The sequence below is a fragment of the Aulonocara stuartgranti genome, assembly GCF_965226115.1.
Source record: "Aulonocara stuartgranti genome assembly, chromosome: 8".
Taxonomy (NCBI): domain Eukaryota; kingdom Metazoa; phylum Chordata; class Actinopteri; order Cichliformes; family Cichlidae; genus Aulonocara; species Aulonocara stuartgranti.
This window is the reverse complement of record NC_138959.1, coordinates 16,087,807-16,209,702: the sequence shown is the minus strand read 5'-3', so window position 1 is coordinate 16,209,702 and position 121,896 is coordinate 16,087,807. Positions and strand designations below refer to the sequence as shown.

At 40.3% G+C, this 121,896-nt stretch overlaps 9 protein-coding genes across 10 annotated transcripts in view; 7 read left to right on the top strand and 2 right to left on the bottom strand.

Annotated features, from left to right (window-relative positions):
• Window positions 1-689: 689 nt before the first annotated feature.
• Window positions 690-8,832, top strand: pth3r (parathyroid hormone 3 receptor; the record flags this gene model as incomplete). Its single annotated transcript, XM_082543532.1, has 13 exons — window positions 690-755; window positions 3,947-4,052; window positions 5,476-5,586; window positions 5,760-5,884; window positions 6,445-6,539; window positions 6,643-6,796; window positions 7,072-7,225; window positions 7,299-7,359; window positions 7,445-7,511; window positions 7,604-7,698; window positions 7,800-7,941; window positions 8,051-8,092; window positions 8,192-8,832. 13 exons carry the CDS (start codon window positions 690-692, stop codon window positions 8,660-8,662), a joined length of 1,689 nt encoding a protein of 562 aa, XP_082399658.1. The 3' UTR covers window positions 8,663-8,832.
• Window positions 8,833-11,627: 2,795 nt separating this feature from the next.
• Window positions 11,628-24,243, top strand: rundc3ab (RUN domain containing 3Ab). 2 transcript variants are annotated; one of them, XM_082543941.1, is made up of 11 exons: window positions 11,632-12,066; window positions 19,607-19,722; window positions 19,932-20,059; window positions 20,187-20,272; window positions 20,357-20,446; window positions 20,542-20,622; window positions 20,731-20,896; window positions 21,140-21,297; window positions 21,457-21,576; window positions 22,932-23,032; window positions 23,117-24,243. In XM_082543941.1, the coding sequence occupies exons 1-11, from the start codon at window positions 11,972-11,974 to the stop codon at window positions 23,257-23,259; spliced, it is 1,284 nt and encodes a 427-aa protein (XP_082400067.1). In that variant the 5' UTR covers window positions 11,632-11,971; the 3' UTR covers window positions 23,260-24,243. The 2 variants fall into 2 exon arrangements, with proteins under 2 accessions (XP_082400068.1, XP_082400067.1); XM_082543942.1 differs by lacking the exons at window positions 22,932-23,032; window positions 23,117-24,243 and adding an exon at window positions 21,724-22,190 and having other exon boundaries at window positions 11,628-12,066.
• A 5,128-nt stretch (window positions 24,244-29,371) lies between these two features.
• LOC309713120 (protein FAM117A-like) lies at window positions 29,372-39,811 on the top strand. The gene is made up of 8 exons (XM_082544493.1): window positions 29,372-30,115; window positions 30,936-31,081; window positions 32,926-33,021; window positions 33,356-33,472; window positions 34,181-34,309; window positions 34,508-34,694; window positions 36,579-36,738; window positions 37,656-39,811. Exons 1-8 carry the CDS (start codon window positions 29,797-29,799, stop codon window positions 37,942-37,944), a joined length of 1,443 nt encoding a protein of 480 aa, XP_082400619.1. The 5' UTR covers window positions 29,372-29,796; the 3' UTR covers window positions 37,945-39,811.
• A 4,186-nt stretch (window positions 39,812-43,997) lies between these two features.
• Window positions 43,998-46,585, top strand: LOC309712761 (cytochrome c oxidase subunit NDUFA4-like). The gene is made up of 4 exons (XM_082543826.1): window positions 43,998-44,314; window positions 45,896-45,984; window positions 46,091-46,151; window positions 46,307-46,585. The coding sequence occupies exons 1-4, from the start codon at window positions 44,264-44,266 to the stop codon at window positions 46,361-46,363; spliced, it is 258 nt and encodes an 85-aa protein (XP_082399952.1). The 5' UTR covers window positions 43,998-44,263; the 3' UTR covers window positions 46,364-46,585.
• A 3,243-nt stretch (window positions 46,586-49,828) lies between these two features.
• cenpt (centromere protein T) lies at window positions 49,829-56,137 on the top strand. The gene is made up of 13 exons (XM_082543327.1): window positions 49,829-50,169; window positions 50,333-50,453; window positions 50,528-50,672; window positions 50,750-50,843; window positions 50,935-51,071; window positions 51,197-51,254; window positions 51,396-51,532; window positions 52,550-53,629; window positions 53,716-54,039; window positions 54,119-54,224; window positions 54,472-54,645; window positions 54,751-54,855; window positions 55,554-56,137. Exons 1-13 carry the CDS (start codon window positions 50,084-50,086, stop codon window positions 55,681-55,683), a joined length of 2,697 nt encoding a protein of 898 aa, XP_082399453.1. The 5' UTR covers window positions 49,829-50,083; the 3' UTR covers window positions 55,684-56,137.
• A 2,493-nt stretch (window positions 56,138-58,630) lies between these two features.
• LOC309712758 (speckle-type POZ protein) lies at window positions 58,631-78,917 on the top strand. The gene is made up of 10 exons (XM_082543823.1): window positions 58,631-58,748; window positions 68,298-68,498; window positions 68,590-68,711; window positions 70,169-70,320; window positions 70,461-70,588; window positions 70,674-70,851; window positions 70,947-71,002; window positions 73,844-73,966; window positions 75,162-75,304; window positions 77,176-78,917. Exons 2-10 carry the CDS (start codon window positions 68,421-68,423, stop codon window positions 77,318-77,320), a joined length of 1,125 nt encoding a protein of 374 aa, XP_082399949.1. The 5' UTR covers window positions 58,631-58,748; window positions 68,298-68,420; the 3' UTR covers window positions 77,321-78,917.
• Window positions 78,918-81,076: 2,159 nt separating this feature from the next.
• LOC309713190 (neurexophilin-1-like) lies at window positions 81,077-82,812 on the bottom strand. The gene is made up of 2 exons (XM_082544594.1): window positions 82,629-82,812; window positions 81,077-82,302 (listed from the first exon to the last, which is right to left on the bottom strand). The coding sequence occupies exons 1-2, from the start codon at window positions 82,686-82,688 to the stop codon at window positions 81,556-81,558; spliced, it is 807 nt and encodes a 268-aa protein (XP_082400720.1). The 5' UTR covers window positions 82,689-82,812; the 3' UTR covers window positions 81,077-81,555.
• Window positions 82,813-100,452: 17,640 nt separating this feature from the next.
• Window positions 100,453-113,454, top strand: LOC309712757 (alpha-tectorin-like). The gene is made up of 22 exons (XM_082543822.1): window positions 100,453-100,662; window positions 102,022-102,300; window positions 102,401-102,496; window positions 102,640-102,805; window positions 103,056-103,456; window positions 103,546-104,122; window positions 104,214-104,797; window positions 105,612-106,164; window positions 106,257-106,855; window positions 107,285-107,442; window positions 107,670-108,070; window positions 108,237-108,433; window positions 108,612-109,007; window positions 109,095-109,378; window positions 109,636-109,913; window positions 110,032-110,151; window positions 110,288-110,472; window positions 110,593-110,753; window positions 111,038-111,289; window positions 111,458-111,617; window positions 111,720-111,822; window positions 111,920-113,454. The coding sequence occupies exons 1-22, from the start codon at window positions 100,651-100,653 to the stop codon at window positions 112,048-112,050; spliced, it is 6,093 nt and encodes a 2,030-aa protein (XP_082399948.1). The 5' UTR covers window positions 100,453-100,650; the 3' UTR covers window positions 112,051-113,454.
• Window positions 113,455-121,269: 7,815 nt separating this feature from the next.
• Window positions 121,270-121,896, bottom strand: part of LOC309713171 (uncharacterized protein) — a gene marked incomplete at its 3' end in the record, with an annotated part of 2,182 nt that continues 1,555 nt past the window's right edge. Inside the window, exon 3 of the mRNA XM_082544572.1 lies at window positions 121,270-121,896. This exon is cut by the window's right edge and continues 1,230 nt beyond it. Coding sequence (XP_082400698.1) covers window positions 121,270-121,896 — 627 coding nt within the window.

Below are 121,896 nucleotides of genomic sequence, written 5' to 3'. Positions count from 1 at the left end.
TCACCATGCATACAAATATAAGTTCTTCAAAAATGCCTGTCAAAACAATGTTTGTCATATAATTTGTGCATTTGTCATTCATGCATATCAGAATATATATTATGTAATATATATTACTTTAACTGGTGTGGTAAGTAGTTCTATGAGTCTGGTTTGTATCACTGCTTTCTAAAGTCTCCCAGTGCGGGATACTCATGCTGTAAACCAAGTATTAAATTATGTTACTAGTAAAAACTAAGAGTCCTATTAGTGGGAATAGAAAAGACCAGGTTAAGGCCAGACAAACAAGCCAAATGTCAAGCACAGAGAGATAATGACAGCAGAGGAGAGCAAAGAGTTAAGTGAATGGAAGCCACAGCATATCAAGGCCAACCCATCTCATCCCAACAGTCCTAAGAGCAGCGAAGGAGGAGGTTTCCTCCTCAGTGCTCCTCTCTTCCCCAAAGAGAGATCATCCAACCACAGACAGCCCCTCAAAACTCATTAGTAATGTCAACTGAGCTTCATGCAGAAAACTCTGGACCTCAAGAGACTCCAAAACACAGTTCCTGTTGACTAATAAAGGAGCACAGATGGGACACGAGAGAAGAACATTAACTTTAGGACAAAGTTCCTTCAGCACAACCTGAAGAGGATAAAATGATCTGAGAGTGAAAGGTGTGCTGTTCTGTTTCAGCTGGAGAGACATCATGTTGTCTGCACAAGGAATTATTGTTTTTTACTTTTTCCACGGTGTAATAACAGCCTCAGCGCTGGTAAGTTGACTACATTCATAATATTTAAATTGTTTAATTATTGAACAGTTATTCACTGATGGGGTTTGTCAGGGGAAAATATTTTACTCCTGGTTTGCTGCTATTTCTCTGCTGCTTTACTGTTAACATAAATGAGGTCAAATAAGTGCAATTTAAACCCAGATATTGAATTTTCTTGATGATTTCTACTAATGTAAGCTTTTTCAAAGCAAACTTTACTTAAAAGGGCTAATAATGATCTTAAACGGATTGGAGCAGTAGATAAATTCTTAGTCTCACTTGCGTCTTGTGTCCTAAATTTAAACTTTTCACACAGCAGCAGCATATCTTACACTTTATTATGACCCTGAGTCAGACATGACACATCCGCACTGCTGCAGTTTGGGCCAAAGTTAGAAAATTTCATGTATCTGTGATCCGCTTTGATGCTTTGAATTAGATTTATTTAATGCTTCAGGAAACATGCCAGACATTCAGCAGCAAGACTGAGATGACAGTGTCTTCTTAGTTAACTGATGGGGTGATAAGGAATAAGTTTTCCAGCAGTCCTGCTGAGGAAAATAAAAAGTATTCTAACCCACCTCCATTCCTCTATTTTGAGTGAATCTCGCATCAAACCATGAGACAACTGAGACAAATTATAAAAAAGCTCATAAGAAATTTAATTGAGTAGAAAAATACTTCTTTTCATATAAAAAGTGGATATATTAATATAGTTCTTCTCGAGGCAGAGAAAAAAAACTTCACATCACAGCAGCACAAGAACCATCCCTCTCCTTTATCAGAAGTCACCTGTGGTCTGCTTTACCTCACAAACCATAATCAGCTTTGACCCTTTTAACCTTTCGCTGACTGAAGCATGCTAACAGTGACCGTAAGTGCCCTTCTTCATCTCTGGATCTCCCCCGTGTCCATCCTGAGTGTTGATCTCGGACAGGATAACAGGATCATGGAGGTGGGAGGCTAAGGCAGTTTAAACAGTTTGTGTCGGGAGAAAAACAAAAAAGCTCCCCTTCTGTATTAAGAGGCCCAGATAACTTCTCTGTTAGATCCAATCCACTCAACAGTGAAGGGTTTGAACTACACAGGATGCCTGGATATGCTAAACCAGGGGTCTCAAACCTACAGCTCCCAGAGCCACACGCGGCCCTTTTATCAATCTCCAGTGGCTCCCTGTGACATAAAAAGTAAATGAATATTTAAACATATAAGATGTATTTTAAACATTTTAATTATTTATTTATCAAGTTTCTTCCCATTCCCAGTTTTAAAAATGTGTTGCTTATAAGATTAACACATTTTAAAAGCCCCCTATAGTCTGTGTTGCCACCTGGTGCCTTAGCTTCTTAATGTTGCTTTTTCTTAATTTCAGTTATGTGGTTCAGAACCAAGCACTGATGAGGACACATAAGCAGCTAGTCTTGAGTTCTCCAATGCAAAAAATTAAACATAATCTTGAAAATAGAGCGATTCACAGCGTGTCAGTGCTACCGGCTCACCTGTGCGCTCGATCAGGAGCAAAAAGGCAAGAAATGAAAGTGCAGTGAAATTGTGGAAAGATATTTCTAGAAGAAGCCGGATGTTGTTGCATTTACAGGTCTGAGGGTTGATTGACTTGTGTAGCTGAACCTTTGAAATTCATTTGCACAACTACAGCTATTACCAACAATGGTATTCATAACTTTATAGTCTGTGTTTCAAAGTTGGTCCATACATGATATGATAGACCGTTTTTCCTCCACTTTACATTGTTCTGCTTAGTCATTATATTGCAAAAGTAACATCTAATAAAGTTTTATAAATCAATTTTTCTTTTTTTTCAGATCTATCATTTCCTAAAATCACTGAAATAAAATTTGAAAAACAAGTCAAAGTACCAAATCCTCAGAGTTACACGTTGTTAAAGATTTTAATTATTTACCATTAGTATTAGTATTACTTCTGTTTACCAATTATTATCTATTAGCAATGTTGATAACAGGATTTCTCACCTTTATTATAAAGCAGACATATGTTTTGCATCTTTATACACTCAAAAAATATTTATGCCCAAAATGCTAACTTTAAGTAATTAATCTTGTTACATAAGCACAATGTTTAAATGATTATTTATCTGAATAAATATACCTCAGATTTTCTATATTTACTCAAAGGGTTGCTTGACAGTAAACATTAATCAAACCTCTACAGCGAATGATCGCTGCTCAGCGTCCAGCGTTACTAGAAACAAACATTTAGCCAGCTGCAGTTTATTTCACTGTAACGTTGTATTCATTTACCTACATGGTAATTTATAAATCAACTAAATCGTTTTCTTTAGCATGTGAGAGTCAGTACTCACCTCTTTTATTCAAGCCAAAGTCCACTGAATGACAGTAGAAATTACTTATATGGTTTTTTTGTTTTTTAATTTCTATACTAGATTTCTTTTCTTCTTTATTTTGTTTTTCAGTGTTTCATATTATTAGTTTGTACTTCTTGCTGATCCCTGTGCTGCTGTAATTACGGGCTTAATACAGTCTGTCCGTCTATATGACTTCCAGGCCATTTGATTCACTACAAGGCCCTTAAAGCATCAATTAAAAAAACTGAATTTTAAAGGAGAAAAAAAGGACTTTCGATAATTTGAAGAGGTGGCAGTTTGCTTTGTTTGTTTCTCTTCCTTTGCAAATCTTCTGTCTGCTCCGCTGCTCCCCTCTGCCAAACCGTTCTCATGCTCTGCTAGTTTTGATGCTCAGTCGTGAAATGCACCCGGGAACACAAAGCTGCTTGTGCTGACCGGTTCACACAAGCATGGCCCCCGAGGATGAGATCCCCGTGTGGCCAGCGGCAGCCCAGCTGCTGTGAATAAAGGGCCTGGCGGGCCATCATCACATACCGCACTCTCACACAACTATTTCACAACACCTGGAGGCAGCACATCAGATCTTTGGGAGAGGTTGTGGTTGATGAATCACTTCAGAGAGAGTTTCATGAGGATCATCTCAGAACGATGCATAGATGGGTTATATGGCCCTTCAGTATAAATAAATGACATGATTTATGCTGATCATTATGTATTAATCTTGTTTTCTATTGTTTACCATTGAAATGACATATATGCAATAATGTATCTATACGTAGTATTACTGAGAACTTGGTGGGCGTGTCTTCATAATTCATGTGATGCTTTTTTGTTCCTTTTCTTACAGATTGACTCTGATGATGTCATCACACGGGATGAGCAGATCTACCTTCTGATTGGTGCTCATGCCAGATGTGAAAGGAGCATCAAGGCACAAATGCCCCTCATTAAAGGTTTGGGGACTTCTTTTTAAACACTATACAGAGTGCCTCTTTATGGAACTGCTTTCCCCCCGGTTTTGAATACTTTCTATGACTTTGTGAGCCTCCAGTTAGAAATAAAAAGCAGTCAACACTGGAAGTATGTCTGACTTTTAATATTTCAAAGAAGGTCCTGTCAAATAAGAGCCTTTTTTTAACAGGCGGTCAGTGAGTGCACGTCCAAACACACAATTAGATCAACTGTTTATTGCATCACTTGTTTATTTAGGATCAGATGCAACACCCAGTCCAATATCCTGCTTTCCAATATCTCTTTTATTACACAGCGAGGCATTTTTAATTTGGAAATGCGATGGAGAAGGTGATGCTTGATAAGCTGATTCAATGCGGTATTATTAAATATTACAAATCTTCTCAGGAAATGTGACTCAAGCTTTAAGTGTTACATTTTTATTGATTTACCAATCTTGAGGAAGCATTGGAAGCAAGTATGTTTATGCATCAGCTCATTTACAATTTTACCTCCAATATTGAAGGAAATCTATATATGGAGTGCTAAAAGTGCCATAAAAAGACAATAATGGTCTTATATGATGTATTATTACAGGTAAAAGCAGCCAAATGTGATTTAAAGAAGTTTAAATTAGCTAAACTTTGTCTGGTAGCAGCATTAAAATCCTATTTAGTATTTCGGTAACTTAATGATGTAACATTATGGTCATGTAAAAAAGATTAATAGGTATATGGGTATACTTTTGTGTTTATATGTATTTTTTCTGTTTATGTTTATTTCAAATGCACCAGTTATACTCCCCTTAACTGTGTACCACATATATACCCTTACAGTGGTATTAAATAGGGGTGGGGTGAAAAATCGACACAGCATAGTATTGTAATCTGTTGTGTGGCAATACTGCAGAGCTGTATTGAATTGTTTCACATAAAAGGGAGCTTTCCTTCCCACTGTCGCCAAGTGCTTGCTTGTAGAAGTCATGTGATTGTTGGGGTTTTCTCTGGCTTTACCTTACAATATAAAGCACCTTGAGGTGACTAACTTTGAGGAAATAATTAACAGTTTAAAAAAAAGGTGATGAATTGGAATATAATATATTGCAGTATATTGCAAAAAGATACAAATTGCAATACACTGATGTTGTGGGTTGTTCTGTGATTTTCACCTCTGATATTAAACATGGAGAGGTTTTAGATAATGAGGGCAGCTCATGTATAAGTTATCCTTGTGAGTCAAGGAGGGGCCTGTTTCAGATAAAATATGAACTGAAGTTTAAATCACTGAGGATTATTTTAAGTTTTGAATCATGCAAAGCTACTCAAGAGCAGTCTACGAATAAAAGTACAGCGTTAGGTGGCACAATGTGTGAACTATACACAGATCTATCAGCTTGCTAACACTTTTTTCACACCATTGTTGAAGATGGCGACTGCACCCCAGAGTGGGATGGGATCATCTGCTGGCCACAGAGCACAGCAGGTCAGCTGGTCTCAGTTCAGTGCCCGGAGTACATCTATGACTTCAACCACAGAGGTAGCAGAGCTCCAGAGATACTAGCATCTGATCATCTACACAGTATAAAAAGCATCCTTCAACCTCAATAACCAGGAAGCAGTAGTTTTGAGAAAAATGCAACTGAAAAGTATAAAATCAAAGATTTCCTTATTCAAAAAATTTATCATTATGTCCTGCCCTCCCATGGACAGGGCGAGCCTACCGTCAGTGTGATGTGTCAGGCAACTGGGAGCAGGTGGCAAGCATCAACCGCACTTGGGCAAACTACAGCGAATGCACCAGATACCTGACCTTCAATCACAGAAGCCACGAGGAGGTGTGTGCATTTGATCCAGTGCTGGGTTGAATTAATCTGTTTGTGCACGTTTATCTAACAGCAGAAAAGAGACAGAACTTCTTTAGAAGACAGTACAACAACGGCCATATTCTTTTTTTGTTTTGTTTTGTTTTTTTAGCTCTTTCAGTATTGCAACTTTATTACGCCCAGGTTACAAATGATCTTTTACAAGGTTTTATGTTACAATACATCGTTTCTTTTTTACATCAAGTTTTTGCTAGTATTTTTAGATTCGAAATTTTCTCTATAAGGGATAGCCACACTCCCCCTATGCTAGTCTTTGTGTCAAATCTCTATGTTTATAGCTTTGATGGTTCACTAAAGATTCTTGTGGTAATGTGTAAGTGTGCATTTGCATCTTTACATGACAGAATATGTGTAAACCGGCCATATTCTTACAAAATACTCTAGGCCTGTCTTCAAAAGACCTTTTCCCTCCAGTGTGCTAATTGTGCTGAAGATACAAAATTACCAATGTGTTCAAATCTGTTCAGTCACTTCTGTTTCCAGATATGAAAAGATGTTTTGCTGTGTTTCAGAAGGTGTTTGAGCGACTCCATCTCATGTACACCATCGGCTACTCCATTTCTCTCGCATCCCTGCTGGTGGCAGTCTTCATTCTCTGCTACTTCAAGTAAGAAGAAAACAGCTTACGAGCTTTGATCCATAAACCTGTAACCGAACAGCATCTCCGGACTTCAGTCTGTTGCATCCAAAGACGTCTTCCTCTCTTTCAGGCGTCTCCACTGCACACGCAATTACATCCACGTTCACCTCTTCACCTCCTTCATCTGTCGAGCGGTCAGCATCTTTGTGAAGGACGCTGTGCTTTACTCCATATCTGATGGCAGTGAAGCTGAGCCCAACTTTACAGGACAGAAGCCCCATATGGTAAATTGTAACGTCGCATTATTTCTTATCACCAGTTATTCAGTTTTGTTCATTTTTTAAATACTTCATTGTGATCAAGACTATCGGCTTCAATTTACTTCAATTTGAACTTCAGCAGGTCGCCTTGACCATGTCTACATCGTGCACTGAGTTCTCTCGTGAGATTGTCTGATTAGATTTTCGCATTAATAAGCAGGTGAACAGGTATACCTAACAAAGTGATCAGTGAATGTATTATCACAAGTTTTACTCATATTTTCTGTTTTTGCCATTAGGCTGGCTGTAAAGCAGCTGTTACTCTCTTCCTGTACTTCCTGGCAACAAATCATTACTGGATCCTGGTGGAGGGGTTGTACCTCCATAGTCTCATCTTCATGGCCTTCCTGTCTGACAAGAACTACCTGTGGGCCCTCACCATCACTGGCTGGGGTAAGTGACACTGGGGCAGGTGACACTTTGGACTAATGCCAGTTTTTCTAATAGTCCCATGTGCTCGTCATAGGTGTTCCAGCTGTGTTTGTGTCCATTTGGGTCAGCGCACGAGCTTCACTGGCAGACACTCAGTGAGTCATGTGATCCATTTATCTTATGTTTATGTTACACTCCTACAACAAATGCTCCCTGTAATAGATTCATTGCTCTTTCCAGATGCTGGGATCTCAGTGCCGGAAACTTGAAATGGATCTATCAAGTCCCTATTCTGGCTGCGATTGTTGTAAGAAAAGGGGATTTAAATCAGAAGAGCATTAAAGACTGATATTCTGAGTATATTGTTTTAAATCTGGATTTCGGTTTCTTTCCCTGCAGGTGAATTTTCTCTTGTTCATTAACATCATTCGTGTACTGGCCTCTAAACTGTGGGAAACCAACACGGGCAAACTGGACCCCCGACAGCAGTACAGGTAACCCTCCAAGGAAAATAGTGGATGTTTTTAATCTCTGGACTTTAAGCTCCCATCTGTTTGACAAGAAACATCAATGAAATAAACTCTTTGTTCTGCAGGAAGCTACTCAAGTCCACATTAGTCCTCATGCCTTTGTTTGGAGTTCACTACATGGTGTTCATGGCTCTTCCCTACACTGAGGTCACTGGGCTGCTGTGGCAGGTGCAGATGCATTACGAGATGTTCTTCAACTCTTCCCAGGTCAGGACACATTTATAAAAACAAGCACTGCATGCAATTATATGCTGTAAGCTCAACTGCAATGATAATGAAAGCTGATTCTTTTGAATAAAATCTCATATCTTTGCAGGGGTTTTTTGTGGCGTTTATCTACTGTTTCTGCAATGGTGAGGTAATAAAGCTACAATACAGAATCGACTCATATTTATATATATTTTTTTATCTGGTAAACAAAATAAAGGAACTAAAATTAAATAAATCTTGTTCCCAGGTGCAAACCGAGGTAAAGAAGGCTTGGTTAAGACGTAGCCTGGTGCTAGACCTCAAGCAGAAAGCGAGGATCACCAGCAGCGGCGGAGGCAGCTGTTACTACGGCGGCATGATGTCACATACCACCACCCACAGCGTGTGCCTGTCTGCTGCCAATCCCAGAGCTCTGTCCTTTGCTGGAGGGGTGGTTGGCTCAGGTGGAGCCTCTGGTTCTGGGGTCAGACCCCCACTGCCACGTCAAGTTTCCACAACTCCCCCCCACCTTCATACCAACCTACGTATTTACACTTCGACTGACAGCGAGGCCTCAGGCCCCCAGCAGGAGCTGGGTGTGTGGAAACCAGAAGGTGCTGAGTCAGGAGGTTTTACCAGAGAAGCCAAAGCCAACAAAGGAGATGATGACCGCAAAAGCCACAGAGAAGAAGATCTAATCAGCTCCTTATCTCCCAAAGAGCTGGAGACCATCTTGTGATTGCTGCTACTTTGAAATATCACGGCAAGCTACATGTTTTCTCAATTAGGAGCACTGCTTTATGTTTTGTTATGTGTGTTTAGATGAGGATTTTGAGAAATAGGGGAATCCAAAGGCATCTTAATTTGGTGAAAGGGTGCTGAAAGACTTTAGTTACTATAGAAAAGCAAATCTGGGGACTAAGGCTGGGAAGTTTTTAATGGCTCAGAGCCACATACAGTAGAAAGAAATGCATGCATCCAATCCAATTCTTGCTTGTAATATGGCTAATCAGAGTTTGCTTGTTATATTTATAGTGGTAAGTGTCATGGTTGTGTGATAAAAATAATGATAATAATACAATACTGGTCTCGATTTCAGGGTTGCAACATCATAGTATGACATAAGCTGTCACGGTACAGTCGAGCATCCTTTCATAGGCTACCATTAGTGACTGGACCACAATTTAAGAACTCTAAATCTAAATTCTCATGTCATAAAGACAGATGTTTTTGTGTGTGGATGTGTTGTGGATTTTTCAAGCTGATGTGAACGGAGAAATCCTAAACTAAAGAATTCAGAGAAGTCAAAGGACAGACCTGGATGTATAAATAGGGAGAATTTTTTCTCCTTCTTCTCGTCTTTCCTGTGTTGCATTTTTCACACTGACCTCCTTGTTCAAACTGCACTTCCTACAGCCCTTCCCTGCCTAAATGTACACCTCCACATATCAGCCACACATTAATGAGGGTGTGAACGCTTTTTACAATCCAAATGTCACAATGAGATTAGATTTAAAGGCACCTAGACAGCATGTCTGGACTTATTTTCATGTTTGTCGCTGTCCAGGTTTGCAGACCTATTTATCAGTCTGACAGGACCCTGAAGGCTGATGCGTGAACCTCTCGCCCCATGCAGGCAAAACTCCAACTCCTTCTTTCGTGTAACCTCTGCCCTGAACGCCCTCACAACACTGTCCAGAATTTCACACACTTCCCTCAATCTTTGACTCACAGACAGAGGCACCTGAGCCATTTGGAGACCTGGAGCAGGAGTGACAAACCTCTAAGCCACAATCCACCGGCATTCGCAGAGAAACAGACAGAAAACCATACCTGTACATATTTTAGATGCCCATTAAAAGAGAATCATGTTCTGTGTTTATGATGTGTAAATTTAACACTTGTATTTTAAGAAATGTTTTGGGGAGTATTTTAAATAAACTGTACAGCAGTAATGGAAGTGACTTATGGATTTTAATTATCTGGCAGTGGCAGTGAAACATAACTGGAAGCTAAGGAATAGCTGCATAAAGAAAAAAATGACCAAACACAGAGAAAAACAAGAAATATTTAATTGAATTCAAGAAATAAATAATTGAAACATGGTCTAGTTCATTTACATAATGCCAAATCACAAATGTTGCCTCAAGATGCTTTACATTGTAGGGTTAAGACCCCCTACAATGAGATAACTCCGTTTCACCAAGCACTTGGCAACAGAGGGAAGGAAAAGCTCCCTTTTAACAGGAAGAAACTTCCAGCACAAAAATGCTGAGGGAGAGGAAGCTATCTGCCACGAGCAATTGGGGGTGAGGGGAGGGAGAGAAGACAAAAGACAAGCTGTGGTTGAAATATCTGATATGATAATAAAGCGATTATGGAGGATACTAGAATAAAGTCTCTGCTGAAAAGGTGATTTTGGGACACTGAGGGGAGTGGACAGCATGAAAAGAACATCCGACTCATTTAAGACATAAGAAATGTGCTTATTGTTTACAGTGAAACATAGTCTGCCATAGCCTTCAAGTACATTATTTCCAATATTATAAAGCTCTATTGTGTCATAAATATATATAATCCCAGTCAGTGGCATGTCCAAGATTTTTATTCCTCAGCCATACAATTTTATGGATTTAGACTTTTTACTTCAGTAAAAGTTATAAAGTCACATAGATTTATTCTGCACAAGTTGTATAATCAAAAATATATTCAGAGTAAGAGAAAATTTTCTCATGATGTAGAACGGCATTTTTAGAATCATTATATACATGCTGGATCATTCATTTAGGCTATGCTTATGATTTTATTCATAACTAATGAATTTTAAATGAACTTTTCACACATTTTGTGTTGTCAGACATGTGGAGCAGACACAGATCTGTGTCTTAGTCCAGGACCAAAAGCTCCCAACCCCCACCCACCAACCAACCTGTGGTTGCTACCAGCTGTCGTTTCATTCGAGCAGAAAAGGTTTGGGGCCAACGTGTCTGCACCACTGCTGTGCTGACACTAAATCAGCTGAAAACACGAGCACTTTCCTCTAATAGCAAGAGCAGGGAAATGACGGGAGGATGTTGATTGGAAATTACGAGAGGAGGAAGTGAGCCAGCACGGTGACCGCAGTGGTGGTGATGATATCAGGTTTATTGTGCTACAAAGCTTTTACCAGGAACAGTTATTAAACAAGAAAAGAAAGAAATTTCAGTCTCAAATACATCCAACACAATCTTTAAACAATGCATTAAATAAAAGGTCCAAGCACATCTCTTATTCTATATCTATTTATAATAATATAGAAAATTATCATTTATTATTGATGCATAAATTAAACATACAGAAAAAACGAAATAAACTTTCAACGTGTATAAAATGTGTCATATGTTCAAAATAAAAATTGATAAATTTAATGATTGTATTACTTTCCATACACAGTCTTAACAAATAATTATAATAAAAATGTGCATTTCAATCACTATAGCAAATGAAATTTCCAAAATTGAGATAGAGCATTTGCTATCTTAAAGAGATAAAATGATGAGGATTTTGAACAATACATATATTGCAAATATAAATATTAAATATTAAATGTCTATTTTAGGGTTTTTTTGTAAAATATAAATTTGTGAGCACAAAACCAAACAAACAAATAAATAATCCCTGGTCTTTATATATTATATTAAGCTCTCAAAGAAACTGCGTGTCGCTGGAGCCGGTGACGTAATTCGGTCCGCACGACACGAAACGATCCAATGACGGCATGATGAAGTCAGAAAAGTGGGCGGAGACAGAAAGAGGGGGCTCGAGCAGACACAATTCAGTCCCGTGAGCAGGTCACAGAAGTAAACATAAAAACAAAGCCCACGCTCCGCGCGCTCTGGTGTGTCTAATGTGTCGAGCAGTTTCCTCCGTCGTCTCACAAAGTGCCGCCGCTGTCTGTCAGCGGCTTTGACGCGGGCCGCCAGCATCCTCTCCGGCATCCACAAGTGAATGAGGAGGGCCGGTGGCCCACAGGGAGGGGTCGTTTGCTTCCAGGGCTGCCTACTCCTGGATGGAGCAGGCAGCGATGGCCATGGGAGATGTCTCGAAAAAAGCATCGACTAGGAACCTCGCGGTGGAGAGGAAAAACCTCCTCACGGTCTGCAGGTGAGTGCATTATCCAACACGCCTTATGTTGTATATGGTGATGGACATTTTTAATGCCCTCAGTGCTGCATCAGACAGTGGCCTCTCTGTGTGACTTTTATCTTTGTCAGTGCAATTTTTATCCCAGTGCTGATGGTGTGGTCGCTATGACGACACCCTTCCTGGAGCAAGGACTAGCTGGCACCCTAGGGACTTAAGGCAGGATGGCAGTATAAGATCTTTACATAAAGTCCTGCTTGGATTTTGTGATTTTGGATAGAGATTTGTTCTTCAGTAGGCTCAAACACTGACCTGACGGTGCAGGCACATAATGATCTCTAACGATTATGGTTATGTAAAGGGACAGAGCATTTAGCCTGTAAGTCAGCAGGCATGCTTCCACTTCATCCAGCAGTAGTTGTGCTATCATTCAGCTCAGTCATGCATCAGCTTCAACGTAGATAGACATCCACAGCCCACAGCACATTTAAAGCTGCTGTGACTTAAATTTGGATTTTCCCAATGCATAAAATATTTTATATAATCTAAAAGGGGTCAGTTGCCAAGGTGGACATAGGAGTGTTAGCTCACTTCAGCTCCACTGCATATTGTAGCTTCTTATATGTAAATTGAAGTCAGTAAAAAAAGGTTTAAAAAAAAAGTAAGTAAGCAGGACCTCTGTGAGCCAATGACAGGTGAATCTAGGTCAGGTCCCCGCCCTGCTGTTTGTAATACACAGGAAATGCAGGGATTGTGCTCGTTTTGAGGATAGTCAGCCATTTATTATCCAGTTGATGCAGCTGAATGAGGCATTGTTGCCTTTGGAACAATGGGGAGTGAAATCACTTGCCTCAGTGGCTTGTGATAAGATAAGCATTGTTTATAGATGTGAACGTGGCCAGTAAAACATAAAGATGGTGACTCTGCAAAACATGACCAGTATTTAGCCATAATATTTTCTCTCTGTTTGCAGGAGATGGTTAATTTCCTTCTCACGGCTCACTGCATATCTTACCGTCACTGGACAAATAGTATTTGACAGGTGTTCTTGTAGAAAATAGTCCTGCTGAATTATTTAGTGTCCAGGAAAACATTTAGTGGTCACTGCTGAAGAAATAATGGTGCTTAAAATAAACTGAAAATTCTTTGCCTGTGAGCTTTTATATCATTTGTGGGTGTATATTGCTGAAAATATACACCCACAAATGCACAGTGCTGGGAAAAATATTTCACTACTTCCTGATTTCTTTTCTTTTTTTTTAATATTAGACAAAGATAACTTAAAAAATACAAAGTGAAATTCTGAATGATGATTTCCTTTTATTAAGGTAAAAAAATGCTGTCAATTTTCAGGACATAGCTTAGCCCTATGTGAAAGTGTAATTGTGAACCTGGTTAAATCATGCATTTACTGTGATTATCCACATTTTTTGGAAAGCTGAGTTCAGTTTCGCTCACCATTGCAAGGTCTGATTACTGCATGACATGGTGAATCAAGAAATAACCTAAATATAAACATAAACCAGTCTGACAAATGGAAGCAGGCCAAAAGACCTCCACAAGCAATCTTGCCACAATCTAAAGAAACTCATGAACAGATCAGAAACAAAGTCGATGTCAGGTCACAAAAGAACCCAGAACAACAGCTAAAGAACTTCAGGTCTCACTTGCTCCAGTTTAGGTCAGAGTTTATGATTCAACAATAAAAGAGCGACAGGGCAAACATGGCATCCATGGGAGAGTTCAAGGAGAAACCAAAACTAAGGCTCCTCTCACAAAACATCTTGATGATCCCCAAGACTTTTGTGGAAACATTCTGTGAGTAGGGCTGCCACGATTTGTCGACTAGTCACGATTACGTCGACTATCAAAATCGTCGACGACTGATTTAATAGTCGACGCGTCGTTTGAAGCTTTGTAAGATCCCAAAAGACGCAGGAATAAGTAGCAGGATTTAAGAGTGTAATAACGGACTGAAACAGAAGATGGCAGCACTGCATGTACAAGGATGCCAGCTGCCGTTAAACCCCGAAGAAGAAGAAGAAGAAGCAGCTGTGTCCCAGAAATCATAGCGCGGCCCAGCTTAGTTTCCAACAATGGCGGCAGCTAGTTAGTTTTAATATTACTCTTATTATTCTTTCTGGGTCAGAAAATAAACGTTTAACGTATTTTCAGCCGAGAATGTAGCTGTGTAAACCTCAAATATCGGCTCAGTTTATCAGGACACCACATATTTTCAAAAGCGCTCCGACGTTTTCGGAGACGTCTGTTACCCACCAGCTCGATAGCTAGCCGGGGGCTAGGTCACTAGCGCGGTGAGAACACCGGACTCCCGGCAAATTGTTTTCTAACCCACCGCCGTCTTTCGCTACTCAGGTTAAATATATATGAGTCACTTAGATAAATTAAAAATGTTGTTGTTTGGCTTTTTTTTTTTTTGTATTTTATTTGTTCCTGAGTAAATCGGTTTGTCTGAGATTAAAGTTATAGTTTTTACACAGCTGAATAAACGTCAAGCAGACAGCTGATTATCAAAAGTGTGAGATGCTGGAGAATATACTCCAGTGTCCTGTTATATTTTAGATAGCAAGGAGTTCATTAAACTTCACCGAAACAATCTGCAAATTTCATTAAAATTGAATAAACTATCATCTTGTCTTTATTTTTAGTTAGCACCTTAAACACTTAAAGCTGTAAGCTAATGATAGTTATATAAGAGCAGATGCTGCTGGTGCAATAAGCTGTAGTTTTACGTCCAGTGGATGATGATCTGATTAGTCGACTAATCGCATAAATAATCGGTGACTAGTCGACTATCAAAATAATCGTTTGTGGCAGCCCTATCTGTGAGATAAAAGTTTAACTTTTTGGAAGGTTTGGGTCCTGTTACATCTGCTGTGAAACTAACATAGCCTTTCATGAAAAGAGTACATCGTAACAAGAGCCAAGCATGGTGGTGGTAGCGTGATGGTCTGGGGCTGCTTTGCTGCTTCAGGCTTGCTGTAATTGATGGAACCATGAATTCTGCTCTCTACCAGAAAATCCTGAAAGAGAATGTCTGAATGACTCAAAAACAAAACAAAACAAAACAAGAAGAAAAAAAGGAGGTTTTTGGAGTGGTCTAAAATAATCCAGACTTAAATTTCAGATGCTTTGGCATGACCTTAAACAGACCTTTGATGCTGGAAATACGTCCACAGCGATGTGAAATACTCATTTCCTGATATCACAAACTTATGCTGTTTGTGTCATGGTCCGGAGTCTGTGGACTCCTTGTTTATGTTTAAATTTATTAATATTCTGTGGTTTTGTTTATTTTGGGTTGTTTGTGATTATCCCTAGTGTTGTGTGTCCTCTGTGCTCTCCTGTTCCATGTTTCAAGTTCCTATGTTCTGTCTCCTAGTCTGTTAGGTTTGCCTGTTTAGAGATTTATCGGTGTCTTTCCTGTTTTATTGTGAAGGTCCATGTCTCTTGTCAGTGTTTCTAGTTTTGCTTCCCCTTGTCTTGTTATGTCTAATTAATCCCAGCCGTGTCTCCCTCCTGTCTCCCATTCCCTGATTGCCCTGTGTGTATTTAAGCCCTGTGTTTTCTCGTGTGCGTTGCTGGATCGTCTGTGTATTGAAGGCCGATTACGTCACAGCCAGGCGATGAGGGCTGTCCCAATTCAAGGGCCGCTCCAAATGAGGCCCCGAAATCCGTCCTTCATTTTCCTGGATATGAAGGATGGGTCAGGTGTATCCTTCGTGGCCCAACCTATCCCAGAATTCATAGCGCAGCCCAGCCAATTCCAGTTTCCAACAATGGCGGCTTAGTTTTAATATTACTCTTTCTGGGTCACAAAATAAACTTTTAAGATATTTTCAGGCAAGAATGTAGCTGTGTAAACTTCAAATATCTGCTCGGTTTATCAAGACATCACATATTTGCAAAAGGGCTCTGACGTTTTCACAGATGTCTGTTACCCACTAGAGCCGTCGAGAACACCGAACTCCCGCCACATTTTCAGACCCTGCGTGGTCTTTCGCTACTCAGGTTAAACATATAAGTCACTTAGATAATGTAAAAATACTATTGTTTGGCTTTTTTCAGTGTTTTATTTGTTCCTTAGTAAATCGTTTTGGCTGAGATTAAAGTTATACTTTTCATGCAGCTGAATAAACGTCAAACAGAAAACTGATTAAACAGAAACGTGAGATGGTTGCGAATTTACTCCAATGTTCTGTTATATTTGAGGGAGCAAGGAGCAGACAGCTGAGTTTATTCAACTCCACCGAGACAGCTGGTGACGCAAATCTGAAGGCTAGACCGTCCCATTTCACAGCCTCGCACTTCCAGCCTTCTCAGACTTCGAAGGACCCGGCCCACGTAGACCATGATGGCCGGGTTCTTCGAAGGCTGTGGCCTAGGAGTTGGGACACAGCTACTGTTATGCTAATGCTAGTTGATGTTATTAATATTGTTAATGCTAATTAGCATTAGCAACAAAAAGCAGCTTGCTAATATCTGTAATATCTTGTTCCCTTGAGTTTTAATAACCCTCTATTTTCTCCAAAGTCTTTGTTTTTACAGTGTAATGAAATAAGAAACAAGCTCAATGTACAAGAATCAAAATTAAAACAGGATAATAGGGTAAAGTGGATTAAAGTAGTTGCATGCCATGGAGACTAGATGACGCGCATAAGTGACCAGTGACTCAGCTAAAAGTTTTCCCCATACATCACCACAGTTATCAATATTTACAGCCAAAATTTAAAAGTAGGATATTTATGAAATTATGGATAAAATCTTGCCAAATGATTTATGATTATTATCATTATTGAGTTATGTCTCTCTGAACTAATTTTATTTGTTCAAATCTTCGACACATACAAAAGTTAAAGGGTTTTCACAGGAAGATCCTGGAAGTCAGGAATGTATTACGGGAGACTTATGTCATCAGCTGAAATTATCTAGTACAAAGGAAGTTGTTGGAGTTTCCTGAAAGTGCTCGATGAACATATTCCTCACAGTAAAAGGATGACATCAGACTGAAGTGTAGAAATGAGACTCTGCAGGAAATGGAAGGTACATTGTCAGAGATCACATAATTACATCCACACTCAAATGGGATGGAGATACGCTTGTACAATTTCAAATAGTTGAACTCTGTGCTCTAACCCTGATTATAATTATGGGAAATCAGATTAGTAATGGTTGATTGATTGATGACGCAGTCCTGATACTATAACCTAAGGAATATTGCGGGAATTCGATCAATATTGAGTTTTAGTGACACTCTGACTATTTTGCTTTTTATGCTTTTATTTCCTCTTTGTTAGACTACTGTACTGGTCTTTTAACAGATATCAATCAGAAAGCATGAAATAGACTTCAGACTATGCAAAATCAGCTGCCAGATTGTTACCAGAACCTTGAAAACTGAACACATCTTACCCCAGTGTTGATGACTCTACACTGGCTGTGCATTTCTCTAGGAATTGATTTTAAGATTTTACTTATTACATTTAAAGTCCTTCATTGCCCAGCATCAAAATATACAGTCAAACTGCAGTTCTTCTACCAACCAGTGCTCAGCTGAGATCCTTGGTCTGAAACCCATTAACAGTTCCCACCTCACATGTAAAGACACAAGTCGATTGAGCGTTTGAATGTTTGCTGTTGGGGCTCCTCGATTGTGGAATGACCTGCCTGAGAAAATTCAGCTCACCTCATTAGTGTCTTCTTTTAAGATTCACCTTATTTTATTTTGATGTTAAGTCTTGTGTTTTAATTGATATGTAAATTCCATCCATCGATCTATCCATTTTCTTCCACTTATCCGGGGCCGGGTTGCAGGGCCAGCAAACTAAGCAGAGAAGCCTGGACCTCCCTCTTCCCGGCCACCTCCTCTAGCTTGTCTAGTAGAACACCAAGGCGTTCCCAGGCCAGCCAAGAGATGTAATCTCTCTAGCATATCTACCCCAGGGTCTCCTCCTGGTGGGACATGCCCAGAACACCTCACCTTGGAGGCACCCAGGAAGCATCCTTGTCAGATGCCTACACCTACACTGGCTCCTTTTGATGTGGAGGAGTAGCAGCTTTACCCGTCCCAGATGGCTAAACTTCTCACCCTATCTCTAAGGAAGAGGGCAACCACCCTTCAGTGAAAGCTCATTTCCACAACTTTTATCTGTGATCTCATTCTTTCGGTCACTACCCAGAGGTCATGACCAGGTGAGGGTGGGGACATAGGTCGACCAGTAAATCGAGAGCTGCTTTTTTACGCTCAGCTCTCTTTTCACCACTACGGACCAGTACAGTGTCCGCTGATATGTTCATTGTTTTGTATAATCTCCTCCTTGTTTGTTCTGTTATTCTGTGTTTCTGGGAAGTACTCTGTAACTCTAGTTTTGATAAGTGCTGTAAAAATAAACTATTATTAAGCTGTATCATACATAATTACTTTATGCCCTGCCCTAACAAGCTAACACCACCCAGATATTTTGCTTTTATGAGTTTCATTGACCTTTGTTAATTGTACAGTACAGATTACAGCATGAGTTTTGAACAAGGAAACCTAGGATATTTATGGAGACAAGTTATCTCTCTTATCTGCCATGGTCACAGAATACATTTAGACCCTTGTGTACAAAACCTAACTTGTACATTAGCTTGTGGTATATCTGAAAGATTACGTGTTGACAGAATAGGACAACGTGGAGTATTTTGTTCAGTAAGGTCAGTCTGACACCGAGATCAGAGTCTTAAAATGTTCCCATTGATGCCATTTTACCATTCACTGATCACACAAGTACATCACATTTATGACACCGGATCCAAAAATTCACATAACAACATATATATTTAACCATTTTTCTTCAAATATAGAAAGTAACTTTCTTACACATTAAATTGTTATCATACAGAGACAAGAGTTCAGCTTCCTATAAAAACAGCACAGAGCTCTGTAGTCTGGGGAGAATTGTGTGATTTTTCAGTGCTTACTATTTACTCTATATTCTGCCAAATTAAGCAAGCAATTTGGCAGAAGATAGAGCGATTCCACAGTCTTATCATCTCCTGTTTTCTCTACACTGATCCAAGGATCCATCCCGTGTCATCTGGAACAGCCATCACAAATTTTTGAACACAGAAAAATAAACGTAGAGCGCAATACTGTACATAATCTGCTCATGTACATTCTTTAAATCTGTGCATATTCCTGTAATTTGTGTTTTTATGATATTAGAAATCATGTAAGAAAATGAATAGTCATTCTAATTGTACTCATTAAAAATGTTCAGTCTGTTTTTTAGGGTTAAACCTAAGAGCTAACTAAATGTATCACAGTGGCAGAACACTGTGTTCTTTCGCGACTGCATCCTTAAACAGACTTGTGTGGTTTATCAAGTGTGATTCACAAATGTTTAGCAATAGTTTGATGTACGACATGTTCTGCCTACTGTAAACTGAAACGAAGACAGCGGTAACCCATCAGCGTTTTTCCTGACTAATCTTTTCCCTCTATGCTTGAATAAGTGCTCGAATAAGTGCTCTCCTCGCTCCTCTCCACCACACACAGGTTTTCAGTTAAGACCCTGCTGGAGAAATACACGGCCGAGCCCATCGATGATTCATCAGAAGAGTTTGTCAATTTCGCCGCCATCCTTGAACACATCCTCAGCCACCGTTTCAAAGGTACTAAACTGAGGAGATAACATACTGGGACTTAACGTCCTGTTGAATCAAGGCTCTTACAGTGTTTACTGAAACTTTTCTGTCCTGTTTAGCAGCTTCGGCAAGCAGAACCATGTTGTTTTATTATTCGCAGTAATATATGTGTAGTGTAACAACGTGTTTTTCAGTGCTTACTAAAACTAACGCACTTCACATGCTTGTTGTGTCAGGCTCTAGTAGCTGGTTCGATGGTCAGAGGAGTTACTGGGACTACATCCGCCTGGCTTGTGCTAAAGTCCCCAACAGCTGCATTAGCAGCATTGAGAGCATGGAAAACATCAGCACCTCACGAGCCAAGGCAAGACCATCATACGATGACAAAAAAATTACAAATAAATAAGAATATGTAGATTTATTGGGACTAATTTAGAAGTCATTTTTGTGACTCTCCAGACTAATTTCTTTAGCTTTGGTGTTCCTTTCAGGTCCGAGCCTGGATGAGAGTAGCTCTGATGGAGAAGAGGCTATCTGAATACATCGCCACTGCTCTGAGGGACAGCAGGACAACCAAGTTAGCACCTCTCTATATAATAAAAATCACTTGATCCTCGTACAAACATGTTCCCACCTAACTGCACTTGTCTTTGTGCTTTAGGAGGTTCTATGCAGAGGGAGCCATCATGTTAAGAGAAGAAGCTACAGTGCTAACAGGGATGCTAATAGGTCTTGGAGCTATAGACTTTAGGTGGGGCGTCCTGACTTTTAGATATCAGACTGATACTTTTAAAATCCTTATGCATGTATAAAGTTTCTAATTTCTGATTGGTTTGTCTCCCTCAGCTTCTGTTTAAAAGGGGAGGCCCTGGATGGGAAATCTCCTGCAGTGATTGACTATACTCCATACTTGAAATTTACACAAAGGTACACCAACCTTCATGTATTTCAGAAACACTTTGAAAGTTACAGAAACACCATTGCACAGCCCATTCAAAGTCAATAAGATACTGATACTGGCTGCTCGTGTCACAGCTATGATTACCTGAGCGATGACGATGATCGGCAGAGTGTTGACAGCAGCGCGAGTGACGACAGCGTCCCTGAACATCCTTACATCCCCCTGGTCACAGACGAGGAGAGCTGGAGCACAAAGTGTCGCAAGATGGAGCAGAGGTTCAAGATTGTCAATGCACAAAAGGTGGGCGGACAAACATGATGTGTTTCTGTCGCTGTTGCTTGATCTAAATCTAAGGTTAATAAATGCAGATAAATACGTTCATCGTTTCATGACTCTATTAATCTGTCAGTTAATAACAAAGATTATACTGCGGAATCGTTTCTACATTACTATGACCGTTCACAGATGGTTGATGTCTAATATGAGTATCCGAGGGTGAATGTGTTTTTTAAATTTTGGCTCAGTCTGAATGTGTGTTGTCAGGGTTACCTGGAGGAGCTTGTGCGTCTGCGTGAGTCACAGCTGAAGAACACAGAGATGGAGAACAAGAGGCTAAAGGCCCGGCTGGAGGAGCTGCAGACCCAGAGCCAACAGGAGAAAAGGGAACTAGAGGCCATTGTCTTGGAGCTTCAGGAGCAACTGTGAGTGAAACACACAGATGGCTAGCATGTTTAAGCAAATAGCTTTAACACAATGCCAGCTTAACTGATGAACACTCTTCACTGCAGAGTACCGTGGACTGTGTTTGCTTTTCAGTGGTTCTATTGTTGGGACTTATGTTTTACCCTCACATGTCTCAGGACAAGCTTGATTCCGTGTGACTCCAACCACTTGGCGAAAAACCTCTCAATCCCACTCGTCAACCAGTGGCCAACGCTCGAGCCGTTCGACAGCCAAGAGGACTTGAAGCTGTTTCGCAGGTTTGCTACAGGCAGCATGGTTACTTTGTCTCGTTGTTGCAATTTGACAATATGCACAAACTCTGTAATAACAATAATATACACCAGCCAGTCGCATTTTTAAGTTACACCTTGCTAATACTGGCTGGGACTCCCTTTTGTCTTCAGAACTGCTTCAGTTCTTCACAGCATGGAATCAAAAAGTCCATCTGCTTCAAGGTTAGACACGTTGTTCACTTTTTCAGACCATTCTCCTAAACTCTACAGATGAGGAAATACATCAGAGGACGATATTCAAACGTCTATCGTTCCATGTTATAGGCTATCGTTTATTTGTTTTAATTGACGGTTTGCAATAGTCACCATGGCAACACAGAAGGACTAACCAAAACAAATCGAGGAGCTCATTCCTAAACAGGCAGCTACTTCTGTAGCTGCAACAACAGATACGTGGACGAGCCGAACAACATTCCTGTATGCGCTTAACGGTGCGCTTCCTCCGAGACTGGACACTCTGCAGTAGATGTTTGCAGACATGCTGGTTTCCATACAGGAACAGCAGTGATACCCGGTGGCCTCAGGGAAGCTCTTGCGTGACTCTGAGGTCATCTAGTTAGTATCGCTATTGGATAATACTGCGTACAGCCCATATTTATTTCATTTTTAATTATTTGATTTAAATGTGAAAAATAAATAGTACTCTTGGTGGACAGATTATATAAACTATTCACTAAATTTACAGAAAATGCACTATATTGTGGTATATATCATCAGTTGTGTGGGAAAATCCCAGCAGATCAGCAGTTTATGAAATACTCTGGCATCAGGTGTGCCACGTTCAAAGTTTGACCTCCCAGCCCATTGTTCCCTTAGTGGGCTGGTTTCAGTCATTATGAAAATGTACTCTTTATAAGATTGGGGAAACCTGCAGTCAGCTGAGACTGAAGAAGTCACTTTATGAGTGACGAAACGTTTCTCCCACTGAAAACGCTACGTCCAGATGAACAGAATCGACCTTTGGAGACGTTCAAAGTAATTTAAATCACCTTTCTTTCTCATTCTTATTCTCAGTTTGAACTTCAGCACATTGTTTTCATCATGTGTACATGCTTAATTGCACTCACTTGCTGCCATTTGACTGGTTTATAAAATAATTGTGTTGATTAGCAGTGCACCTAATGAAGTGGCTGGTGGGTGTATAATATTGTTCAATCAAAGATCAGACAGCACTTAGCAGTTTGTGTAAATCACAAGCAAAAATCAAATGGCGTAGTTATGTCCATGTAAACCTGTATAGAAAACATTTTAATTTTTTAATTCAAAATTTGAACCTGGTTTGAGCCATATATAAATATTTGCCTTGTTTTCTCTTTCAGGAGGAGTTTTCCAAGCACAGAGCTGCTGTCAGTGGAGGTCAGCCTGGATTCTGACTCTCAGAGGACTCATGGGAAACAGAATGGGAGGGCCTGGTGCACAGGTGACAACTCAGACACACAAGCGATGAAACATGTGTGTACAGTTAAACTGACCCTCCCGTTATATGTTTGTCCCACCCTCCCAGAAAAGGACTACACCCCCTCCATGATGGGCCTGTGTGGGTCCTTGGCGTCCTTCCCAAGCTGCAAATCTCTGACTAGCCTGAAGTCCAGCGAGTGCCTGGTCAACATCAGCACAGAGAACAGTCCTGCCCTCTCTCCCAGCTAGGGGGCACCAAAGAAACACTGCCAAGAAACATTAAGACGCTCCGGCGTGAAAATAAAACGACTGTTCTCGGTGGGCGGACAGATGCTTGACAGACTTGAGTCCCTTTACTTTTAAAACCCAGCACTCTCTCAGCTTACACCTGTTGTGGAAGAGCAGCCTGCACGCTCTCTGGGCCTGTGCAGCCAAGATACAGGAGCAAGCTGCCGCACTGCCTCATGGCCTCCTACAGCGTCATTGCCTTTCATTGTCGTGACATCATTAAGCCTCCTGCACTGTAAAGCAGCTGGTTTAAGTCTGACCCTCCTTCACTTACAGTCACCCATCTGAACCGGTCACCTTCATCGAAGCTCGCTGTAGGGTCGTTCTGTGTGTCGCTGTCCTTTTGTCTGTGTCTTATCGATCTGTCAGCCTATCTTACTCTGCCTGTTGAATAACACTGACAAGATGGGTGAGCTGCTATATCCTTATGGAGAAACAGCCCTATTATATACTGTTACAGGAGCATGAAAAGATTTTAGAACAGAAGCTTTTAATGTGGCGAGTCAGATGGTTTATGATGAAGATTATTTAAAAAAATAAATAACAGAAGCTACTTTATGATATTAAAATCAATGACAGTTTAGACCTTATTCAATCATACGCTAGGTTAGACACACAGGCTACAGAGGATTGTGGAGATGCCACAGTGTGAACATTTAAAAAAAAACAGAAATCTGTTGCATACAAACGCAGAGTTTATTGTGACTATGCAGAATGAGTGTTGTCCTTGTCTTTTTCTACAAACCTAGCTTGATAGAATAGTTTGAGCAGGAGAGAAATAGTGAATGTGCAACATGCGTATGCCATTTTTTTTTCTTTCTGTGAGCTTTCCTTTTCTGTTACAGTTACGTCCACGACATACTCACCTGTGTCAGTCACACATGTGTAAATTGCTTTTTAATGCGGCGTTTTTGAGAGTTGGGAAACGTTTAAAACTGCAATAAAACTGCCTTTTTTTGAAACATTAAATGTGCTTATGTATTTAATGGATATACCATCAGCATATCTACCGCTTCGATCCAGGCTGAAATCGCTCAGTTCCTATCCTATGAGAATAGTTCCTCTAAGCACTACAGCTAATCCTCAGGGATGCTTTCTGTTGCACCACCAGCAGGTCAGAGTTTTAAATGGCGAGTGAAGAATCTATAATCTATTAGATGGACTGTCATAGCATTTTGTACAGACATTAATCAAGGTGCTGGGATTATCTACCACACTGTTGTACATTATCCCCTGATTTATATAATTACTAAGTACTTTTGCATGAATTGTTCTTTTAGCTTCTGAGTTCTCCCAAATATTTTGTAGCACCATAAGGTTGACAAATCTGATCTCTGATAAAATTTGGACATCATGATATCGTGTTACCTAGACTTTCCTGCACATATTGTCCATGATCTGACTGCACTTAGACTACACCTATCCAGTGACATGTTGATTTTGGCATAATGGGTTGTTTTAATACTCAGACACAAATGGGGAAAAAGAACGTACATATCATAAAAAAGAATCTGGTCCTTAGCAGGTCTTAAAATTGGGTATATACAACCTCATGTTAAACCCACAGCACGTTACTAGCAATAACAAAAAACTTTTTTCAATGAAAATTAAGGAAAACAAATCTTTTTTTCACAGTCAGTCGCTCCCCAATCTCAACAACAGACCAATGACCATTTCACTGCAACCAATCAAAAGCACACTAAGTGATCAGACACCATTAATGAGTTCCACACCTAATTAGTTTTACTGTAGCCCATGAAAAACAGAGACCAGGCTGAATAAAATCAATAGGATTTGTAACAAGGAAGCAAGCATATATTCAAGAAATGGACAGACAAACAAAAAAGACAAAAAGAACAAAAAAAAAAATGCCCGGTCCATCCCAAAGGAAGCAACCATTGTCCATACAGGCTCACTTGCCAGGATGGACCACTCAAAAAAAACCCAACAAATCAAAACAATACCCCATGCCTGGAACAGCTAGTGGATCACTGCTGCTCTGGTAAATCAATCTACGCCCTTGGCACCTTCACTTCCAAAGGTGCACAGGTTAGTGTTCCTCCACCTGCACACCTGATCCCGACTCACAAAACACATCTGTAACCCCCTGTAGTTGCTTGAATATATGCACAAAACTTCTAATTAAGGCACCTCCTCTGTTTTCCTTCAATACCAGCTGTCACACACAGGTAAACAACTGAAATGCAAAATCAATGTGAAAAACTGAATACACCCTCATGAGTTACCTGCTTTCCACAGGAATTAAGAGGGTAGGTGGCTGCTAATTAATTGCACTTCACTAACTCATCAGCAGTGTGAGCACCTCTACTGCAGTTTGCTGGTCATGAGCATTCAGGCTGTGGACGTGCCGACAAATTCACCTCTTGGTCAGAGAAACTTGAAAAAACCACAGAGCTACATACACTCTACTGTCCTCAGTTTGCATGATAAATGTTAAAGTTCTTTACAGTTAAATTAGAAAAAGATTGAACAAATATGGCTTGTTTGGAAGGATTTCCGGGAGAAAGCTTCTTTTTTCTATAAAGGACAGAGAATAGTCATTTTTTCCTGGTTTGCAGAGTTGAACAAACCACAAGTCTTCTAGAACAATTTCCTTTTAACAGATGAGACCAAAGTGGAGATGTTTGACCATAATGCACACTGGCACGTTTAGTGAAAACCAAACACAGCATATCAGTACAAACACCTTATGCCAACTGTTAAACACAGTGGCGGAGGGGTGATGATCTGGGCTTGTTTTGATTTAAAATTGGAAAAATTGGTGTACTTTCATTTTCACACTCCCTCCACATAAGCTGATATCACAGCTGATTATTTTACTAAAGGTCCAAGAAGCCTCCCTGTCATCACCCTCGTCCCCCTTTGGCCTGGGTCACGCTTTGTTCTCATGTCTTACCCTTGAGACCTGACTTTGTGAAGCATGGCATCGCCTCTCTTTAAATTAGTTTGAGATAGCTCACATGAGGTCAGAGGTTAGGCTCATTTATTCATTAACACAGACAAATACACAGAGCTGAGCAAACAGGAGCTGGAAATCCTTTGGTAAATGTTGGAAAAGCATTACGTGGAAGACGCATTCCAGGTCGACATACTGTCCAATTAACTCCCAGGCTGTAAATGAATGGATGCCTGTGGGGTGGTGCTACGCTGTGTTTAGTTATTTGTCTTTGTCTTTGGTGGTTTTGTGAGAGTGACATTAATTGCTGGAATTTATACTAGACAGATGAGCATGCTGTAAACACATGGTTTAACGCTTCATCTTTCTGTGATAAAGCCCTCTTAGTCCCATTCTGGTGTCCCGGCAAGCAAATGTGTTATCTAAGCACGGGGACAGGGTCCCGTGTAAGACACGCATGTTTCAGGACAGTTAGCTTTTGCAGAGGGCGCTGGATGGTGAGTCTTACACTGCTCTGGCTTCTAAAAGTGGCATTTTGTTATCTCAGTCCTCTTCTTCTGTCCCACCATCGGCACTCCCTTTTTACACAGTCAGGATATTTATCTTCCACAATGCACACTGTCTCATATACGCACACACATACGCACCCACACCACCCATAACCACTTCACAGTCCACCCAGATGGTGCACACACACCCAGCTGGGCCTCAGGATTGCATGAAGGGGAAATTAGTCTACAAATAAACAAATGTATGAAGTTGATGATGAAATATTTAGATGACCGCTCCGGGGGGAGTTTGCATGTTCTAGCTCATTTAGTGCAGATAACATGGACTTTATACCAGAGAGAGCTCTGCGAACCATGTCACACTGTTGGAATTTGTTTATATTTCTCCTACGTTTATTCATCCATTGGTGTTGGTGCATTTCTTTTTTTTTACATTGTGTGTATTTAAAAACAATCTCTTGAAAGTTTTCTTTAATTAGCCAAGTCTTGCTTTTTTGGTCAAATAACATTATTGGTAAAGGCTAATGCAGCGTAGACCCCAGAGAAGTGCTGCTGTAAGAAAGAAACTAGCAAATTCGCATGAGGTTTATGATTTTTACATATGATAAATTAAGGAAATCAAGGATGTTACAGCAATATTATTTTATTGTTGTACTGCAATGAAGCAAACCAGTGGAGGAGAACACAAATATGTCAAAATAACATGAAAATCAGAGCTTCAGGGAACAGAAACAATGACTCTAATGTATGTGCATAATGACCGATCAAATAACAGCATGATCTTAGACAGGCCCTACAGTTTCTCTCAGCTAAATACCGGCCATTTTTTCTTCCAGTAGAGCGAACGGTGGTGATTGTCGCTGCTGTCTGCATTCCACCTGATCCCAGGGTTTAGCAGGAATTCCTGCGAAACAGACTGCAGCTTCACCCTGATGGCATCAGACAACCCTCAGCTCAGTACTTCTTGGATTCATTTACATGTGTACTGCCTGATTAGGGCAGAAAATACATTTGATCATGTTTATTCAAATATCACTAGCTGCCCGATGCGCCGCCCAGCGTAGGAGGAACTAAGTGTGTAATTCAAATATCAAGCATTCATATAAAGCCATACCCCTCCCCCAGTAAGACCAGTCAGACCACGTCTTTCTTCACTCCTGCTTGCACCCCTCTCAGGAGACAACCCCCCCCCCAAAAAAAAAACAAAAAACAAAAAAAACAAAAAGCAAAAACAAAGCCACAACTGAAGACTATTGAAGACTATCAAGCCTGACTTCAGAAAGCCCTCTCATAAATACCGGACTGTTTTGAACACACTGTTTGGGACATATTTGAACATCAGCTGAACACACGGAGTCGGTTCTGTATCAAGTACTGTGCTAATAATACCGCTGCCAGAAAACCTGGATGACAGGGAAGCTCAGGACTGTCTTCAGAGACCACGGCTCTGACTGTTAGATCAGGTTGCAGAGCTCTGTACAATCCTGCTAGAGCTGAGCTGGAGAGCGGGATAAAAGAGGAAGGTGGAAGATCACCTCATCCACTTGCTACAGGGGCTTTGAGGACTCACACAGCACTCAGTGTCAGCCTCTCAGTCTCCCCAGACTCCAGAGCCCAGGCAGTCACCTTACAGCAACATCAAGTGAGGCTGGGGCACAGGTCAGTGAACACAAGGAAGGCCTCTGATCCTGACTGGATTCCTGGGAAGGTGCAAACAAGCATGTGCAGATCAGCCATCACAAGCGCTCATCCCAACCTGTGTGAAGTCTGCAACAGTCGTTCCTGTACCCAAACTAATCAGCCACTGACTGTCTCAGTGCTTACCACCCAATAGCACTTACAGCTTTGTCTTTAGTAGTTTTAATATATATTACTTTTTTATATTTACAGTGTAAATGACTACATGTTTGCGCTTGATTTCTCTTTGCATCTGAAGGTGGAGCTGCTCTGCAGTGACATTATTCACGGTATAATGAAAACTACAATAAAATTTACATAATTTGGAGGAGTGAGAAGCAACTATGTACATTTCAGTGGCCCTCCCATAGGCGTACTTTACATTATTATTTCCATTTTGTGTTATTTTATACTTCTACTTCACTTGGAGCCAATTATTTTCTTTCATTAATGAGCTACTTTTATTTTTTGGGAGCTGTAGATATAGTAGTGCTGCAATGACTCTAAGTACTTCAACACATTTTCTTTTCAGCTTTTATGCCATTTGAATCAATGGCCTTATTTTTACAACAGCAGGTGTAATAACAAACGAATGTTGCTCTTAATTAAGAGAGTGCTCTGTAGATCTTTCTACACAAGTAATGTTTACTTGCTAGGCCAGAAAAGCCACTAGCATGGCCCTTTAATACATGTAAACTACTGCAGCAGCTTTAAAGTATGCTGATTCATGTGTCAAGGTATAGCTACAATAGTCGGTTTTCTCCTTTAAAAAGGTTTAAATTTGTTTTTAAAACACGAATTTAACATTAAAAAATAAGCTAACCTCAGATATGAATTTGGGGGCGGGGACACCAAACTTTATGGGCCTAAATATGAGGGATTGATGGCGCACTGACAAATAGGATTGAAATCTGAGGCTTCCCGACCAATCAAAAAGTGAGATCTGGGAGCAGGGTCCGCCCACACACGTAATTAAATCCACACCAGCGTGGTGCTGGAACTGTTTGGAGTTTGCGTTGAAACAAGAACGCAGAGGGCTAGGGAGCTGTGCTCAGCCTCGCATCCTTCACGGCCACCTTTAAAAAGGAGAGAGAAAACAAACACGCTCCAGCCCGACAAGTTGTAATGAAACACACTTTAAAGTTTGCTCGGAAGCCGTGGGAGTTGACGTAAAAGTGACTTTTTGAAACTGGAGCTGCTTCCTCCTTCGACAACGGGGTGAAATATCTCAACATCCTCACAAAGAAACTTTGCTTGCTAGGCTGCTAACTCGCCACACAGCCAGCAGCAAGGAGACCAAAAAAAGTATGCTCAGCGGCGAAGACGAGAACACAAGCTCGTATTGACGTTTTACTGGTCGAGTTATAGTGGTATGTGCTCGGACATGGCCTCTGAATGACTCGCCTTGAGTTTTCTAACGGTTTTTCTTCGAGTAGTCATCACCAGCACCAGAGGAGAAAGAGCCGCTGCTGGTTAACTTTAGCCAGCCACCACCATCACCAGAGCGCCCCCACATCTCTACCAGGCAGGACAGCCACAGCTAATAACAGTCATTTAGAGTTAAGTGGACCCAGATTTGACACTGTAAAGATGTCCGGTCGAAGTGGAGCTGGACACACGAGGGGTGCTGCTTTGGGTCCACAGCCGCTGAAGGCAACTGTCCCATATCAGCTGGCCAGCAAACCGAGACCCAACAGGATAGATGGGAAGCCAGGTATGAGCTCAACACCTTTTTCCACCTTATCCTTTCAAGTTTAAGACCTCACGTAGTGTCACGATAGGTGTAGAAAGCTGGGTGCGAGTTTCTGCAGTCCTGCGCAGTTGCAGAGCAGCTTTATCTGCTAGTTGCCCAGTAGGGCATTTGCAGACTTTAGATAAGATGTTCAAACTTGTGATAGCAAATTCTCAGTAAAAGAGGGCAAGTTGGTAGCCGGATCCAAGCATAATATAAACTGTCTTAATTAGTAACACGAGCTATAAAATATGTTTTTAGTGTGTGTGTGTGTGTGTGTGTGTGTGTGTGTGTGTTTTTTAAGGGAAACTTTGCTACTTCTATATTAAAGTATTCAAAATCTGTAGTTATATTTTCGAAATTTAAAAAATGATAAAATATATTTTATAATTTCTTCTTGTCAATCAAACTGACTATTTGGTGTTTATAGGGTAATATCCAGATATTGGTAGCCCCAAATATAAAACTATTTAAGTATTTTTAGCGTCTTAAAGAGCATTTTTGTCCATTTTTAAGAGACCCTACTGTCTTTTTTGTATCATGTGTAGATGGCTGTGACATGAAGTCTCTTGATGCTTACTGTCAGTACGTTAAAACCTTTAAAATAGATTTAAAGGCCAGTGTGTGTGAAAAGTAGCATTACATGTGTGGCTTTCTGATGTGAAGGTGAAAATGATGCAATGCGTTTAAAATAAGTGTCTGCCACTACAATGCTGCAAGTTTCCTGAGGAAAAACCGATTAGTGTGGATTATTTTTAAGCTTTTTATAAATAATAAGAAAATATCTCTGCGAAACTGACAGCTAGAAAGGCCAGATCCCACCAGCTGAGCCCAGGCATGAGGCGGACGATGTCTCTGGACGCCATCATCGGGCCGTACCTGCAAGGACACTGGCCCAAAGAACCAGAAGGCCCGAGCTGTGTACCCCGCCAGGACAAATCCACCCAGGTCAGCGCCACAGGGAATGCTTTCAAGTGTGGGAATTATGAGTGTCAGAAAAATGAATGGAATGGCATTTATCAATGATGCTTCCTCAATTTAGAGCTTTTTTTTTTTTCTTTTTTATGTTTCTCAGTTTTGTTTTTTTTGTTTTTTGGGGGGGGGTGGGGGGATAGAGGTTAGGTCACATCACAAGATTAGCTTGCACTTTTTGCAGCGAAATAAGTTGCTCTGAGGTTGAGGGAGGGTGGGGGTAGGGGGGTGTCCGGTGCTTGCACAGCGATTACAGAGTGAGAACTACAGCCGCGACAACAGTCCCCGAAGTCAGCTGACGAGGCCTTTTTGGCTGCACCCATCCTCTCTGCTCCGTGCAGGCACTCGCCACTGCACTTTGGTTGCCCACATCCTCCCTCCCTCCCTCCCTCCGTCTTTGTTTTTCAGTTTCTCCTGCTCTTTAGCTCGTCTGCAAGTTTGACAAGTCTGTGGGTGTGGATGGTGCGATGTGGCTGCATGTTGGCCTTTTAAGCATGAGACGTTGATCTGTACTAAGTGTGAAACCAATGATTAAAATATGTGAAGTGTTGCTGTAATATTTCATGTTAAACGTGACCTGTTTAACGTGAAATATTACAGCATGATTTATGCAATTGCTGTTGGCTTGTGTGGTGCTTTGGCTCTACTGAGGAGATGTGAGAAGTAAAATCATGAAAGAGAGCTCCACGTTGCTAGCCACATGTTTTTGATGGTGCCTTCAGGTGACAGCAGACCATATGTGGACTTGGGATGGCAAAGCTGCGCACCTCCATTGTGCAACCATGGCTGCTGCTTAAAGCAGAATCTGCTGCGTTTTAGGTCATTTGCTACACAGAGAGAAGGATTATGGGTATGCACTTGATGCAGATGCGCTCTTGCAGTCCTACAAAAAAGCAATCTCCTGTAGACTGTCAGGAAAGGTGCTGTAAATTGCCTAAGAAGTGAGCTTAGACAGAAAGGGACAGACGGTGAAGTTTATCAGATGGGAAGGAGTAAAAAAAAAAACAACAACAACTAACCAGTGACCAAAAAAGCCAACTGTGGCTGCAGTGGACAGTTTTCACTTCAATACAAAACATTTCTTCCTGTGTTACGAGTTCGATCTACTCCGCGGCAGGGGCTAAGCTAAGTAACAGCAGAACCCAGAAGAGTAGCCCCCCCCAAACAAGTTATTCCGTATAATTCTGACATTGCCCCCTGGTGTCAGTACACAGTTAAAACATGAAAGCAGGTCTGCAGCTTGAGGTGCAACTTATCATCCAGCTAAGTACACAGTATCACAGATCGTAGTTGGTCCGCCCTCTTGCACTATGCCATTTAAATGCAGCTAATGATTTGTGCAATGATGGAAAAATAACAGCGAATTACCACTGAAGAAGCAGAAGCTGTGTGATGTCTGCGCTGCCTGCTTTTACAGTTCTGGGTTGCTGGAATTTATTATCTTGTGCTGTGAATACTGTGTGAAATATTTTCTCATGAGATGTTTTATCACACTTGTGACGTGCATCTGGAAACAAATGGCATATGTAATGGTCTCTAATTGTGTCTGGCTTGCACTGAAGGCAAAGAAACCACGAAGTATTATAAGAAATGCAAATTTTGAAAATGGCCTCAATCTGTAATTAATGATTGAGTCATTATTGCTTTAAGTACATAAAGAAACTGTACACAAGGCTCTATAGCTTTCCCTTCATTTTGCATATATGATCATATGACAGCTTTAGACCAAACCCTAAAAATACTTAATAAAATGCATATTAAAGACATGTGATTGCATATGAAGAACATCAGTTCTCATGGCTGCTTTCTTCCCACCGCAGACCCCAGACTCATGGTCCGATAGATCCCACAGCCGGCGAGGAAGCAGCAGCCACAAGCGATCAGCATCATGGGGCAGTGCTGAGCATCTGCGAGAGGTCAGTTCAACTTTTGATTGCGCAACATGCATTTGTAATGCCTGGATTTGCTAAACTTGACCCTTTTTTTTTTTAATTAAAAAGGGCAAGTTCTTGAAAAAGTCTTGACTTTTATTGACATTGTTGAGCAACAGGAGACTGAGGTCATCTGCAACGTTCCCCTTTTTATACTTTTTAACGAAGCCTCACTTCTCATGATCTCACTGAACATTGAGCCAACATAAAAAACATAATAAAATCCTTGTTTGTTGATACTAAGCGTTCGACATGTGGGATTAAAGGACTTCCTTTGTGTGTTTGCACGTAGAGGTTGATTAACATGTGTTTGTTTCAGATCACTAAACTAAAACAACAACTGCAGCAGTGCAGCAAACCTGCAGTCTCGGGGGCACATGACAAAGACCGTCAGCGGGGCTATCCTCAGGGGGGCCGTAGCCTTGGAGCTGCTCAGGTACCTTAGCATCAGCAGACACAAGCACACTGAATGAGTTACTTGAGGTTTTAGTGCAGATGTCTCTAGAAGTAAATTTAGGTGTATTTGTTTTTTCTTCTGTACCGTATATGGACACCTGTCACTGATTTACATTCACAAGAGCGCATTACTAAGCTATGCAGGTCTCTGCAGGAAGTGAATGAAATAAAACACTGAGGAAACAGGAAGATCACTACATCATGCTAGCTTCTGCTTTTCAGATTGTAATGCACGGTTCTGCTTTTTCAGCACAGCTGGTGTGTGGTCCCACACTCCACTGGGCTGTGGTGATTTTTTTTTTTTTTTTTTTTTTCCCAAATAAACCAAAGTGGTGATGAGACAGCCCCATGCAGTTTATGAAAACACTTGTTAGTTTGATTATCAGCATTGAGCTTGCTGGATTTTTGAGATGTCTGAAGCAAATGACTTTTTGAATGCCTGTGTGCTCTCAAAAAATAAGAAAGTTTCCGTTTTCTTTGTTGCTTTTTTGTTGTTGTATTTTTAATGGTAACAATTTAAAAAAAAAAAAAAAAGTACATTTAGCCTGATGTTTTTGGAAAATATGGAAATAAAAGAAGCTGAAGGGAACTCTTAAAAAAAACAAAAAACAAAAAAAAAAACAACGTCCTGGTGTTTGGCTCTTAGGAGTAGTGCAATAAAATTGTGTTCACTTGTTTATGTGCTCAGACTCAGCCTATTCCCATCCCCCCTGCTCCCCTGTCTACACTGGTCCCTCCCCTGCGCTGCAGCGTGGAGGGCCTCAACCAGGAGCTGGAAGGCATGTTCATCAGCCAGTCACTACATCCATTACAGAGGGTAATTATCACCTACAGAGCCCACACATGCTTGTTTACACAACATGGACATGTGAAGATGTTTAGGCATTGTTTTATTTGCAAAGAAAGGCGGGTTTCAGAGGTGGCACATGTAGTTTTCTGCTGAAGTAAAACTTCTGTGTTGGCCGATTTTCGTTTAATTAAACGTTCTAAAACGTGCAGTTTCCTGTCTCGACAGCTGCTCGAGGTTCCAGATGGTCATCGGGCTCCGGTGCCTCTGCAGAGCTGCAGCAGTGGATCTCAGAGCGACCCCCCCACCACGCCCCCGCCATCGTCATCCTCCACCTCCTCCTCACCCTCCTCCTCTCCCAACGACATCTGCACCTCTCAGCCCAACTCAGATGCTCCTCCAGACCTGCACCAAGGTTAGTTTGTCAGACATTTTAGATAAGAATTTAAATTTTTATAATGGTGAGAACAAACGTGAAAGTATTGATTTGCTGACCACTTTATTAGGTATTAGGTAGGTATTAGGTATTAATTACCTTAATTGTTCATGGCATAAATTCAGTGAGGTGCTGGAAACATTCCTCACATTTCGGTCCACATTGACGTGACGTGTTAAACACATCAGGGGATGGTACACTGGTATTTAAGAGCTGAAAATGGTCATGAGCAGTACTTGGGTAGTCTGTTGTATTTAAACAATGCTCAGTTGATACCAAGGGGTCCAAAGTGTGGCACAGAAATATTCCCCCTACACCAACCGGCATGTTGTTACATCATACATGCAATGGATCCACACCCTGCCATCTGAATCGAGACTCTTCAGACCTGGCAAGGTTTTGTTGGGTTTTAAAAAAAAAAAAACAAAAAACCATTTATTGTCCATTTCTGGTGAGGCTGTGTGAGGTGTAGCCTCAGTTTTACTGTTCTTAGCTGCCAGGAGTGGCACCCGGTGTGGCCTTCTGCTGTTGTAGCTCCACTCTAACATGTTGTGCATTCAGAAATGTTCTTCTGCATACTTTGGTTGCTTGAGTTACTTTTGCCTTGCTATGTCCTCAAACCAGTCTTGACCATTCTCCTGATATTGAGGTGTTTTACCCCAGAGAAGCTCTAATCACTGGTTGTTTTCTCATTTTCAGACCATTCTTTGTAAACTCTACAGATGGTTCTGTAGGAAATTTCAATAAATCAACAGTTTTCAAATTACTCAGACCAACCCATCCAGCTAGAACAACCCTGCCACATTAAAGTCACTTAAACTCAACTTTGTTTCTCATTCTGCTGTTTGAACGTCAGCAGGTCATCTTGCCTAAATGCACTGAGCTGCTGCCTTGAGATTTGCTGATTAGATAACTGCATTGATGAGCAGTTAAACTGTGTGTTTTTAAAAAGTGTCTGGTAAGTGTATTTCTAGCAGACGCATGTAGACATAAAATTGCAGCACTGATGTATAACTTTGTGGCGGTTTCAGTAACGCAATTCAGCTCTGCCAAAAATATGTCTGCAAAATGCAAATATGGCATGACATGTGTTCTTTATATTCACCATGGAAGTTATTGGTTTTTTTGGTGTTTGCTTGATGGACTAAAGAGTTGTAGTTGTCTTAGTTTATAGTAAGTTTCCCTCTCACTTATAATTTCTTTATAGGTTCTTTCTGACATTGATCATGGACTTGGCAAGGAACATATGAATTAGGTGGCATCTCTAGCTGAGACCTTGAAATTTGACTTCCTTTAGTTGTGCATCAGGAAATTTATAAATAGATTTCTAAATGTCAAAAGAATGCAAACTGCTATTAAGGTTTTAATTTCTTTTCAGTCCTTTGTTTATTCTTCAAATTGAATCTCAATTTGGGGAACATGGGTGAAGTGAAACCTTATCAATAAATGCCTAAGTGATTGTTAGGGAGTCTGTCCCATCCCCCCCAAAATCCTGTGTTTGTAATGTACTGCGTGCCAGAAAATTATTACTTGATGATCAGCACCACATTGTCTGCACGAGCCTTTGAGTCCAGAAAGGACTTCAGACATAACACAGTGTATCTAGGCTTGGAAAGGATGGGCTCTAGCTGAAAACTTCATAATGTTGATCAGTCATAGCCAGAAACCAAGCTGAAGACAGTTTGAGAGAAAATGACAAGACATTGTTAAGGGGGTGAGGTTGATAAGAAGTGAGTAAACTGTTTCTGCCCCTCAGAACATTCAAATCATATATATATAGATATAGATATAGAGATATAGAGATAGAGATATAGATATATATAGGTATATCATTCTCACAAATGTTTTCTCTCCTATTTTCAGGCTCAACAGACAGTGGGCTTCTGTCTCCATTCCCCTCCCAGAATGAGGCTGACCTTTCTCCTCTCCTGAACGCCTCATCTCCCGGGCCCAACAAAAGCTGCTGCTTCCAGAGAAAACCTCCAGAGGGCTGTGAAAGGGTGAGAGTGTGGGAGGAGATCAGGTAGGTTTTTATTCATTTTGCTTTGTTTGCATGCTAGAGGGAGACAGATGAATCACCTCTGGATAATGAAATATAATTAGACAAATACTGTATACTCCCTGTCATTTAACACGGTCAGCATGTAGATGCCCCCTGGTGGTCACATTTAAAAAATAAACACTAGAAAAACAAACTAATTCAGTGTCTTTACCCAAAGTTGAATGTGATTTCCTGCATGACGTCATAGTTTTTAGTTGAGTCAGAGTTTACCTTGTACTCTGTTAGAGTGAGTTAGTGGCATTAACTGTAGATGTAAGAACAGTCCCCCCTCAAAGCAGTTTGTTTGTTCAGCTTGGGAGTTTTGTTCTGCCAAACAGACAAGTTGATGATGTTGCAACACTTCATGTTGTCAGCACTAAAGCATTCGAAGTCCTCCTTGTTTTTAACTTGGTCTGAATCTTACAGTGTGAAATTACTAGTCATTACTCATTAAAAGGAATCAACAATTACAAAACTCTGTTGCCTGGTATTTTAGTTTTTCTTTTCTAGTGGGTCCGTGACTTCTAGGGGAAAATTTTGGCTTGAGTAAAGCCTCGTGCATGTTGACATGTAAGCACAAGCAGCGACTACAAAGATCAGGGATGTCAAACTCATTTTACATTGTGAGCTGCATACAAGTCACTCTGATCTTAAGTTTGCTGGACCAGTGAAACTTCCCTTTCTGTCAGTGAAAAGAAGTTTAACCACATTTAATCCCAGAGATATCTTAACATTTAAAAAAAAGAAGTGCAGAGTCAACATTATGTCTCAATTTTTCCACATGATAAAGAAATGCTGTTGAACTAAATGTAAGAAATCTGACTGTGTGCACTGAATGTAACCAAACTTTTTGCATCACTTTTATGGACATAAGTTTTTCTTCTCCTTTTCTTCTTTAGCTCTCCACAGAAACCCACGATGGCCCTCATCTCCTCCTGCCCCGACCCCAACAAGGTAAACTTCACCCCCTATGGGGGTTCAGCCTTTTGCCCAGTCAGCCTCCCTAAGCCCCTGCTCCCCTCCATGGACATGTTTTTCAGAAGCTTTGGCTCTCCAGCAAGCAACTGCTTGAACCAGGGAACAAGCTCCTGTCAGATGGTCTCCTCTAACACCTGGGCTGTTCGTCCAGATCCTCCTGCAGCCACCACTGTGATGGGAGAAAGTTCTGGAGAGGGGCTAGCTTTATAAAAACGGCTCCAGGTCGTTTATTTGGAAATGAACAGAGTGGTCTGGGACAGATGTCTAGATTTCTTTTTCTTTTCTTTATTTCTTTTCTTTTTTAAATCGTAGCTCATTCTTTTGCCACACAGGTACAAACAAATAACATTGTTGCCCTTTTCAGCCATGCGATGGCATCACTAATGTTCATTAGAGCTTCATTGAGACTTGTGCACCCCTGCAAAAGACTTGAATTTATATTTCCAGCATCAACTCTAGTTGAGAGCAATCATAGTTTTAAAGGCTTAAATCTTGCACAACCACAAATGGGCCATCTGTTTGTGCTGCTGGAGCTTCCCCTACAACACAACACTGCTGCAGAGAGCTGCTTTTGAATTAGGCATAGCAAAAAATGCTTATGGGAGGAATAATTGAGTGTTTATACAAACTAGTAACGGATAAAGTGCTGTTTATGTGCTGCTTGTTGTTATCTAGGATGCTCTGTAGTGAGCTGATCAGCAAAAAATAAATAAATGCATGCGAGCCATTGTAATCAGGTATTCACTCGTCATGTTGAAAGTGATGGATAAATGTTAGCAAATCTGAGACTTTCAGATGCAGCGAGATTAAAGGAAACCACTGGATGTCTGAAAAGGGCTTGATGTTGAAGGTTATTGAGAAAATGAGTCACAATGCAAAGGAGAGTGCTCTGAGTTTCCTTAATTGCAACACTTCTAAACTAAACAAATTTAGTTCTGTTATTACCCAAAGATATTTACATTTGTCTTAGCCAAAAATAATTGAGACACTGTGCTGTCTTACAGCAGCACTGCTCACTTATTTTTCTGTAAACTTTCACTTGATTTGTTTGACTGACTGCTCACTTCCTGCACAGTTATTTCCTCAAAGACGCCACAACAGTAACTTTGTTGATACTGTTCCTTATTTTTAAACTGCATCTGTTTAATTATTTTTTTCATCTTATCAAAGATATTTATCTGCTGTTCACTTATTTCCTTGCACCAGTCACTAGTGTACGAAGCGTGACAAATCAGTGGGTACTTTGTTTTTACCTGATTTAAAGGACAACATGAAATGACATTTTGGTTGTTGTAAAGGGAATTTTGTAGATGTAGAAGTTCAGGTAGCGTCAGCACCTAATGGCTTCATCACATGCATTCTTGCTTTACGAGTAGTACTTTTTTAAAATGTCTTGTTTACTTGCAAAAAAGGGTTGCATGTTGTTTATTGACGTTCTAGATCTGTGCCTGATGGTACGTTTTAGTTTTGAGGTTTCACTGCCTAGCTGACTACCTAACCAGTTTTAGTGGTATAGACTTGTCGTCCTCAGTTTCCCTGATCATTTTGTTCTGCCAAGCTGACAAGTTAACGATCATATAGTTTTATTTTCTCGCAGACATGTTTGCACAAGTTGAACTACTACTTTTGAGTCGCAATTCTTATTTTTATACTCACTTTTGTACTTGGTTGTATATGTATGTGTAGTGATGTCTGTTTTTTACCCTTTTCCCCCAAATACCTGCTACATAAGCTAAAAAGGAAAAAAAAAAAAAAGACCCTTGTCATTTTTAGTTTTGTTCTGTCAGGCAAATGTCACATGTATCGGGTGGATTTTTATGCACTTCCAGCAGAGGGTGTTACAGAGGAGAGGTTTCCTCCATAATTTAGCCTCTGATAGTTCTGTTTGCATGTGAACTGAAAGTTGACTATTTTGATCTTTTGACTAACATCTCCTAGTTTTAGCATCTTGATGAAATGCTGATGGACTGAAATATTCTTATTCCAAATAATCAAAGATTTTTTTTCTTTCCCCGGTTGTGGATACTGGGAATGTTATCTCAGGTTCTGTGTTTTTCTACATAAATACATGATGCTAGCATGTCTTCTGTGTTTATTACATTCATTTTAGCATTTTAGCTCTTAGTGCTTTGTTTTGAATTCACCACACAATCTATGCAGCCATGGTGTTAAAGAGCAGACCTATTGGTGTGAAGTCCCGTGCGTATACTGCCAAGTTTTCATTTCTCCTACAATTAAGAAGCTACTTTCAAACCTTGTGCATTCATCTAGTCATACTGGAATATTTGTTTCTAAATTGGGTAAAAGAAAACACTAGAAAATCTTATAATGGTACCGTGTGTCATTATGTCACCATATACTGTAATCTTCACTATTTTCTGGGGCAGGGGAATTGACAACTGCCTGACTAAGACGTGTAATTTCCTCTTGTCTTGAGTCACATTGATTTCTTCAGTCCTTACCTTTGACTCACCACAATGCTTCTCAGTTTTGTTTTGTTTTGTTTTTTGTTTTTTTTCCCAGAAAGCTGATTATTGGTGGCACAAACATTAAAGTTTCAGCAGTTTGGTTCATTGTCTCAAGATACAGTGCTCAGCATAAATGAGTGCACCCCTTTACATTTGTCAGAAAACCTTTAGTTTCCTTTCAGAATCAACATTTTCTATGAGCTACTATAATACAAAAATACTCCCACAAATGTGGGCCATTGATTGCAAACAAGATTTGTTAATTTGTTAGGAAATTTTTTTTTTTTTTTTGTGTGTGTGTGTGTGTGTGTGTGTGTGTGTGTGTGTGTGTGTGCGTGCGCAGACTCATTCAAGCCCATGTTGCAAAAATGAGTACACCCCAATTATAGTCTAAGGAGAAAAGCCACACTTAAGACTACAAAATTCGAATTACCAGGCATTCAACCAAAGGTGAGTCTAATGATTCATTTACGAGGTGTCCAGCAGACAGGTGACCATAAAAGGGCATTACTTAACAAGGAAAAGCCCTTCCCATTTCATACTGCCAGCAATGGCTCCACATGGAAGAGAAATGTCACAAAATCTGAGAAAGGAAATAATTTCTTTACACAAAAAAGGTGAGGGCTACAAGATCAGCAAAGGTTTACATATCAGTCAAAATACTGTAGCAAAAGTGATCACAAAATGTAACAAAGATTGAAGCGCAACCATCTTAGACATCCAGGCCGTCCACAAAAGTTAACATCTCAATGGGAGCGTCTCCTGATGAGAAGGAAGGGTTGAAGAAATCACCATGCAAGTTCACTGCAGTTCGCTAAAGCAGTAGAAAGCCAAACTGGAGTGACCGTTTCCCGTGACACCATACGGCATACACTGCAGAGGAATGGCATGCATAGGTATCGTCCATGAAGGAAGTCTCTCCTAAAGCCCATGCACAAAAAAGCACGCCTAGAATTTGCTAGGGCCCATGCTGAAAAAGATGAAGACTACTGGGACTCTATACTCTGGAGTGATGAGACAAAGATCACTGTTTTTGGAACTAATGGTTTCAAAACTGTATGGTGTCATAAACGTGAGGATTTCAAAGACAAATGCATGGTGCCTACAGTGAAACATGGTGGTGGCAGTGTCCTTATGTGGGCCTGCATGAGTGCTGCTGGTGTTGGGGAGCAGCATTTCATTGATGGTATCATGAACTCAACAATGTACTGCTCTATTCTGAAGAAGAAGATGCTGCCATCACTCCGTGCACTTGGTCGTCATCCACTTTTCCAACACGACAATGATCCAAAACACACATCTAAAGCTACTGCTGCATTTCTGAGGAAGGACAGGGTGAAGATGATTGAATGGCCAAGTATTTCTCCTGATCTGAACCCAATTGAACACCTGTGGGGAATTCTGAAGCGGCAAATTGAGCATCACTCTCCATCCAGCATCCAGGCTCTAAAAGAGGTTATTCTTGAAGAATGGAAAAAGATAATGTTGCAATATGTCGCAACTTGTTCATTCTGTGACTTGATGCTGTCCTTGAAAATCACGGTGGTCATACAAAATACTAGATGTAGTAGTTTGTGTTGCGGGGTGTATTCATTTTTGTTTCATCCAATTTTAGTAAAACTGAAGATTTTGTGATCTAAGTTATATTATTAACCTTAATTTCATGTTATGGAGTTAAACAAGTGTTCAATAAAACTCAGTCGTGTGAAAATTTTGGAAATTGTTCTTTTGTTCATTGAGCTACTGATTTAATTTGTGCTTTTTGAAGGGAGTGTACTCATTTATGCTGAGCACTGTATCTGAATGTCTACATGCACCGAGTTGCTGTCATGTAATTTCCTCATTACATATTTGGTTAGTAAACAATTGAACAGGTGTGCCTGAAGAAGTCACTGATAATATACACTTTGTAAACCGATCTTTTCATGAGCTTTGCTCGGCATCTGTCACAGAACTGAAAGTGAAACCATTCTGAGCAGTTTGTGACCTTTTTATTTAAACTTTTTAAGGATGTTTAATGTAACTGTAAATCTAACCTGAACCAGATAACCTCAGACAAACTGTAAACACTTCCAAATCCCATCGCAGCTAGATAAAACAGCATCACGTGCTGATACTGTCATGGTCCTGGGTCGGTGACCCAGCGCTTTAAGTTTATTATTATCATTTTCCAATTTATTATCATGATTATTATTATTGTTGTTTGAGTTCTACGTGTTATATTCGGTCTGCCTCTGAGTCTGCGTCTGTATCTGTCTATCTATGGTGTCACCCCGTCTGTTTGTGAATCTGTCTGTTTAGTTCAATGTCTTGTCTGGTTCCATGTGTCTGAGTTTCCTGTTTTATTGTGAAGGTCTGTGTCGTATGTGAGTGTGCTCAGTTTACGTTTCCCCTGTCTCGTCAGCTGTGATTTCTCCCAGGTGTGTTCCCCTCCTGTCTCTCATCCCTTGATTACTGCCATCTGTGTATTTAAGCCCTGTGTTTCTCTGTGTCAGTGTCGCGTCATACCCTCAACTTGCTGTGTGTTTGTAATGTCCTGTCCTCCAGCACCTCGGTTTAGAGTTTTGTCTTTGTAAGTTTTATTTCGTGAATCATTCCTCCAGCAATAAAGCTGCGTTTTCAGTTTATTCCCATCTCCAAGAGTCCTGCTATTTTGGGTCCACCACTTCTGCTTGCCTGCCACACAGCCAACCATGACAGATACTTCTCTTAGTTAGTCATTTCCGCTCTCTCTCTCTCTCTCTCTCTCTCTCTATATATATATATATATATATATATATATATATATATAAAATATAAATAAATAAGGGGTGCAACGATATTCGTATAGATATTGAACCGCTCGATACAGTGCTTTCGGTTCGGTACGCATATGTATGAACAATACAACATTTGTAATTTATTTTATCAACTTTCCTTCTGACGATGCTGTCTGTGTGGAGCGCTCAGTGAATCTGCGTTCGACTACTCCGCCTAGGCTGCACTGTCGAGCGCAGATCCACTGAGCGCTCAACACAGACAGCATAGTCAGAAGGAAGAGCGCAGGGCAAGCTAGCAAGACAGAAGTTAAGCTCTCCTTGCAACATGGACCTCCCCCACTCTCATTCAGATCTGGCGTTTGGAATTATTTTGGTTTTCATGTGACGTATGACCCTGAAGGTAAGCGAGTCATGGACTAAAGTAAAACAGTATGTTGGATGTGCCATGCAATGCTCAATTACTAGTGGGAACTAGTGTGTTAGCGCAGTTAGCTCGTTAACGTGTTGGCCGTCTAGCCCCATGCACGGGGCGATCGGCGGTAGCTCGTTAACGGAGATTTGCCGTGTTGTGGCGTTAAGGTTATTTCAACGAGATTAACCTGAAAGCACTAGTGGGAACACAACGAATATGACTGCACATTTACGCCGACATCATCCTAGTGCAAAGACAAAAACAACAAGCATGCTACTAACTTTAGCCGAGTCATTTAGACAGCTGTTAGCACATGATTCTCCTTATGCTGCTGAGAATATAGCCCAGAAGAAGCGGATAGTATAGCTTTTATTTTGGAAAGAGACATTTCTCTGTAATAAACTCTCTTTTCCAAAGATGAGTGATTCCTCAATCAGATACAGGGCTTGCAATATCGCTAGCCCGACGTCCTGGAGCTAGCGATTTTTTCAGTCGGGCTACCAAAATCTATCTCTTCCCTGCCCGTCGGGCTATTGTAGTATGTGTATATATATATATATATATATATTCGCGCGTGCTGGTTTGAGCCTATAGATTTGTCTGAACGGTCCAACTTTAGCTGCTCAAAATAAATAAAAATGGAAGTGGAGGGTTTAAAATCCACTTGAGCAAACCCCCCGTAGCGCTCAGAGATATGAGCCCAGGTAGGGGGTTCGCACAGCTGCTGTCGTTGCATTGTGGGATTGGCTGACAGTAGCGCGTGGAGGTGGTGTGCAGTTCAATTGTACGTTCAGGCCTGCAGGAAACTGCAGGAGATCCTCCGGAGAGGCGCGCCTTCAGCCCGCAGATATTCACGTTAACGGAGCCGGTCAGCGGGAGGACTGTCCACCATGTCTTCATTCTTTGGGGTCGTCGCCAAGCAGATTAAGAGCCACCCAGCTGTAAGTCTCAGCCACTCGTTTTATTTTTACGGTCGTTATTACCAGCCTGTGACCAAGGAGACGGTGACACTGAAACGTGCCTATCAGAAGCTTGAAGCTGCGCGCGCTCCCGTTTCCCCCTCAAGATCTCTCCTTAATTACCTGATGTGGGATCAGCTGTAAAGGCTCAGGAAAACAGTTTTTGTGACTTATCCACACACTGACACCCTAAAGTACGCATTCGTAGAGTATTTTACTATTTATAAAAGCAAAAATAATTTCATATACAGCTCTGAGTGCGGAAATCTCAAATTCCTCGACAGACTCACAGGTTTCGGTTAGAAACATTGGTAGAACATTTTCACGTCACTACATTCTTATTGTTTTAATCACTGTATTCGTGTAATCCCGTGAAAGCTTTTCTTGGGTTTTTCACCCGCAACCTCCTGACAGAGTTCGTTTTTGCGCTCTGGCATCCGCAGAATCAGACAACCGCATCACCTGCTCCTACTGAGCGTGATACACTGATACTGTTGTTACTGAAATGTTATAATGATGATAATCTAAAGGTTCAAATCTGTGTGTGTGTGCGCGCGCGGGGGGGGGTCGCTTGTTTCACGCCACCGTGCGTCTGTAGCCATGCGAAAGGGTTTGTGGTGGCAGCACGTATAGCGGTGGAGTAGTTTCCATATTAGCTTGAGTGAAGGCCAGATAAATGCATGTGAGGGTTTATTTCTCCAAGGACGACGGTGTGAAAGGGTTTGGTTTGTGGCAGCCTCCATATTAATAGACCTCTGGATGGAAATGCTTTGTCCCCCTCCTGCTCTGTGACTGAGCAGCCTGTTGCTCCCTGCTGGTGAAAACTCTTCGTTGTTTAAACAATCCTCTTATGTCATGAGATAACAATACCAACATGGAAATTCTGTGCATTTTATACATCATAGACTGTTACTATAAAAGTAGCACTGCCTTAGCAAGGCTTTTTGAGGACAACTGCACATTTTTACCCACAGCAGCAAGGTGAGAAAGTGGCCCTGGTTGTATTAATAGCTGTTAGACACATGCAACTGGCCACGGGGTCAAAGTGTGGTGATATAAGCAGGGACAACAACTATTTGCCCTTATCTTAAAACTTAATAAGACACATTATGTCTTGGCAATGCACAGTAGGAAAAACTGGACTCCTACACATGGTTTGTAACAGATGAAATGCTGAATAAGATCCAAAAGGACGCAGATAACAAAGATCTATCAACGTTTTATAGATCAAACATAGAAACATACTCTTTAAGGCTCCACACTGGAAATCCTGCAAGATCTGCAGCTGCAGAGGAAAGCAGAGTCCGTCTTGTCTGTTCCCATCTTTTATGTCTGCAGTTTTAGTTTCTGACATCTGGTAACCTAATCTAGGACTACCACTTCCAGTCAGAGAGCAACAGATTTACACAGATTTATAGCAACTTCTCCTCCTCCATCCTAAACTCAAGAAGGAAAATGTGCCCAACATTTTTAAAACTCTGTATATTGTTCTCTTCTGGTTTTGCTCCACTGGCATTGATAAAGCAATAGCTTTATTGACTAATTGATGCCCTTTCTCCAAAGCTGGTCCCCCTGTTCATCTTCATAAGTGGAGGGGCAACCATGAGTGTGTTGGCCCTGACCAGGGCGGCTCTGAAAAACCCAGACGTGTCGTAAGTATCTGAGACGATTTAAACTTATAGAAAAGCGGGCGTTTTCACTTTCCTCGGTTACTCGGGGATGTGTTGTTTCGATCACGGCTTTTCCTCTTGTCTTCAGATGGGATCACAAGAACAACCCTGAACCCTGGAACCAAATGAAGCCCAATCAGCAGTACAAAGTACGAGCCGTTTTTCTTAATCCTTTACGTCAAGTTATAGAGCAGGCATGTTTCTACAAAGGACAGGCCATAATTTTCTGTTATCTTGCGTCAAAGTCCATATCTCAGCAGTCATATGATAATGCATATTTGTTTTTATGTGTGTGTGTGTCCAGCTTCTTGCAGTAAACATGGATTACTCCAAACTGAAGGAGGACAGGCCAGACTTCTAAGCCATCCGTACGAGGAGCCTTTGCACTATTTTTAAAAAAAAATCAAACAACCTATGACAGCAAATGAAAGTTTATTTCCAGTGTGCTGGGCAAAGGGATCATTCACCTATAAATGACTATGAATAAAACAGACAACCACCTGTTTTACTGATTGTTGAATATAATTATCAGTTTGCTGCCATAAATTATTAAAGACTATTTAAATCTTTAACGCCTCCCTTGCATGCTTATTACAGGCAAGAGCTGAGGGGAAAGATTACAACACATCAGAAAATGTGAGAAACAAGAATGTGCTCTTTTAGTGGTTTACAAAGAAACTATATTAGAATTTGAGACAATGAGAACAAGTGCCACCTGATGTTTGTTTATATTATTTAAATAGCCTTATATTTAATGCATATATCTCAAATTCTAAATGGTTTAACCATCATCTGCACCTGGTCTTAGATTTGAACCTAAAAGAAGAAATTCTTATTCTATTGACACAGATTTTACATTTTAATGTCTAAAGTAAGTTTGAATTTTTAAAATCCAGTGTTGAGCCATCCCTTGTTTGTGTGTGTTGTTTTTGTTTTGTTTGTTGCTTTTTTTATATTTTGCTTCCAACTAGTCAGACTTCCTTGTAATTTTTAATGTGTTCTAGAGCAATTCTTGAAAAGCTCAAAGCTTTTGCCCCAATTTCCTTAACTAAATCTATGAAAAATGCCAAGGATAACAGAGTCTGAGAGACATAAAATTGTATTTTTGCACCAACATAGTGATTCCCAAAGAGCTATTAGTTGAAATCTTGGCATGGTGTGCAGGTAGGATGTTCTTCAGGAATGGAAATGGGGAGAAAAGCCTGAGGTATGCCAAATGAATCCAAATTTGAAATTGGTGGTGGTAGTGGTGTCCAATCTTATGATAAAGGGTAGGATAAGTTTCTCAAAATGAAACATTTTTATAATTTTCACCCCTTGTGGTAACTAACATGTTGTTTTGCAGGGAATTATGATATTATAAATTCTCTTGAGAACTGTGTTGCTCTCACGTTTATTTTCCAGTTTATCGCACTGCACTCCACTGGTCAAAATTTAGTGCACACCTGACAGAAATTCAAAACACCTCACTTGCCTTAGATTATTATCTCAAAATGTCGAGTCATTAGCTCAAATTTTCGACTTCATTTTCAGAAATTTCAAGTTATTTTCTATGTTTTGTTTTGAGATATTTTCACAAAAGTTTGCATTAAGATGATGATAATAATAATAATAATAATAATTAAAGCTGCAAGCAGCGTTATGAGGGCCCTCGCACCCTGGCGTGTCGAGCCACGCCCAACACCTAAAACCAGCACGTCCAATGTGATGTCACATTGATGGAAATCATGCATTTAACCACCAGCTAACATTTCATCTCATTGAACCATGATTATAGTCGTCCCACTAGGTGGCGCTCTAACTATTACTGACAAATGGCATAACAAACATTTCCGAGCTCGAGTCTCATCACACCTGCGACGTTTGGGAGAGATTGGATATTGTGTTTTTGAGTGACAGCAGATTACTGCTTTTTGGCGAGTGATTGAAACTCTAAGTGCCGCCATGACCACCCCGTTTCCCTGAACGTAAAAAGCTTCGCAATTTAACATCACAAAGGTCTTTAGATTCCACAAACTTCAGATCGGTCCAATCTGATGAAATCCCTTGGAGGAGTTCGTCAAAGTATGAAGCCTGAAAAGAGGGGAAAATGTCGCCAAAATTACACATTAATTTTAAAATGGCTGACTTCCTGTTGGATTTGGGATATTGCTCCAAGAGACTTTTTTGTACATCTTAATATCTTCCATGAGCTTACCAAGTTTCAGACTCATAGATAAAACACAGAGCAGGGGCTGATATTTTGAAACTTTGTAGGGGGCGCTGTGGAGCAATTTCGCGCTATTCAATGAAAATGATCACATGACAACAAAGCCTTCATCCATTTGGGGGTGTGTGCCAAATTTAAAGCCTCTATAAACTTTCCAAGCCCCTCAAAAGCCACTTCATCTTTCATGTTGAACCGCGTTGCCACCAGGGTGCGCCGTTCAGTGTAAAGTCACAATTTTTGCACTGAAGCATCACGAGGGACTGATGGTGATATTCACCGCTTTTGAGGTGGCCACGATGAACCTGGGAAAATCAGTACAACAAAATTAAAGCCATGACATTTCCTGTGGCCACTAGGTGGCGCTGTCCGTATTTCCGACAATGGGCACGTCAATCTGTTCAGGGCGGGTCTGACATCATGCCTGTAAAGTCTGGTACTGATCAGACTGGATTTCATTGAGTTATACTAATTTGTTTCTTCATGGCGTGACATCAAAGTTCGCCATGCTGCTGGGGTCACACCCTTTTGCGAAAAGTCACAGTTTTCACTGTAACCCAAGACCAACTCCTTAAGGCTTTCCTGGAGAAATTTGAGGCTGCAGGTGTCACCCATCACTATACTGTACCCCAAAGTGTAAAACATGACATTTCCTGTTCCCACTAGGTGGCGCTGTCCCTGGTGTCAAATATGGCAGTTGAAATATGTTCAGGGGTGGAGCCTTATCATATGTGTTCACTTTGGTCAAGGTCAGAAAATGTATGACAAAATGAGAGGCAATAAGATTTTCATGGCGAGTCATCGAAATTCGCCATGGCGCCACGGCCTCATAGTATTGTGAAAACTCAAAAGCTCCGCAATTTAACATGGCACAAGGGTGTAGTTGACACTGTCCAAATTTGAAGGTTATGAAATGAAACCCCAAGGAGGAGTTCGCAAAAGTTCGAGGCATGGAAATGGCAAAATTAGAGCCAAAATGTCACCTTCTCTTCCAAATGGCGGACTTCCTGTTGGGTTTGCGTCAATGGGCCCACAGACTTTTTTGTTCGTCTTGGCATGATACACATGTGTGCCAAATTTCATACATGTAGCTCAAACGATGTGGTCGTAGGGCTGCATTTAACAAGGCATAGGTGGCGCTGTAGAGCCATTTCCCAGTGCTCATATGTAAAACCATTAAAATACAAAATTTTTCACCAGACCTGGCATGTGTGCAAAATTTCATGAGTTTTTGAGCATGTTTAGGCCCTCAAAAAGGCCCTTGTTTGGGGTGAATAATAATAATAATAATAATAATAATAATAATAATAATAATAATAATAATAATAATAATAATAAGAAACGGAGCAGATACAATAGGGCCTTCGCACTCTCGGTGCTCGGGCCCTAATAATGATGGATAATCACCCACAATTTTGAAGTATGGATGACAACTAAACTAAACTAAAATACAATAAAATAAAATTTCAGTATTGAAAAAAATTCCATAGCTCTGATTTTGTAAATTATTCATTTATATTATTGCTTTTTCTGAAAACAATATTAAAATTTCATTTTTAATTTTATTTATTTATTTCATTGCGATCTCGAGGTTCAAAGCCAAATCTCTCTTCTCGCGAGATTTCACTTAAAAATAACGCGGGACCGTATGAGAATTGAGTCCGTTGAAACAGAAAACACAAGGCAAGGATCAGAGCACAAATGACGTTCGGGTGAAAGCTGAGATAAACGACACTAATTTCAGCTCAGTACCGCTTGTTTGGACAGCGTCGTTGTGGAAAAAGTCATTTGTTTGACATTTTTGACGTTTAACTGCCCGCAATTGTCTGCTAGCTGAGTTCAGCTAACCAGCTGACTTTGCTCCTCGGTGGCTAAATGGATCCCACAGAGGATTTGTCCGCTCGGGTCCTGCTGAAACATATTCTCACCACCGAGCCACCCAGGACCCCTGTCACACGCAGGTACGGTTCATTTTCTGGGAGAGAACCACGAAAGTCTTATTCACTGGCGTTTTCAGCATTAATGCTAGCTAAGCTATCGCTAACGACAAACTTGTGGTTGTCGCACGTTAGTCTCAGCGGCTTTGTATTCAGTATTATTAATCGTAAGATGACTTGTCTCCAGTAATTCACAGGAGCCGAGTAGCAGCGGGACCCGGCGGAGTAGCAGGCTCAGCAAGAAAGATGCTGGTCCCCAAACCCCGCAGGAGATCCTTAGGCGGAGCATGAGACATAAGCTCCATGAGGTAAAATAGAGGTGAGCAGCGTAGTTGTTATTCGTGGGCATGTTAAACTTATTAACTTTGTCCCTTTTTTCTAGAGCATAACCAGAAAATCCCTCCCCGCCACTAAAAGGAGGACTGCCTCAGTTGTGTTAAAAAAGGCAAACATGCCTGCCACATCTTCAGTACTGATTAATGACGGAGACACTCCCAGACACATACTCATAAACATCCTGCGGACAGGTGCGTGAACTAGCCTTCTTTTAATTCCTGGTTGGTTTCGGTTGCTTTTGCTTTTGCTTATATGTTTTGGTTTTCAGAGCCGGTGAAATCCCCCGTGGTTCATGAGACAGAAACATCTGAAGAGCCGGAGCCACCTTCAGCCAATTCGACCATCTCCAAAACGCATCACAGGTGAGCTGTGGGTTACAGGGTGATTGATGGTATTACTGAATTAGTCCTGGTTGTGATGGAAAATAAACTTTTGAGCTGAATTGACTTTCAGTATGGAGCTGTCAGGGCTGGACCTGCCTGATGTAACAGTTGGCCCAGCAGCCAGCACTGCAAAGGGACTGAGCCGAAAGAGACCGCGCAGGAGTTTTAACACAACGGCTTTTGAAAAACGACTTAAAGATGGAGATGGTAAGATTGAAACGAGCATTGAGGAGGTACACAGATTAAAAATGAGGTTGTGGGGTTTGTTTTTTTTTTGTGCTTCTGCAGCAATGTGAACACTTACTGTGTATGCTGGATGTTTGTGCTTCCAGAAGCTGAAGAGGAAACTGAACTATCAATAGATGACAATTCATCACTGTCTGTGTTGAGGTAAAGTGTACAAAGAATGCAAAATATTAATTCTAATCAGGGATCAAACCCATGACTAGGTTTAGAATTAATGATCAGCGTGTGAATGCACACCATGTTTGTTTTTTATGTTTTTTAGTTTATGTCCAATCTGTTTTTCAGCTCTGCTTCCTTGAATTTAAAAACTCCGTTTGTTGACGCTAAGACTGAGAAAAGAGGTCTGCAGAGAAAAGTTTCAAATCGTCGGAAAATCTCAGAGGAAGAATTTGGTGCTGCTGTAGATAAACGACGGATGGGAGGTGAACACTGCGCTCAAAATACTTTATTACATTCTTCTAATGGGACACAGGTTTTTCAAAGATTTCTTTCTGAGGCACAGCAGCCATACAACCATATGGTGTAAAACACAGAAACTTAACCAGAAATGTAATATAATCTCACACACTGTTGTTACCAACTGGTTAATTTGATAATTGATTCATTCATTGCTAAATAATCTCACTATCAGGATTTTTCACCTTGAGAACTGTCACTGTATTTTGACCTGCTATTGAGTCACTTTAAATATCACCTTCTTTCGGTTGCTCACTTTACGGGTCACCACAGTGAATTTGTCAGTGATTTGCATCCATCTTTATCCTCAATCCCTTTATCCCTCCTCTGCACATGTCCAAACCCCCTCAGCTTTGCCTCTGTAACTTTGAGTCCAGACTTTGACTAAACCTGAGTTATACTCATTTCTAATCTTGTCCTTCAGACTTCTTAACATCTTCGGCCCCAGCTTGGCCTCTGGTCCTTTATTCAGACATTTTGGTCTTCTGCCACAAACCACCCCTGACGCGTATCTCCACCGTCTTCTTCACCTCTCATACATTTTGTAGATGAGTGCATGTGAAAATGTTTCAGTAAGTAAAGCTGTTACCAGACTGCAAAGAAACAGCTGCTTGGGACCATGTCTCAAAAAGAATCTTGCTGAAGGGAGGTTTAAAAAAAAAAAAGTGGAACTAGATTGGATTGTAATTTTGTTTAATGCCAGTTTTTATCACAAGATTGTGTAACAAGGCCATGTAACCTTTGGTTAAGTTGCCGGCACACATACAACAACTATTCAACCTACCTACAAGTAAGGTGCTGCCCCCTGCTGGTGAAAGTTTTAGTTAAATTCTGCAGAGGTTCAGTGCAAACCTACGACTGAGTATAAATTTAACACTTCAGCCCAGTGATGTGAGAACAGAAGTACAGCATGAAAAGAATTGTAGGTTATTTGCACCTGCTCTTTACCTCCACCTTACATTTTCCTCCTTCCTGTCATCCAGGTATGAGCAGCTTTGGACCTGTGGAGCAGGGGCTTGGTGAATCTACTCACTCTGAGGGCTTCACCTTAGGTCTAAGCAAACTCAGCGAACCAGATATCACAGCCGATATCGTGAACTGTAACACGGCTCTCTACGCCCAGGCTGATGCCATGACCTCCAACTTTTCTATCATTGCTACTCAGGACAAACCTACAGTCGTGGCGTCTCAGCTGCAGAAGGACATGAGGGAGATGGAGCCAGAGGAGCAAATGGAAGTGGAGCAGAGCAAGCTGGAAACTGACCAACTGTGTGTGTTTCCAACTGAAGATGAATCTGAAAAGAAGGAAGCAAGGAGAACAGTTTACAGTAAACCTGAAGATGTCTTGGCAAAATCTGACGGAGATGAAGATGTAGTTCAATCTCGGACCGGTGTAAGCGAGGATGCAGCTCAGTTTGAAGACGTTGAGGAAAGAGCAGAAGTTGCTCTCAATTCCGAGCTTGAACAGGGTGTTGAAGCAGGGTCACAGGCTGAAGAGGAAGCTGAAGCAGATTCTAAAACTGAAGAGGAGGAGGTGGAGGAAGATGAGGAAGATGTAGTTGACTCTAACACTGATGGAGGTACAGCCGACTCGCAGATCGAAAAGGGTGATGACGCAGGTTCTCAGTCTGAAGACGAGAATGTGGCTGAGGATCAGACTGAAGAAGAGGAAGAAGACAAGAGAGGCGTAGAAGAATCTCAAACTGGTTCCCAGTCCGAAGAGGGAGCTGAAGCATCTACTCAGTCTGAGGAAGAGGACGTTGTACTAGACTCTCAAACCGAAAAGGATGAAGAGGATGGTGGCACTGAATATCACACTGATGAAGTTGTAGCAGCCCTGCCTGAAGAGGATGTTAGTGGTCAATCTGAGAGAAATGACCACGTGACCAAGTCTGAGAACGAAAATGACTTTGAGATCTTCAGCGGTGAAAATGAAGAGGAGGCATCAGCTCAGCTGAAACATGACTCAGAACACATCAGCTGGAGGGCTTATCGCTCTGAGGGCGGTCTCATTGTGCCGGTTACAGAGGCAGCAGAGGATTTCCCTAATGCTACGTTTGCAGGTTAAAAAAAAATCAATTAATCAATCATTTAGCATTTAAAAATCTGTATGATTGAGATTAAATATTGTTTGTGGTTTTGTTTGTAGGATGGCCTGATGCCAAATTCAAAGGACATGGCACTCTGGATTTGCGCACCATGGGAAAGATGGGAAGCCATGAGAGTGGTCAGACTCACACCGGAGACCCTGATGTGGCCGAATCCTCAACCCAAGGACAGGCAGAGGCCACTGGGACAACGAATGAGCCTGAGGCTGACAAAGAGAACTCATTTCCTCTGTCAGAGGGAACGTATGACATTGAAGATGGTAGGAGTGAAACTGTGCCTGATGAAGCTCCAGCTGAGGATGCTGCTGAACCAGAAGAAGAAATGGAAGAAGAAGAAGAAGATTATGATGATGAAGAGGATGAAGGTTATTTTCTCTTTTAACATGCACTGGTAAAATATCTATTTAAGCATTCAGAATGACTAAGAAATCTGTTTTCTGATAGCTTCAGACTTCCCCTGCAAGACTCCAGCGTTTGTCAGACAGAAAATTAATTTTAATCGTCCTGATCCTTTAGCATCACCTTCTGTTCTAAAGAACAATCAGGCCAGGTAAGCTGCATGTCCTATTACACTTAAGTGTGTGTGTTTGTGTGTCCTGTGGGTTTCAGTCAGGACTGTTTTTAGGGAGAAAGAAGTACCTACTCAGCTGGGGATATGGACCTTTCAGCTGACACAGTGCTCTTTTAACTCCCTAAAAGCTTCTCTACTTTAAATAGAAAAACTGCTATTGTAGCACAGGTACAGAATCAAGTTTTTATTCGGCAATTCACTGACACTCTCTTCTGATCTCCACCAGTACCAGCGGTACAAGAGAACCTTTACCTGCAGCTAAACCTAAGCAGAGGAGAGTGAGGAAGACGAGGATCTCTAAAAAGGAAACTATCCTTCCTAAGAGCTACCTTATGGGCGTCTTTAAGCAATTTGCCAAAACAAAAGTCTCTGCAGACGTCCACCCTGTCCTAAATGAAATGTAAGTAACACACTGTGTTTCACCATTAATCACATGCAGTGTCTCTTTGTCTTTGTTAGAACTGTGTGTTGCTTTAATATAACAGATTTGTTGTAATTTTAACAGAATGGATAAATTCTTTGACCGGCTAGCTGAGGACCTGGAGACGTATGCTGCCCATGCAAAGAGAAAAACCATAGAGGTCGAGGACGTTGAACTTCTGCTGAAAAGGTATGAGGGCAGAATTCAAGACTTTTTGCAATCAGATGTTTTTAATGTCATAAAGCCCCTTTGTTTAATTAAGGAGGAAAAAGCAAAACTTAAATACCACTTAAAAATGTAGCGAACTACATTATACACAAAACTGCATTATGTATTCCTAGGAGGGTTTGAGGAGGCTCAGTACAACACTGCTATATAACTTTATGGAGCAAACATGTACAGATTTATTTAAATATCTTGTTCTGCATATCTCAGTGTACATGTCAACTAGCTAGCTGTTTAGTTTGTCTGGTGTGTGTTATCAATAAATGAATAAAATGAACCAAAAAACAAAGCAAATCAAGAAACCTATACTGAGTGTAGGCCTGTCTTTCCTGTCCACTCTCCACTATCTAATAAAGGCAAAAGGCCCCAAAATAATATGTATTTTAAGCCAGAAGTGCCCGCCTGTACAGGTAAGGCACTGACTCTACAGTAAGGGGGAGGAAAAAACCCACTCTGCAACGCTTGGATTATTCTGACCTCTAGATGGCAATGTTGAGCTCTTTGTAGTTTGAAGGCTATATCTGACTGTAATAAGGGCATAAGCCTGTAGAATATCTTAAATGCTGCCTATAGGTAGCACACCTCATTCATGATCTATTTTCTGACATTTCACATAAATTTTCTAACATGGAACTTAACCAGTATGTGTTTGTAACTTGCAGGCAGGGTTATGTGAATGACAAGGTGCCAGTGGAAGTGCTTATTGAAAAATATCTTCGCATGGACCAGCGAAGGCTTCTAATCCCCATCGCAACCAGTGGAAATGTTGTTATCCCTGCAAAGCGGAGGTGAATCTTTCATCTCCTGGACTGCTACTTGTTTTTCTGTACACTGCGTTCAAACAATGCCTTTATTCATTGGAGCATAAAAGCTTCTGTAAATGTGTAAATTATATGCATGTATCTTTATTTTACTGCGAGTCTCTGGACAACTGTACTTTGTTGCTGTTAGGTATGTTTTCATGGGTGCAAATATGCGTGCCAACTGTATTCTCTACAATATGAAACAAAGCAGTGTCTAAACTTATAATAATAATAAAGGAAGCTGAAATAAAGTTTCACATATCTGCTTCACACATGTATTATTAAGGAAATACTCAGACAGAAATATCTTATGTTTGTGGATCGTGAGGGGCATTTGAATTATTTGTTTTTCCTTGATAAATTAGGATTTCAGCCCATCATGCTGTGCTTTGTGCTGCTTATTAAGAAAGTTATGCAGATATACACTGCTTTTATAAGGCTCAGAAAGACTAGATGGCCTAAAAATTGTGTTTTTATGAGAGTACTTGAAAAATGGAGAGAATGTGAGGACAGCACCGCCTGGTCCAGAGTGATTCAGCCTTGCTCACTAAATGAGGCAATCGATATATTTCATCACAAATGACTGGTTTAAAAAGGAGGACATAATAAGCAAGAAACATGCTGGTGTGGTAGACTTCCTCTGCTGCTAATAATGTTTTCCATAAAAGCTTAAGCTTTTGTTATATATACACACTCAAACAGGCGCTAATAACATGTGATGCTTCTTAATTCATTTTTACATTGAACAGCTGATGTCTATTTATCTCTGCTTGAGATTACAGGGCTATTTACTATTCTTTTTAAAATGGGCTCAATTAGTTTGGATACATTATGTACATGTGAATGTCATGGTGATTTGGGGCTTTTAATGGTTTTTTTAAACTTGTTTTTCCAGGGTGGAATGATTGTACAGCATACATGTTTAAAGACTAAGTGGATACAAGTGGGCAGCATGGTCGTATGGGGTTTAGCACTGTTGCTTCACAGCAAGAAGGTCCTGGGTTTGAATCCATCATCTGGTCGGGGGGGTTTTTCTGTGTGGAGTCTGCATGTTCTCGCTTGCTCCCACAGTCCAAAGACATGCAGTTACTGGAGTTATTTTAACTGGTGATTCAAAATTTCCCATGGTTATTGGTCTTTCTTGCAACACGTTGGTGACCATTGGAAATATATATACTCTCCCACTAATATTTGGTTAAATGCCCCTTAGCAGGTTGTGTCTCAACCATAACCAAAGGGTTATGGTTGAGACACAACTTGCTTGTGTCACAGATGCCTGTGTCACAATTCTAGCTGGATATTTAATCACTCTTTTTGGAGGAATTGATGGAATTCTCAATAGGGTTGACATTGGAGTTTTGAGACAGCCATTCTAGAAGCTTAGTGTTAGCCTGCTTTATTGATTCCAAAATCAACGTAACATGTGTTTGGGATCATTTCCCTATTGAAACACTCAGTTGTGTCTATGTTTCAAACATCTAACTGTTGATTTAAGGTGTGCAATGTACCAGCACCACTGGGAGCAGTCCCAGAGCATGATGCTACCACCAGCATGCTTGACAGCTGATGTTTACTTCTTGAAACATCCCTCTGTTGTTGTGGCCAAATAGCTCATCTTTTTCTCATTTGACCATAATACTCTTCCCTAGAATGTATTTGGCTTGTCCATATAGCAAATCTAATTCTAAATTGAGCTTGAAGGTGTCAGATTTGGAATAGATGTGCATTCTTGGCCAGAGCTGTTGTTCTTGAACATCCTAACCAATTTTCTCTCTTATCCGAGGGTCTTCTTCCAGACCTTGGCAAAATGAGACATCAAAATAAGTTGTACTTTAATAAAGTTTGAACTGATTATCTTGGATAGTGCCGTTGTTTAGAAATGGCTCCAAAATACCTTGCTAGCTTGTGTAAATCTACAGTTCATATTAAATCTTCAGTGAGCTACTTGTACTTTCCTATTGCTCTGAGTGTTGGACACTGTAAAACCTTAAGCAACACATAAAAGATTTAAGTGAGTGTATGTTTATATTTGAGCCTGTAATGTACAATGTTGACCCTGTGTCGATTAGAGAAAACTCAAAAGACTTAGAGACTTCCATCTGCCACTGAGGGTGCTTAAGAACTTCTACTCCTGCACCATTGAGAGCTTCCTGATGGGAAACATCTGCACCTGGTTTGGGAACAGCACCAAGCAGGACAGACAAGATCTGCAAAGAGTGGTGCACTCGGCTGAACGCATCATTCGATCAGAACTTCCTGACCTGCTGTCCATTTACACCAAGCGGTGAAAGACTAAAGCCAGGAAGATTATGATGGACCTCTACCATCCCAACAATGGACTCTTCTCACTGTTGAGGCCTGGGAAGCGCTTCTGCTCCCTTAAGGCCAAAATAGAAAGAATGAGGACGAGCTTCTTCCCCCAGGCTATTCGGACCCTGAACCAGGTGTAGGACTGGACTCTGCCACACGCATCACATCACCACACGCACTCTGGTTTTTTGCACACTTCTTATAATTAATAAGTTCTTCTTTCTTTTTTCTTTTTTATTCATAATTTATTTCATGAACTGTTATTTGCACATTTTTACTGTAAATTTCCAAGTTAAAACCTGTAAATTTTGTAGTAATCTGTAAATCTTACTATCATTTAATGGTCGGGTATTGCACAGCAATAAGCATTTCACCACATGTTGTACTGTGTATGGCTGTGTGTGTTAATTCAGATAAAATTTGAATTTGAAAATGGAATTAAACTTGTGCACCCAGAATACTTTTGTTGTTGTACAGTCATTACACCCCAGAAAAGAATAGTTCAAACAAATAATTAGGCTGAAAATAAATAAGCTGAAAATCACCGTGACATGATGATAAGTGTTTATGAACTTCAGACCACATTTATAGATGGATATATAGCAGTGGTTTGTGAAATTACTCCCAGACAGCAGGGTGTGCTATTTGTGAGACACTGCTATAGTGGTCCAGCTCAACAGCCAGCTAGCTAACAACAACACAAGACTCCGGCCAACTAGCGTTGTAATTAAATCCAACATTAAGGTGAGTCTAGCGGAAAATAAAAAGAAAGCCGTGAGATAGGGATTAAGGACTTAAAGAAACACGACAAAGGTAGTCGTGTAGCATTTTTAGCTGTAGTTTGCGCAGTTATTTCCCCGACCTTTTTGTTTGGCTTAGGTTAGCTGCTAAAGGCAAAGGGCTAACTAGCCAACTAGCTCTCCCCGCTTAAGCTGTGGTGCTATTGGTGCATTGTCTGGATTACCGGCAGGATTTATGTATTAATAGCTATGCCAGAGACTGTCACGTTTCTTTTTTATGACCACAATGGTCTGCATTCGTAATTAAAATGCGGTGCCATTTCAAAACGAAATACCGGTGTCGATTAGTGCACATTGTTAGCAGGTTAACTACCTGCTACTGTCACCGCCTACATTAAGTGAGTTTTACTTCCCTGCATGAACTAAATTAAAGTACAGGCTCTTCAACTTCAAAGAAATACTCAGAAAAATACCATGTTTAAACTTTGTGGTGTTGCATTCAATTAGATTTGGAATTCACAACTGGGCCTCCGTCATACTGTTTATTGGAGTCATTCACTCACTGCTCAGTCAGTGCAGGCTGTTTTAACTCGAAAGGTTTATCCGTGGAAGTGCTCATGTGGTTATGACTTGTATTCCTGTAAAGTGTATAAACCATGCTGCTCACAAAGTGGTGAGGTGACCAGCTGTCAGGGATTATTGTTTGGGTGGAAATTGTGAGTCAAAGTTCACTGTGAACACTGATTGCCTTCTCGGTTTAGGCACAAAGTAATGAGTGAGTCAGGTCAGTGTAAACAAACAAAGTCTTAAACCAGTCGTGTTATTTATGTGTTTATCTCAAATCTAAAGGAGGACGTCTACATCTCTGATGCAGCTGTGCTGTATTTCTGGCAGGTAAACTGAGTTGTAAACTGTGGCTTTGAGAAACTTTGTTTTTAAGAAGCCTTTCCCCCCGCCAATCAAATAATTTATCAGAACATAGACTTGCAGCTCTATATTTAGGTGATGCTGAGTATTACTTGCAGTGCAGGGCTGTCTTGCAGCAGTTGCACTGATTCCAGCAATGCATTTCTTTTGCCAAATCAAAAACCTGCCGTGCAGCAGACTTGAAGTGGCCTTTAATCTGTTTTTTCCCTGAGCTCATCTTTTTTTTTTTCACCCCCCCTATACTTAACTCAGTTGAGCTGAGTTCACCTTCAGTGGGATGACCCACTAAGAAAAATCCACTGCCTGTGAGCTTTCATTGCTATTTTGTTAAAAACGCATAGGTTGCAGAGTGACTGCTGCAGCTGAAATCTCAAATAGGTTTTCAACTTAATGCATATGATTGTGATTTCTGAGTCACAAGCATTGGCTTCATCCCTAGGAAGGGCTCAGTGATGGGTTTAAATTACTGCAATCAAAAGAACATTTTAATTAATATTTGGGTGATTTTTATTTAAAAAATTCAGACCACTCAGTCAGACCACTGACTGTTGTGTTAATGAATGGCATCTGTGCTACTTAATTTTCCCTTCTTACATAATAGACATGGTTGACATGTCAGGATTTGCGCTAAAGGGATGCACTCTGGGTTTATTAGCTCATTAAGATGTAGGGGATTATGTATTATTATGAGCACACTGACCCTAAATGCAGGTCTATGTTAACTTATTTCATTTCAGTTGAGTACTGTGTGGTTAGATAAATGTCTCCAAAGGATCATTTAGTTTTTGAGCTTCAAACCCCCCCCAAAACTAAACCAATGTTTGATACAAAATTAAGCAAATTGAAAACAGTAATACTACTCTGATACTCCCATGTGTCTTTGGAGGTTAAGACAATAAGTGTATCTGTTGGTAACAATATGAACCAGGTGACCAGTGATCTTAGCAATGCATTGAGGCCTGTCCTCCCTTTAACCCTCATGTACGTGGTGAAGCGAGCGGGGTTTTGCTCGGGAAGTACAGACAGGAGCCGAAACCTGGCTGCTAATGCTTTTTCGCCCTGTCAAATCCCCTTCAGTGTAATTGCGGGTCTGCGCAAAGTTGAGGATGAGAACGAGGCAAGCTGATCGCTGTAGCAAAATCAATAGTTCATACCTCTCCGAGATTGAGTTTTTAGGAAAGGAGGAGCACCGTGACCGAGGGCAGAATATGAAATCGCTCCCACAGAGGCCGAACACGCGCCCTGCAATCGATCCCCGGTCCCTGTACCAATTATAGTTTTAAGGTTTTCTGTGGCTTACTGCAGTCCTCAAAGACCAAAGCTTTGGAAACAGACATTGTGTTCACTGACACTTCGACAAGGCCTGCAATTTTTTTTTTCATCCCCCCCGTTGAAAATTGCTGTCTGAAATGCCTCCAAACCTCCAGTCTTTAATTTAGAGTAGAGATTGATTTGTCCTTTTTTTCGTCTTCTTTTTTTTTTTAAGTCAGGTGAGTAAAATGTCAGGAAACACATAACTGCCACAGTGTGTATTCCACATCTCCACAGGTTTTTATTTATTATTTTTATCACCTACAAATAAAACATGTCCAGTATACAGCAGGATCATTTGCATTAACTGCATTTGGTCTTATTTGAATAGGAAAAATATTACTAATAGTTTTTACTTGCCATTGAAAATGCAGCAACAGTTACACTTTTCTTACCATGATTTTAATCATTTATTTATTTTTATCGCATATCCACCTTCATTTGTTGGTGATGGACTCAGTCCTCCTTTGCATAGCGCTGCACAGATATACGGAGAGCTTGTTTCTGCTTGACTCGTTGCATTTCTCTTCCTTTGTCTCTAAAATATCCTGAAGGTGCTCTTTTGGATTCAAGTTAGACAACATACTTTTTGTCTTAGTTTTTGCCCCCCACCCCACTTGTGATTTTTGGCACTACGCTTTGGGTAGTTCCTCTTCTGACAGGCTTCTGCAGACTAGGAGTCATTCATTGTGCCGTCTATAAACACCTTAGCTCTCATGCAGTCACACATCCTCACAATCCCACATCCAGAGCTCCCAGTGTTGGGGGTTTGCTTTGATTGTGATAATTCTGGTCAGGCGCAAACCAAACATACTGGACCCCATCTGAGCTGAGCAAATTTACCGCAGTCTCAGCTGTCCTCTCAATATATACCAGGATCGTTTTTTGTGTTCGCAAAGTAATCGTGGAGTTTTGTGTTGAACTCAGATCCACTTTATAGTCTATGTCACCCTTTGCCAAGATTTGTTTTCCTATTATTTTCTTTTTATGTTGTGTAGTTACTCGGTGGGTTTTTGTAGCCAAAGCTGTCACGTTGGATGATGTCAGCAGCTCTGTGAAGTTTGGCCTTTTTTGTGTTTGAAAATTGAAAAGGCTTGACAAATTGGCAGGTTAATGGAGTTTTATTTCCTGTAACATCTCCCAGGCTTTGAATGTACTTTTGCAATCTGCTGTGTTTTGATTCCAGGTGTTATTATTGTAAGAGCCTTGCCCTACCTTTTGCTAAAATGATTGGACTGTATATTGCCAATATGATTATAGTTGTCTTACACAATACTGCTCTTTTTCTGCTTACATTTTTTTAAAGAAAAGACCTAAGCAAATGAATAATACTTTTTAATTTGCTTATGCCCCTTATGTTACCATTATAAATGGACAATATGGTGGTGGAGTGCTTAGCACGGTCTCCTCACAGCAAGAGAGCTCCTGGTTTGAACCCGCTTGCTAGCTGTAGCTTGTCTGTATGGATTTTGCCTGTTCCCACTTTACCTGCATGGGTTTTCTCCAGGTGCAATGGCCTCCTTCTACAGTACAAAGACACACATGTTAGGTCTTTCAATTTATTCTAAAACTAGGTGTAAACGTGAGTGTGACTGGTTGTCTATCTCTATGTGTGGGCCCTGTGATAGCCTTGAAAGCTGTTCAGGGTGCACCTTGCCTCTTGCCCAGTAACAGCTGATGAGACGCTACCTGAGTTGGATAAGCGGTTAAGATAGATGGGTGTAACGTCATAAAATAAAACCTTTCTGACAGTTTACTTGAAATGTATGAACACTTTGAATGTATGAGCCCATAACTAAACAACCATAACTAAACAATGGTTAAGATAACTGGACTCTAAGCTGCAGTCAAGCACAACAGCATGCTTGAGCCAAAGCGATGTGAACGATAAGCTACAGCAAACTAAAGGAAACTGCATTCCTCCAGTAGGCGTTAACACATTGTTTTTGTCCCTGCCCTTACATCTAAAAGCTCTGCTGTACTTTTTTAAATATGTCAAAAATGTTAACATGGTTATTAGGGAACAACATACATTAGCCAGGTTAGCAGTTGTAGCATTTGTCTTTTAACATTAATTGCACAGGCTCAGTGGACTGCCAGAATGAGTTTTAGTACTTCCCCCTAACTGGTGATAAGTGTTTAGATTATCAGGTGTAAATTAAGCTGCATGAATTTATCACAAACCCTTTGACCTCTGTGAATGACATTTTAAAGTTACTGAATCATTTCCATTTATATAGTGTATTTTCACACATCACAAATTTGTCACAAAGGACTTTATAATCTGCACAGCACGTGTCATCCTCTGTTCATAGGCCCTCCATTCAGAGATGGGAACACGCCACAAAAAATATTTGACAGGATACTGACAAAGACCAAAGAGACTGATGCAAGTTAGTATCAAGAGCTTTTTAACACCAAGTCCTAATGAAACAGCTTTATCTGAAATACAGCAAACCAGCTGCTGCATGCAACTTGCAGTGTACACTAAAACAACACGAAAACTTGCCAATTTCAAATAAGATAAAGCAACAAACCTTTTTGAAATAGGGTTGCAGCGTACTCCTTCTATTACTTGTCAGTGACAAATCTATAAAAATGTCTTAACTGTTAGGTGTGTTGGATGAACAATTCCTGCAGTAAATGCTGTCATATAGTGTGCTTCTATAACCTTCCTGACAGCAAAAGGCACTCTCTGTTTCAACTGCTGTGTGGCTTTAGTGCAAAGCTACAGCAGCAGATAACGTCCTGTTTAAATTAGCAGTAACTCTGTTGCCACGTTGACCAAAAAAGAAAATAATAATAATTAATTACATGCACATATAGCTTTATAGACTCGCTGTAGACTGAAGAAATGAGGATTGTCAGTTTTTGGGTTGAGCAATAATTGTTTTTAAAGAAAATAAACTCTAAGACCTGATAGGCTGATGAGTTCAGCTGTTTCGTTATGAGTGCACTACCCTAAATCTGTGTGTCTTGATTAAGAGGTCCTGCAGCTCTTGAAATGTGCAGAACGTAAAGTTTCCATACAGTGTGCATCTTCACCTCAGTCCACAAATCTATATTTGATTGCTCTCTCACACCTCAGTTTGATTTTCTTTTGTCTCCATCCAACCTGTTTTCATGGCAATTTATCTTGGTGAATAGTTCCTTGGACGGTGTTCCATCTTTCATTCGCTGCCTGTTTTTTCTATTTGGCCTCTCTATCACTTTAAGTTTAATTTTCTTTCTCTGTACTTTCTTCTGTGTCTCCATCTTGCCAGTTGCCACCGTCAAAAACATATGAAGTATCATACCCCAGGAGAAGACTGAATTTCAGCCAGCTGTCTTGACTGTCTGCATGCCTCAGTACATTGAGTTGCTGTCATGTGATTGACTGATTGGATATTTATGTTAATGAAAAGTTACATATTACAAAGCCTTAAGTATGCTGCTGTAGTAGAGCTGGGCGATAGAACGATAACGATATGTATCGCGATATAACTTTTACTCGATAGAGAAATTAAGCTATCGCGATAGACCTCGCCGCTCTTGTCCTCTTAAAAAAAAAAAAAAAAAAGGTCAGCCAATCCAAATTAAGTAGCGCAGAGCCGAACCAATCACAGCCGCAGCGTCACGTCGCGTGACTTGTTACGTACAGCACAAGTGCCAAGCCGCACATGTGTTTGTTTGGGAAGCAGGCAGCGGGTAATGGAGCCAGCGCGTAATGGAGGAAATGAGTGTGCTGACTAGAAAAATCAACCGAGCGTGACCGAAGAGAAAACAGATGATGGTTCCAATGCCGGAGAGATTGTCGAACGGAAGAGCCATAGAAGTTCCGTAGTGTGAAGGTATTTCGGCTATTTCAAGTCTGACAAAAAACAGAGTAGCGTGCACTGTAAATTGTGCCGAAAGCAAGTCTGGAAATACAATAAACTGGTGCATGCGTCACACTGTGCGCCACGTTATTGTTTCGGTGAAATGAATTTCTACAATACTGTTACTGTTAATTCTACTCTGCAGTGTTTAAATGCTTACATATACACACAGTTACTGTCCGTCCACACATACGACTCGGTTCTGCTTCTATGCCCCAGCTTTGTTTACTTTTTCCCACCGAGGCTTCTAGACTTCTGATTGGCCAACATTTCTGCACGGTTAGGAATCTAGCGCCACCTGCTGCTTTGGCATGTTCATAGCAGCGTTTTCTTTCATTTCTGCCTTTATGTGTGGACGGGATTATTTTTTAAAACGAAAACGGAAAATCTCCGTTTTCAAAAATACCCGTGTACGTGTGGACGTAGCCTCAGTGTCTGACTGGAAGCGCTAATTCGTCATTCGGCTTTTGTCAGACTAAAGTAACTGTTAAAACTGTTTGAAAAGCTCAGCTATACAACAAGGAGAGATTGAGAATTTCCTTTTAGTTCTCAGTTTATTTGATATTGACAAAGGTTAGTCAATTTTGTCTGTTCTTCTGTAAAACAAACTAAGATTTATTTTTAGAATTAATATTTTGTTTCTAAGTGGAATTGACAATTTAGTCTGTTTCGTTTGTTCTATTTTGAAACTTAAACGCTTTAGTGGCTGCCTTTTGTGTAGTTTGCAATATTTGCCTTTATTTATCTGAAAAAGTCTCATGTTCCTTAAGTACATCTACCCTGTTGAACTTATTATGGGAAATAAATATTTAAATAAAAACAAGCTGCTGATTATTTCACATTTTACTTGTGAGCAACGGCACATTTAAATCTTACAAATATACTTATTTGGCTTATATCGTGATAGATATCGTTATCGCCTGAAATGAAAAAAACATATCGTGATATGAAAAAATCTCATATCGCCCAGCTCTATGCTGTAGTAATGAGCTCAGCTGATTTTAACCAAGGTTGCTAAGGAAACATGGATAGTCATGAATATCCATTGCAAATCAAATACTAAAGTTAGTCCTGAATCCAGTATTTAATTCCTTGAGCCTTGAAGAACTTTCACTGTTGGCATCTCACCTGCATTCGGTGTAATTATCAGAATCAGAAAGCTTGGCGGTCCCAACCTTCCCACTTGTTACACCAAGTTTTGGTCCCAAATTGAATTTATGGATGAAGACGTAAAAACATTAAAGGCTCCGCGTGTGAGACACCGGTAGAGACGGATGAACGGTTCAAGGACTGTTGAAATGGAAATAAGAAATGGGGGGGGGATGGAAACAGATTAACAGAGATTCGTGTTGTGTTAACACAACACCAATAAACCAGAGGCACTCGGAGGTAAACACTGCAAACACTGTCTGAAACCACAGAAAAGCTCCTCAAATGCGTTATAGATGCAAAGGCATACAGGGAAGGACTTGGTCCGCAGCAAAGGGCACGATATTTGGAAAAGTTGAGGTTTATTGGTGGTGCAGATCCAAACGAATTGACTCCTTCATTTGGATCAATGACGACCTGGAGAGTCTTCCGTCTATTGCATATCCTGATATCGTCAACTATCTGGTTTTCTCGCCAAGCCCATACACAGCAGAAGACCTTAAATCTTATAAAATTTGGAGGCCTATAACCAGATGGTGTGTGGATGGGTGAGGGAGATGCAGTATCAAGTCATCAGCGACAGATGTGTTGTGAATGCCAAAGTAAGTAATGCAGTAACATCTTTAATCAACCAAACCTTAACTGTATGATATCATCCCTTACCAAAAAGTAGCATAGTTCGAGTATATTTTATTAAGTATGCTTAACTATAGAAAAAGAAATGAGCAGAACAAATTCGAATGTTGTCTAGATTTTTGCCTTGTAGATCCTGGTTTAGCTTCGCTAACCGCAACCGCCTCCTTTCCTCTAATAACTTTCGGCATTGTTCTCCCTGATTTGTAATAACTTTTGGCAGTCTATAAAACTGCAAATGTTTTTCACAGTCTGACCGATTGGTACAGCCATAAACACGGCAATAATTCACCATTTCCTTTCGTTCGACGTTTAGACTCTGTTTGATTGCGCGCGCTTTGTTTAACTCCAGTATCTCCAATATGGCGACTTCCAGTTTGATGACGCACCGTGAAAACCCACTATACAATTCTGTGTTTAGATGTGGGGAACTATTTTTTTGTGTTATATACCATATAACATCAACAAAACTAGATTGTTAGATCAAATTTCAAAGCTTTTTAAAGCCCCGTTTGTCTTAATTTCCCACAAAATAAAAAAAAATAAACGGATATTTATTTAAATCTTTTAAAGGGCACCTACAAAAGAGGCGAACGGTTGTATTAAACTTTCCTTAAAGAGGGAAAATATTGCACTTGTTCTTTGTCTTTTCAGTTGTGGATTGATATTTGACTTGTAGGTTTTTATTGATGTTTAGATTACAATAGAGACATGAAGCAGTCAGGCCCCTGTGCCTTATGGTTGACACCACCTTTTTACTAGGAGAAATGGGGAGTTTGGAGTTAAGCTTTGGACTCTTTGTTGTCTTCCAAACTTCCTCAAGCTGTTCCCGGGCAGCTTTGGGAGTGTGTGAATGTCAGGGCAGAAAGGCTTCTCATGAGAATCTTGGATTAAAACAAGATAATCAATATAAACACTTTAATGTTGTGGCTTATTTGTGTGTAAGGAATGAAGTCTGTTCTGTGTGTGTGTGTGTGTGTGTGTGTGTGCGTGTGCGCGCGCGCGTGTGTGTGTACTGATCTGCATGGCGCTTCTGTGTGACTTTAAGTTAATTAGGGAGCGTAGCCAGTGGGTCCAAATTCCTAGCACAGTCCTAGGAGACGGCTTGTTTATTTACAGTTCATTTTTGAGACTTAATTGCAGCTGCAGCAGTTATTGATCTTAGAACAGGCATGGTGCCATCGATCTCCTGCTGTCCTCCAGTGGGTCAGGGACAATTCATCTAACTCCAAGCCAACAAACCTCAGTATTGTGCAGCAGGGGCCACACGAATGAAATGATATTCGGTCTCACCTAGATTAATGAAAGATCCAGCGCCAGTGTCCTGTCTCTGTGAACACTGTATGGCTTAAACTGTTCCAGGGAATAACTTCAAATTTGGCTCAAATGTTCAGGCTAAGGTCGAGGTCACTTGCAAACTTTTACTTAAACTCAAGGATAGCTTGATCAGAAATTCAAGGTCCCTGCAACCTCCCTTTTTATTTTTTATTTTTTTTATCCACAACTCATGAATTCATGCACTAGTCTCTACAGTCTGGATATAAACTGCAGCTCAAGTGGTTGATGGAGGCATCACAGTAAAATGTTTTTTTTGGTTTTTTTTTTTTGTACAGTGTGTGAGTGAAACTTAAACATTTGTATGGTTCAGACTAATTCATCACATTCTCTGCCTGCAGGGGGCAAACAGCTTCCATGTGACACGCACCGATGCAGATGGACGTCTGGGCTGAACACTGACGAGTGGAAGTGACAGATTCCTCTTCCTCACCCTCTTGCCCCAAACATCTGTCACACTGGCAATGTCAAGAGTCCCGAGTCCCCCTCCCCCTGCGGAAATGTCCAGCGGGCCTGTGGCCGAGAGCTGGTGCTACACTCAGGTGAAATGACTCTTGTTTCAGGCTCGCTGTCTGATTGAACCTCGGATTAATGAATCTAAGCCTTTTCTGAATGTATTCTTCCTTTTAACAGATCAAAGTGGTGAAGTTCTCTTACATGTGGACCATCAATAACTTCAGCTTCTGTCGTGAGGAGATGGGGGAAGTCATCAAGAGCTCCACCTTCTCTTCTGGGGCCAATGACAAGCTGAAATGGTGCGTCAGAATGAGGGCTGCTTTGTTGCAAACATTTGGATAATCCCGCTCAGACTGACACACACAGATGTAATAATCTGTCTGATGGAAGGCCTTTCAAGCTGTTTACAAACAGTCAAGCAAACTGCTCAAATATCATTTCAGTTAGAGCCATCCAAGCTCTAAGCTCTCAGAAATCTCTCACTGTGGATTCTCATGGAAATCCAAAAAAGCGTGGCTAACATTTCCTTATGTAGCATCCTAGCTTTAATCAGATTTCTTTTTAAAATCTCTTAATCTGTACAAACGTAACATAAATGTAGATTTATAACACAGGTTTAGCCTGATTTAGCCTTAATGAATGACCTCTAGTACAACTTCAATAAAAGAGCCTTATACACCAAAACAAAGAAATCATTAAACTTTCCTGGTGTGCAACTTCTGCACTTTCCTTGCACAGCATAATAGTCTGGTTAGTAGAGCAGGGCGATATGACCAAAAATATTTATCACGATATACATTTGAAAATTTGCGATAACGATATAACTGACGATATAATTGACACTAGACAAAATGCTTTACAACTCCACAACTTTGATGGGGGTTTTTGCACTAATAATGTATTTTCACTTAAACAAGCAGCTGTTTTTTATGTGCATTAAAGTTATATAAAAATTTAACAGTGCAACTGCAAATTCATTGCTGACAGTTTAACCAAAAGGCGTTTCCAGTGGAAATTGGCCGACATATCCTGAGCACAACCATGTATAAAATCCACAAAACTTAAAAAGAGTTTATACACACACACACAATACGGTAATATTATGTTGAAGCGCAGTACGTATCACTCCGCGAGGCTCCTGCCTGCCGAGGGAGCAGCCGTAATGCTCCGACAATCCATCAAGCGGTGTAGCAAAGTCGTTCTAAAACATTTGACAGATTTTTGAGCGTGTATCACATAAAATTGTTTCGAGGTCAGTAAACACAACCAGAGTTCATACATAAGGCACACGGGATTATGAGGGGCACTGTCGATTTTCAGAAAAATCAAAGGATTAATTTTAAGTGTGCCGTATTTTCCAAACAACACTGTAATAACGACGGCCTGCTAGCATGCTCTACCAAAAATAGTGTTTTGTTGTGTATCTGACGAACGAAAGCTAAACCAGTTCCACACCACTGTCGTTGCAGCATTTTTACAAACCAATTCTGGTTCATCTGTTTCATTCAACGATCCGCTTTTGCTCTTCTCATTCTGCGTCGCCGCCATGTGCGTATGTAAACAAAGGCACTGCGCATGCGCGTTTTACCCATATTCTATCGCGATATTTCATTTTCCTATCGTTGCCCAAAATTACACCGCTATTACCGTGAACGGTATAATATAGCCCAGTCCTACTGGTTAGGAATGACACATACTAATAAGGGTTAATACATTTTTACATTGACCTTCTTGTTGAATCTTCTGTCCCCATCAGGTGTTTGCGGGTGAATCCCAAGGGCCTGGATGAGGAGAGCAAAGATTACCTGTCCCTCTACCTGCTGCTGGTCAGCTGTCCAAAAGCCGAGGTGCGTGCCAAGTTCAAGTTCTCTATCCTCAACGCCAAGGGAGAGGAGACCAAAGCCATGGGTGAGTACAGAATATTCAGTGAAACAGACACATTTTCAGATTTTGTAGGCGTTAATAATTTTTCTGCATTGAGCTTTTGTAAAATAGTTTCTTCTTAGACTTTCCTTATCGTGGCTTCTCTGTGTCTGCTCTGTCTGCAGAAAGCCAGAGGGCGTATCGTTTTGTCCAGGGGAAGGATTGGGGTTTTAAAAAGTTCATCCGGAGAGATTTCCTCCTAGATGAGGCCAACGGCCTTCTACCTGATGACAAGCTCACGCTCTTCTGTGAGGTACGTGGCTACATTTTGCTGTTGCCTTTTCTTTCTGACCTTGCATTTTTGACGCATTGCATTTCATTACATTTGTCCCCTTGAGGTGAGTGTGGTGCAGGACTCTGTCAACATTTCTGGTCAGAACACCATGAACATGGTAAAGGTACCCGACTGCCGGCTAGCAGACGAGCTGGGCGGCCTGTGGGAGAACTCACGTTTCACAGACTGCTCCCTGTGTGTGGCTGGCCAGGAGTTTCAAGCACATAAAGCCATCCTAGCAGGTACAAGCGTCTTCTTCATGTTTATATATTGAAATTTATTCAAGTTTTTGCTAATTAGCGCCATGACTGCAAGTTGTTCTCTTCCTGTTTCCTAGCACGTTCCCCAGTATTCAGCGCCATGTTTGAGCACGAGATGGAAGAGAGCAAAAAGGTAAACCCAAGGTCCCAAAGCTTTTTTTTTTTTTTTTTAAATCCTCAGATTTTCACTGCCGTGATGTGAGGTTAAAACGAGTGAAGGATTGCGTGCTGTCAAATGGCTGCAGCACAGAGCCGTTTGGTGAAACTGAATGATAGCACAGCTGAAATGCAATTGTCCTGCCGATCTTGGGGGTCAGGATTCATCCTTCACTGACAAAGCTGCAGATGCACAGAATAGCTTTTTTTTTTTTTTCCTTTTTCATTTTTGCACAGGTGAGTGTAAGAAGTGAGATTGCAGGAGTGGTTGGGATAAAATGGCCTTTATGAATTTATTAAATTACAGATAATACTGAATTCAGCCAAACTGAACCCTTTCAGTAATTTAACCACAAATGCCTATGGGTATTATTAAGTGACTGCTAATGTAGGTATAAATAATGGATCACACTAGGCTGATATGCAAGACAGTCTCACACTTACTTGATGAATATGCAAGTGCACTCCAAATATTTCAATAAAAAATGTTCTCTTGCTCATGTAAAGCTGCTTAATTACTGATTTCTGCATCTCAGCAGTATAAATAATTTTTATTAAGAATGAGGTCATTGTTTTTGACCCAGTGTGCTGATCTTCTCCTGGACCTGTGCCCCTCTGAGCAGCTACATGTTAGACGCATAGTGGACTGTGACTGTGTTTAAACTAGAGCTGGGCGATATGAGATTTTTTCATATCACGATATGTTTTTTTCATTTCAGGCGATAACGATATCTATCACGATATAAGCCAAATAAGTATATTTGTAAGATTTAAATGTGCCGTTGCTCACAAGTAAAATGTGAAATAATCAGCAGCTTGTTTTTATTTAAATATTTATTTCCCATAATAAGTTCAACAGGGTAGATGTACTTAAGGAACATGAGACTTTTTCAGATAAATAAAGGCAAATATTGCAAACTACACAAAAGGCAGCCGCTAAAGCGTTTAAGTTTCAAAATAGGACAAACGAAACAGACTAAATTGTCAATTCCACTTAGAAACAAAATATTAATTCTAAAAATAAATCTTAGTTTGTTTTACAGAATAACAGACAAAATTGACTAACTTTTGTCAATATCAAATAAACTGAAAACTAAAAGGAAATTCTCAATCTCTCCTTGTTGTATAGCTGAGCTTTTCAAACAGTTTTAACAGTTACTTTAGTCTGACAAAAGCCGAATGACGAATTAGCGCTTCCAGTCAGAGACTGAGGCTACGTCCACGCGTACACGGGTATTTTTGAAAACGGAGATTTTCCGTTTTCGTTTTAAAAAATAATCCCGTCCACACAAAGGCAGAAATGAAGGAAAACGCTGCTATGAACACGCCAAAGCAGCAGGTGGCGCTAGATTCCTAACCGTGCAGAAATGTTGGCCAATCAGAAGTCTAGAAGCCTCGGTGGGAAAAAGTAAACAAAGCTGGGGCATAGAAGCAGAACCGAGTCGTATGTGTGGAGGGACAGTAACTGTGTGTATATGTAAGCATTTAAACACTGCAGAGAGTAGAATTAACAGTAACAGTATTGTAGAAATTCATTTCACCGAAACAATAACGCGGCGCACAGTGTGACGCATGCACCAGTTTATTGTATTTCCAGACTTGCTTTCGGCACAATTTACAGTGCACGCTACTCTGTTTTTTGTCAGACTTGAAATAGCCGAAATACCTTCACACTACGGAACTTCTTTGGCTCTTCCGTTCGACAATCTCTCCGGCATTGGAACCATCATCTGTTTTCTCTTCGGTCACGCTCGGTTGATTTTTCTAGTCGGCACACTCATTTCCTCCATTACCCGCTGGCTGCTTCCCAAACAAACACACGTGCGGCTTGGCACTTGTGCTGTACGTAACAAGTCACGCGACGTGACGCTGCGGCTGTGATTGGTTCGGCTCTGCGCTACTTAGTTTGGATTGGCTGTTCTTTTTTTTTTTTTTTTCTTTTTTTTTTTTTTTAAATTTTATTTTAAGAGGACAAGAGCGGCGAGGTCTATCGCGATAGCTTAATTTCTCTATCGAGTAAAAGTTATATCGCGATACATATCGTTATCGTTCTATCGCCCAGCTCTAGTTTAAACTAGATAAGCAGATAAATGATGCCATTAAATGTTTTTTGTTTTGTTTTTTTACCACTTGAGGCTTTTATACGAGATCAAATCTGCTTTATTTCTAAATGTTTTTGAGCATCCTTTAACACAGTGTGTCTGGAGAACTGTAATGGGCTTTATGTTGGCCTTAGTAACGCTTCCTGTGATCACAGTTAGTTCAAAATACCACAGGTTCATTTCCTCTGTCTTGGTTTCCCTCCACTGGCTCTACGTTCATTTTTAAGATTCATTTTAAGATTTTATTATTTCTTTTTAAAACCTCTTAATGGATCAGCACCACTATATATATTTTTGCACGTGACCTGCTGAACTACATGTTCCTTGAGGTCGCTGAGGACCGGCTGAAAGTCCCAGAAACCTGTCTGAAAACCAGGGGTCAAGCTTCATCAGCTATCATCCCCAAATTATGGAATTATTTCCCTGTACATCTTTGCCTGTTTTCAAAAACGCATCTTAAAACTCATTTTTATTCCTTGGCTTTTAACTCGAGGAATAAAAAAAATGAGAAAGTGTGTTCTTACCCTCGTTTATTATTGTTTTATTGTTCTGTGGTGCTTTCGTGCTTTGTAACTCTTGGTTTTTAAAAAGTGCTTTATAAATAAAATCAGGTTGGATTTAAATTTTTCTGGTGTGATACAAATGTGCTGTTGAAGTGCAGTTAAAGCTCATGTCATCGATGCTTCATTCAGTCTCCATCCCTTGTGTCTTGTCAGAATCGTGTGGAGATCAACGATGTGGAGCCCGAGGTTTTCAAAGAGATGATGTGCTTCATTTACACAGACAAGGCTCCAAACCTGGACAAAATGGCAGATGACTTGCTTGCAGCAGCTGATAAGGTAATATAAGAGTGGGAAGCTGCTACCCGACACTCTGTGGATGTGGGAAAGCCTGTTGCCTGTTTGTAACATGGCCACATACTCAGGATTTCTACAGTTTGAGGCACCTGCACGTTGAGGCCACAGAGCTCGTGCGTGACTAGTGTTGCTGTTGGCTTTCTGTGAACATGAATGGGATAAAATAAAATTACAAATGACTGAATTGGTAAAACTCAAATACAACGAGCCATTTTCTGTGGTTTTTAAGGCTCGGAAAAAATTTGATTTACCTGCCATTAGGGAGTAACCTGGTGTTCAGTGTCTTTCCCAAGGGCACCTTAACATGTGGGGATTGAACTGTCAACCGGTGCAATTAGTGGACAATGGAGGAATTTGAGCCCACTGAGCATGTGTATGAGAGACCTTTTGAATCAAGCCCACAGAGAGCTTGGATCGAATTCTGTTAAGAAAAAAAAAATCATTCGGGGGGGTTGTGACCCTCAGAAAAACTGCATTCATCAATTCACCCCACTTGCTTCTGCAGTGACTGTGGCTATAAAACAAAAGGGCTTTTTTACAGAGTGTGCGTCACATGACCAGTGCAGAAGTTACTGTAATGAGGTTTGGATGCTACCACACAGCTCAGCACTGTTTCTGAGGGCTCTCTGTCAGTTTTTGGAGAATAATGAACAACTACACATGAAATGTTTCATCTAACATGTTTTTTCCCTCCTTTCTTCTCTTGATAATCTAGTGCAGACAAAACCTTATACAACTACAGAGCTTATAGACTGTAATTAGTCCTAAGTATATTTTGCAGAGCGAGCTTTCAGAAATCCCTTGAGGTAAAGATAATTAGTTGCATTAATGCATGGCATGATACAAGTGTACCCAGTAAACCTTTTCCCAGTAAGACTTTATGATTTCAGTGAACAGTTGGATGATTTAACGCTGATCTCACTCCTCCATGACACCAAATGTGGAGCTGGCTTTGAGACAGTTTCCCTCAGAGGTCGAGCATTGAAATGTTTATATCCTACTCTCCTATTTATCTCTTTAAAACATAATATATTTTATAGATCAGACCCCACTGACAACAAGACGAAACGAAGCTTTGTGTTTGAACACTGGAATGGTCAACTGTGACAGCAGAGACCACATAGATACTGATGGAGAAGAGGAAACTGCCAATCTTCTTGTATCCACTCTTTTACAGTATGCTCTGGAGAGACTGAAGGTCATGTGTGAGGACGCGCTGTGCACTAGCCTGTCTGTGGAAAACGCTGCTGAGATCCTGATCCTCGCTGACCTGCACAGCGCCGACCAGCTCAAAACGCAGGCCGTCGACTTCATTAACTAGTAAGTTGAAGAAAAAAGAGCTCATCGTCACATGCAATAGGGTTTCCAACACCTTTTTCACGCACTCGCAGGTCCTCCACATCCACTGTACATCCTGTCTCTGTCATGTCAGTATGGTTCTTGTCGTTCTTCTTTATCTTGGAATCATTACAGGTAGTACCTGAGCTCGCCTCATCTCTTGATGGCTCTGTGCCAGTTAGTGATTTTAATTTCACATATGCCCCCGTGGAGTGGTCTGCCTGATATTATTAAACCCTGCCATGGCTTTCATAGGGATCGGGGCAACCTGACTCCTCACTAGTCTGTTGTCACCTCCTCTGTTGACTGAAAGTGTGATATTAACACACGTCTGTGCTGATGGTGGGCTCAGATATTACTATTATCTTTCTTTCTTTTTTGTTAATGTAGGGCCGGGCGATGTGGCTCGACAAAACATGATTTAACAACATTTCTGCTAACATAATATAATATAATTATATCTTTTCAATATGGACTTCTTTGTCCCCAAAACATTTTTCCATCAGAAGGATTCAAACTCGCTGTGTATCCATAGAAGCATAAATGAAGGGAGGATGTTGTATGATTGAGGAACTGCATTAGCATGTGATTCCGCTTAACTGCTACTATGTGTCCATTTAATTGTTATTTATCGGGCAAAATGGGAGAATGAAAGAGTTTCAGTTTGTGGTACAAAAGAAAAACTGAGTCTGCTTTTGAATAGGAGACAACAGAATGAAGTGTATGGAAGCAAACGGCTAGTTCTGTGACCGTCAGGGCTATAGTCTGTATGTACAGGTGTGGTCAGATGTTTCCACAAGCCTATGTAATGGTGTTCCCAAAGCTCCGACCTCAACCCTGTTGAAAATTTGTGAGCTAAGCTTAAGAGCTGGGTTTATGCCATGAAACTACTCTGCCAAGACGATTCAGGCTGAATCATGCCAGAAGTTTGTTGATGGTTACCAAAAGGTGCAACTTGCTAAGGGACATTTAACCAAATATTAGTAGAAGGTATGTATATATTTGAGGCTGTATGTGTTATTTTCACCCTGTGTGGATTAGGAAAATCCAAAATTAAAATTTGTGCACCCATCTCTCTTTTTTTTTTCTTTTTTTTTTTAAGGCATAAAAGATGAGAACGAAATCATTAAAAATCATAAAATTACCATTACGTTTACACTATGTTTACCTTTAACTGAAAGTGTAACAGTCTGTTGGGAAAATGCCCATCGCTTCCCTTGATCTGTGACCTCTGTGAACACTTCACTGATGACTTTGTGCTCTCGCTACTTTCAGGTAATAATGAATAAAAAGTATATTAGAAAAAAAATTGTCACTATAATCTCAGTCATGATGTGGGATTACACCGGTTTAGGCTTCCAACTCTCCCTTAAGCTTTAGTTGAACTCCTGATTCTGGCTCCTACTTTAAGGATAAACTTTTAACTGGAAATGGAGATTTTGTATCTTTTGAGCACGATTGTAAACCAGCAGCTGGAGTCACCACAGCCCAGCAGTCATTCCTGTTATCATTCTTTGAAGTCTGAAGGCACAGTAATTGGAGTAATTGGAGCATTGTTGTGTAAATTTTCCACAAAGTCTGCATGATAACTAAAAATTGGCAAAGCCACACGCTCACCATCTGACAGGGAAATTTCAGTCAATCAGCCTCAAGCGGACCTTGGCAGAAGTATAACACCTGTAAAATGGTTTCACGCAGTCTGTACTATTCACAGGAAAATTGGATCCAAACAATCTGCCATTATTTAGGATTTCCAGATTGCCTGTCTGTACATTTGTTATGCATGTGTTTACTTAAGGAAAACTTGATTTGTAATCTTTTTTATTTTCTTCCTTTCTCATCTCATCCACCAGCCATGCTGCAGAGGTGATGGAGACAGCAGGCTGGAAGTCCATGGTGGCGTCTCATCCGCACCTGGTGGCTGAAGCGTATCGCTCCCTGGCTTCTGCTCAGTGCCCTTTCCTCGGACCCCCACGCAAACGCCTCAAACAGTCCTAACAGTCCCACAGGAAGGCATCCACACACACTCATACAAACTCACACCTTTGCACATACATGCACTCACAAAAACACACAGATCCCCCCCCAACCCTCAAACACACAGGGACAACCTTTCCCCCTTGCTGTTACCTACTACACTACCTACAGCCTCTCCCCAAATCTCCCCCTTCTGCCCCATCCAGAACCTGCTGTATTTAGTCTCTTCTAAAGATGGAGGGAAGGAGGAGGAAGAGAGGGAGAAGTGGGATTGTTAAGTGGATGTTTTGTTGTTTACAAAGGAAAAAGAAAAACCCACAGCACCCTCTCCTTTCTCCTCGGCTCTGGTTTAGTGAGGTCTCTTTTCCGTGAATAAATCCAAAATCCTTGGTAGTTCCTACTTTGGAATCTGTTCAGGAGGAAGAACTGGACACATGAACCCAACAAGAGCCAACCGTTTTTGAAACTTGGAGGCTTGAAGGACTATTGCAGATAAGGTCTTTTAAGTGTCTATTTTATCACATGGCTTCTTTTTTTGCTCTGTTCTTAGTGTTTGGAGTAGAGCCGTGAGAGAAGCCCAAAAACTAAAGGACACGTGGGCCTGTGAGGGACTAAAGAAGATGAAATGGGCCTTTCAAACTAGAAGACCCCAAGAAAGACAACCAAGGGCTAGTCAAAAAAACAAAAAAGAAGCAGCAAGAGCAGATATGGGCCTAAAATCATCAAATTTTCCCAAAGAAAGTGGGGAAAACATTGCACTAAATTCACAGGTCACCCCCGTGTCAACCCTTACCAGCAGTAAAGTAGAAATACTGTAGGCAAGCACACATTGACGCAAGCTTCTTGGACTAGAGACCCAGCTGGACCACCAAGAACAAGTACCCTTTAAGAAGATTTATCAGCAAGTGACAAAAAAAACCAACACATGATCTCCCATGTAGAACTCTTCAAACTTCATCTGCATCTCTTTTCATTTGTTTTGTTTTGTTTTTTTTGTTTGTTTTTTAATTAGTGGAGAAAACCAGTTTAAAAAGGATACGGAAAATAGCAACGCACAACTGGATGTCATTCTTGGGGAAATTTGTTTTGTGTCTGGATCTCTTTGTAGCCCTTGAGAGAAAATGATGTCCAAGGTGTAGACAGACAAACCTACTAGAAGACAACAAAGGGAGGTTAAGAAATGGTTACATTAGAGTCCGATAAGGCGTGTCGATGTTATTTTATGAGAGGTATTTTTTTTTTCCCTCAAAAATGTTATTTCTATTTTTTTTTTCTTCATGGGAATTTGTACAGACACCAGTGCTTTTGAAGCTGTGTTTAAACAAAAGCATTTTCAACAGAGAAATTCTTTGCAGGCATGAAGACTGAAGGGAAATGAAATTGAAATGAACACGTTTTAATGTTCAGAATAGACATAATGTGAAACACATGCACACCAAGGTAAAACCATATGAAATACATTTTTGAAGTTATCATTTTAACCTGGTGAAAAATGGTAATTGATAGAAGGAACCATTGTTGTTTCTTTCCTGTAGATATCGCTGAATATGAGAAGTGACACTTAGTTGTTGCCATTTTTTGTTCCCAAAAGAATAAACCACAACTATTTTGTATTGAATGCAGTGCAAGCTTTGTCTGGGTATTTCTCTCTGAGTTATGTATGTTGTAGTCAAATGTTTGCTTAAAAGCACATAAATCTCCAAAGGAAAGAGAATTTGTGGAGTTTTGCCACAGAAAAATATTTTGAAGTGAGCACAGACTGTATCCTAAATGTCTTAGATCGTTAGCTATTAATTATTATATATAGACTATATTCTGTCTCCAATACCCAAATTCTGGCAGATGTTGTTGCAGTCTATTATTACTCACTGTATAGCAGCTTAGGAGAACAATAAATCATAGATATTGTTCATAACAATGGACGGTATAAAAGATATGTACAGTCAAGGTAAAAAGAAGTATTAAGGTTTTACATAACAATGTTGTGTAACAATAATAATCTGATCCATAGGTCTTGTGATTGGATGAACCACAACACGTGATGTATTACACGGTGTCATTTTTTTAAAATTTAAAACTAAGTATACCTCTTGCTTCCATAAGAATTTACAGGGTAAGAGGCAACCAGGTGCTGGCAATTTAGCAAATGTATTGAATGTGAACATTCAATGCAGTGCAACACTGAGAAACTGTGGAAAGGAAAAATAGAAATTAAAAAACAAACCCAAGAGTTAGGTGTCACCCAAATTTCATGACATTACTATTAGAAAGTGTGGCTTGTTTTAAAGAATTAGCAGGAGCACACCTTTTCTCTCTAAAAAGAACATGGCAGCACAGCCAAGTCTCATCTAACCAAACCACGAGACTTTGGCAAAAAATCTTTTGAACAGTGGTATAGATTGGCCATAATGCACAGCGCCACGTTTGGTGAAAATAACAGCATATAAGCACAAACACCTCAAAAAAACTGTCAAGTACAGTGGTTGAGGGGCGATGCTTTGGGCTTTTTTTTTTTTTTTTTTGCAGCCACGGAATTTAAGGACCTTGCAGTCTGAGTAAACCATCTACTTGAAACCAAACGCAATAATATTGAGCCCAGCAACAAAGCGGCAGAATGACAGAATTTTTTTTTTCTAAAGTGCTGGATTACCCTTGCAGGAACTTAAGAGAACTGTATAAGCAATCTCAAAAAGCAATCTGAAAATCTCAAAAAACTGAAGGGGGGGTACTGTCTTTGTTGCTATGACGATATTCTCTAGGCCTGACAAGAGAAACCAACAGGGGACAGTAGATTGCACAAAGAACATTTAGTCCATTTTTTAAAAAGTGTTGTTCACTGTAATTGTCAGCAAGGAGAATTATCTAGGTTAGTTTGCGATTTCAAATCACTCTTATCCATATATTATTTTCACTTTACTGAAAACTTCCTGGTGCCGCCCCTGCAGAGAAGCTGAAATCAAATGTCTGCATAGAACTTTAATATGTCTTTGGTAGTGGATGGTCCTCCCACCACTCTGTCCTTGCTAATTTAGAAAAAGCAGTATGCTGCATAGGATGCTGAGACTCCGTAATATGGCTGACTGCACTTGCAGCTGTTGACAGAAGCGTTCTCCCTGCTGTTTCCAGCCACTCCGGGAGCAGCTGGAAACAGTGGTGGATGGTGAGGGGTGTCTTTAACCTCTGTCACCTACTTAATCGAGTTAGCGGCCTGTGTCTGGGTCATTAAACATCCATCTGCCCGGCAGAAAAGGTTAGTTGCCAGTGCCTTGAGTGCAGTGATCGAGCAGATGTGTTTAATTGCACCTCCTGAACCGTTTCCTGAACCATACCCCTGCACTCTCGCGTGCACCTTAGTTTCACTCTGAGCCACTCTGGGTTTAAACTGCAGACACAGTTTAACAAGGTTATAAGACTGAGGTTTATTCAAAGACAGTCTGACATGCCTGTTTAACCTGCCAGCTGTTCAAAGATAATGCGAACCTGCACGTGTGGGCAACGACAAGCATACTTTGTTAGCAATGGAAAGCAAGATGTATTGGAATAACACAAAGCTTAAACCTGTGCGCTTCATCTTTTATAGCCTGCAGCTCTTCTGAGTGGGTGAGTTCATATCAAGAATCATATAAAAATATAAATAAATTCAAATTATTACACGAAAAGAAATTAAATTCTTTATTTAAAAAAAAAATTACAGTGGCATGAAAACAATTTTGAAGGACTGATTTGCAGGACCACAAGTATTTATGGTCCTGCAGCTACAACAACATTAGAGGATGACTATATCTTGGCTTTTATTAAACCAAAAACTTACCATTGTCTGCTTTAACCAAAGAAACATTAAAAAAACAAAGAAACATGAAGGGAATAGCTGATTAATCTGCTGAGTACTACCACTGCCTTTTTGTTGGTAACTACAGTTCAGAAAAAGAGCAAATATCAAGATTTTTGTGAGTATTTTCACAATACTGTGGTTTCATAAAACCATATATTCAAAGGAATAATTAAGAAAGCAATTGCCAGGTAAATCACTCACTTTTAGTTGCACCCTAACCTTTTTTTGTTACATGATCTAAAACACTTTAATCTTAACGCAGGCACATTTTTTGCACTAAAAACATAGAAACTAAAGTGAACTTAAAAACACTTTTCAACCGAATTTCTTGAAGAACCTCAAAATGATCCATCAAACTGGCTCATAGCTGCACTAACTGGATTTCTCTATAGAGGCTTGCTGAGACATCACTCTCCAGTGTCCTTTAACCTGCAGGCAGGTAGGCTGGACTTTGCAGGCTATAGTCCGGGCAGACTTTCTGAACCAGTCTGTAGTCTGTGCTGTAGAAAGACACGTAGATGCAGATGACCTGGAAAGGCCTGGAGCACATCCAGGTGACGTGGCTCTGGGTGTGCTCCTGATCACATGTCTTTGATGGGTCGTAGTTGCACAGCATCACCTTCTTGTTGCGTTCAGTTTTCTCGGAGTCCACTCTGCAGTTGAACGTCTTTGAATCCTTGGGGTGGATCACGCTTTGGCGCTCCAAGTCGAACTCCACCTCTTTCGTCGGTGGCATGAGGCTGACGGACACGTTGCCTACCCCCGTGGAGTTGTGGCGGAAGTAGACGCCAAGAGACCCGTTCCCATGATCCACAATCTTCCCCAATATCAGCAAATTCAGTTTGACCGTCTTTATATTTGAATAAAAGTCCCCCCAGATGAAGGTCTCGGACCATTTAGATGTTCCATGAACTTTCATGATGGGCTGAAGCTTCATCTTTAATGATGGCTTGGAGTGCGGCTGTGAGTTTCCTTCAAGTATTTCCCCAAATCCCTGCTTTGAAAGAGGGATGAAGGGATTACGGGGCAGCTTGTTGTGCTGAGTTAGACTCCTCGACTGAAGCACAGAGTTCTTCTGCTGTGAAGAAGCCTCGTGAGCCCTGCTGGGATGAGGCGGTGCTCTCTTGGTGAAGGTAAAGTTGCTGTGTGTCTGGTGTGGTCCAAGAACCAACTAGAAAAATAAGCACAGGAGAAAGTTATAGACTGACCCCATCGGGAAGTAAACTAAGTGCTAGCATGAACGATTAAAAACAAATCAACAAAAAAGGTTTTTGAGAAGTATTCTTAATATTGTCAGACTCACACACCACACAAATATTGTTAAACCTCACTCAGCATGTTTTAAGAAACTTAAGTCTGCAAAGAAAGTCGTCATTAGGATAATGCATCAAATCTAAAATATGTAGAACTTGAAATATTTTCAAAACCCTCTTAAAATGCAGCATAACTCAACTTTGAATGTATAATGTGTTTAATGCTACCATTCATTTCACTCACCAGACATATGGTTCCTTTCAAAAGTATCCAAGCAAAGCACTGAAAGCCAATCTTCTCCATTGTGCATAACCTTCACGAGCCATCCACTGCTGCGTTTCATTCAGGCAAAGCGAACTTTCCGATATCCTAAACAGACACTTTCTTTAAACTCTCTCCCAACTGGAAACCTTCACTGTGCTGCTGCTTCCCCTCACAACACACAGACTGGGAGGCTTTCTCAGAGCTCAAGATTTTGACACCCAGTTTTGCTCTCTCTCTTTCTCCCTCCCCTTCAATCCTCCCTCCCTCCCCCTTTCACACACACATAAACACACACCCTTCTGTTTAAGAATATGCGCTGTCTGCAGCATCTGCCAGCCCCTGGTCCCCTCCACTTCTTTCTCTGACTGAAAATCTTCTTGCATCTTATTGCGAGGGAAAAAAAATAACTAATCAACACTTTCATAAAATGTTTTTTTGTTTTGTTTTGTTGTTGTTTTTTTTTTAAATCAACCTAATCCAAGACAATGTGATACTGGCATCTTGTGGTTGTGTGATAAAGTGCAAGGATGATGCTTTGCAGTAGAGCGACATTAATAACCACAAATTACATTTATTTCTTTGTGTAGGAACATGCACTATAACTAAATCTAAACACAGAAATCTCTCATGTAGAATAACCAAAATCAGCTCATGTGTTCACAGTTCCTGTCAGTCACGTCAACAATTTCATAGCCTTTAAGTTATATTAAAGATAAAGGAAGATGCTGCAGGTGAAGAACTATGGAGTAAAAGTAAGCTGAATTTGTGTCATTTTTGTTAGGAAAGTAAACATTGTGTTAGCTGATTGTCTCTTGTATAGGTTAATTTAACTTAAATTCAAACCAGAAAATAACTTTAACTTTTTACAGCCTGTAATTAAAATTCTGATAAGAAAGAACAGTGCAGATGAGTTTCTGGGCAGTCCATGAGATAAATTTAATCAGAGTAGGCCTAAGTCTACTGTTCGAGAGTTCAGGTGCCACTAGAAGCATTTAAAGACTTTTCGATTTGCCTGGAACTCACCCACTTCGACATATTTCCTGATTATTTTGTTTTTTATTATAGAATCAGTGTATTTAAGCTATACTGAAAGTCATCTGCCACTTGTCCGAAAAGCCTTGAATTCATAGCCCCAAGCTTTTAACAGCAGGCAAACAGCCATCTGCTCCATTTCTAACATACCTGTCTTCATTAGTGGGCACTTCCTGCTGTGGCCTCCAGATGCCACCATTAGGCAACATTCAGTTGTCACCAGTTGTTTTGTTTTTTTCCATCCATCCATCCATCTTCATCCGCTTTGTCCGGGGCCGGGTCGCGGGGGCAGCAGCCTAAGCAAAGAGGTCCAGACCTCCCTCTCCCCAGCCACCTCCTCCAGCTTATCCGGGGGAATACCAAGGCGTTCCCAGGCCAGCCGAGAGATATAATCTCTCCAGCGTGTCCTGGGTCTGCCCCGGGGCCTCCTCCCGGTGGGACATGCCTGGAACACCTCACCCAGGAGGCGCCCAGGGGGCATCCTTGTCAGATGCCCAAACCACCTCAGCTGGCTCCTTTCAATGTGGAGCAGCAGCTGCTCTACTCTGAGCCCCTCCCGGATGGCCGAACTTCTCACCCTATCTCTAAGGGAGAGGCCAGCCACCCTTCGGAGGAAGCTCATTTCTGCCGCTTGTATCCGCGATCTCGTTCTTTCGGTCACTACCCACAGCTCGTGGCCATAGGTGAGGGTAGGGACGTAGATCGACCGGTAAATTGAGAGCTTCGCTTTTACACTCAGCTCCCTCTTCACCACGACGGACCGGTGCAGCGTCCGCATTACTGCAGCTGCAGCCCCAATCCGTCTGTCGATCTCCGGCTCCCTTCTCCCATCACTCGCGAACAAGACCCCGAGATACTTGAACTCCTCCACTTGGGGCAGGAACTCATCCCCGACCCGGAGTGGGCACTCCACCCTTTTCCGGCTGAGAACCATGGCCTCAGATTTGGAGGTGCTGATCCTCATTCCCGCTGCTTCACACTCGGCTGCGAACCGCTCCAGTGCGAGCTGGAGGCCCTCACCCGATGAAGCCAACAGAACCACATCATCTGCAAAAATCAGAGATGAGATTCTGAGGCCACCCAAGCGAAAGCCCTCCGCCACTTGGCTGCGCCTAGAAATCCTGTCCATAAAAATTATGAACAGAACCGGAGACAAAGGGCAGCCCTGGCGGAGCCCATCACCCACCGGGAACGAGTCCGACTTATTGCCGGCAATGCGAACCAAGCTCTTGCAACGGTTGTATAGGGATCGAATGGCCCGTAGCAATGGGCCAGACACCCCATATTCCCGCAACACCTCCCACAGGACACCCCTAGGGACACGGTCGAATGCCTTCTCCAAGTCCACAAAACACATGTAGACTGGTTGGGCAAACTCCCATGCACCCTCAAGTATCCTGGAGAGGATAAAGAGCTGGTCCAGTGTTCCGCGACCAGGACGAAAACCGCATTGTTCCTCCTGTATCCGAGGTTCGACTAACGGACGAACTCTCCTTTCCAGCACCCTGGCATAGACTTTCCCAGGGAGGCTGAGGAGTGTGATCCCCCTGTAGTTGGAACACACCCTCCGGTCCCCCTTCTTAAAGATGGGGACCACCACCCTGGTCTGCCAGTCCACAGGTACTGCCCCTGATCTCCACGCAACATTGCAGAGGCGTGTCAACCAGGACAGCCCTACAACGTCCAGAGCCTTCAGGAACTCGGGGGGGACCTCATCAACACCAGGGGCTCTGCCACCAAGGAGTTGTTTAACTGCCTCAGTGACCTCGCCCCCGGAAATTGGCGGGTCATTCCCCTCATCCCCAGACTCTGCTTCCTCCTCGGAAGACGTGTCAGTGTTTTTTTTCTTTCTACATTTATATTTGAAACCATCAGGAAAAGTAACAAGTTAAAAAAAAAAAAACTTACTTAAACATAATAAGCATTTAAAAAAAAATTCAGTGGTCATAAATGCATAAATGCATGGATTTTAGTCAAACAAGGGCCAAAAACTGCAGTTCCTGGGCTGTTCCCTTGCAGTGGCGCCAAATGCACATCAGTTCTTCCTGAAACCCACGTCACAATGCCCAACTTTACACCATAAAAAAGAACATTTACATTTACAAGAACTTTTTTTTCCTCAATTATTTATACTTCTAAGGCTTGACAGTTAGGGACCGACTGCTTTGATTGACATTGAAGAATTGAATTGAAGACTGGCAACTCTGACAGTTCACGTTGACTTGAATTCATTGGGCCATGGCCGCTCCTCTTTAATTATAATGTTTGTGCCTTCTGAAGAATTTTGATGGACATCTAATTTTGACTGCAGCACACACTGAGTGTTCTGCTGGATGTATCTGTGGGCTTCATATGTACAGTTTATGAATGAGATTTGCTAAGATCCCTTATGTTAGCACTCCACCCTCTTGTCCGAATTTAGTTACTTGTGGCTCCAAAAATCCAACATGGTGACAAAGAACCCTAACCACAGTCAAACTGGCTGAAATTCGGGCAGGTGTGCAGCAGTGTGTGCACCTCTGACATAATTCAATTCAATTTTATTTATATAGCGCCAAATCACAACAAAAGTCGCCTCAAGGCGCTTCATAGATACAGAGAAAAACCCAACAATCATATGACCCCCTATGAGCAAGCACTTTGGCGACAGTGGGAAGGAAAAACTCCCTTTTAACAGGAAGAAACCTCCGGCAGAACCAGGCTCAGGGAGGGGCGGCCATCTGCTGCGACCGGTTGGGGTGAGAGAAGGAAGACAGGATAAAGACATGCTGTGGAAGAGAGACAGAGGTTAATAACAGATATGATTCAATGCAGAGAGGTCTATTAATACATAGTGAGTGAGAAAGGTGACTGGAAAGGAAAAACTCAATGCATCATGGGAATCCCCCGGCAGCCTACATCTATTGCAGCATAACAAAGGGAGGATTCAGGGTCACCTGGTCCAGCCCTAACTATATGCTTTAGAAAAAAGGAAAGTTTTAAGCCTAATCTTAAAAGTAGAGATAGTGTCTGTCTCCCGAATCCAAACTGGAAGCTGGTTCCACAGAAGAGGGGCCTGAAAACTGAAGGCTCTCCCTCCCATTCTACTTTTAAATACTCTAGGAACAACAAGTAGGCCTGCAGAGCGAGAGCGGAGCGCTCTAATAGGGTGATATGGTACTACAAGGTCATTAAGATAAGATGGGGCCTGATTATTTAAGACCTTGTATGTGAGGAGCAGGATTTTGAATTCAATTCTGGATTTAACAGGAAGCCAATGAAGGGAAGCCAAAACAGGAGAAATATGCTCTCTCTTTCTAGTCCCTGTCAGGACTCTTGCTGCAGCATTTTGGATTAGCTGAAGGCTTTTCAGTGAGTTTTTTGGACATCCTGATAATAATGAATTACAGTAGTCCAGCCTGGAAGTAATAAATGCATGAACTAGTTTTTCAGCGTCACTCTGAGACAGGATATTTCTAATTTTAGAGATGTTGCGCAAATGGAAGAAAGCAGTCTTACATATTTGTTTAATATGTGCGTTGAAGGACATGTCCTGGTCAAAAATGACTCCAAGGTTCCTCACCGCGTTACTGGAGGCCAAGGTAATGCCATCCAGAGTAAGAATCTGATTAGATACCATATTTCTAAGATTTTCAGGGCCGAGTACAATAACCTCAGTTTTATCTGAATTAAGAAGCAGAAAGTTAGCGGCCATCCAGGTCTTTATGTCTTTAAGACATTCCTGCAGTTTAACTAATTGGTGTGTGTTATCTGGCTTCATGGACAGATAGAGCTGGGTGTCATCTGCATAGCAGTGAAAATGTATGCTATGTCTTCTAATGATACTGCCTAAGGGAAGCATGTATAATGTAAACAGAATTGGTCCTAGCACTGAACCCTGTGGAACTCCATAATTAACCTCAGTGTGTGAAGAGGACTCTCCATTTACATGCACGAATTGGAGTCTATTAGATAGATATGATACAAACCACTGCAGTGCAGTACCTGTAATACCTACAGCATGTTCTAATCGCTCTAATAGGATATTATGATCAACAGTATCGAACGCTGCACTGAGGTCTAGCAGGACAAGCACAGAGATGAGTCCACTGTCAGAGGCCATAAGAAGATCATTTGTAACCTTCACTAAAGCTGTTTCTGTGCTGTGCTGAGCTCTGAAACCTGACTGAAACTCTTCAAATAAACCATTCCTCTGCAGATGATCTGTTAGCTGTTTGACAACTACTCTTTCAAGGATTTTTGATATGAAAGGAAGGTTGGAGATTGGCCTATAATTAGCTAAGACTGCTGGGTCTAGAGATGGCTTTTTGAGTAAAGGTTTAACTACAGCCAGCTTGAAGGCCTGTGGTACATAGCCGATTATTAGAGATAGGTTGATCATATTTAAGATCGAAGAATTAATTAATGGCAGGACTTCTTTGAGCAGTTTTGTAGGAATGGGGTCTAAAAGACACGTTGATGGTTTGGAGGAAGTAATTATTGAAGTTAACTCAGAAAGATCAACTGGAGAAAAAGAGTCTAACTTAACATCGATGGTACTAAGAATAGCTGTAGATAATATTACATCTGTGGGATGATTACTGGTAATTTTTTCTCTAATGATAAAAATTTTATTTGTGAAGAAGTTCATGAAGTCATTACTAGTTAACGTTAAAGGGATGGTTGGCTCAAAAGAGCTCTGACTTTTTGTCAGCCTGGCTACAGTGCTGAAGAGAAACCTAGGGTTGTTCTTATTTTCTTCAATCAGTGATGAATAGTAAGATGTTCTGGCTTTGCGGAGGGCTTTCTTATAAAGCAGCAAACTATTTCTCCAGGCTAAATGATGATCCTCTAAATTTGTGACACGCCATTTCCTCTCCAGATTACGAGTCATCTGCTTTAGGGTACGTGTTTCAGAATTATACCACGGAGTCAGGTACTTCTGATTTGAGGCCTTAGTTTTCACAGGAGCTACAGTATCCAGAGTCGTACGTAGTGAGGAGGTGAAATTATTAACAAGATAATCGACCTCTGTTGGGGTAGCGTTCAGATAGCTGCTTTGCTCTGTGTTGGTACAGGGCATTGGAGATGATAACAGTGGGTGGATTATATTCTTAAACTTAGTTACAGTGCTTTCAGAAAGACATCTACTTTGATAAAGTCTACTCTTCACCGCTGTGTAATCAATTATTGTAAAAGTAAATGTTATCAGGAAATGATCAGACAGGAGAGGGTTTTCAGGAAACACTGTTAAATGTTCAGGTTCGATGCCATATGTTAAAACAAGATCTAGAGTGTGATTAAAGTGGTGGGTGGGTTCTTTTACATAGTTTGCAGTAAATAGGAGCGACTGGAGAGTGTAAAAGAAAAGTAGAGAGATCACTGAAACAAGTGGACATAATTTAATTAAGCAAAGAGTTTGAGCAATAAACTATTAGCAACTAGACTCTGATGAAGCAGAGCGGAGTAAGACAGGTCTGCTGGAGTCTAACACTCACTGTGGTGGAGTGAAAGAAGGTGGAAACGTGTATGGGAGATGAGGATGATGTAAGAATGAGAGGTGGGCTGCACCAGCGAAAGTTTTTAATTGACAGAAAGACAGCACACTGCTGAGATTTAAATCAACAGAGGCTGACTGGAGAAGAAGGGATGTAAACTAAAGTAAGATTCAATTTATATAACACCTTTCAAGATGAATTTCATGACGGATTAGTAAAAACATAAAGATGAAAACAAGTTAACAGTGACAAAATGCTTAAAACAAAAGGACATTATAATGGTAAGGATCTACGATATGAAGGCACCTGTTTCCAATCAGTAGCTACATCAGATGTTAGAAGCTTAGATAAGTCATAATAAAAACTGACATCAAGAGGCAGAGTGTGATGTTGGGATGTCCCTGATACTTACAAAAAGATTTCTTTCTTAAATCCCATTATTTCTATTACAGTTTTTTCTGATTGCTTAAGCACATTTTTTGTAACTATTGGCTAATTTTGCAAAACTCTTCACACAAATAAGAAAACCTGTCACCCAATCATCAAAACATTGTAGTTCTCTTGCAAAAGCAAACACAGCTAGATTAACTCTTCACACCTTCGTAAAAATGGTGTTTCCGTATCAAACAGTACACACAAGCCATCATCTACTAAGCACACAATGCGCCAACTGCACACTGATGGTATGAATACAAAACACATCTGGCTTTTGCTTTCTCTGTGCACAAGGTAGGCTATGTCAGTTTGAGCTCATACTTCTGTCATAGGTCTGTAAACATGGAGGGATCCAAACTTCAAGTACTGGTGTTTATTCAAACACATCAAAACAAACACAAGTGTTTATTTCCAAGTATAGGATTATTTGCAATCGCCATAATGACTATATGGGTTACTTGGTCTGCAGTGAACATGCTTCTTCTGCCCCCAGCATCTGGTCATCTAGCAATTCTGTAAAGTAACAATTTCAGTATTTTTACATCAATGGTATTGGTGTGTTTCTCATTGGCATACGGCAGTGCTACAAATCTTTGTGCGAAGTGACTGTACTAACCGATTCTCATTTCAAGTCCTTATGATACTTGCTACAGTGTAGCGGCTTGAGTTAGGCTGGACCCGTTGGCCAGCTACCCTCAGGGTCATTCCACGGTTGATTACATAGTCCACTATTGTAGCTCTGATGTCATCAGCAATTCTATTTCTTACTCTTCCTACCCTTCCTCTCCCCCCTCCTCATCTTCCTCTCCCCCCTCCTCGTCTTCCTCTTGCTCCTCCTTGTCCTTGTCGTCCTCTTCATCCTACTTCTTCACCTCCACGTCCTCTTCCTCGGCCTCCTCTACTTCTCACTCTTTCTGCTCCCACCATTGTACTCCGCACACACAGCTTACCTGTATTATAGTGCTTAGGCTGATTGCAAAGTGAACTAATTATCTAAAAAAGTTTTCACATGTGAAAGTGTGCCAGACAGTTGGCAAATTAGTGTTAATGATAGCCATACATGTGTATACTTTTGCTAGGAGTGTGTTGGAAATTTGGTAATTGAGTGTTGTGCAGTGAATTGTGCCTACAGTTTTGCAAAGTGTGTGTTACAAAATTGCAAACTGAGTGCAAAGCAGTTTTTGTGCTTTTAGTTTTGCAAACTCAGTGAGTGGTTTTGCTATAAGTCTGAATAGTTTTAGAGATTGTGCTACAGGAATCACAGTTAGGGTTTAAGCATTCAGAAAAAACTGTAAAAAAAAAAAAAAATCACATTTGGATTATCCCCTTGTAGGGCCCCACTGAAGTAGGAGTTTGGGAGTGCTTACAAGATTTTTGCCCAAATGTTGAGGCCAGTAATAAATGGGTGACATCAAAGATCAGCTGACCAGTCAGTTGCTGCTGTCTCCATGTTGAAGGGCTGGTGGGGATTCATCTAAAGGTCACAGTGACAATAATGCTATACAAAGCTAATAAAAACCGTTTCTTACTGCAGCTGTACTGACAACATATAGTGAATGATATATGGGAGTTTTAAAGATGTTACCTCGGACCGCTGACCTCTTCAGATAAGGTCAAACATTCGTAAAAACCTTTTGTCTTTAAAACTATGCTTAAAAGTCTAGTGCCTTTGTTTGTACTGGTAGCATTCAGGTAAAGATACTGGTACATGTGGATTCTAAATATCACATGTTTGCATTCAAATACTATGTCAGATTTGACAGCTCCGACCCCCCTTTAAATTTCACCTCTGTCTTTCTTTTACGTTGACCCCAATATAAGTTATATCTTTAAAGAAAAGATTGTCAAGAGAAAGCGAATGAGCTGCAGTTAGTTAGAAATATACTGCAGTGTAATATTATATAATGAGCTTAAGTTATTCATGTCCAGTTTGTTACACATCAATAGTATTTATCCACTCCCAATCCTCCGTGTGTGTGTAATCAAGGTAAATAACTTTCATGTTACTCTTATCTGATTTTTACTGCACTAAAACACTAAGAACAACAAATAAGAAAATGAATATATATAAAAATACAATGTTACTCCCTTAAAAGTAAATACTGCCCACAGAGTGAGTTGCTTTGGAGGTTTCTCTTTCAAGTGATTTTGTATCTATTAGATACATGAATACACTAACCCTCATTGCACATTGCTACATGGGTTCTTACAAAATGAAAATGAAAATATGAAAGTGGGAATGGGGCCAAAACAAGTTGGGTAAGTATGCATGTTTGTTTTACATTTCTGCCAGTCACCTGCTGAGCAGCCTTTGTAATGTTTGCGTGGGTATGTGGATAAAAATCTTTACATTGTTGTGTTGCAGTGAGCCAACAGACAGGTGTGATGTATGTCAGCACAATCATCAGAATGCAACACAGATTCCATCTGTTGCTTTTGAAATTTGCATTTCGACTGTGAGAAAAATCTGTGTTTCCAAACCTAGTTGCCTTAGCGTGGATGCCAGGTAATTGAAATAAACTGAATGTCAAACTGCTCATCAGAACGGTACCAGTGCTGCTTTCGAGTCCAGTCTCTTCCAGTTAATGAAAATGTCTTAGGGAACATTTGTCCCAACAGCATTACTGTTAACATAAGGACATGTTCGACATCAGGAGAAACAGACTGCTCCCTCTACCAGATATTTTTTCTAAAAGACAAGCTGTGAAAAGGACTCTGAGTTCTCTGCTCAGTGTCAGGAAATGAAGGAGGTGGTGGAGAGTCATTGAGTCTTTATAGCTATGTAGAGGGCCAGAAGAAGGCTGCAGAAGATATTCAGGCACAACGTGAAGCTGACAAAAGGTGATATTACAGCAGAGCCCTGCCTCTACAAGGCAGACACAGCACTGCCCTCAGTAAACTATAATTAATATTCATCTTATAATGCAGGGTTTCCCCTTTCTGTACTTCAAGGAGATAAAAGGAGAGCTTCAGAGTTACACCCTGCTACTACCAGGTTGGACCCCCTTTTGCCTTCAGAACTACCTTAATTCTTCAAGATGCTGGAAACATTACCCAGAGATTATGTGACAGCATCGCACAGTTGCTGCAGATTTGTTGGCATACCTCAAAATATGAAGTAAGAGAAAGATAGCTGAAGCCATACCAGCCATACCAGCTTGGATGTCGACCAGATTAACAAGGTCTGCGTCAAGTGTTGAGGATTGGGACACACGGATGAGAAGTGGGCTCCTGGAACAATTCAATTCAGTTTTATTTATATAGCAACAAATCACAACAACAGTTGCCTCAAGGCGCTTTATATTGTAAGGTAAAGAGGTGATGGGGTAAAAGGTAATGGGGTGATATGGTGCTATAAGGTCATTAAGATAAGATGGGGCCTGATTATTTACAGTTTTTTCTGAATGCTTAAACCCTAACTGTGATTCCTGTAGCACAATCTCTAAAACTATTCAGACTTATAGCAAAACCACTCACTGAGTTTGCAAAACTAAAAGCACAAAAACTGCTTTGCACTCAGTTTGCAATTTTGTAACACACACTTTGCAAAACTGTAGGCACAATTCACTGCACAACACTCAATTACCAAATTTCCAACACACTCCTAGCAAAAGTATACACATGTATGGCTATCATTAACACTAATTTGCCAACTGTCTGGCACACTTTCACATGTGAAAACTTTTTTAGATAATTAGTTCACTTTGCAATCTGCCTAAGCACTATAATACAGGTAAGCTGTGTGTGCGGAGTACAATGGAGGGAGCAGAAAGAGTGAGAAGTAGAGGAGGCCGAGGAAGAGGACGTGGAGGTGAAGAAGTAGGATGAAGAGGACGACAAGGACAAGGAGGAGCAAGAGGAAGACGAGGAGGGGGGAGAGGAAGATGAGGAGGGGGGAGAGGAAGGGTAAGAAGAGTAAGAAATAGAATTGCTGATGACATCAGAGCTACAATAGTGGACCATGTAATCAACCGTGGAATGACCCTGAGGGAAGCTGGCCAACGGGTCCAGCCTAACTCGAGCCGCTACACTGTAGCAAGCATCATAAGGACATCTTGAAATGAGAATCGGTTAGTACAGTCACTTCGCACAAAGATTTGTAGCACTGCCATATGCCAATGAGAAACACACCAATACCATTGATGTAAAAATACTGAAATTGTTACTTTACAGAATTGCTAGATGACCAGATGCTGGGGCAGAGGAAGCATGTTCACTGCAGACCAAGTAACCCATATAGTCATTATGGCGATTGCAAATAATCCTATACTTGGAAATAAACACTTGTGTTTGTTTTGATGTGTTTGAATAAACACCAGTACTTGAAGTTTGGATCCCTCTATGCTTATGGATCTATGACAGAAGTATGAGCTCAAACTGACATAGCCTACCTTGTGCACAGAGAAAGCAAAAGCCAGATGTGTTTTGTATTCATACCATCAGTGTGCAGTTGGCGCATTGTGTGCTTAGTAGATGATGGCTTGTGTGTACTGTTTGATACGGAAACACCATTTTTACGAAGGTGTGAGGAGTTAATCTAGCTGTGTTTGCTTTTGCAAGAGAACTACAATGTTTTGATGATTGGGTGACAGGTTTTCTTATTTGTGTGAAGAGTTTTGCAAAATTAGCCAATAGTTACAAAAAATGTGCTTAAGCAATCAGAAAAAACTGTAAGTGCATCAGGTAATTAAAATTTTGTGCATTAAGAGTTATGACCCACTCTAGGATTCTAAATAAACTCAGTAACTTAAACAAAATAAAAAAAGACAAACAAAAAACCGTAAAGGGATTAGTCATAAAAGTGGTCGGTTATACACTTTCATAAAGAGGAAAAAGGAAATACTGAACTACATGTACATAGGTCAGAGGTATTCTAATTTTGTATATTCTAATTAGTTTTTATTTTAATTCTGTTTTGAAATTTTTTTTCAAGTCAGGTCACGTACTCGTTTATTGTATGAAAATGTTTAATTTTAGGTGTTATTACTGTCGGCATCAGTTTTAGTCTTTTTAATGATTACTGTATGTATGGTATATGTCATAGGCAACATTTAGGAAAATGTTACAATGCAAATACAGAACCTTTTGATAGTAGTGACATTCAGAGTCTCGATAAACATGTCAATGAAAGCCTTTTGATAGAATTTTTACAAAAGTAACAAATAATACAACTTCCTCTATATTTTTTTTTTGTTTTAGTTAGTTTTCAGCTCCATGTATTATTTCAGTTATTTTGCAAACGTTTTGGAGTCTAGTGTTTGTTTTTATTTTAGTTAACTAAATGTTTGCTCATATCTAGTTTTAGTTTAGTTTTAGTTAACAACTTTGACATAGACGTATGTGCTATGGTTAGGCACACCTTTCTGGTTTTTTATCTGTTCTGCATGACTGATGTTGTTTTGTTTTGTTGTTTTTTTTTTGTTCTCGGACATTGTGTTGAAATCAGGTTTCCCATAGAAGATGTGGTATTTTAAAACCAAGAAAACAAAAACAAAACTATGTAGACCAGTCTCTGCAATAGTTTTAAGATAAGAGATAAGATAAGATAAGATAGAACTTTATTAATCCCTCGGGTGGGTTCCTCTGGGAAATTCGATTTCCAAAAAAGCACAGCACCGACAGAAGTTACAGAGTTATACACACACACATATATATAAATACAGAGACAATATAAATAAAATATACGAAGGGGATAAATAGAATAAATAGGAATAAAAATAAAAATACAAGTGAATTGCACATTTCAAGTATTGAGGTCTATTGCACTGTTGACTATTTACAAAAGTATTGCACAAAAGGTATTGCACAGTGAGGTGAAGAGGCACTACAGCTTAGTTGTTCCCTCCTTTGTCCTCCTGTTTCCCCTCCCTCTCCCCTCCAGAGAGGAGTTAAACAGTCTGATGGCGTGTGGGACAAAGGAGTTTTTAAGTCTGTTAGTTCTTGTCTTTGGGAGAAGCAACCTGTCACTGAACAGACTCTTCTGATTGTTTATGGCCGTGTGCAGAGGATGCCTGGCATTGTCCATAATGTCCATCAGTTTCTTTAATGTCCTTTTCTCTGCCACTGTCACCAGAGTGTCCAGCTTCATGCCGACCACAGAGCTAGCCCTCCTGATCAGTTTCTCCAGCCTGGATGAGTCCTTCTTTGCTGTGCTGCTCCCCCAGCACACCACAGCATAGAAAAGTACTCCAGCAACCACCGACTGGTAAAACATCCTCAGGAGCTTCCTGCAGATGTTAAAAGACCTCAGCCTCCTGAGGAAGTACAGTCGGCTTTGGGCTTTTTTATACAGGTGCTCTGTGTTGCATGACCTCCAGATGGGATTTGAAGCGCAACTTGTTACTGACACCAATAAAAAAAAAAGTAACAAAAAGAAAAAACAGAACTTTTTTTTGTTTTGTTTGCATTTATTTTTTTTTTACTTGACAGATTAAACGATATAGATTTGAATTGTCTAAGAATAGCCTATCTGAAACAAATACTGTCCCACAATTCCTTACTCAGGCCTTTGTTACATTATTACATCTCCTTTTCTTCTTTTTTAATGTGCACAATAACTCGAGATTATTATAATGAATGTTTAAAAGTATGATTCATTGCTATGAGGAAACAATGTTCTTTGTGAGTGTCTCGTGCACATTAGAGGTAAGACAAAGAACATTTACTGGAACTCTGCCAGTGCTGGCAGTACAAAAGCAGTGCTGCAGGGAGTCCTGTTGCTTCACATGAGATGTATATGAGCCAAAGAAGACGTGGCAAGGTAATTAAGTTATTTCGGTTAACCTTCTAGGACCTGGCGTCCACATATGTGGACATCACATTTTGGGTTATTTAGACCAAAATACTCAATTTTGCTCTACATGGGCCTGATATCCACTTATGAGGACATTATACTGCTACTGTTCTATCAAAATTTTAAACGAATATCCTCATATGTGGCTCTTATTTTTCTTGAAAACAAAAATAAGGTAAAAAAAAATAAATCTGGTAATTCTTTGTTTTTACATTCATCTGGCCCCAATATGCCCAAATATCAAAGAGAAATTAAAAATGCACACCATGGAAGAGTTCGGGTGTTAGGAGGTTAAACTAAAATTATTTTCAGACTTCTCTGGGATTGTTTTATATTATTATTATGTGCTATTATATTATGTGTATGCTGAAATTTATAAAGATATGTTTAGATTTCACTAATATCGCACAGTAATGCCTATATTATTAGCTGAGAGTATTTCAGTGCACATCAACATTTAAACTTCAAAACATCTTCTGCCCTATAGGCTACTTAACAAATTATGTACATATACATGTTGCATACCCACTTTTTTATTTATGTATATTCATTCTGCAGGTTTGAGTTTGAGTTATGGCGGGTCAAACCCTATTGTTTTTGCTGCTTTTGGTGATTATAGGTGAGTATTAAATAAAATCAGCCTAATGATTTATTGTTGTTGTATTGATTAACGATGTGAGGATTCTCAGATTTGTATTCAAACACGTGCTTATTGTGATAGGCCATGTGAGTCCTCTGACAACAAGTAAGTGAAAGCTTTGATCACCTCTCTATAATTTATTAACATTCTCTTGGAGATCTATCTACTATCAAATAATATAAATAGTTAATCGATAATAGTTTGAGATTATACCAGTCGATAACAACAAAGACTACTTTGACAACTACTATAATCACTGTTTCCTAATTAAGTAGCTTTAAACTCATGATTTATGTATGTGAACTTGTATGTTTGTATTCATTTATATTTTTATCACAGGTGTGACACCAGGTGAGTCAACATACTTCTTTAATTAAAACTTAAGTTACTGAGTGCATACTTACAATATTGAGTAGCCTTAAATGTAATTCTTTCAAATGTATATATGTATTTATGTATCTATGTATTTATTTATCTGTCTGTTGTAGCAGGTCCTGTGACAGGTGAGTTAATATACTTCTTTAAATTATAACTTAAGTGAGCTTATTGCATTGTTGATTCCAACAATAAGCACCTTTAGAGGGAATCTTGTGTATTAGACACATATAGTGTCTTTACTTATTATTAGTATCAACTATATTACATTATATTTATATTATATAGCTGCCACTAGACAAGCATGTAAAAAGAAGTGAACAGAAAACACTAACAGTAATCCAAACTTTTTCCTCTGGCATCAAAATTTTAGCTGCACATGATTTTAATATAAGAGTTATCTCATCAGGTGGCTTTTTAGAATAATCTGATCTGAATTCAGTCTGAGGCCACCACCTCCTTGTTGGCTGTTGTTTTTTAGTTCTATAGTGTATTGTTTTTGTGTTCTGATTTACTCTTCCTGCTATGACAGGCCAAAATGCTTTCAAAAGGATTTATTCTGGTTCTTCATGCTGTACAACCCCAATTCCAAAATAAAGTAATGGAATTGGAATCTAAACAACGATTTGCAAAGTGTTCCTTCATGTTTTCCTTTTTAGAATCACAGCTTTTATAAGATTTGTTGCTGCTATCAAATTTGAAATGAACCAATATATTTTTTTAATGGTACAGTTCTAAGTTCAAACTGTTTGTGTGTTTAATTTCAAATACATTGAAGTTTCTGAGTTTTGCAAATAACTTCAATGTGTTTTTAGTTACCTTTTTGACAGTAACTTTTTTGAAATTGGGGTTGTATTTATTAAGACACTGTATCTGTAGGATACAGTGTTTAAACTGCAGCATAATGGGGCAAATCCCCTTTTTACTCTTTTAAGGTACCCTCTATCCGATATCTGGAACAACAAGTGCTCGTTCAGACGATGGAAGTTCTCCTCTTATTGTCCTACAGCGTGCTTTCCTGTTTTTTGGACAGTCATATAATCAGATTTATGTAAGTAAAATATGTTTTGGAAAACTCAAACATCTTTGTTTTATACATCTGCATTTTAAATGCAGATGTATAAAATGTTCATTCTCCGGTTTACAAATCAGTTACAACCACAGAGCTGAATTGTACATGCTTAAAAAAGAAAATGAAAAGAAAAAGAAAAAGAAAAGAAAATTCGCTGTTATGAAAGTAATAATGTATGTTCAATTTCAAAATTACTTGCCGACTTGTCATTTTCATCCAGTACCAAAATACATAAAAATAGTTGAATGCTTCTGTGTGGTGGAATGTAGGACCAATAATTACTTACAAGGAAAATGTAGCTGTACAGCAGTGATGATTTATCGTAGACTGCAAAAAAAGATGGCTGGATGTAGCTTTTGGGTCTGAAAGTGAAGTCAATGCTCGCAATATGTTCCTTAAATATATGTTTTTTCTAGTGACCACCAGGGGACAACTCACATAGTTTGACAAAGGCAGCTATTTAGTAAGAGTCCCACATGTTAATGTGTGCATATATACATATGTGTGCATCAGGTCACTCTTTGAACATCTTTCAGCTTTTGCCACGTGTGGAGACCAAACACTGTTTGGTATTTCTGCCACCTCTGCATATCCCCACATCAGGTAGCAAGTTAATGCAGGGTGTCATTCCTTTCCACCAAAAGCTTACTTTATGAATCACAATAGGTTACCAAATTGTTAGTGATTCTTAGTCACTATTAAAGACACTATTAAAGTGCTGTCAGAGTTTGTTGTTGCATACAGTTAATTATACATGACTGCAGTGCAAGATGGTGCGGCTTCCCCCTGTGGGGCGAGGGCACCTGGACCTGGGATATAGAGTATGGTTGGGGGTTGTGATTGTGTGTACAGTGTCCTTTAGTGTTTGTCTTCACGTTAGGTGAGTGCTGAGTATTGGTACGTGTGCATGAGGGAGGGAATGCATGTTTGTGTCTGTGTGTGCCTGTACGTCTGTGTCTCTATGTCAGGTCGGGACTTAGACTCCACCTCTCTGGGAAGGAGGCCTAGCTTTTTTCTTTTCCTTCCTCCCTTTCCTATCCCCCAGCCATGTCTGTCCCATCTTTAACAACTAAAAATATAATAAAATAAATAAATAACAACAACAAAGATGGATCAAATGGACCACTATGGTAAGGCCGTGATGATCCACTTGGTAAAGTAAATCTGTAGGGTATCTTTGTTGGCCTTCAGACAAAAATTTTGATGTCTAAAGAACCAAACGGGACAGGCAAAAAAAATAAAACTTCCGCCCCAAAAAGTTGTAATAAAGGTTAAACAAAAGAAAGAAAGAAAACTCCTAGTATTCTCTAGATAAAAATTAGACATTATTTCTGGTACACGTCTTTGAATTCTGTCTGTAGGAGACAAAGTTGGTTAAGTGAACCATTGTGTTTACGTTGATGAGTTCATGCGGTCACAAAAAAATTGACAGGGTATTGGTCTTCTGCATAGAACTTTGCGATCACCAGCTAATGATGAAATTTACTTCACCTGGGCACAAGCAGATCCTAATGCAGATCTGTAATGTTTATTTTAGGGTGGATCTACTTTCTCAGATAGACCCCTTTATCATCAGCTGGTTTATAACACATAGATAGTAGTAGTCAGAACTATCCGCTAAAGCTTTGCAGTGTGGCCATTTATCTTTTACATGCAATCTATGGGCAAAATCAGCTCAAACAATTTGCACTGTGTCACTAATAAGTAAAATTCCAGTTTTTGCCAAATTAGCTCATGTTTGTTCTGGGCATTGAACTAAAGCATTTTAACAGTAAGCAATCTCTTATACTGGAATATGGATGAGTCAGAAAACGAGCAATGGTATTTTATCTCCAGCTAACTAAACTAGTATAAATATGATAGGGGTGCAACAATACTCGTATCGATATTGAACCGTTCGATACAGTGCTTTCGGTTCGGTAGGCATATGTATCGAACAATACAAAATTTTAAATTTATTTTATCAACTTTCCTTCTGACGATGCTGTCTGTGTTGAGCGCTCAGTGGATCTGCGCTCGATAGTGCAGCCTAGGCGGAGTAGTCGAACGCAGATTCACTGAGCGCAGTGCAAGCTAGTGAGACAGAAGTTAAGCTCTCCTTGCAACATGGCAAATTGAACCTCCCCCACCCTCATTCAGATCTGGCGTTTGGAACTATTTTGGTTTTCATGTGACGTATGACCCTGAAGGTAAGCGCGTCATGGACTAAAGTAAAACAGTATGTTGGATGTGCCACGCAATGCTCAGTTACATTGGTGGGAACTAGTGCGTTAGCGCAGTTAGCTCGTTAACGTGTTGGCCGTCCAGCCCCACGCACGGGGCGATCCGCGGTAGCTCGTTAACAGAGATTTGCTGTGTTGTGGCGTTAACGTCATTTCAACGAGATTAACGCTGACAGCACTAGTGGGAACACAACGAATATGACTGCACATTTACGCCGACATCATCCTAGTGCAAAGACAAGTGGAAGCAGACAAAAACAACAAGCACGCATGCTACAAACTTTACCCGAGTCATTTAGACAGCTGTTAGCACATGATTCTCCTTATGGGGACCTGATATGTTTAATATGCTGCTGAGAATATAGCCCAGAAGAAGCGTATAGTATAGCTTTTATTTTGGAAAGAGCCATTTCTCTGTAATAAACTCTTTTCCAAAGATGAGTGATTCCTCGATCAGATAGATTTATTAATTTTTATTACTTTGTTGTTTCAGCAACATTAAATTTAAAAACTGTACTTTTAAGTTAAAATATATATTTATAATTTTAATAAATGACAAATTAAAAAGGCATGAACATTTTTTTTTGGATCGAAAAAATATCGAACCGTACCGTGAATTTTGTGTATCGTTGCACCCCTAAAATATGAGGAATGGCAAGCACAAAGCTAACATTATCTTCATAGTTGCAAACTAGGTATAGAGTACTTAAATATCAACTTATATTTTGAGATTTAATGTTTTTAATGAGTCAAAAGTATTTTGTTCATCTTTGTGAATCTGGCTCATTACCCCGTCAGTGAGTGATCATTGTTTCCTCTATTTATTTATACTACGCTACAGGTATAGTATAGGTTTGAATGGTACAATTTGATATCCCTGTGTTGGTGCTGTTCCTATATCATCATAATAATGCTCGTCCAGGGCCAACATCGCAACTGATCATGAGCATGTCTGCAAATTGAGTTCGCATTAGTCAAGAATCTGGCTAATGCTATTAAAAACTATCACTAGCAAATCAGCAAGTAACATAAATTTGGCCAACAGCAAACTTAACCCTGACAATGTATTTATTAAAATGTTTTTCCTTACATTACATACACATCCTTACATTTCCTTACAAAGACATAATATTACAACAACGTGACTGGTCAGTTGTAATATTGATCCTGGACCATAATTACTATGATGATGCAGGAACAAGACCAACACAGTGATATCAGATCCACCATTTTAATAACAAGTGATCAACACCTGTGTCTGAAGTGCCTACAGTTGATACCTAATTTATACTGGTTTTGACTTACAAGAATGTTTTTATTTTCTAGGTAAACCACAATGGGCATCTGACCTTTGACGCACCATGGTCTAGCTACACCCCGCAACTGTTTCCAATGTATGGATCCAGAGACATCATCGCTCCATTCTGGACAGATTTAGACAACAGAGGAAATGGTCAGATCTACTACAACCAATACACCAGCGGCAGTGTTCTCCAGCAAGCTACACAGGACATTAATCAATACTTTCCAGGACTCAATTTTAATGCAAACTGGGTCTTTGTTGCAACTTGGTATCAGGTTGCCTATTTTCCAACGAGTGGAACAGTAAGTCACCTCTTACTAAATTATGCAATCAATATGAAGCATAGGGTTATAATACCTATGAATATATATACTTTAAAAACAAGAAGTTGCTTTTTTTCAGCAAACAACAGTCCAAGCTGTCCTGATATCGGGTGGCCAGTACTCATTTGTGTTGATGAACTATGGGCAAATAGCCTACACAGCATATTCTATACAGGTTGGTACCATTTAAAATATAATATAGTAAAAACATATATTTTTAGTTTTTGTGGCCATCTCTTACTTTAAGTTAAATGCAGGGATATGTAAATACAAAATAACCATGCAATTATTTTTAACAGTGTGACATGTCATTTTCAGGCTGGATATGACACAGTCAATTCTGTTCACCATTTTTCCATCCCTGGATCATTCTCAGGAAACGCAACAGGACAGTTCTCAAATTTCCGTCTCAGCAGCAATGTCCATGTGCCCGGTCGCTGGGCCTTCAGGACAGACCATGGATCAAGAGGCTGTACTTTCAACAGTAAGATCTGAGCTAGAGAACGATCATCATAGCCAGCTGATCAAAATTCTACGAGAATTCTATGAGAAGAATGTTATTATATTAAATGACAATCCCCCTCTCTAGCCCTTCATTTTTTGATCTTCACTCTGTGAAAACAATAAACAAAAATGAATCCTAAAATTTAAAAATGAACACTGTTTGAGTAGTAAGAATCTCTTCAAGTTGAAGTAAAAAAATGTAAAGTATTCATTTTTCTATTGTTTCAAAGGTTTACCAGTGCAGCTTGGTGATTCCTTCTGGAGTGACAGGACCTGTGCACAGAAGTGCACATGCACCTCAGCAGGCCTGCAGTGCCGCAACCAGCCGTGCTCCTTTTCACAGATCTGCCAGCAAACTTCCTTCCAGTTTTCTTGCCAGACAGTGCAGAGACGCACTTGCACCATAAGTGGTGATCCCCATTACTACACCTTTGATAACCGAGTGTTCCACTTTCAGGGCACTTGCACCTATGTTCTCTCTGAGCAGTGTAATAGTGGACTGCCCTACTACAGAGTAGAAGGCAAAAATGAGCACAGAGGCAGTACTCAAGTCTCTTGGACACGACTGGTGAAAGTGCATGTCTACAATGACACAATTGAGCTTGTCAAAGGACGTCGTGGTCAGGCAAAGGTATGGAATAAGAATCAAGTTTAAACTTACGGTGATATGTGTTTGTGACATGTGTGTTTTACTCTTTCTGTATGCTGGTGTTTTTACAGGTTAATGGGAACTTTGCATCCACTCCATTCTCCCTTAGCAATGGCACCGTGCAGGTTTATGAGTCAGGTTTTTCTGTGGTCGTCAGCACTGACTTTGGTTTAGTGGTGTCTTATGACACAAATCATTATGTCCAGATCAGCTTGACCTACACTTATCAGAATACAACATGCGGTCTTTGTGGAAACTTCAACAATCAACCTCAAGATGACTTTCGCACACGCCAGGGCCAGCTTGTGAGCTCTGATGTGGTTTTTGCTAACAGCTGGAGAGCATCAGGGGATGATGAGCCTGGTTGTGAGGCACAGTGTGGAGGTCTGGCCTGTGCTGGCTGCACTGCACAACAGACAGCATTGTACAGCAACACTGACCACTGTGGTATCCTCAGCAGTAGTTCTGGACCTTTTGCTGCTTGCCATCAGCAACTTCCTCCACAGTCCTTTGCGGACAGTTGTCTGTATGATCTGTGTGTAGGAGGAGGGTACCAACCTATTCTCTGTCAAGCCTTAAGTGTGTATGCAAGTCAGTGTCAACAAAATAATATTCGGCTGCAAAGCTGGAGGAGAACCGGCTTTTGTGGTATATTAACACATTTTTAATAATTATTTCAAAATATAATTTTATTAAAATGCCACAGATGCTAAAATCTAATTTTTCCTCTTCTTTCTAGAAATCCCATGCCCAGCCAACAGCCACTTTGAGTCTGAAGGCACAGGATGTCCAGCTACTTGTCTCAATCCCAACTCCACCCACAACTGTCCTCTCCCTGTGCAAGAAAGCTGCATCTGTGATTCAGGCTACATCCTCAGTGGTGGGGTCTGCGTCCCTCATGCCGAGTGTGGCTGCAGCTTTGAGGGCCGTTACTACCGCTCTGGACAAACTGTAATACTAGATGAAAACTGTGGGAGACGTTGTAGCTGCAGTTATGGCTCCATGACTTGCCACTCTCATGGTTGTGGGCCATTTGAATCATGCAGGGTGGAGGATGGAGAAAGAGGATGCAGACCAAATAGCTATGAAACATGCTGGATCAGAGGCCCAGGGTCATATCAGACATTTGATGGACTGACATACCAATATCCTGGGGCGTGTCAATTGACACTTGCCAAAGTTATGGGACTGTCCAGTCACCCAAACTTCACGGTGACAGCAGAAAAAGTGCCAAGAAACCAGCAAGGCTTTTCCAATGTGCTAAAGTTTGAGGCAGAGGGGACACAGGTCTCAATTGAGATGGAAATAAACGGCAAAGTTCAGGTAAATGACAGAAATACAATTGAAAGTCATTGTAGATTAATGTGTCATAATGAAAGACACAAAAAAAAGTTGACACAAGCAGATAAGCTACTAATAATAGAGAATCATTAAGTAGAGATCACTCTGTACTTATGCGGACATTATTCTACATTGTTGTTTTCATTGTAACCAGAATATTACACCAGAAAATCTGAAATAGGAAAGGTTACCTTTAAATACTGTCACTTAGCTTTGAGTTGCTTTTTTCCCCTATAAGAATGAATTCCTTTATAGTGTACCAAAATTATTCATTTTATATTCACTTTTACTTTTTAATTTAGTATGATGTTATTTAACTATGAATTTGTCCTACTGATATACTCCTTCATTTAAACAGACCATCACATCACAGGCTGCCATATGATCATTATAGTATGACATTTTTATAGTACGACAGTATAGTAAATACAACAGATGTTGATTATAGTGGTGTATATTGAAGCAGTTGAAACAATTAGCACTTTAAAGCATAAAAAATTAAAACAGTCAGGATGTAAAATAGACAGAAAAGGCTGTTGCAGAGTTTTGGAGCTGCATTAAGGAAGACCAGTTAGCTCTAAGAGTCAATCTGGAAATTGTTACAAATAAAAATGATCTAATATAATAGCTCCAAACTGGTTGTTTGGTAAAAAAAAATATTATCTACTACATTCTACAATAAGTACCAAGCTTAGGACTTATTGGGAAATGACAGATGGAAACATCATTAACAAAATGGTCTTTACTTAAAAGTGTTATTATAATTATTATGACTGACTATTTTAATGCCTTTTAGGTGGCTGGTCAGGTGATCAGGCTGCCTTTCAGTGCTGGGTCCAATGGAATCCAAATTTTCTACAGCAACCTGCGCAGTGTCATCATTCGCACCTCCTTTGGTGTAACTGTGCAGACAGTCTGGCCTCACTTTGTCCGTGTCACTGCTCCTGGTGTCTACAGCGGTTCACTGGGTGGACTCTGTGGTAACTACAATGGTCGTCCGCATGATGACTTCCGCACACCCAACGGTGTCCTGGTCAACAGTTCTCAGGACTTTGGAGACAGCTGGCGAGTTGGCTCTCTGGCTGCTCACTGTGTGGAAAGCAGAGGTCATGATCCTAGGACCGATTTTAATTCTAGTCAGTACTGTGGCATTCTCAGATCACCAGATGGGCCATTTGTACCCTGTTGGTCTGTGGTTGACCCAAGGCAGCAGGTGGATGTATGTGTGGAGATCATGAGGGGCTCTAACAATCCAGCATCAACTCTGTGTGACGTCCTACGAGATTATGCACTAATGTGTCAACAGAAGGGTGTTGCCTTAGGACAATGGAGAAATGCAACTGGCTGTGGTAAGCATTCAACTGTTTTTGAATTAATTCTAGCCACGATCTCCAAATGTTTAAAAATGCTTTCATATGTTAACCTGTTTGTTCTTCTCCAGCACTAACCTGCCCATCAAACAGCCATTATGAACTCTGTGGAACCTCTTGTCCTTCTGCTTGTCCCAGCCTCTCTTTCCCCTTCACCTGTGATAGTGTGTGCCAGGAGGGCTGTCAGTGTAACAGTGGTTTTATCCTCAATGGTGACCAGTGTGTTCCACCAACATCTTGTGGATGCTATCATCAAGGACGCTATCGCGAAAGTGGTGAGCAGTTCTGGGATGGTGAACAATGTCAGAGCTTGTGTACCTGTAACGGAAATACAGGGAACGTCCACTGTACTCCCAACTCCTGTGGGCCCCAGGAGTCCTGCCGTGTGGTGGAGGGCGAGTTTGGCTGCCATCCCAACCCTTCTGGCACGTGCTCTGCCTCTGGAGACCCTCACTATTTCACCTTTGATCGTAAGGCTTATGACTTCCAAGGAACATGTCGCTATGTTCTGGTGACCCTTTGTAATGCCACTGATGAGCTGAATCAGTTTTCTGTGGAAGCTAAGAATGAGGCATTGAATGGGTTGCCAGTTTCAGTCACAGCAGAAGTTTTCGTGAATGTGTGGGGCTATCATGTGCACATGTCAAGATACAACAGGGGTATGGTAGAGGTGAGCGGAACTGTTTCTGAACAATTACTCATATTTTACATTATAAAAAGCAAAATTTAAAGCCACAGACAGTTACAGATGAACCTACCATGAGAGAGACCTCCACTTAACTGCAAAGTATTGTTAGAAAATGGACAACAAAAAATTGCTGTAAAGGAATGTTAAAGAGAAAGTAGTCTGGAAACTTCAATTTCTTCACTAGAGAGCCTCACTGAATTTATTTTTAACAATGAGCTATCACTTACACTTGTAGGGACAGTAATAAAAAATAACCAAATGTGAGAGACCCTTGGTAAATAATTGCCATGTGCTGTTGGTCATTGTGCTGCTATTACATTTGTTTAGTGCTGACATATGACTACGGATAAAGGGCATATGAATAAAATTAAATATTTTTGGCTTTCCTAAATTGTCCTTCCAATGTCCCAGGTAAATGGAATAACACAGAATGTACCAATTCTCTTGAATGGAAGTCGAGTATCTATCTTTGCCAGTGGATCTCGAACAATTGTCCGCACTGATTTTGGCTTAAGCGTCATATACGATGGATGGAGTACAGTTTCTATCACTGTGCCTCCAAATTACAGGTATCTGCCATTCATCTTCGCTCAAAATCAGCTGGTGTTGCAATTACTCACACACTCACACCTTTAAAAGTGTTCATAGTTGTGCACTACCACACTTTTATAACATAATTCGAATGTACAGGATTTTATTTGGCTCAGAATGGTCTTTTGGGGTGTCCCATAAGATTGATAATCCTCCCCACAGTAAAACCAATGAATCTGTTTTATCTTACTGTTCTCATCAAAAGGGGAAAAACATGTGGACTTTGTGGAAACTTCAATGGAAATTCAAATGATGACTTCTACACCCCATCTGGAATAACAGTCGCATCTCCAGATGAGTTTGGGAGAGCCTGGAAGGTCCCAGGAAACTACACCTGCAGTGATGGATGCGGCTCATCATGTCCGAGATGTCCCAATGAACAGCCCGCTAGAGATCAATGTGAGGTGATCCAGGCAGCTGATGGGCCCTTCAGTTTCTGCCACGAGGAGGTGGACCGTGCACCATATTTCAACGACTGTGTGTTTGACGTGTGTGTGGCAGGAAATCGAGGTCATGACCTCCTTTGCAGGGCTCTTGAAACATATGTTAGAGCCTGTCAGTCTGCTAATGTTCGAATCTACCCTTGGAGACAAAATACCACCTGCGGTGAGTGAACCTGCCATTGTGTTGCTGATATAGTATCAAGCACAAGAAAATAAAATGCTTCTTTTTTGTTGTTGTTTTTGTAAGTGTGTTGAAATATGGTGTCTAAGTTTCATGACTGTTTTTTTTAACCACCTGACATCCATCTTTTGCTTTCTTGATTTTTTAGCACTGGACTGTCCAGCCAACAGCCATTATGAGCTGTGTGGTACTGACTGTGGCCACACCTGTGCCAGCAGTAATGATACCACCTGTGAACGGGCTTGCTCTGAGGGATGTTTCTGTGACGAAGGCTACCGCAGGAGTGGAACCAGTTGTGTCCCAGTGGAACGCTGTGGCTGCCAGTATAATGGATTCTACTATAATGTAAGTTCTACAAAGAACCATAGAGCTATATAAAAGAGGGATATAGTTTAAAGGTTTTAATTGCATAAATGATTTGAGCAGATAATTAACAATGACAGCTTGGCAACAGTAAATACATGGTAGGCTTTACTATAAACTGCGGTTATTCTTCCTCTTTTTGTTACATTCTCTCACACAGGCTGGCGAGTCCTTCTGGACAGACGGTTGCTCACAGAGATGTGAATGTCACGCTCCAAATGACCTGCGATGTTCTGCCTCGTCTTGCACTCCTGCACAACAGTGCTCCATCAGAGACGGCCAGCTGGGCTGTTACGATGCCATGTCCACCTGCACAGTGTGGGGGGATCCACACTACATCACCTTTGATGGAGCAGTGGCTCATTTCCAGGGAACTTGCTCCTACATCATCGCTGAGAGCACAAACCATGGCACCAATGAAACCCAGTTTCAGGTGATAGCCACCAACAATCACCGTGGAAACAACCGTGTGTCATTTGTGTCTGCAGTGGACATATACCTCTCAAATCATCCAGAAAGTGTGCACATCAGGATCGGACCCAATAAAAGAGTAACGGTAAATACTAAGCTTTCTACGTTTCGCTCATATGAACACCTTCACAGCAGGTACTTTGCATGTCTCTCATAACTCTTGTTCTTCTAGGTAAATGGTGGAGAAGTGTCTCTTCCCACCTCTGCAAGAACTTTAGCTCAGGTGGTAAGGGAAGGAAGCTACATAGTTGTCGATGCACTTGACCTGGCGGTCCAGTTTGATGGCCAGAGTACTTTGTTGGTAAGAATCGCCCAAAACCGTCAAAACAGAGTCACAGGTATGTGTGGAAACTTCAATGGCGACTCTGGGGATGACAAAGTCTCACCCAATGGCACACTGGCACAAAATGACAATGACTTTGGACAGAGCTGGAAGTCAACAAGAAGCCAACCAGGGTGAGCTGTTTGGAACTTCTTTAGGACATTCCAAAAATAGAGTCTTGTTGACCTTCATCAACTCATATAACATAATGTCTTGCTTTGAATGAGAAGATTTTATGGACATTTAAGGACAACAGCATATATATTACATCCCAGTAAAAATAATAAATGTACCGTTGTGTTGAGTGTGAATTGGGAGTGTAGATGTACAGGACATTTTACCAAAGTACACAAAATTTCCCAAAGTGTTAAACATATAATGTCTTTTCCAGATGTGGGTCTACTGATCAAAGAAGTGGTGATGGACTGAATGACTGCACCTTTAGAGAAGAATACTCCCAACTCTGCAGTGTCATCACCAACACCACCGGTCCATTCAGAGCCTGTCACCTGCACTCTGACCCCGAGCCATTTTTCACTTCCTGTGTCTATGACCTCTGCCTCTACACTCCAGCCAATGGCATGCTGTGTTCTGCTGTCTCAGCCTATGAGAAAACCTGCTCTGTTCTAGGGCTAGACATCCCTGACTGGCGCTCTGGTTTACTGTGTGGTAAGTTTGTGCTGGATAATTAAGTGATGTCTTTTTGATGTCTTTTGATAGAGCTTAACAGGTTTTTCTTGAAAGATTGGCTTTGTTTTATTGTACTCCTGTCACTCTTCTTCTGCAGAGGAGTCAGACCCATGTGAACAGCTGGACTGCACAGAGTACGAGTGGTGTGGTAAGAAGGACGGTGTCTATGGCTGCTTCTGTGATGAACACCATGACCGAGGCAACAGTGAAAGCTATGGTGAAGGAAGCTCCTATTTAAACCTTGTTTTATTTTTGGGTCATTGGCAATGGTACTGCAGTGCAGTTTGTACAAGAAAAATGGGATTTGTTAGTTATTTGTTTTCTTATTCTTCTTTTTAAACTTGTATTAACAGACTCAACCATCACTTGTGCCAGTAGTTCAGGCACCATGTCCGTGTCCCGTTGTCAGCTATTTGAGGCTGGCTTTCACTCTGATGCCCTCCATCTCCGAGATGAATCCTGCAATGGGACTCTTGAGTATGGTCGACTGGTTTTCCACTTTGACAATGACAACCATCTGTGTGGGACAGCACTCAGGGTACAGTTATAAAACCAAAATATTATGGATAGTCACTGTTATTATACATGTCATGTTTTGTCATTTATATTATAAATGACATCATATTCAATTTGTAATGTTTTGTTTTTTTAATTTTAGAGCAACGGAACACATTTCATGTATGAGAACATCGTCCAGGGTTTTGTGGATCCTCATGGAAGTCTTATCAGCCGCCAGAGGAGCATCAATCTGCGTTTCTGCTGCGAATACCCCCTGAATCAGGCCCTGTCTATGGTTGTGGGCATCAATCCTGTAGAAAGGTAACAATACATCTCCTATGCATTATATACAATACTTAGATTCGATTTTTATATATTCCAGTGTTTTATGTAATTAAATGTGCACTTCAGGCATCTTTTGGGAACTTATTTTGAAAGATAGTGCTTTAAGATCACAATACTGACAATGAGACAAAATAAAAACATGAAAATGAGAACGTCATTTTTGCCGCACATTAACATTACACTTTTTGATATTCATGCATGTTAATAATGTTCATCATTTAATAATGAACTCATTTGTAGTATTATTATGTTTTTTGTAGCATCATTAGGAAGAAGATTGCAACCGGTCAAGGACAGTACAGCATGAGAATGATCCCCTTCCAGGACCCTGGCTTCCGCTTCCCCTTCAGCAGTGACACAAACATACAAATGGAAATAGATCAGAGGTTATATGTGGCGGTGAGAACAGAAGGAGTGGATCAAAGCCAGATCTCCACTATTTTGGACTCCTGCTGGGCCACACCAGTCAACATGCCAAACTACCCCGTCCGCTGGGATCTTATTACTGCAGAGTAAGAGCACGTTTGCAGTGTCACCTTGTCTTAGTATACTTTATTAAAAACTTGAAAGAATCAGACCCAGACAGACCTCTCCTCGGTTTTTCTCCAATTCTTCCTCATAATGAATTCTGCTGCTTTGCTTTATAATGTGGGATATTTAAACGTCTGCCTGTCTTCCAGGTGTCCCAATGAAGCCGATGGAACGGTAGAGCTGATTCAGAACGGCATCTCTACTGAGGCCCGATTCTCCTTCAGGATGTTCACTTTTACCAACTATTCATCCATTTACCTTCACTGCAATGTCCACCTGTGTCTTTTGAGACACAACAATTGCACAGCTGTACGTACCACTGTTTTAAATTCTTATTGGTTTTCATTTTTACCTAATAAATTTAAAAACTGTTAAATCTGCAGAAGCCTATAAACATTTTTTTTCTCTCAGCGCTGTTACCCGGGTTACCACAGGCGAGTTCGGAGGGATGCATCCTTCCATGACACTTCATCCATCTCACTTGGACCGCTTGTTTCAAGGCCAGGTAGCAGAGGTACATTGAAGCTCTCCTGTCTCTTCACCTTGCACTCTTATTGATCACATAAAGTTCACGGATAAAGTAAATGTAAACTTTGGTTCTTCTCTTGCAGACCCAGTGATGCAATTAAACAGTGGCCAAAGCCAGGTGACACCTCTGCTGGCCCTGCTGGCCAGTTTGATCCTAGCCAGCATGCTGGTAACCCTGCTGGTCAAACGGTTTGCTCCCAAAATTCCAGTCTAGAAACTGCCAAAACTCTGGAGATCAAAAATGATCCATATTTTGAAAATCATTCATTATTCAGTTACTTCTAAATGGTATTTTTCATCTGAGTGTTGTCTTTGTCTTTCTTGAGGAGTGTTTCTTTAGTTGTGGTAAGGTTTGCAGTAAGTTGGCTTTAAATCTAAATGGGATAAAATATGTGTGATATTAAAGTTTTAACCTTCTTGTTGCATTCACTGTTTGTTGATAAGATTAACTTGTTCTTGGTTTCTGTGTGAGATTTTTATAATTAAATCTACATCATAATTAAAATAATGTATAATCAAGGGCAAATCAAGGATTAAATAAAGTATTTAGTGCACATATACTTGTCTCTCAGAAACGCAACCAACACTACTTTGGATTTACAAAATAATGTGATAGTACAAAGTGAAGTACAATAAACTGGGTACCTACTGTTTGAGCTACAATTTAATATCATAACATGATTACTATTTTTGCTTCGTTTTATCAGTTGAAATAAAAGTTAATGAATAATCACCTAAATGTATCACAAATCATTCATAATATGTAATAAAAATCTGATTATGAACAATGTCTATTTTTTTTTATCTCCAGTAAGATCATACAGTAAAATGTGTTGCTGAATAAAGTCTCACTTAGTCATTCTGTTATTGAAGTAGAAGGCCAAGTTGATCTTTAGCACCCAGCTGCAACCCGCAATACTGTTATAGATTTTTATCCATGTTTATTTTTGGAGTAAAGGTATTTGTGCACAATATGCAATCTTTGCTGTCACAATTCCACAAATCAGTGACTCATCTGTTAAAACATTTGTGCTTATGATTCTAAATTGAGAGTAGGAATGATCACCCAAATAACATAGTTTTAATTGTTGCTCATTGATTGTTAAGCGCATCTGTGCTTGTTTGTTGCAAGCGTTACCTTTAAGACATTGTAGCTTAAACCTATTCGCTGGAACGTTCAAGACAATTTAATTACACAGCAAAGCAAGACGAGTAGGCAAAGTTGTTTTTGTTTCTCGTGCACGGGAGAGAACTGGACAAACGCCGTTCCTTCGCTTGACCCCAGTCGCTCTCGTCCGCTCCCCCGTAACACTGCTTTTTTATTGAGGTTACATGAATATACATAGGTTCATTAACATATGACGTCTACATACACACAAAGAGTACCTTGCCTGTGCGTTGTGTAAGTGTGTGTGTGGTCTGGAAGTCCAGCAGTTCATCTAAACAAAAGGCACTTAGAGTAAAACAGATATAGATGTGTTTGCTATACCATATATCAGCAAGAAAAGATAAAACCTTGCTCATGATCCCAAGAGGTGTGTGATCTATGCCAGAACACTCTGGAGAGGAGTGAACGCACCCCCCTCTTCATGCTACACAGAGTTGTTACAGACCTCCTAGGATGAGACATTCTTTCAATCTACAAATGATTATATACTTCTAAGCATATATGAGTAGATATTTCTAACCATAAATGACAATCGACAATATAAACCTGACAGACATAATGACCTATTTAAGGCTTGGCTTGATAGCATTTATTATAAGACATTTTTCCTCCTTCCCTGCTCAACAAAAATTGGGCTGTCACCACAAATTCAGGCCACAAATTCTTACTATGGTTAATTATTAGAATCAAGAACTCATGAAGGAAAGGAAAATACCGGGAAAATCAACTTGGATTACAGTTACAGGAGTAAAAACATTAGACCCACCTGCTTAAATGATGCTTTGCCCATGAAGAGGTTTTGATTGTGGCATTCATAATACTTTAACAGAAAAGTAGCTGTGATTTGAAGGCAAGATTCACAATGATTTATGTGAATCCACAGATCCATGTGATTATTGGGCAGTGTGTTTGCCTGACAAATTTCCTTTTACTTACTTTGTTCATTTACAACATGGTGATTATGTTTAACAGTTATCTGTCGCACTCTCTCGTGATATTTCCATGACGTGGCTAGCACATGCACTGGTGTTTGAAAAGTTGAACTTTTCTCAGGATTTCAACACAAGCACTGTAAGTGAAGCAACCAATGTTACGTTCAGTTTCTAATTGTCTTCCCCATGTGATGTTTTTGTGTAATGTATGTATGGTCGGAGGGTAAGATGGCGCCGCCATTGCGTGCAATAGGTCGGCAGCCTTAACATGAAATTTCCCACTCGTGGGACTAATAAAGGTATCTTATCTTATCTTAATTATATGAGTGCTGGAACTGTAGATGTGTAAATACTGCACTGGGTGAACTTTGACGGGAAGCCAGGAATTATTGGGTTGGGTGAAAGCCAACTTGATGGTGGAGTAATGAATAGGTTGAGCCTGCACACAGCTTTAAACCTGTTCTTACTCTAAGTAGGCTAATGCTGTGCAATAATTGCTGACCTAAATACATAAGAGAAACAATTATTATCCACATCCCATTGTCATCATTGCTGCCAGGACATTTCATGTTATTCCTATCAAAGCTATTGTTTATTCTGATAAATTGCAAAGATTATGTGATGATTATGATTACTATGTGATTGATATTAGTTTCATTTCTCAGTAAATGAAAATGAAAGAATGAAAGGAGGAATGTACCCAAAAGGAGCCGCGCAACCTGCACAAGGCCCACATTTTTGTTTTTTACTTATGGTATCTTGAATACTTGGATGAGTGACAAAACGTTTCTCCCACTGAAGACGCTACATCCAGATGAACAGAATCAACTTTTGGGCATTTACTTACCTGGATGATTGAGCATGTGTTACCGGCACCAGACCTAGGGGAATCTGGACCGGCAGCAAGCGGCACACAGGCTAGAGAGCACTGCGTAGCCAAGTATGAGCAAACTGTGGATTAATAGAGAGGACACCGAAGTTAGCGTCTTGCTCAGGCCGGAGCTCATTTATTTCTGCAATATATACACAATACAAATCACACTAGACCATGCATTCTTCCCATAAAATAACAGAGTTCATAAACAAAAATAAAGTTACAAATAGCATTCTCTCAAAAGTAAAATAAATACAAACTAAGTCAAAATAACTTTACATACTCACAACTTAAACAAAACATGGCTAAAGCATAACAACACCAAAATAACCCATCTCACATTCACACAACCTTTCCCCACACTCGCGCCATATACGCTATTACTTTTGAACATGGCGTCCCGTGAACGCAACACAACATGGCGGCAGACGACTGCAAACGTTGTTTCACCAACGAAAAGCTTTCCCCTTAACACATGTACTCAGTACTGCTTGGCTAACACTAAAACAAACACTACAACACATTTTCTGAAGTCGCAGGTTGCCATCGTCATAGCATATACTTATAGTGCTACGTAGCATTATAGCATTATGCAGATGACACAACAATACTCATTACAACATAATACCACAAAACAACATCAACACAATCATCTCAAAATATGGCCGAACAGTTGCTACTCAACTTACATGACATTAGGAACCAATTCGGTAACATAAAAGTTTGTATGTCAGTACCTACGGATTAATAGAGAGGACACCGAAGTTAGCGTACTGCTCAGGCCGGAGCTCATTTATTTCTGAGCTGCGCATGCACAGAGCCTATAGCTAGAGTCAGGGTTCATACGCCTTTTTCAAGGTCCCTTTTCAAGCTTTTCCAGCTTTTGACTACTTTTGATTTGTCCTCTATATTTCACCTTTACTGTTTATCTTGCCAATCTGTTATTTACTCATTTTGACATAATGTGTCAGCACAATTTATCTATATTCAGACAAAATTTAAAATACGAGTAGAAAGTGATATTTTTGACTGTAAAAACCACAACCATGTTTAAGGAATCATTTTCATAACTCTAAAATGCAAATAGAAATTATACATTTTTTAAAAATATGCACAAGTTTTGCAAACAAAGTTATATGGTACTATTTACCTAAAAATGCAGCCAAGGCTCAGATGTTTTTCATATAACCATTTAAAACTATTTACAGAACAATCAGGTGCTCTGCGTCAAATAAGAAGGCACACAAATTATTTATGCAACTCCAAAAAATAGTTTGTGTCCACTATAACACAGATGAGAACAGCACAGGGATAAACCTGCAGGTCTGACAGCAGGTGTGTCACTCAGCATTTACACTGCAATCTGCCTTTGGTGGCTTTTTTGCAGCAACTGTGACATTCACTAGTAGAACTGACACACAAAACAAAACAACGACTACACTACACACTAACTACACAAGACAACACACTAACTTGACTCCAAACATGGTAAACGTCACAAATCTCTCACGTATCAAAACTCGCTTTCTCTCTCTTTCGCTCACTCGCGCTCTCTCTCTCTCTCGCCGGCCACTCCTAAAACTTCCCTCTCTTCCCAAACGACCAAATTGCACATGTTGCCATATCATTTTTTGATTGGTCGACATGGTACATTTTTCCACCAATAGGAAAGGAGTGTTTTTTCTTTTTTCACTCACAAGCAAAGCGTGTTTGCTAGCGCTCTCCTTGGAAAACGCAATTTTTACCGTTTCTTCCCGGAGTAAACGCCACTGTTTTATTCAGAAAAAAACAAAAAACATCGGTTTTACGTGGCCTATCAACACAAAACTGGTATATAGTTTGAAGTCCGCACGTTCGACCCAAGTTGAAATGGAGACTCTGGGTCCGTCAACCCCAGAGGGTTAATCAGAAAGCCTTAAGTTGGCTAGTTATGTATCGAGCTAATGTTTAAAGCTTTCACTTGAGTAAATTAACTCATATTACTGCTAAGTAATGTTAGCTAAGTTCACAGAATATTCCATGATAGCGCTGCCATACTGCATCACACTCAGTGCATTTCAATCATTTCTCCAACGAGTTTGGTAGCTAGCAAAATAATAATCATAATTTTAAAAATAGCATGTGTAACGTACACGTACTGGAAAATTATTTACTAGGACTCACCTATCACGCGACTGGAGAGCGCAAACTCCGCCATTGTCGTTTTCCATCAAACACTCATTTAAACAGCAACCTACAGGTATGTTAGCGCACTCATCCCCGACTGTCCGAGGGAGGGGCGGGGTCACATATTGAAACAGACGCAAGGCAGCTGAGATGGGGAAATTTTGCTTTTACATTTTTTGACTGATTTTATTTCTCTATCTGATAAGAAAACTATTCAATCAGATAGTTATTTATTGTGAATGAAATACAGTTACGTTTTCAAGCACTTTTAAGCACCACATCTGAAATTCAAGCACTTTTCAAACCTTGAAAAGACAACATTAAAATTCAAGCATTTTCAAGGATTCCAAGCACCCGTACGAACCCTGTAGAGCATGGCTATTCAACTACGAAGTTAGTTGGGCCAGATTTTCAAACCGAGGAATTTATCTGGGCCAGATATTTTTTTGAAGCCAGTAAGCAGCAGATCATACTATGGAAGCCCGTTTCCGCCACTAAAAAAAAAAAAAAAAGATCCATAACTCAAAATTTCGAGTTATCTTTCTCGAAATTTCGACTTATTTTCTCGAAATTTCGACTTATTTTCTCGAAATTTCGACTTAGCAACTCGAAATTTCGACTTAATAACTCGAAATTATGAGAAAAATAACTCGAAATTTTGAGTTATTTTCTCATAATTTCGAGTTAGCTCTGCCAATCAGTAATCTATGTGAATGACGTCATTTCCGTGTTACCCGGAAGCTGAAGCCCTCAGCTACAAATGCTACAGAAATGCTAATTATAGATACGGATCATGAATTCACAAATTGCTGAGTATTTTAAGCGTGGCTTCACAAATGAGGAGATTCTTGCGTTATTAGCTGAATCACATGGCATTACTATCAGCCTCCGTACACTTGAAAGGATTTTACACAACAACCGACTTTGGCGCAGAAAGAACAAAACAGAGGTGGGAGAGGTGGCAGCTTTTATACAAGCACAATTGGCAACCTCAGGACAGTGTCATGGGTATCGTTGGATGCACCAGAAGTGTTGGATGAATGGCATTGTTACTGACAGAGAAACCGTTCGTCTTCTGCTCCGTTTATTCGATGGAGAAGGTGTGGATTTGAGGTCACGTAGACGACTGCGGAGGCGAGTGTATCATAGCAGAGGCCCCAACTATGTGTGGCATATCGACGGCTACGATAAACTGAAGCCATTTGGGATTGCAATCAGTGGATGCATTGACGGATTTTCAAGGAGTATAATATGGCTAGACGCTTACAAGACAAATAATGACCCGAGAGTAATTGCTGGCTACTTCATGGATGCCGTGATTCAACAAGGTGGTTGCCCTGATCGAGTGAGATTAGATCTAGGAACAGAAAACGTCCATGTGGCTCACATGCAACGATTTTTGCACTTTACAGACAATGAACCAGAAAGAGAGCACGTCATATTTGGAGCAAGTACAGGAAATCAACGCATTGAAAGATGGTGGCTAATCTTACGAAGCCAGTGTATCCAGTACTGGATTGAACTATTTGACAAACTAAGAGAGGATGGCCACTTCTCAGACTCTTTCTTGGACAAATCATTGGTCCAGTTCTGTTTTCTTCACATTATACAGGTGAGTTTACATAGGTGATTGTGTAAACGACATGTATTGTAACTGTTTAATTTGTAACAACTCACACGGCCTTTGTATATTATAGAAACATCAGATATATTAAAGTACACGTGAAAAGTAGTGCTTTTTTTTTTTTTTTAACTGTTTTGTTAAAAAAAAAATTCCACATATATATCAAGGAACACAATTATACATTATAACACATTGATTATTTATGTGTTTAGGCCTCTCTCTGTACTCGGTTAGCATTTTTGGTGGGTCAAAACTAAGTAAATAAGTATCTGTCTGTTCATGATGTGTGTGTGTGTGTGTGTGTGTGTGTGTGTGTGTGTATAGGTATGTGTGTGTATATATATGGATATATATCATTAATGTAGCTCAAAGCTAAATTAATGGTGTGTAAGCTAAGAAAATCAATGTAGAAGTTAGTTGTGCTTTTGTACATTAACATTTTCATATTGTATGCCTGAAAATGTTTCTTTTGTTCATTTTGTTTTCATCTAGGAAGAATTAAATGAAGTTGCTTTGGCCTGGAATGACCACAGAATGCGCCCAGTCCACAACTCCCGAAGTCCTCATGGCCGACCATCTTTTATGTATGCCCTCCCAGACATTTATGGCGCGAGGGACTGTCTCAAACATGTCAATATGGACAAAGTTGAAGCCTGCCTTGAAGAATGTGTGTTCAAAGACTTTCCATGTGAAGAGGATGTCTTTCATCTCTGTGTAGAACTCATGTCAGAACATAACCTGGACTTCTCAGATGATGTGTTTCATACAGTGGATCTGTATGTAAAGCTAAGGCAGTTGATGCTTACTGAGTTGGAGCTTTTGCCTTAAAGGTTAGACATCGTTATGCATTTTTAATTCTGTATTTTCATATTTAAATTGTAAACTTTTATGAGTTATTAATTTTTGGATGGTTGTCGTTTTTGGGGCACACATACATGGGTTTTGAGGGCCTGAAAATGTATTTCACGAACAGGGCCAATTGAAAAAGGCTATAAAAATTGTATTTAATTTTTGGAGGGTTGTTTTTTTTTTGGATGGTTTATTTCAATTAACAAACCAATTTTTTGTTTTAAAAGCCTTATTATTAAAACATATGTAAACATAATGTCTGTTAGACCTGCTATTTGGAGGATATGCAGCGCATGTCACCTTGGAATTATGATTTCAACTTTTTGTAAATATGCTTTTTCATCTTTCTTTTTATTTGAGTAATTATTGATGTTTTGAAATATCTGGTTATGTAGCAGTAAAAAAAATTTTCACTGTCATTTTTTTCACTGCTGAGACTTTTTATATATACTGACTGTTTTCCTGATTATGGGCAGTATAATTATATATTTTTTAGCATATGGATAACCTAACTGAGTGAGATTTATGGACCTTTTTTTTTTTCGGATTGCGCCTCAGAATAATAAAAACCCAGAAATTACCAAAATTAAAGATGTAATTTGTCTCATTGAACACTTTATTATAAAACACAGATCTTTTGCCATCATCTTGTCTTAAAACAAAATAACTGTACTGTATTTACAGTAACACAAAAAACCTTAAAGTATTCTTATAAAAAGCTAATTGCAAGCACAAGACTTGGAAAAAGTACGATAATACACTCAACAAAAATATGCAATATGTTTTGCAAAAGTTCAATTATTATTAAAAATACAAAAAGAATGGGACAATAAAAAGAGATTGAGGATAATATGGCAAGATCTGATAACAATATCCTACAATTAAAGAATAAGAACGTGTGGTCTAAAACCACTATGAAGCAAATACATTAGGCTCAAACATGAAAACAGAAATATAGGAAAATATCTTTTAAATAACTACCCCATCGGCTATGTAGTTTTGAAAAAGGGGGCTATGATACACAGGGGTTTTTTTCCATTACAAAAATCAGGAAAAGCCAACCAAAAATCAACCTTCAGCTAAGCAATTGCTGATTTCACAGAAATCCAAAATAAAAGCATATAGGTGTGCCTTATGGCCATTCAATTTAGCAAAAGTCACCATAACCCAGATGGCTAAACAGAACTGTACAAACATAACTGTAATAAAATACAATGATAAAGTAAAACCTGACTTGTAAACTGTAAAATGTGTGCACGATGATAAAACATGTAGGAGATATTGCATATATCTCCTACATGTACTATACACTACATATTGCAGGGGTCTCAATCTCTAATTTTCTGGTGAACCACTACAATACATGTCATCTTTTGACATTACATTAATAAAATTTGACAAATTAAAATTAACCTAATGCATTTTTTAAAGTTGATTTTGGATTCAAATAATAGAAAAAATGAATAAAAGGTGGAAAAACTGCTTTCATTGTTCACATGCACACATGCTGACTGAGGAAATGGGAATGCTTATAAATGGTCTCCAGACTGCCACTCTGAGACCTCTGCGGAAATGCATTTCACAAGTGTTTAGAAATATTGCCTCAGTTGTAATAGGAAAACACAGAAACACAAAGAAGTACCTCAAATTGCATTACAGTGGTATTTCACCAAATACTTTTTCTTGGAACTCAGTTTTTAAACACCTGAAACCTTTGCTGTGACATTCACATGGGAACACTTTAGTCTTAGTTCACAACTCAAATATAATCTGTTGTAAAACAACAATGGCTTTTAAGCCATTGTCCGTGAATCAAACCTTTAGATAATGTCCATAACCCACACATTTGATTCCAACACACTGTTCATCTCCGATCTGAAGTCAGGATAGCTGTCATAATTTATCGACAGCTCCAGTACACACCCACATGTGTGTGCCACAGGTCGTCTCTGGAAACCTTTCAGTTCGTTAAACCCAATGATGATGTTCTTTCCCAGATGTAAATCTGAACCTGTGCAAAACCTGAGGAACAAACACAAATGTTCCTTCTCAGCATTCTTCACATATGTAGTTAGATATTTCTGAATCAGCTTCTGGTGAGCCGTCATTGTTTCAGGGAAAGTGAGACACTTGAGAACTTTTCTCAGAGTTGGTTGGAGGGTTTCATAAACTGAAGATAGATCACAAAGGCTTTCCCATGCAGTGCTGAGTGTTCTTGCCCACTGTTCAATAACATAGGCAGGCTCTTGGACAAGTGTTTTGTGTGCAAGCTCCAATAGGACTTCAGTGGCATTGCAGGCTGTTGGTATCTTTCTGCAGCTGTGGTTATCAAGTATGTCTATAAGTTCTTCTTGGTCCACGGTGCTAAAGTCTGATCGCCACGCCTCTAACACTGTACGCTCAGAGTCAGGCATGAACTTAAGGAAATTCTCCACAATATCACTCTT

Coding starts and splice junctions, on each gene's coding strand:
- LOC309712758 (XM_082543823.1), top strand. CDS start 68,421: ATGTCAAGAGTCCCGAGTCCCCCTCCCCCTGCGGAAATGTCCAGCGGG. Junction 68,499..68,589: donor AGAGCTGGTGCTACACTCAG/GTGAAATGACTC, acceptor TCCTTTTAACAG/ATCAAAGTGGTGAAGTTCTC. Junction 68,712..70,168: donor GCCAATGACAAGCTGAAATG/GTGCGTCAGAAT, acceptor TGTCCCCATCAG/GTGTTTGCGGGTGAATCCCA.
- rundc3ab (XM_082543941.1), top strand. CDS start 11,972: ATGGAGCAGGCAGCGATGGCCATGGGAGATGTCTCGAAAAAAGCATCG. Junction 20,447..20,541: donor CTTGGAGCTATAGACTTTAG/GTGGGGCGTCCT, acceptor TGTCTCCCTCAG/CTTCTGTTTAAAAGGGGAGG. Junction 21,577..22,931: donor GACTTGAAGCTGTTTCGCAG/GTTTGCTACAGG, acceptor TTTCTCTTTCAG/GAGGAGTTTTCCAAGCACAG.
- LOC309713190 (XM_082544594.1), bottom strand. CDS start 82,688: ATGGAGAAGATTGGCTTTCAGTGCTTTGCTTGGATACTTTTGAAAGGA. Junction 82,303..82,628: donor TGAAAGGAACCATATGTCTG/GTGAGTGAAATG, acceptor TTATTTTTCTAG/TTGGTTCTTGGACCACACCA.
- LOC309713120 (XM_082544493.1), top strand. CDS start 29,797: ATGACTCGCCTTGAGTTTTCTAACGGTTTTTCTTCGAGTAGTCATCAC. Junction 30,116..30,935: donor CAGGATAGATGGGAAGCCAG/GTATGAGCTCAA, acceptor CGAAACTGACAG/CTAGAAAGGCCAGATCCCAC. Junction 33,022..33,355: donor GTGCTGAGCATCTGCGAGAG/GTCAGTTCAACT, acceptor TGTTTGTTTCAG/ATCACTAAACTAAAACAACA.
- LOC309712761 (XM_082543826.1), top strand. CDS start 44,264: ATGTCTTCATTCTTTGGGGTCGTCGCCAAGCAGATTAAGAGCCACCCA. Junction 44,315..45,895: donor AGATTAAGAGCCACCCAGCT/GTAAGTCTCAGC, acceptor CTTTCTCCAAAG/CTGGTCCCCCTGTTCATCTT. Junction 45,985..46,090: donor CTGAAAAACCCAGACGTGTC/GTAAGTATCTGA, acceptor TCTTGTCTTCAG/ATGGGATCACAAGAACAACC.
- LOC309712757 (XM_082543822.1), top strand. Junction 102,497..102,639: donor ACACAGCATATTCTATACAG/GTTGGTACCATT, acceptor TGTCATTTTCAG/GCTGGATATGACACAGTCAA. Junction 109,914..110,031: donor GCGCTCTGGTTTACTGTGTG/GTAAGTTTGTGC, acceptor CTTCTTCTGCAG/AGGAGTCAGACCCATGTGAA.
- cenpt (XM_082543327.1), top strand. CDS start 50,084: ATGGATCCCACAGAGGATTTGTCCGCTCGGGTCCTGCTGAAACATATT. Junction 54,040..54,118: donor TGATGATGAAGAGGATGAAG/GTTATTTTCTCT, acceptor GTTTTCTGATAG/CTTCAGACTTCCCCTGCAAG. Junction 54,646..54,750: donor CACCCTGTCCTAAATGAAAT/GTAAGTAACACA, acceptor TAATTTTAACAG/AATGGATAAATTCTTTGACC.